The following is a 144,179-nucleotide window of genomic DNA, read 5'->3' on the forward strand; positions in this document are numbered from 1 at the left end:
CGCTTATTAAGTAAGCTTCGTGCATTGGTGTAACAGATCCGAAGCCTCTTTAAGTGCCTTAGTGCTTCACCCAGAGTGGCTTCGGCATCATTCTCTGTCGAAGTCTTACAACCCGAAAATTTACAATTTTCAGGTCCTTTTCGCCAGCGTCTAACCTATGTTGTAGTTCTTTCTCGGCTTCCCGTCTTTTAACCCGGTCTGCCAACGGTAGGTCCTTTCGGATAAAGACTCCTGAACCCTTTAATTTGTGTCCATTTTGTAAAATTAGGTCACGTTCGTTCGAAGAGCCGAATACTACTTTAAGCAGTCTGGGATGATTTGGTTTCGAGTCCGTTAGACTCCCTAGTCTGTACACCTTTAGCAAGGTGACCCCGGTCATATTTTGAGGCATGAGTTGATTAAGCAGCTGCCTAATCAGTACAATGTCATGCTCAAAACGAGCTTTAGGTTCAGAGCTATCGCTCTCCTTGATTCTATGAGAAATAGCTGATCTGTCGCTATAATCAGCTTTCGATTTTTCAACCACTCTTACGGGGGCAGGTTTCTCTTTTATATCCCTACTTTTCTTTCTTACAACCTTTACCCATTCGTCAACGGTGCTGGTAGAAGCAATAATAGTTGCGTCAAACCTAGTGTTGGGTTTTGGGGGGTTGTCGACGACCTGAGAGGTCGTGTTATGTTTACCGTTCGAAACCGATCGAGCCTTGCGATTGCGGCTTCTAGGTGTTTCCTGTTGGATCCTATCTGGAAGACGGGGAACAGAAGACCATACTTTTCTTGAGCTTTTGTTTAAGGCAGGCCTCTTCGGAGACTGCTTTTCCTTCTTTGACGGGCGTGGGTCATCTATCACCGGACTAACCTTGGTTTCCTTCACGTTGATTTGCGTGTCGACAGATCGAGTGCTGTTTGACGCGTTCCGACTATGCTTGCTAAAACACTTCTTTGTAGCATCAACCAGTGAGATGGCCTCGCTTAACAAGCTGTTTGCATCCGAGCAGCACTGTTGACAAAGCCACACACAACCCTTCTTACTGAACCGTTTGAAAGTAGCAGGCGTTAAGTTCATGCAAACTTCGTGGTACCAGCCCTTGCACTCGTCGCACTGCATGCCGCTTTCAACAGGATAACGACAACCCGGACGTTGACAACTGCTTTTTTTTACACTGTCCGGTCATTTAGGAGGGGTTCTTTTTTAAACTGTGATGACACTCAGAAACAAAAAAATTTATCAGTGACCAAAAGTGAAGAGCTGTAGATTGCTAGGACCAAAAGTACTAACAGATACAGTTGAAAAAGAGGTACTCAAGAGTACCAACGACAGAACAGTAAAAACGATACTTTAGTCGAATACTTTAACTGAAATAAATTCAATTACAGTGAAAACAGTAGTCTTGATACGTAATAAACGATCAAAACAAACAAATTTACTCAGCGAGGAAAAATACCACTGTCCTTTTTTAAATAGCGCGCTTAGTCAATATGGATTACAAATATTTGTATAATTACGCTTGATCTGTGTGCCTGGCTGACCTGACCTGGTATCTGCTAGTTGCCTGTAGAATACGCTTTCTACGCCCTACCAAGACTTCTTGATCGCGTTAGCTGAGTCGGGGACAACGGACCAGAATAGTCTATCGAGATTTTGAATCCCTTCATCCGATCGATAAGTTGCTGCCCTCTAATCGGCGGCCCTTTGAGATATAACAGTTTTCAAAACATCGCTCGTCTGTTTTGGGACCTCGGAGTAAGGAATGCCTGGGTTAGGAATAGAGTACTAGGTAAGGATGGCAAATCGACTGATGAGGTAGTTAATATTTATCAAGTGTAGTGGCTGAGACACGCGTTAAGTATACCGAATCACCGTGTCTCGGCGGTCGATATTTTCTGATGTAGGAGTGAACCGGAAGATGGGGGATCGGCAAAACCAAAACGTGGTAGAGAGAGTTGAACCATGTTAATAGGTGTAGGTTTAGATACGTGTGGTACCACGACCAATGGTTAAGGGCTTTAAATGATTGAGTTCAGAATTATTTTCAGTGGCACAGGTGCATCGGTTTTATGTATTTCCCCAAATCCTAAGACTCTGAAATACTCACAACTCTTTTTCCTTTTATTTCATTTCCTTTTACTTACATTTTCTTGTCGAATAGGATCTTCTGTGTCTAATATTTCCTTTGACCATTGACACTGTCACAGCACCTACTATTCTCGGGATCGGTCTGACAATTTCATCTCCCTTTGCTGATAGGGTCTAACGACTAGAACTGACGTACATACGTTCCAGGTTCCATGTCGTACGGAAGTCAATCAGTTTCTTAATAGAGAATAAAACTTCAAGATGTGAATACTCTTCATGGTGTGGTATTCACGAGTAGCCACCTTATACACTACCTCTCAAACTTCTGAGTCAATTTAATTAGGAGTGTGATGCCTGCTAACTTTTTTTACTCTACTGCTTATTGTTGAGTAAATCAGCCATAGAAGGTTTGGTATATATTAGTTATAAACTACCTCACGACGATTAACTTGGAGACAAACAACTCACAAGGCGATGATTGTCGTGAGGAAGAATATCCTTGACAGTTAAGTGCAAGAAATTTAGACTTACTATCCTGAAGATGATAGTGGCTTCACATTAAATTAGGCCAAAACCTGATAGTGATGCATGAATGAATCCCTTCTGCAAGAAATGCCTAGTAAAGCTAGCAAGGTCAGCATATAAACAAAGCCAATTTTTAGGGTATTGTTCCTTACTATATATCATTTTAATCAGAATAAGGGATCAGTTTGTAGTTTTGAACTTTGAGTTGCCGTAAATTAATATTCTCCTATTTGAGTTTTCTAGGAGTTTCTGAAATGCTACACTGTTGCCTAGGAAGTATTATTCACGAAACTCGAGATATTCCTGATTAAGATATGACAGTACAATATATCTGAAGGCACATTTATTTCTCAAGCAGATAAATGGCTAGCAAAACACTTAACATTTCTCAACAAAACAAAAACATATTGACAAGAGTATCATCGGACAGTATTATGAAGAATTCCTGCCATGGTAGAGACTAACACGAGAGCATTGAATTGGCAATGATATCAGATATTAAAAGAATTAAATGAATTGAAAGTCCTTTTTTCTTCCTGTACTTACTAAGGTGTAGGCTACTCGACCCAGAAGATTTGCTTACAACATCCATGATCTGCTGAACACTCATCGTTGTCATAGTACTTTCTGCAGCGGGTTATCAAAATTCTGGCTTTTTAAAACTTCTAATAACTAGTGATTATTTTCATTACAGAAGCTTACAAGCGTGCAGAATGAGCCAAGTAAAGTTGTTGACTGCGGTTAGTTGATAAACAAATAATGTGTCAGTGATCATTTCATCAGTAGGTCTTCAAGAAATAATGGACTAGAGTATATTTTAGATAAGTTTTTAAAAGCCCTAAAGTTTTTTTGCTAGAATAGTAGTTAAATAGGTGGTTTTAAGGTGTTTTTCGTAATTCATACCTTGTACCATTGGCAAATAAACTGTTACGGCATTCGACATTCAAAACTATTTATTAATGTGACTGCCGTCACACAGTGAATTATACGTGATTTATTAACTAACAAAAAAGGGCTTTGTTCCTAAATCGAAGAAGAACTCTCAGCCTATGGTTACCTCTGTAGTACCATTCAAGTGAGGTGTTATAATCTATTTTGATGTCGGGATTTACAGTTGCAGATCGGGTGGAGATAACGTTATTGTTCGTATAATTTAGACATCAGTAAAACACAATTTGTGATACAAAATATAGTAAGGTGCGGAATGAAGTTCTTTCACATGAATCTAATGACGTTGCTTACTTTTCATCGAGGTTTATTTCAACGTTATGTAACTTTGTGAAGCCATTTTTATTTTGCAAAGCTAGTGAGAACGCACCTAAATATATAGGGTAATCCTTCTTTTATAATTTGGCACCAGTCAAATTTGTACGGAATAAGGCAATCTTAATCAGTTTGTTGGGAATATATGTTTATAAACGGTTTTGACCTGGATATTTTTAGACACTATCTACCATATGTGTCAACTTAGACATACTTTATGCTCGGTTTGATTATAAAGCTTCAGTAAGCTGCGATTTGAAATATTCGGTGTGTGTTATTTGCAATAATCACGGTTATTAATACAAAAGTAAATACAGTGTCGAAAGATCGATAAAAAATGACAATGATAAAATTTATGTACTAAAGACGAGTCACATTTTTAAACGCTAGGAGGAAAACATAAATATTTTTCCAACGAATTACATAGATTTACATACTAGTGCTTACAATGACACTATTTGAGCTTTCATGTCACGATAAGCCAGCATTTAGGATCATGAAAAGGTTTTTGGTCGCAGTTCTATTTATTGCTTGTTTACCCACTTCTTGGATGAATATATGGACTAAATGTTCCGGTTCCAATGAAATTGAGTCTTATCAATATTTGCTTTCATACCATAGTCAATGTAAAAGCTTGTTATCGGCAACTTTAGCCAGAAACATAAACGATATACCTAATTAATGTACTCACATGAATCACAACTTTTTCTTTGCCACTGATTTCTCAGGCATTCACTAAGATTCCTCATTATGAAGAACATATCGCTGTTCAAAATCTGCCTTTTTCAGTTGATCCTATTTTATTGGAATCAGATTATCAGCTTGTTTTACCACCATTAGTTACTGATAAATGCACGGTATCACAACAAAAGTGTGATTCCACTAACATATTACAACGTTTAACCTCTCATCGAAAACAAAAACATAAGGACCGGTTGAGACAATGGCATGAAAAGCTTTCGGAAATTAGCCAAGTAAGATATTGTTTCTATCAGTCAATAAGTCCCATTCTATTTCTTTATATTTATTTTTTTCAAACTATACTAGTCCTTGTGTAGTTTTATGCGGATACTAACAGGAAGTGTAAAACGCCATGAACTTCTGATCATCCTCACTTTTTCCATTACTTGTCAACATAGACCTTCACTTTGCTTGCGCCAACGTTTTGTATTTAAAAAGCAATTGACCTTCATTACCAATCCAATCTGTTATGACCTTGGGTGTCTGACTTTTCTATCACGCGACTTATCAACCAATCAGGATCCGGCTTATATAATCTTCGCACTATGTCAAACCAATGACGTTCAACCGGTATGAGCAGTTTAGCGTCCTTATTGGTCCTATGTCCTCCGAGCCCTTCCACTTGAGTCCAGAACACAATACCAGCTTCCGAATCAGAGCAGATCGTTTATTTCAGACATACCCGGTTTATATATCAATCAGACAGACCACAACGTACCATAAAATAGAAACTAACATGTGTACACAAATAAGCCAAAAAGTGGCTGTGAACGAGGAGGACAGTGAATAATAGACTGAGCATAGCCTAAGAACCGTAAATCGTACAATAATAAGTTATAGGTCAAAATAAAGCTTGTAATAAGAGGAATATAAATATACATAATCTAATTATTCAATAGTTTTACAATAAGAATATTTACAGAATATTAGTCCGTTAGTAGTCCTCGGGAGTTACCTGTAATTTAATCTCCACCGGGTTATAACACAATCCTTATATTTGATAATTTTTTATATCTTTTAAAACAGTTAAAAATGTCGTTAAATGATACTCATAAAACGTTTGTGAATCATTTGGTTTCTCTAAATTTAGTTTAATATTTTAGAATAAGCAATGATAATATGTGATAGTCTCGGGTCTCAGTTGACTATGATCACCATTACAGATCGATTACGTGCCAATTACCAGGTTAAATCCCTCCATAGGACAAATATTAGCAGGACAGTTGTAGATTGTAGTTAGGATGTATTTGCTGGTAACCTTATGGTATCGAAATAATACCGAGATCGTGCCAGAGTTTACAAGCGAGACTACCGTGCGTACATGAGTAAGTTCAAGGTCACAAACAACGGAAAAGTATGTGTTTTGGTAGAATTAGATAAAAATGTACAGTAAAACAATGACTGGTACAGTTGGCCATAATAATAAATGTTTCCATTACACCAATCGCATTCTCGTCATAAAAGTAGATCACTACAAATATATGTATTTATTTAATTATACAAAAATTTCCAGGTATGTTTTTAACGTACTCTGATAATAGCGATTAAACCAGCGTTTGTATGTAGAAAACCATCGTGGGTATATGTGAATGAACTACATGAAAATTATAAGCAAAGTGCATGATTGTTTGCAAACCTTTTATTGCTTCACATGAACACTGAAAGTTTACATTAACATTCATCAACAAAGAGATCACGGTTAAGAACCATAAGATTTCTTTTGTTTTATTTTAGGATATTGAAAACCAAGTAAAAGAATGTTGTGAAACTACTGCTGACTTATTAAATACTAGCTGGGAAAGACAAAATCAAATATTAAATGCAAATCAATCTGATGAAGTAAGTTGTAGATTATATTCGAAATATGATAGGTTGGTATTATGTGATTGTCAACATTATTTGATTCTTGTTTAGTAACCATCACTTTGTCCCCTGTAGTCCTGAATAATCATTATATTTTATAGATTATACTCTGATGTATATATTCATCAAAGCAAATTTACTTGTGAATTTGTGGTCTTGAATGCTGTCTTCCTTTAAACTATGAGATTAAAATCGCTTCATATCTTTCTTTCTACGAACTAATTCTTTCTTCCTGTACTATGTTCTTATATGCAATCTTTCTTTTATATATCACCACCACTGAATTAACTACTTCTTGTTGTGCTAATGAGGTATGGCAACTTGGACCGATGCACATATGTGCCTGGTCCTGCTTTATAGCTGACTGACTGGCTGACATGTGAAACCATACAAACTCGAGAAGGTAGTTATTCAGGATGGACCAAAAACAATTAATCTCTATGGTTTTTGGAACATAATCTTCAAATCTTGTGTTTTAGATGCAACTCCTTGTCTTCAGGTCAAGTTAATCTTCACTTACAATATGTTTGTTCTCAGGAAGTGTATAGACTTGAAATAATTGCCCTGACTTTGAAGAAAAAAAACTGATTTCATATCAGATATTTGGTATAAAACTGTAATTTTGTAGAATTATTATCCTGGAAATCTTACGTAATACCATATTTACCTGTGAAATACCGAAACCAAATAACAAGATATATCTGAAACTATAGCTTTATTATGGGAATCAAAGTGATCATTGTAAATTTATGAATCTCTAATTGTTGATTGTACGTTGGTGTTAGGTGCTCCCCAGAACTACAAACAGTCGAAAACGACAATACATTGTTCAGATAATTAAACAAGGATTAATTTACAAGTGAGAATATCACCTATTAGTTTAAATGAATTAAGCACTTTATTTGGAAGTGATATGCAGTTGATCAAATTAAGGTTTGATTAAAAGCTAAGCGTGGACAGATTACTAACCATTTAATACGTGATTCTTTTCCAATTATTGGTTTGTACCCTGGACTTATTGAGTTCAGTCTGCTTGTAATTGTATTGGGTAAAGTATTATCTAGTCTGTATTCTAGTTTTCTATTTTTGATCACGAGTCGTGTATCCTATATGACGTGATTCAGTCCGTGTATAGCGTATCGATTGAATATCCAATCTAATGATAGGAGAATTTCAGATTATAGTCCTACAATCATATTACAGTAATATATTATGAAAATAAGAAAGTGTTTTAATTCTTTTGTTATACCAGGAATAAAGTGAGTCTTTTAAACTGAACAAGACTCTAACTATTAGCATACATAATAAAGGAAGTATTAGATTAATCATGGAAAATCGAAAGTTAGCAGAGGGATTTTGATATCCATTTCAATCTTGTTTCATAGTTGATGGAGTTTTGTTCTCTGAGGTGGATGGTTTGGTCGTGGAGCTTTCATTGTTCTTCTGAACAATATCATCAGTACAAACGTCTACCTTCTCTACGACCAAACCATCCAGTTCAAAGAACAAAACTCTATCAAAATCCTCCACCTGAGATACTGATCTTTTCCACAATCTCAAAATCTTGTCTCAACCACCAACCGATGAGAACTGTTAAGACGATCAAGATTAACGAATAAAAAAATGAAATTATGAAGAGATAGATAGAAGATAGCGAATATAATCCAGAATTGCACAAATAACTAAAAATACGTAATCAAGACTAGTTTATCATAAAAGTGGCAGTTAAATTTAGAACAAACATCCAGGAAGAATTATTTCAATTGAAGGAGTTCCCCTGGTTTTTGTAAAGAACGATGAAGAAAGCTATAGCACGATTGAGACTGGCTTAAATTTCCGGTCGCGTCTATTAACGTCCCAAACCGGTGTTTTGTATTGTCTCTAGGACCCCAATCAGGAAGTCTTAGTGCACTAGCAAACATTAATCTAATGCAGCTTTCTTTATACTCCGCATTCATGTCATAAATTAATTACCTCTTCACTTTTTCCGCTCAGTCATTGACGTAGATCAGAATTTACATTGATCTGTTCCAACTTGTCATTTTAAACGTCATCGTATCCTCTTTCGATGTACAATTTATTAAACTGAATATTGTAGATATATATACCCACCAGTCTCGCGAGTGAACGCTTAATCTTTAGACCACTGAGCCGGCATCCGACAGTGTTAATATCTAACTTCAACCAATCCAGTAAATTGAGCTACACATCCACCATTGTCATCAATGAGTTACTATCTCACAATAGACCCGGCTGAACTCCACTGGCCACTGCCTCTCACTAAAACTCCTGGAACTACCTCTCGAATCCAGTCACTAGTGAGCATATGTTGATTAGTATGAGAAGGGGTTTTTGTGGATTGTAAAGTAATTTCAATGGTTGAGACCATCAGTCAATTGAAGCTAGACCACCATGGAAAACCTGGAAGCACTAGACGGCTGTTTCATCCTATCGTGGGACTCCTTAGCAGTGCGCATCCGCGATCCCGCTTCGCGAGATTCGAATCCAGGACCTATATTAATTGTAGTAGAATAGCATGAATTTATCTAATTTTGTTTGATTCTCATCAGCTGCTTACAATCTGTGATATTTAAGAACCTAATTATGAAATGGGTTTAAATTACTTACATGAAAGTTTTTAGTTGGAAGTTATATTAAAGACATATTACTGTAGTATAGCAAGGCTGTAAATAAATTTATTAAACTGAATATTGTAAATATATACATACCTTATGTGGAAGAACATTCTACAACATTGATTGTGACAACAGTCCAAACGACCAGAATACAGGTGATTACATAATGAGTAAACAGTGATGGGAATAACATGAGTAAAGCTCAGTGAATAAAATAGGATTACTAATGTGGAAGAGTAAAAACGATGTTTAAGATGCAACGAAGGAATATTTGTCACCAAAAGCAAGGCAAGATTAATAACCATTTCCTTTTGAACACACTAATCAGGTTTTTGACGCCTGATAGCAGCGGCTTCAAAAGACTGGAGTTTGGCTGCCTACTAATCACCCTGAAATATTGCAAGTTATCTATCTGGTATCCTGTATCCAGGAGATATTTGGTAATTACACTGTTTAAACTCTTTCTTTCTCTTGTTCCGAGGCTTTTTGGAACATTCTCAAAAAATTTAAGATATACCCTTCTTTCTGTTCGGCCAGTGTAGCTGCTTTGACACATATAAATTCATGAGTACAGTTGGCGTTAATATGAAAGGGCTACTTGTCAACCTTTGATTAAGTTATTAAACATGTTGTTTTATACAGAATTAAAAGTTTGACTGCCGGGTAAGTTCTGGCTAGTGCAGTGTTCAGCCTCCTGCTGATTGTGTTTGCGACATCATCATCTTTAAAGTTGAAATTTATAGATTTTGGTTTTTTATTGACCGTAATCACTTCCGTCTTGTTTTCTTTAGGTTTTTTATATTTGTCAATAAATTTCTGTGGGTAATAATTGTCTCTTAAGCATTTCTCAGAGTTCATCAATTCTTCTTCCAGTTTGTTGGTGGTACATATCCTTTCTACCCTATAAAATTATGTTTTAACCAATGCTTCCTTGTAACTGATTGGACAAAAACTATTGAAATTCAGGTAAAGGCCATTCCAAGTACTTTTTCAATAAACCAAACGTTGAACTGTCCCCTCTCCCCTACGTTTTATGGCAACATGAAGAAAGTGGAACATGCCATTCTGTTCGTTTTTCATAGTAAACTGTATATTAAGAGTTCTAACAGGCGAATTGTATTCTGTTTATTCTTGCAGACAATAAACATGTTATCAACATATCTAGAGTATTCCGCTGTCTCACCTTATCACTCGTTTAAGTACCGTGTATCTGCCATAAATGGATCTAATAGACTACCCATTGTTAAGCCACCCAACGTAATATAATGAATTGATGATATTCTGTTAGGAATCTTTGTTCGTGCTCTTTTCAATATGTATTATTATTATGATTATTTCAGCATTTATTGAACTTGGAAATATCTGATTTAGACTGTAAATGGAATCAAGTTGATCATGAATATATTCAACGTAGAAATGAAATTAATCATTTAGAAAATCAATTATATTCAATTGAAAATAAACGGATTAATCAAGTTGAGTGAGATATAATTATCATTAATAATAATATATTTTACTACTACCACTACTACGACCACTACTATATATATAATTCAGTAGTATATTCTTCTTTATTTATTATTTATTTATTTCAACACGTAGATATTGGTACAAGGAGGCACCAAATACATATCCACCACACAAATCTCATTCGATATGTATGAAGGCTGTGATACTGCCCGGGTGCCCAAACCGAAGCAGGTGGTTTTCTTAGGGGACCACTTCCCGAGCCTTCGACCTGAAGGTCTGATCCACAAGGTAGTGGAGCATCGTGAGGTGATGCAGTCCCATGGTAACCGGTGACCAACGATTGGTTCATACGTCATTCGTTCACTAAGGATACTGGATCCCATTTGCACCATTGGTTTGGAATCCAGTTAAAGCGCCGGACATTCGCTTTTCGTCCTCCCATTTTCGTAAACAACACCCCCGCCACGAGAAGGCAGTGAGCAGGAATTCCCTGGCAGAGGCTATATACGCGTGGTCATGTGAAAGCATTTGGAGAGGGAGAGCGGACTCTCCCCACTCTCGGCCGTACCAGGGCATTCGCAGGGCATTCTTTTACTTTATTATGAAGTGATAACTTAAAAATGTCTTTTAGCCAATTGATTGCAGCTTTCAATTACAATTCATTAATTATAGTTTGAGTAGATTGATAATATGCCAGAAAGAGAAGAGATAGGGAAATTATGAAGCTTGAAAATCAGTTTATACAATCGTCTACTTATAATCGATTTGTAGTGTAAACTAGAAAAATACTTATTTGATAGTTAGTTGGTTCATGACATTTTTCTGTAACTAAGTGAATAAAACAGAATAAATGGAATGTGGTCAGCAGTGGAATCTAGGACGAGTGTTTCCTTCCATTTGGGATTCATCATCTGGATCTATCTTCGTCTTGGTGAATTGATGCTATCTCCGGAACTTGAACCTAGTGTCTTTCTCATCAAACACCCGTTGCACAAGTAAGTGGTTGTTTGGAATCAGTAGTCGAGTGAATAATTTGTTAAGGTCCAAGTCCTAGATTGATTATCAATTCGCTCTCGGATACAGGTTGATCCACTTGACGATTCCTAAATAGAACGAAATGACGCACTTTCTGGATTCCACTGCTGACCACATCCTATCTATTTCATATTGACTTCTGCCATAACGATTATATCGAAACGATCCGCACAGGATGCACATATTCCAAATAATACAATTAAATTTCAGTCAAAATATAAACAGCTGGATAATTTGAACCGTTACCAATGAAGATAATTTACCAATAGTTGTGTTACTCAGCTTCATGTCAAAAATGCCACAGTATTATGGGAAAGGTGTTTGATGGACTAGTTTTATATTATCAAAATGAGTGAATACTATCCCGATCAATTAGTGACTATACTATTATAAATTGTGACTGAGTGATAACCACTCACAATACCAGATTATTGATTCAAACTCTGGAATAGACGGTAATCAAGGACAAAATCCTTAATCAAAAGGTAAGGCTTTCTTACATAATAAAATAACACCATTCATAAACACCATTTCACTCCTAACGAAACTGAAATCTATGAGTTAAGACTCTGTTCTATAACAATGTTAACACATCGCGAAATAAGTTATTACTTTCCTACACCTAATACTCCTCGTAGACGAGCAAAGGCTGACCACCAGCTGTAGGAATGCTGCACTTACTTTTCCAATCCATGCCTTTACGTCTGCATCCAATACTCTTTGTTCACCGATGATGCTGTTCTGGTACGTGAAAGTTTCCACCTCTTTCAAAGTTTCCCCATCAAGTGTGATTGGGTTGGTGTTGTTCGTGTTACAATTGAAGATATTGGTTTTTCTCTTGTGCACGTTGAAGTTTGCTGCTGCAGAGGCTTCCGCTACACTAGTTGTTTTGATTTGCATTTGTTGGTGTGTATGGAATAGAAGAGCTTGGTCATTTGATAAGTCCAGATCGTCTATCCGCATCCAAGCTGTCGATTGTATTCTGTGCTTCAACTCAGATGTGGAGGTCTTCACAATCCAATCGACTATCAGAAGAAAGAGAAAGAGCGAGAGTAAGCAGCCTTGTCTGACTCCGGCCCTCGCTTGGGATGTATCTGTCATCTGTAATCCATGCATCACTTCGCAATGTAGTGGTTTGTACTAATGATGTCGATGAATATCAGTAGTGTGTATAATCGATAGAATGTGAAATGTCTAGCGGTAGAACGTTAAGGAGTTTGAAGAAAAGAGAACCAGAACACAGAATGATTGGTGTGGAAACAAAACAACAATGAAGTCTGAGACAATCGATTGACATTTTACAAATGAAGTATTTATTGTATGGTTCTCAGATTCTGTAATTTCTTATTCAAATACATTCGACTGTCCCCTTCCTGTGTCCTCGTTCACTACCATATCAATACCGTTATCATTATATCTTAGTATAACTGGTTTCTTCAATGTTTTCTCTTTGTTTTTTTTTTTGTTGTCCTTGTTTAGATAAAACAGGAATTTCATGAATTGACAGATTATTTAAGTAAATATTCACATTTAACACCAAATGAATTACAAATCGTATTACAAAAAGAAATATTTGTGAGTTTGTTGTTAGGCATTGAAATTGATTTGAATTACGTAATAAGTACAATTTGTTTCTATATAACATCAAGTTAAACATTGAAAGCTTGTATGTATATGATGTAAGAGATCGAATCTCATTGAGGATTATGTCAAGCTTTGTAGGAATAAAAATATAGTTTGTTGACACTTATTTACAGAGATAGAACATCAACATTTATGAATATGGTTTAAGTATATGTAGATATTTTCAATAGTTGAGATTATGAGTTAATTGAAACTAGACCACTATGGAAAACCTGGAAGTACTGGACGGCCTTTTCGTCCCAGTATGGAACTCTTCAACAGTGCACATCCACAATCCTGGATCAAACGGACTCCAATCCAGGGTCTTCAGTTTCGCGCCCACCCTGGGTCTGAATCCTGACGAGCGGGATCGTGGATGTGCACTGCTGAGGAGTTTCATAATAGGGTGAAATAGCCGTCCAGTGCTTCCAGGCTTTCAATGGTGATCTAACATCAATCAATTCATGATCTCAATCAAAAACTTAATAATCTCCACAACCCTATACTAATTATAAAATTTTATTTAATTACCATTAAGGAATAAACAATATGTTATTTGATACTATCAAGTTTCACTGATTAGTTAGTGAGTTATTAATAATCAAGTTGAATATCAATAGGATATGTCTGTTTAGTAATTTGATAAGCCGCATTCTACAACACTTACTTCAGTCAGTCAGCTACAACGTAGGACCAGGCACGTATATGCATCGGTGCAAGTTGCAATACCTCACTCATTAGTACAACAAGATGAACACCGGATTCATAGGAGTGGTTAAGTCAATGGTGGTAATATATAAACGAAAGATTGCATATAAGGATATAGTACAGGAAGAAAGAATTAGTTCATAGAAAGAAAGATATGAAGCGATTTTAATCTCATAATTTAAGGGGAGATAGTGAGTGTATACACCGACGCCATTGTGATCGATTCGGAGCCATGACATCCAAAGTCTCCAAACATTTGTTACGATAATCACGCGGACCCCAAGCAAGTAGTCTGCATCTCCCAACATGGCTCGGACTAGAAATTAGTGTCTTCAAGCACTGATGCCACGTTTTGGTTTGACCACCCCTAATTTTTTCCCAACCATTCCCAACACTAATCAGCATTGCGCGTCGCGGTTTTCGGTGTTCAGACATACGTAACACGTGAACCAACCATCTCAGTCGATGAAGATTCACAACCTCATCAACTGATTTACCATCATCGCTCCCTAATACCCTGTGCCTAACCTCACTATTATTTACCCGGTGGTCCCAGCAGGCGCCAGCAATATTTCCGAGGCATCTGTGATCAAATACTAGTAGCTTACGAGTGTCTTCTACTCTTAATGGCCATGCTTCAGTGCCGTAAATTAAAATAGAACGAACTGCCGCGCAGTATACTCGTCCTTTATTTGATAGAAGGATATCTCGCCTTCTTCATAGGTGACGTAAGTTGGTAAAAGCCAACCGAGCTTTTCGAATCCGTGCGACTACTTCCAAACTCCTAGACAATTTCCACTCTTGAACCCAGAACATAAAAACAAAATTTAGAAAGAATAGACTAAGATGTTTACAAAGGTGATTAGAAATGATAATCTTAATTACTCTTTTTTTGAAATCAATTCTTCGTATGACTTTCGGTTATTTCTGATTGATTCTCATTGGTTTTAATTCATTTATTTCATGTAAGCTTTAGAAGGAGTTATATCACTTTGTTTTATTCAACTTGTTCTGTTTTGAATATATATCAAGTTTTCCTTATAGTTCATCTTCTTGATATGTTAATGATCGAATGTTGTATGATATCTTCCATTATTGATTGTATTAGGGTAGTTCAGCTCTTTCTATATTTGCAATCATCATTTGTTCATAGTAAACCTTAATTATGAAAATTTAACAGTACAAAAAATAAGGGTGTTTATAGGACCGTGTATGACTCTGGTGTGCACCACACAAGTCAGTTGATTTGTGTGAGGGCTGTGATACGGCACAAGTGCCCAAACCGAACCAGGTGGTTTTCTTAGGCGGCCACAACTGGAGCCTTTGATCTAAAGGTTTAGTCCACAAGGCATTGGAGCAACGTAGGAAGGTGCAATTCTATGACAAACAATAGGTTTATATGTCACTTGTATCCTTAAGATCCTGGAGCCCATGTGAACCATTGGTTTGGAATGAGAGTTTTCCAACTCCCCCAGATGAGTCCACCATATATTCATCAACCCAGTTAAAGCGCTGGACATTCTAGGAGCTTTTAGAATGCATTCTAAAATTCATAACAAATTTGATCATTGCCTAATTAGGATAACGAAAACATGATCAGTGATTTTCTATATTTATAATGGGAATTTCTCAAAAAAAACACTGAGGAGGTTTTTTGGCGAGACTCTAATTTATGGACCACCTTTGAACGAATCTTCAGTAACCTTGAGAAATATTAGCCAATCATCAACTAGTCAGTATAGAGTAAAAATATATTATACAAAACCATGGAAATAAAGTGGATACACTTCTTATACATGGTTCAAAAGCTTGTCAAGGTTAGAAAGAGGTTCAGAGGTTCTAAAATTGTAATGCATGCAGTAGCGGAAATCATCCATATGTCTACAGAATAGTCGGTCTCTGGATCCATGATAAAGTCTCAAAAACTCTTTCAGCCTCGACCACATAGCTTCAATATTGCTAAAGTGCACTCCGGTTGTTGAGTGCACAAAATGCCACTTTCGGATAACACTATACACATAATCAAGCCTATGTAGGAGTCTGTACGCTCTTCAATCATCCGTATATATTGTAGTACCTGGCTGCAACCAGTGTTACTGGTGTTTTTATTATCCAGTTCTCAATAATTGTCATAATTCATCTTGGTTAGGAATTATATATGGGGTTTTCATCACGAACTGACATCAGCTATTGTTATGACCTTGTATCGCTTTTACCCCGTGATACTTGTTATGACTTGACCTTGGTCTGTGTAGTCTAAATTATGACCTTGACGCGTTAGGCTGAGTGGCTTAACCTTGAGTCTAATACGCGTGAGTTCGATTGGGGTAGAGAGAACTATTCTAAATCCTGATTGGTTGGCAAGCACGCGAGTGAAAGAAGACAAGACAGTTGGAACACTAAACTCTGGATTCTCTGAATTCGGATTACTACAAAAATGTACATGAATAAATAAGTGCATATCTTGACCACGACGTAGGATAATTTGGAAAAATACAGTTATGCCCGAAACAGGGAATTAGGGTAGAAATTATAGTGCAAAATATAATGTTTAAATTACAATATTTTTGGAACAAAAAAGGGTATGCTAGTGAATGATACATAGAACGAAAGCTCGTGTTATGTAGAATAAGATAGGGACAAAAATAAATATAAGTGTTTTACAGGTTTTGAATGAAATGCAATAACGTCCCAAGAAAATAGCTTTCGTAATTGTCTGGGCTTCTTAATTCCCCGTTCATAACAGCTATAATGCCAGAAATTTATTTAGCCAAATGGATGAAACGCCTCTGATTGGCTCGTCCATAAATTAGAGTCTCACCATTTTCTTTTAACGAATGAACTTGTTCGAGTCCTAAATGAATGTTCCCTATTGTAAAATCTTATACTAAGACGTAAAGACCATCCAATTCTTCCATGTTTTAGATTAGATCGTTTCATGTATTTAATCATTTGAAATACATAAATATTTATTTCTCAATTATTGTCAATTCAATTCAATATTTAGACAATTGATATTGAATTATTGGAAAATCGTCGTGAATTAGCTAATCTAATTAAAAATCTTCATCTTGCTGAATTAATGCATCATCGTTTTACTAATCTTACATGGTCTGAACAACGTAATCGTTGGCAAATCATAAATATCAATGAAGCTGTACATAATTTTCGGTAAAATGATTATAATTATCCATTTTTTCTGTTGTTGTTATTGTTGTTGATGATGATGACATTCTTGTTGAAATGATAGATAATAATTGTAGTTGAAAAGTAGGGGTTTTCGATATGTTGTTATGTGGTGTGTGCTACTTAAATCGACATAAGTAGTATATGATGTTAGTCGTGAACAAAATGTCTGGCAGCAGAGTGACAAGAGAATCGAACAGTAACGAATGGAAACAAAGTGCAATTTGTATGAAAATGCAAGAACAATCAAGTCTGAGTCATTATGAGACAATTGATGGACTAGATGGTGGTTGGAGGTAGTCGACAGGAAACCCTGGACCCGGGTTTCCTGTCAACTACCTCCAACCACCATCGAATCTCAATATATAGTGCCCGCAGTGTCGAGTCACCTAGACTGGTGGCCACATTGCAACATGATCGATAGCATTCGATCTGCACTAGTAAGGACTAGACACGTATGGCATTGATCGCCACCCAGTAATCAATCAATTGTGATTACAGTTGATGGACATTTCGGAAATTACGTATTTATTATTTGATTGTTAGATTTTATTAACAAGTCCTGTAATTTTGTGTCAACTACATTCGATTGTCCCCACTGGTGTTCTTGTTCACTACAGTTAAATGCACTGTAAGTTGACTAGTTTTGCTATGAAACTAATGGTATTTTTGGGAAAAAACAAACAATAAAACCTTCATGATTAAATCATTCATCTCAATGAATACAATGTCCATTCAAAACAATATGCATGTTAATAATTACTTGTAAGCGATTTTTTTCATCCACGATCCCGCCCAGCGAGATTCGAACCCAGGAACTATAGGTTTCGCACGCGAACGCTTAACATCTAGATCAATGAGTTGGCATCTAACGGTATTAATGTCTAACTTTAACTAATCCACGAACTTCAGCGATAGGTTCTGGGTTTGAATCCTGCAGGGCGGGATCGTGGATGTGCGCCGCTGAAGAATACCATACTGGAACGAAACGGTCATTGTGGTCTAGCTCCAAATGACTCATGGATTCAACACTTAAAATTACTATAATATCCACAAAAAACCCCTTCTCATATTAATGAACATATGCTCACTATTGACTGGCTTCAAGAGGTATTACCCGGAGTTCTAGTGAGAAGCAGTGACCAGTGGATATCAACCAGGTATATTAGTTCCTTGGGGAGTCGCTACATGTATTGTCTGAAGTTGAACATTGATTATATGTCGAATACATTTCATTCAATTTGGGACTTGAACAAATTAGTTGATATGATTTTGGATCTTGATCTATGTACTACTCCTCTGTTTGACATAGGCGTACATTGAAAGAAAGCTAGGAGCGGCTAAATCGAAATATGGCATCAATCTGTGAAATCATTGATTGTTCATCTGACCTAATATTGGTAAATGCAGTCAACCGGTTTAAGATTTGTATGATTATTGTGACAAACGGTTCGTCAACCTCAGGTGATATATCTCAAGATTTAAGAGGTACTTTAAGTTCGATGTATGGTCAGGTCATAGATTCATTCTACTGAGGTTTCTCACACTAGGATGAAAGAGCGATACAGTATTGTTTAGTTTCGTAAATTATCCTGATTAAGATTAGTTCGTGATGAATACCATTCACAAATAATTAATAGTGTTATTATATCACTATTGTTATTATGATTACAGAATTTGTCTTAATGATGAGAAATTCCGGTATCCTAATGATGTCAAAATAAAGATAAATGATTTAACAACAAACATAACTGAATTTGAAAAGCGAAAAGATAATCTTATCAATGAATTATGGTAAGAATCTTATTCTGTGAAATATTTAAATATTTGCTTATGCTATATGTTGGAAGCGATTATGAGTTCACCTAGTCTGTGAACGGAACAAAGACTCTGTGACTAAAGACCAATAAGTTAGCTATTCTGATGCGTCCCAGCCTTGATAACTAGAGAGAGAAGTCGAAGATTGGAATGGGGAAATATATTCTGCAAGCAGCCAGAAATACGAGCATTAACAACAGGCACAAATCAACCGTATATATAAAGCATAAAATTTTCATTCGGAAGCGTTACAAAATAGCGTACTAAAAGATACAACGAACCAATAGCGTTTAAGATTCTTCTAAGTGGGAAATACCACATCAAGATGAAAATGAGCGCTTTTGGAGCAAAAACAAGAAATTCAAATTTTTAAAATAAAATTACAAAAATAAGGTATTTACCAAGTGAGTTCTGGGGATCTAACATCCCCAACAGGTTACAGGTTATAATCATCCATCATTTCATCTTCAAATGATAATCATATCTAACTGTGATAATGGGGTATTGGGAAATTCAGTCGATGTACATCTGTGTTATGTTCTGTGTTGTGTTTGACTAACTGATTGACTAAATATGTAATCAGACATCATAAAAGATGATCATATTCAAAACTAAATACTGTTATATATATATAAACGTAATGATACTGCAAATTAAAGAACAGTAATTTATCGACCGGATCAATGACACATAAAACCGTACCAGCAGTCTAGAGTCCTTATCGGTCTTGCTTCCGGCCTAGCCCTAACTGTTAAGTCCAGAACACCAATCTCAGCCTCTACGATCTTAATCATGCATTTCAAACATACTGGGTTTATATTTGAAACAAACAGACCATATAGTACCACAAAATAGAAAATACACATATGTACAAGATTTAGCCAAAAGTGGCTGTAAATGAGAGAGGTAGTAATTGATAGACTGGGTATAACTCAAGAATGGTAAATCATATGATCATAGTGTATAAGTCGATATAAAGCTTATAATAAGAAGAACAAGAATATGAATAGATTAGCTACTTAACAATTATACAATAAGAATGTATGTATAGCATTAGTCTAGAAATGGATCCCAACAGTGACCATTCATTATTCTTGTTGGGATATAACAAATACGTGAATAGTTTTAATAATAAACTTTCATTCATAAGAAGAATATCAGGTAGTACAGAGGTGTCATTAATAAATAAGTTTTCATATTTACTTAAGTATATATTTCTACATTCTGGTTTTGTCATAAATACAGTGACGTCACTAGAACTCCAGGAAATACGTTTTGGAGACCGTCCCTAATGAGCATATGATGATTATAATCAGAGAGGGTTTTTTGGATATTATAATAATTTAATTTGGATGCACACTGGTGAGAAGTCCTACAATAGGACGAAACCACCATTCAGTGCTTCCAGATTTTCCATGGTGGTCTAGCTTCAGTTGACTCATGATTTCAACTGTTGAAATTACTACAATCTCCATAAAACCCCTTCTGATACTAATCAACATATGCTCACTAGTGACTAGCTTCAAGAAATATATCCTGGAGTTCTAGTGAGAAGCAGTGACCAGTGGAGTTCAACCGGGTCAGTTGTGAGGTAGCAACTCACTGATGACAATGGTGGATGTGTCGCTCAATTTCGTGGATTAGTCGAAGTTAGACAATAACACCATTGAATGCCTTCCGGCTCAGTGGTCTAGCTGGTTAAGCGCCTGGTGCGAGACTGATAGGTTTTGGGTTCGAATCCTGCGAGGCGGGGTCGTGGATGCACATTGCTGGGGGGTCCCACAACAGGACGAAACGGCCGTCCAGTGCTTCCAGGCTTTCCATGGTGGTCTAGCTTCAAATGGCTCATGAATTCAACTATTAAATTACTACAATCTCCATGAAACCCTCTTTCTGATTAAAATTATTTGTTATTGCTAATCATCTTACAGATTACTAAATGTTTTCAATAATTTTCTATCTAGTGAAAATTTGGTACCATCAAATAATATGGAAGAATTTCTAGAAAATTGGGATATTAAAATTAAACAGTTATTTACTGAATGGGGTATGTTACCTTTCAATTCCTCCTTAGTTCTCATTGAATTTTATCGATCAAATTACAATATAGTTACTAGTCTAAGTGACTCAACATATCATGCAGTATGTTAAGATGTAAGATGATGATTAGAAATAATCGACAAGAAATCTTGCTCGATCTAAATTTCATACTATTTGCCACTCGTCAGTAAAGTGTAATTGTCATTTGAAAGGTGTTGATGGTCTCTGGTGAATTTGATACTAGACTTGACAAACATGACAGTGGTCAGCAAACAGAGATTGGTCAATTGTGAAAAATTATTCCTAAAGGAGGTCAGTCACGGCCCAAATAGCTCAACGATAATATTTCAGGCTGTGAAGCTTAGTGACACAGGATCAAGTTTGCTAGAGAGAGCCAATTCTCTCAAGATTATAGGTATACCTTAATGATGAATGCCGAAATAGCACAAAACAAGGGTCCGAAGTTTCTTGTCGGTTACCTCAAACCACTTTAAAGAACTGAATTTATTTAGATAACTGTTAAAAACCAACATACAAACATTTACATGGTTGAGAATTACCGTAAATTGACTAGGATTAGAGATGTAAATCATTAAAAGTCAACCAAATGGTCTGTAGATTAAGTACTGCTCTGAAGATCTGACAGACCTAGGTATAACCCCTCCCCCAGTGAAGCCACTCAATAGCTGTTTCATTTTAATTTTGGGATTCCTCAACTGTACAAACCTGTAATTGGACCTGAAGGCTAATAACTTCAAACTGAAGGAAATAATATCATCGTAAGTAATACATAAAACTACTGTGTGACAAACTAATAAAATGTGTGTCGATGAGTTTGTCTCGATACGATTAAACCAAGTGAAATCAAGTGACATTTAACTATGTTTGAATAAGTGGTCAACTATGATATTTTGAAATAGATGGTCTTGTGTCTAGCAAGTGTGGTATGGACGACGTTGGTTGATCAGACTTAGATGATTGATGTTAGTAGTTAGTGAAAACATCATTCAACCATTGGCGACACCTTTTGAAAAAGAGACGTGTGAATTCAAGGCATTGAGGTAATACACCATACAATCCAAATATTGAATGAGAGTTGTGCTGCATATGATAGAAAAGTGAGGAAAGTTAGCAAAAGATATCGAATGAGAATGGACAGTGTAAGTGAAGATGTTTGAAATGACACAGCATATTTAGTTTATGAAAAGTATAAACTAAACTAAACTAAACTACCTTTATTATTTATTCAATAGATGAAATGAATCAAAACGCTCTGAATTCCATATATAAAGCTTATGAAGATAATTCACAACAGTGTATCGATCAAATCCAACAGATGAAAGTAAGCTATCAAGGCTTTTGTTTTCCTATAGAAACTTCAGAACATTTCAAATTTTTCAAAGGATAACGTTAGGTTGTGATTGATTTTCTGTTGATCTTCTTAACACGCAACTTTAGGTTTCTTATGATGTATGACAGTGTGGTGTATGCTACTTATTTTAACATAAGTAGTATAGGAGACTGGTCAAAATTGAAATGCCTAGAAGTAGAAGGTTGGGAAGATCAAATCGAAGAGAACAGGAACAGAGAGCATTTGTTGTGGTAATGAAGCAACGATAAAGTTTGAGACAATTGATAGAGGATTTGCAAATGAAGTATTAAACGTATGGTTTTCACATTTCATGAAAGAACTCTGTAATTTAATGTTAAAATACAATTGGTTGTCCCCATTTGTGTTCTCGTTCATCACAACAGTACCTTTAGACTCTGTTATCTTGAAGTCTACAGTGTTTATTTCTAGTTAAAGAGACTATTCATTCCATTTTTGGCATTTTTTGAAGTAAGAATATTCCTATCCTGCTTATGAGACATTTTTTCAGGAGTTTACTGAATTGTATGAATTTGAAGACTTCGTCTGAAGCCTTTCTAGGGGTACTGCCGGTTCGGAACCAGAATAGGGTTAGTAACCCTATCCCATAAAAAAGAATCTTGTTAGAAAAAAACGCTAATCAGGAAAATTAATCATTTAAACCATTGAAAGTCGAATGCTTTGAGGCTTAAGGAATTTATTTATATGCATACGGATGTTTAGGACAGCAGTTGATCAGTCTATTCTGGCTTATGTGCGTCCTATACGGATTGCTTTAATATTGTCATTAAGTCACAAGCATTTTAAGCAGAGATAGACGGTAGCTAATAGTGGAATCAAGGACACTCGTTTCGTCTTTTTTAGGACTCGTCCTTAGTTGAGTGTAACTGCACCCCAGAGTGACTTAATATTAACTCTTGGACTCGAAAGTAGTACGGTTTGATTCAAATGCTCACTGCACAAGTGAGTGGCTATGTTCTGATTTATTTTAACTGACCAGTAATGCGTAATAACTGCCTAATTATTGAAGCGCTCCTATAAGAAGTTTACAACCTATCATGAAGGGAATTATTTTGTGTATTTTAGCATTTGTTTCAATGATATCATGACCGACCGATGTTAGACCAACATTGGAAACCTGGAAGCATTAGAAGGCCGTTTCGTCCCTGTGTGGGACTCCTCAATGGTCCGCATCAATGACCCCGTACGCCAGAATCAGACCCAGAACCTTCGGTCTCGCTTGTGAATTCTTGACATCCAAACCACTGAGCAGATATTTAACGGTATTATTATCATACTTCATTCAATTCCCGACATTGTGAAACCATCTTCACTGATAAATATTTACCATACGTATTCGCTCTCCGGAAATGAGAAGTAATTGTATTGGATTTCATACAACAAATATATAGTATGAGATAATAATTCGAGTTATAACAGCAAAAGATTAAAAAATGCCTGCGTATGAAAATGAATGACACTTAGTTGCTATGGCTTGAGACTCAAATCTATATCACGTGCTAAACTTAGAAATCATAATTCTAGTTAGAAATTTTTCTATCCCGCGTCTACGAGTTCTTCTGTAGCTTAGTGTCCCAGATTTGACCAATTATACATTCTGAACAGTACAGTTAATCCTGTACCAATTCAAGCTGTAGTCCGATTAGTCCACCACATGAATACTTTTCTCTAATCATTGCCTTGTGCTGGAAGGTGAGTCAAGAGTCAGTATCTACAACATACATATTCCAACTATCCAGTCCAACCAACTGACACAGTCAACTATTATAGCCTGCAACTAATTCAAACACCAATGAACAAAGATTAATTGCGATGCTGTGAACTTGTACTGAGAATTCTACACTGTAATTAATAATTCGAACCTGCAATCGCTGAACGATTGGACTACAACTCATCGAATGAAAGGTTGTACACTATTAACGAGACCTGAACATATCTAGTTTGAATTCTATTTAGATTTAAGTGTGTGTGCTTTGTGTCGAAGAGTTCGAAGCTATCATTATTTCATTGACGTTTTTATTACATCCTTTACCTGTCTACTCACTAATACACAGAAGACAATTTGTCTCAACCTAGATCAAGGCCTTGATACGATAGACTGACTGAATAAATTTGAGGCTAGAAACGCGTAAGTTCGAAATGAGACTAACTGCCTTGAATGAAGGAACAAAAACTATTCCATCACCTGATTGTTTGACATCCACGCGATCGAGAGAGAAAGACGAAACGACTGGAACACTACTCGATTTATTCTCAATCCCGATTCACACATCGATTCGGTTCCGATTCAGATTAGTGCAAAAAGATACATGAGTTATATAGATGATTAACATGACCACAACACGCAAACGATTAGGAAAATACAATTATATGCAAAACTGGGGATTAATTACTTACTTATTTATGCCTGTTCCCACTAACACTCTCCATCCAACCCTGTCCTAGGCAATCCTTTTCTTATCTGCTTCCATCTCCCAACGTAGTGTGTTCTTCGACCTTCCTCTTTTCCGCTTCCCTTCACGATTCCAAGTTAGGGCTTGCCCCGTGATGTGGTTTAATGATTTCGTCAATGTATGTCCTATCCACTTCTACTGTCTTTTCTTAATTTCCCCTTCAACTGGAAGCTCGTTTGTCCACTTCCATAGAAGTCTGTTACAGATGGTATCCGGCCAATGGATATTGATTAGGTTAAGAAAATACAGTACTAAATGTTACATCTAAACTACAATACATTTGAAACAGAAAACAATATGACAATGAACCATATATCAAACGAAAGCTTATGATCTGTATAATAGATTAGGAACAAAAGTAAATGTTACTGTTTTACATGGTTTGATCTAGATGAAATAACGTCCCCCCACCCCCTCATTGTGTTTGTCATAACTTCATTGTTTCTCTGTTCTCATTCATTTTCTTTCAATATTTATGTTGTTTTCTTTTATTGTAAATTTCTCTTTATTATTCATAAACAGAATCAAATGTTACATCGTAAATTGATCAACTCAATGGATGAAATTGAAAATTTAATTAAAGAAAATTGTATCACCATTTTAGGTGAATTACAAAGTCAATTTGAAAATAATTTAAATTATCTTGATGTAAGTAACGTTTCATTATGTAATTCAATGACCACAATGGAAAACCTGGAAGTACTGGATGGCCGTTTCGTCCTAGTATGGGACTCCTCAGCAGTGCGTATCCACGATCCCGCACCCCGCGAGATTCGAACTCGAGACCTATCAGTCTCGCGTCAAGTGCTTAACCAACGAAACGGCCGTCTAGTGCTTCCAGGTTTTTCATGGTGATCTAGCTTCAATTGATTCATAATTTCAATCAGTGAAGTTTCTAAAATCTCCACAAAAACCCCTTCTAATAATTATTATCAGTAGGAGGTTTTAATGGAGATGTTGGATACTGACTCAGTGATCTAGATGTTAAGTGTTCATGTGTGAAATCGATAGGTCCTGGGTTTGAATCCTGTGGATGGGATGATAGATGAGTACTGTTGAAGAGTTCCATACTAAGATGAAATGGTTATTCAGTACTTCTAAGTTTTCATTGGTGTTCTAGCTATAATTGATTCATGAATTCAATGATTAAATTAATTTATTATCTCCTTATACATATATACATTTTATCAGTCTATGATTTTGTGGAGATTACAGTTTTTTTAGTTATAAATCATAAATAGATTTTAGCTAAACCAGAAGATATTAGATAGCTATTTTTCCCTTGTATAGAACTTTTCAGGAGTGCATATCAATGACTTCACATCCTAGAATTGAACCTAATACCTTTAGTCTCACGTGTGAACACTCAATCTTTCGATCATTGAACCAGGACCCAATGATGTTAATGTCCGATTTTAATCAGTTCATAATGTTGCGTAAATATCTTCCATTGCCTGAGGTGGATAACGGTCTCACATCCAATGTGGATGATGTATAGTTAGATGGATTTGATACTTTGGACGCTAAGTATAAATAAAATATCGTAAGATCGTAAAATGTCTGAATACCTTTATGATGTTGGTTTATCGTCAATGAATTGATGTTAGAATCCAATTTTATATATGAACGAATATACATTATTGAACTGTACAAAATTGACTTAGTGTGTGGTGTGCTTGACTTTCAATCTCAATCTGTGTGTCGAATCAATATAGCTTATGTCATCTGTACTTGTATAAGTTGTTATAACTTGTGGCCTAAGTGCCGTGTTAATGGATAAGTAATGATACCACCAATTAGGGAGCAGTGAATTATCGATCGAACCAAGGACGTGAAAACACGTGCGAGCAGCCTAGATTCCTAATTGGTCCTGCTTTCTGCCTAGCCCAGCCAGTTGAGTCCAGAACATCAATCTCTGCCTTTGTGATATAAATTATGCATTTCAAACATACTCGGTTTATATACCAATCAAGCAGACCACAACGTACCATAAAATAGAAAATAACATTTGTACAAAATTTGGCCAAATGTGGCTGTGAATGAGGGAGGGAGTGACTAATAGACAGAGCATAATTCAAGAATGGTAAAAAGTATAATAATGGTTCATAGGTCAAAATAAGGCTCATAATAAGAGGAATATGAATAGTTTAGTAACTTAATAATTATACGATAAATGTATGCATATAGTATTGGTTCATAAATGGATCCCAAAAGTTACCATTCATTATGCTTATAGGACCTAACACAAGTGTACTAGTTATTACTTGTATAACCCAATTCCTCATATGTACTAATGAAGTAAAATTACACCGATATGCATATGTTAATCTACAGGAGTATAAACAAATCAACTATGTCAAGTGTATTGAAGATTTTCGTCATAAACTGGCTTCAGGTAAAAAACAATAACAACAACTGGAGAACAGTCGACAAGTATTGTATTGTAGTTTCAGTTAAAGGGAAACTAATTATGTTATGATATCTTATATTGTTCATGTTTAATTGTCATCAAGATGATGAAAGCTGTATAAGCAATAGAAATATTCTGATCTGTTTTTAAAAGTATACCGTAGTAACTACGAATGGATCAGCACACAAAAAGCTCACATGATAGTAATGTCTTGTAATTGGCTATAGAGTATATAATTACTTACAAAATAATTATCATTTTTTGTAAACATGATAAACTCCTACAGCTTAAATGAAAGTTTGTAGTTCACTATACATCTATCTACGAAAGATTCATTGAATGTATAACAGATGCCGTATAAGAGATAGTTCATGTATTGACAAATTCAATAGCGGCAGCCTTCTTGAATATCTGAGCTACTTGTTCCTGCCATCTGAATATGTTAACAAGTTATTTGTTTTATTGTTTGTTTTAACACATTATTATGTTTATTAATCTCATAGCTTATTCAGGTACGTTTGTGTAAAGTTTAAGATCTTTCAGTATACAAGTTACAAAAGGGCCCAATCAGAGATATCGTGATAACTGACAATATATATTGGAAAAGAATGAACATTATTCAAATGTCAATTCATGAACTGCTAACATCTAACTGACGATCACTCAATATGTTATAGTCAGGATTGATCAAGAAATAAGAAATACTTTGAGCTGAGAATTCTATATTGTACCAAAAGTATAATACTGAATATAGCCACTAATAATAATAATAATAATAATAATAATAATAATAATAATAATAATAATAATAATAAATAAATAAATAAATAAATAAATAAATAAATAACAAAAATAATAAATTCTCATGGTATTGTTTACATGAATCTTCCCATTGATGTCTAGAACTGCAATTAATCAGTCTCTTATTGGCATGTGTGGATACTGTGTGTATTGCCTCGATATTGCCTTAATTTACAAGCATTCTAAGCAAAGATAGATAGTGGATAGCAGTGGAATCCAGTTTTGACGCGCGTTTCTTGCTATTTAGAACTCGTCAACTGGATGTACCTGCATCTCAGAATTGATGTTCACTCTGGCATAGCTAGGTGAATAATGCGATAGCTTCCACCACATAAGTCATTTATTTCAAACATACTTGGTTTATATACAAATCAAAGCAGACCGCATCATACCATAAAGTAGGAAATAACATTTGTACAAGACCAAGCCAAAAAGTGGTTATGATTGTGAGAGACTGTAATCGATTGAAAATAACTTGGGAATAGTAAATCGTACAGTAGTAGTCAATAGGTCAAATAAAGAAATACGAATACATGTGTAGTCTGGTTATTTAATAATTATACAATAAGAATATATATGTATAATAACAGTTCTTAAGTAGACCCTAACAGTTATCATTTACTTATTCTTCGTCCGGATATAACAAATATAATGATTATAAGCAAGGATAAATAGTGGCTAGCAGTGGAATCCAGGACGTGCGTTTCGTCCTATTTGGGACTCAATAGCTAAATGAATAACGCGATAGTGTTTGGAGCGTACGGTACTAGGTTCGAATCCCGGAGTGAACATCAACTCAGATGCAGGTATATCCAGCTGACGAGTCTCAAATAGGACGAGATGCACATCAAACTGGATTCTACTGCTAGCCACTATTCTATTTTGCTTAATGATAATAATAATACTTATTAACTATAGAATTCTATATAAGAGATAGAACAGACTCATCTATAGACACTCGATGCCTATTATAATTAACATAGCGGTTATATATATTTGAATAGTTGCATTCGTGAAGCTAGACCACCATGGAAAACCTTGAAGCACTGGATGGCCGTTTCGTCCTAGTATGGTACTCCTCAGCAGCGCGCGTACACGACTCCGCCTCATGGGATTCGAACCCTGGACCTATCAGTTATATATATAATGACGTTTTTTTATAATAATATTCAATATACTCACTAATACTTCTTCTTTTATCATTTTCTCCTTATTAGCATTGTTTCTCATGGTGTTTATCTATATGGTTAAATGAATGTATTCCATTATTATTCAAATTTAGTCAAATCCTAATTCAATTATGGCAATTCTATGCTCATCTACCTATTGTTCATTTAAAAAATGAATTAAATTTTAATTTACTTAATATAAAACAAGTAGTATATGATGAAATTTTTAAAAAAGATGAATTGATTAATTCATTAATTGATTTATTAAGACAAAGTTCAACAGAACAAATAATTAATGAAAAATTACAAGAAGTAATTAATTTATTCAATGAAATTAGTGTAAAGTGAGTATGTTGTTTTTATGTGTGTGTGTGTGTGTGTAGGTGTGTGGATATTGTAATAATGTTTTAAGAGTTGAATATATATGAGTCAATTGAAGGTAGGACATCATGGAAAAGCTGGAAGCATTGGACGGCCATTTCGTCCTAATATGGGACTACTTAGTGGTGCTCATCCACAATCACGGCCTGCGAGATTCGAACCCAGGAACTATAATTCTCACGCGCGAACGCTTAACCACTATACTATTGAGCTGGCTGGCATCCAACGATTTTAATGTCTAACTTGAACTAATCCACGAAATTGAGCGACACATCCATCATTGGGTTCAGTGAGTTACTATCTCACAACAGACCCAATTGAACTTCACTGATCACTGCTTCTCATTAGAACTCCAGGATATACCTCTTGGAGACCGTCGCTACTGAGTATATGACGATTACAATCAGAGAGGGATTTTGTGAATATTATATTAATTTTAGTAGTTGAATTCATGAGTCAATTAAAGCTAGATCACTATGAAAAATTTGGAAGCAATGGATGGCTGTTTTGTCTTGTAGTATGAGACTGCTCTAAGTAATGTGTATCCACGGCGACGGTGCAATTTCATGGATTAGTTGAAGTTAGACATTGACACTATTGGATACCGAATGGCTCAGTGATCTAGAGGTTAAAAGTTTGCTTGATAGACCTATAAGTCCTGGGTTCGAATCTCACGAGACGGTATCGTGGAAACGCATTGCTGAGTCCCATACTAGGACGAAATGGCTGTCCAATGCTTTCAGGTTTTTAATGGTGGTCTAACTTTAATTGACCCACGAATTCAAGTATTAAATTTTTTTGATACTTGATTTTTAATAAATCTCAAATAGAATAATGATTATTGAAGGTGGATAACAGTAGATTCATCAGTTGGAAGATCCTACATTCTATTATTGATCTACCCATTTGAATTCGAATTAAGTGTCTTTCTTTCCAATCGAAAAAGCATTACTCACTGAGCTATTAACTTCACATAAGCACTGACTTGTAAAGGGTTTTTATTTCATTTTTTTCATAGTGTATACATCAACACTGGGTTGCAGGTATTTATTTACTTATTTAAACACATAAACATTGATAGAAGGAGGCACCAAATACATATGCGCTACATAAATCATTCGATTTATGTGAGGGTTGTTATAGTGCCCGGGTGCACAAATCGGAGCAGGTGGTTTTCTTAGGGAGCCACACCCGGAGCCTTTGACCTAAAGGTGTGATCTACAAGGTAGTGGAGCAATGTCCGGAGATGTAGTCCCATGTTAGCCAGTTTTCAACAATAGGTTCGTACGTCATTTGTTCCCTCAGGATCCTGGAGCCAATGTGAACTATAGGTTTGGAATGAGGGTTTTCCGACTCCCTTAAATGGTCCTCCATATCTACCAGCCGGATAGAAGCTCCTGACATTCGCTTTTCTTCCTCTTAATATCGTAAACAACACCCGTAGTGCGATACTTCCCTTGTAGTGGTTATATGCACGTGGCCATGTGAGAGCATTTGGATAGAGAGAGCAGACTCTCCCCACCCTCGGCCGTACCGGGTGAAATGCTGGTCCTGGATTCTACTCCCAGCCACAATTCATCTATTCTTAAACAACTTGTTGCAAGATGGCTCAGTCAGTCAGCTACAACGTAGGATCAGGCATATATATGCATCGGTCCAAGTTGCCACACCTCATTAGCGCAAGATGAACAGCGAATTCTTTGAAGTATTTACTTCAGTGGTAGTATAAAAAAACATTTTGTATAAGGATACGATACGGTAAGAAAGAATCAGTTCGTAAAAAGTAAGACACAAAGTAATTTTAATCTCACGGTTTAAGGGAAGACAGAGAGTGCATACACTGACGCCATTGTGATCGATTCTGAGTCATATCACCTTTGGTCTCCTACCATTGGTTAAGATAGTCGCGTGGACTCCAACCAAGTAGTCTGAATCTACCAATATGTCTCAGACCAGAAGTTAGTGACTTCAAGAACTGATTCCACGTTTTGGTCAGTTTGGCCACTCCTAACTTTCTTTCAACTATCCCCAACACTAGTCAAGATGACTTAACATAGTTAAGAGTAGATATTTTACACCACTAATCTATTACTTCTCAATTAATGTGTTGTGTTTGAGTCGTCGCCATTGTTGTGCCGGAAAAGGCGCTGATCACTTATACTCGGAACGAGGGACCTCGGCAATTCCCACGATGCGAAAGTAAGAACACAAGACTGGTATAAGTGATGATTTATTAGCCCCAAAACACGATGACGATGATGATCAAAATAGTCTGAAATACACTGGCCTATATATTGATTGTACACCCCTTTTTGATTAATAATTAGGATTAAATCACATACTCAGTTTTAACAAACCATTTACTGAGCATAGTTCATGTTAATGGAATACAAGAATATCGTATATTATACAGAAGAAAATATCATACGACAAAAGAAAACAATTACTACAGTAAATGATCATCACATTGAATTACACGGGAATTAATGTTGAATAAAACTCATAATGAGTAAATCAATCGAGGAATTGATTTTTCTTTCCATCATATCATAATGACAGATCTAGAAATTAGGTTATGTTTATACATTTATGAACGTAGTGTGGTTGAATGTAGTTAACAGGAAACTTTACTTGATCTAGGTTTCACGCTAGTTAGAACTTGTCAGAAAGGCGTACCTATAATTTTGAGGGAACTGATGTTTCCTGTCGGATATAAACCTTCATCGTTCAGCTTCTGAATCTTCAACGTTACCACTGAGCTATTCAAACTGCGAATGATGATTTTTAAATGATTTACCTGCATTATTGAATCAATTCATTATAGACTCCACTGTGACATGTTTACTTTGTCCAAATCAAAACAACAATCTACGCTTAACTAATTACACTGTAAATAATGACCGAGATTTTAACATCTTTTAATCCAAAGGGTACTCCTACCCAAAGATCCAATCAAAAGACGGTGACAATAATAAAAAAAAACTTAACTATTTATTAGTCTCATTTTATTTCTACTGCTTTTGACTCAAAAACCCATAGGGATTATATTTACTGGATTCTTGATTATAATAAACCACAAATTAGAGATCATAACATGTATACAATCAAACTGTAAGTGGCCGATAGGTTCATAGTTAATGAACGATAATTTAAGAACGGTAGAACACATAATGACATTCTTACTTACTTATTTACGCCTGTTACCCCTTGTGGAGGAGCATAGACCATCCACCAGCACTCTTCATTAACACCAGCCAAATTAAACAGAACACATAATTACAGTTAATTTAAGTATACAATAATAGTAATACATCATGTATAGATGATTACACAGAACCCTTTAATAATTAAATACTTCTTTCTTTCTTTCTTTTCTTTTCTTTTTCCTAAATCTATAAAGTTACAAATCACTATATGATAAACAATTACAATTTCTAGATACATATGTAAAACAAATAACCACTGTTATCGATTTATGCGAAACTGCTATTTGCCGATTTTTCGGTGTAACCCATTGTACAAAACAACAATCTTTACATTTGGAAGTAAGTATTATTAGTTATTATTATTATTGATAATATTCAATTATTTCTATTTAGGTAATGCATACTACTTATGCTAACAAATATAAGTAGTGAGCATCCACGATCCCGCTTGCGGGATTCGAACCCAGGGCCGTCGGTCTCGCACGCGAACGCTTAACCTACTGGACTACTAAGCCGGCATCCAATGGTGAAAGTGCCTAAAATTAACTAGCCCACGAAATTGCGCGACCGTCTTCCATTGTACTGAGGTAGATACCTGTCTTTACCCGACATGGATTAGCTCCACTGGTCACGGCTTCTCACTAGAACTCTGAGAATTCCCTCACGAAGTTAGTCACTAGTGAGCACTTGTTAATCACTAGTATAGGGGTTGTGAAGATTATTAAGTTTTTGATTGAGATCATGAACCGATTGATGTTAAACCACCTTTGGGAACCTAGAAGCACTAGACGGCCGTTTGTGGGACTCCTCAGCAGTGTGCATCTCACATCCCCTATACTAGTAAATATAAGTAGTATGTAACGGTGATCGGAATTTCAATGCTTGTCAGTAGAAGATTGAATTGAAAAGAATAGAAGAGGAAGCAGAGAGAAACTGTAACAACAATAGAAAGGATAAACTATAGGAAGATATGTAATTAATGTATGATTTTCATATTTTATAAAACTACTCTGTAGTGTTTGGATTGATCTTTCCCATCTGAGTTCACGTTCACTACATATATATTGATAATAATATATTCATAAAGACGAATAGATCAAGATATGATATCATTCCATTTGTATGAGCTATATTGATAGATGGATAGTACCTAGTCTAGACCGACTTTGAAATCAGGTAATATGACTTTTAATTGGAGAAATGAAGTTGATGTCTACTCCTAGAAATTTTCTATTTCTGGAATTCATATCTGTTTCCAGAATTATATGCTTTGTTTCTAAAACTTTTTTTGGGTACTGTCCCTGATACTTCAGAGAATGAGAACATAGGCAGGGGACAATCGAATGTATCTGAATACAAAATCTAAGAACCATATACTAAATAGTTCATATGCAAAATATTCATCAATTGTCTCAGACATGATTGTTCTTTAGTTTTAACACTAATCATTTTCTGTTCCGGTTCTCTTTTCTTCAATGTTCTTAACCTTCTACCGTCAGGCATTTCACTTTGAATTGTTGATACATACTACTTATATCTGTCGACATCAGTAGTATACACTACAGTATCATAATCAGGATCGAGAATGTGACTGTTCGATTTCCGCGTAAAATTCAACAAAGCATGTCTTTATAATAAGTAGTAAAATGATCTTTGCATATTGTACCTGATATCAATTGGTGATTAAAATGTCAACTGAAAAAAAACTCTTAATGTTTAATTCATTAATGGATATTTAGAGATCTCATTGAACCCTTTTTAAGAATTCCAGAATATGGACAATTTATATTCATTAGAATGAGTTGATACCTTTCTTTTCTTTTGAAGAAGACTATTGTAGATTCATCAAATATGTACAATTTGTTTATACTTGGTAATATTATTATTTTCGTTTTAATAAACTACACATTTTATGAAAGATGCTTTCCGATTGGCTAAGAACTGATATAAATATCATGGGGGTAAATATGAAAATGCAACACCGACAATCTACTATAATGAAAATAATGATCATGACATTTTTATAGACTCGAGGATATGGAAAGCAAGACAATCACTGAGACTCAAGAACAGAAGAACAGATGAGCAAAACACTTTGAGGAACTCTTTAAAAACCCACCGGACATCGAAGCAGCACACACAGACCTTCTTATAGATTTTAGTCAACCGGTGATAGAAGAAATCAGGATGGCCATCAGACAAATCAAGAATGGGAAAGCAACAGTTCCTGACAATAGATCAACTGAAGCACTGAAGGCAGATATAGAAGCGACTGCAAACATGTTTCATACTCTATTCAAGAAGAATTAGGAGGAAGAACAAGGGCCATAAACATACTGGAAAGAAGGACACTTCATCAAGATACCAAAGAAAGGAGATCTGAGCAATGTGAGAACTACACAGGCATCACACTACTGTCAGTATCAGGAAAATGTTGCAGCAGTGTTGCTGAACAGGATGAACGATTTTATAAAAGGTACTTTCTATTTGGCTACTAATACTACTACTACATACTATTTATATCTATCGACATCGATAACACACACACACACCACAAAATGATATTAGGCTATTTTGGTAAGTTAACTCATAATCCCTTTGTTTCTCTTTTTTTGTTTCTTATTAATTCTAGAAAAAAATAAATCGTCAAACACCAATCAATAACATAGTTACACTTGGATTTGAAAAATATATTTGTATACAACAACAACATCTATCACCATCAGCACTACAACAACCACAACCACCATCACCATTACCACCACAGCAACAACCATCACCACAACCACCACCATCACCATCACCGCCACAACAACAACAATTCGATGGAAATGTTTCTAAATTAAATCATATTTTCTATTATATAAAACATCATGATATTGCTATGGATGATTTAATTAAATTTTTACAATCAGAAATGAAATCTAATTCTACATTGAATATATTTATTGATTATTTAATTAAAAATATTCAATTAACCGGTATTATCACTGGTAATGAAATGAATCATTTGAATGAAATCAATAATAATTTATCAATTAAATTCATTAAAAAATCAATAAAATCAGATCATACAAAAAATAATGATACTCAGTTATTGATTATCAATAATAATAATAATAATAATAATAATAATAATAATAATAATAATAATGATGAAAATAAACCAATTACTGTAAATAATTATGTAACCGATTATATTCAACCAATTAAAATTGAAAAATGTTTAAATCTAATCAAACATGTTAAAGCAATCGTTCGTATAGTAAGTGAATTTCTATTAGTTTTTTTGTATAAAAACAAATGTGATTTCATCATTTCAATAGTTGAAATTATTAGTTAATTGAAGATAGACCACAGTGGAAAACCTGGAAGTATTGAAAGATCGTTTTGTCTTAATATGGGACACTTCAGCAGTACGCATCCATGATCCCAGGACATATCAGTTTCGCGCGCGAGCACTTAACCATTAGACTACTGAGCCGGCATTCTGAGTTCGAGACGGGACCGTGGATGCGTACTTCTGAGGAGTCCCATATTAGGATGAAACGGCCATCTAGTGTTTCCAGATTTTCCATAGTGGTCTAGCTTCAATTGACCCGTGATTTCAACTGTTGAAATTACTAAAATCTCCACAAAACCCTTTCTGATTTAATTATTTATTGAATTGATAAGTTATAACTTACTTGGCGCTGGGGTTCAGAGTGATCAGAAATGTGTCTGATCCTGGGGTGGAGGTTCACTATTGTATCTTGGTGGGTTAAAATTGAGGATGAACCGTAATCGAGTGAATACGGGTGTGTAGCTTTGTCAGTAATAAAAATTTGTAAATTAGACCATTAACAAAAATCTGGAAATACTAAATGAACGTTTTGTCCTAATATGGGACTATTCATCAGTGCGTATCTACGATCCCGCATACGGGACTCAAATCCAGGATATATCGGTCCCGTACATGAACACTTAACCTATAGATCATTAAGCCGGTATCCTATGGTGTTATTGTCTAAATTCAATCAGTTCACGATATTGCACGACTATCTTCAATTGTCTGAGGTAGATACCTGTCTCTACCAAACACGGATTGGACTCTACTGGTCATGGCTTCTCACTAGAACTCCACGAAATCCATCTTGAAGCCAGTCACTATTGAGCACATGATAATTATTATTAAAATGGGGATTTGTGGGAATTGTAGTGAGTTTAATTGTCGGGTAAAGACAAGTGTCTACCTCAGACAATGGGTGAATCGTTGTGCAAGATCATGGATCGATTGAATTTAGACAGTGACCCTACCTGATGCAGGCTCAGTAGTCTATAGGTTAGGTGTTCGCATGCGGGATCGTAGACGCACACTGCTGATGAGTTCAATGCTTGGACGAAATGGTCGTCCAATACTTCCAGGTTCTCAATGATGGTCTAACTTACATCGACTCATGAAGTCAACTATTAAAATCACTACAATCTTCACAAATCCCCATTCTAATTTATTCATTTGTCAAGCAATTTTGATATGTTCATTTGAATCAAAGGCATCTGATTATAGTGTCCGGTTATTGGTGATTCACCTTATACTAATCTGACCAATAGCACAGTGATCGTGAAAAATAGCCGAAGGCTTCAATACCTATTTGTTCATACATCATATTTGCCCTCTGTGATCAATCACAATTCAAAGTCAACAAGTAGATCTACCTTGTATTATTGGATTTACATAGTGAACAGACCATAACACACTAAATATAAGAAATCATAAGTTGTGTGCAGCAAAGCCATAAGGGATATAAAATGACGTAATAAATGGATGATTATTTAAGGAGCGATCAATTTTTACGTAGAATACTTCTGAAAGTTCCATCTGTCCCATTTATTTAGTCTGATCTAACAAAGTGTACAGCTATTTTGTCTTATTTCATAGAACTCTTCAATAATAGTCACAAGCATAACCTACAGAACCAGTGGCATGTACAACACTTTTAGGTCACTGTGTTGGAATACAACTTCAAATCAATTTGCATCAAGCCCTATGTCTGATTTAAGATCGTGAACTCAAATCCCTAGTTTTCCCGTTACAATATGTGTAGATATACATATAGTCTATTTTACTAATTACCCAATGATATTGATATGCATCAGTAAAGATAAGTGATTGACTAACAAGCGTAGACAAACACTCAGTTTACTAAATACTGTGATAATATAATGCCGTGAATTCTTTTCTACTAGTGATTCGTATTCCAATTTCATTGCGAACTTATGTTGTGTGGTTTCTGATTCTGATATTGATATATAAGCTTCCTAAAAACAAGCAAAACCGCTTTCTTGAATGAAAAGGGAACTTTTCTGGGTAAACCAAACTGAGAAATATATGCACATTTATATATCTATCCCTTAGAATGTTAAATGACATATTCAACCATTGGTTGGTTTCTGGTTTATTAAGAAAGTCTTGGCTAATTGAGTAAGCTTTTTGTTTGATGGATATATGAATGGCTAAACGTAGCGGAATTCTATTCGTTATATGAACTAGTAGTAATTGTGTTAAGTAAACTATTATGTGGTTGCCAATTTTTTATCATAAATCCTGTATGTGTATAACTTGATCCAGCCTGTGCTTAGTGTATTGAGTTGTAGTATTATACACCCATCATTCTATAGTCGTGAAATGCAAAAATATTATACTTGCTTGTTTCTTTAAATCATGAACCGATCATTGTTAGAACATCATTGAGAACCTGACAGCACTGAACGGTCATTTTGTCGTAGTATGGGTTTTGTCAGTATCGCACATCCATGACGCTGCACGTGGTAGTCTAACCCGGGACCTTCTGTTCTATTCACAAACGCTTGACGCTCAGACCAGTAAACCAGCTAGTGCTAGTGTTTAACTTCAATCAGCCCACGAAATTCAGCGACTATCTTCGATTGTTTTTTGGTAGGTAATTGCTTTACACCAGACATGGTCGAATTCCGCTATTCATATCTTCTCACTAGAACTCGGGAAATTTTCTCTCGAATCTAGTGACCATTATTTTTGTTTGTGTTTTTTTGTAATAGAAAATATTAGAATATTTGGAACAATGGAAGAATACAACCATATTAGCCGTAAAAGAGGAAGTTATAGTTAGAAAAACTGAAATAGACGATGAATATCAACTGCAACTCAAACTGCATGAACCACGTATTCGTCGGGTGAAAGAAGTAATTCAACTTTTAAAAGAAAATTAACTAATAAATGTGTTTTTCTATACATTAATAGCACGATCAGTATCCCTACTGATTTACTTACTTATGTCTGATACCCTTTGAATAGCATAGGCCACCGACTAGGATTCTACAACCTACTCTGTCCTGAGTTCCCCTTTACAGTTTTTTTTAAAGTACTGTCAATATCTTTTTATATCGCAAAGCCCACCCAAGGATATTATGTGAGCTTTCAACTTCCCGTAATCACCTACAGTGTACATTATAAATTCGCAAGTTGATTACCAGGAAGGTTCGCCTGTGAGAACACTTTGTGCCTCAAATTACACACATCTTGATCATTAAGACGTTTACCATAAGAATGGTAAGCGAAATTCTTAATGTGGAAGGAAGCCGTACCACATATGAGCAGTGGCCGCACAGTTTCAAACTCAGCATCCGTTAACCTGCGCATCCATGAATTATTTTGGTACCTCAGGGAATTGCACTCGTGATTGTGATGCACATTCCCACACACAACAGTCCAGTACCCGTCTATAATCGTACAAAACATGAATGCCGGACATTGCGTGTTCATGGAAGCCCTTCGTGAAAAAAATTATAAATACATTAACCAAATTACCTCCTCCGTCTAATCCTCTGTGACGAACCGCTAGACCTTATACGCCCATTTCTCCAACACATAAATTTAATATACGAATTCTGATCTCTGCCCGTATGTGAATCTCTCACTACATAATGATTGTAAGTCGATCTTTCGAAAGTTGCGATAGCGGCCTTTAACGCTTCAACTGATGGGAACGCAACGAAAAACAATGTTGTCAAAAACACTTCCTCCGTTTCCGTGACGTCAGAAACACCAGCGCTTGTACTTGACAAGTTACTCTCCTCCATAATGACGATTAAAATGTACTTCGTCGACAATTACTGATATTTTATAACAATTTTCAAGACATAACTAACCAATTAAAACGAAATTTAAAACTAGCCATTTCATTGGACGAAATAAGGGGTTAAAAATATTGTAATTTGGGGGTGGAAAAAATTTTTCAGTGGGGTGGGGGGATTTTAAAAAAGAATTTTCAAAAATTGCGGGGTGGATAATAAAAATCATCTGCCTCAATTTCTGGAGCACTATGTTCTTTAGTCTGCTTCATTTCCAGTCACTATGATGATTCCAAGTTAGGACTTGCTTTGTGGTTCATTTTGATTATTTCAGCGATGTGCGCTCTATCTACTTCGTCTTTATTGACTACTCTACGAATGTTCGTGAGTAGTTTTTTTTTAAACTGGCGTGATTAAGGTATCAATTTTGGTGTGTTATTACACTATAAACTATTGTAGTGAACGAGAATACAAGTTGAGACAATCGAATGTGTTCGAATACGAAATTAAAGAGTATCTTAGTAAAATCTGAGGACCATATATAGTAAATACTTTATTGGCAAAATGTCAGTCAATCGTCTTAGACTTCATTGTTCTTTCGTTTCTACATCAATCATTCTCTGTTCTCGGTCGTCTCTTTTCTTTAATCTTCTTAATCTTCTGCCTCCAGGCATTTCACTTTCAAATGATGATATATACTCCTTATATCTGCTGACATCAGTAGCACACATCACATTATGATTGTATACAATGCAGATAATTAGCTCTGATCAAGTTGTGTAAAGTTTCGGCTTCTAACCAATAATTTTCGTGTTCGAATCCTGTCATACCTATTCTAGTTTAGGCAACTAGATATTACTATTAATCCTCATACAATTAGAAAGATCATCAAAGTCTTACTACCCTTATGATTTGATATGATTCTATTTGATGCATAAGTTACACATGAATTAAAAATGGTGTTACAAATGGAAATGTCACAATCAGGTTACTCGTGTATTGAGTAGCGACATGAGACTGAATCTTTTAGAAAATGTCACTTTTTAAAAGGCTATAAATAACACTTGGTACTGAGTGCTGATCACCACAGAACGTAGGCTTAATATATCCTCATGATCGCTTACAACCATATACATATAGAAAGAGACTGTAAGTAATGGAATAGATAATACGAAGATGAAGGCTTTTTACTCAAATACTATTAGTCGACTGAGAGCTTGTGGTGAGCTGTTCATCCAAGTTATCAACAAAAATAGGTAGTAGTAGCAGTAATAATAATAGTGATACTAATTCTGAAACATGTTCCGAAAGTTTTAACTTTTACAATATTCGTCTTGTTTTAACACAAATGACTTATTGACTGACTGAAATAGAACTCCAATTTAGTTTTTGATACTCAGCTATACACAATAGTGAGATTAAGATAGTGTTATAAGAAGATAAAGATCGTCAGGACTATGCGAATATGTACCGAAATGGATGGTGGCTAGCAGTGGAACCTAGAACGCACGTTTCATCCTGTTTGTGCCTCATCGCCTAAATGTATCTTCACAGATTGAAATCATGAGTCAGTTGAAGCTAGACCACCATTGAAAACCTGGAAGCACTGGACGGCCGTTTCGTCCTAGTATGGGACTCCTCAGCAGTGCGCATCCACGAAGTTAGACATTAACACCGTTGGATGCCGGCTCAGTGGTCTAATGGCTAAGTGCTCGCGCGCGAAGCCAGTAGGTCCTGGGTTCGAGCCCCGCGTGGTATGGGATCGTGGATGCGCACTGCTGAGGAGTCCCATACTAGGACGAAACGGCCGTCCAGTGCTTCCAGGTTTTCAATGGTGGTCTAGCTTCAACTGACTCATGATTTCAATCTGTGAAAATTTCTACAAATCTCCACAAACCCCTTCTGATAAATGTATCTTCATCTCAAAACTCGAACCCAGTACAGTTCGCTTCAAATGCCATCACATTATATACTTAGTTACTGAGTCTAGATAGCCACTAAATTGTACAACCGGGTGAAGTTAAATTCTCTATTTATAATACTTGTGACTTAAGACAATATCAAGGCCAATAAGATACTGACCATTGGTTATAAATATACATAAAATCAAATGACTTAATAAGAATAGAAAATATAAATAAATCATCCTCTATTGCTAAACACATCGTTGAAACAGGCTATAAAATTGATCTTACCTCAACTTTTGTGGTTTTGTACAAAAAAATGTTTTAATGGCGTATATACTAAGGTTTATTGTAGCCTTGACCCTATGAAAATTGAAAACCTTTTCTATATTTTAATGGCCTGATATCTGACCCCAATTAGATCGTATGATGATTGTTGTCTAAATATACATGTCACCAACTCTCGACTTAATTTGTGTTAGAGAATAATGGAACAAAATAAGTAAAATACGAGAATGAAGCTTGATTACGTATTTTACGTACACTCGTTGATCTGAACGGATAATCAGGGAAACGAAGCGAATAATGCGAAGAGAAGAAAGCGAAGCGAAACGAAATGACGCGTAGTGGAGAAGACGATTGAGCCAACTCTATTTAATCAAATCTGCCTCAATATTTATATTCAAACAAGTAGAAGTTACAGATACATGATGAAAAGGGTAAGTAATTAACACAAATACGATCACATAAAAGCAGTCAGGGTTAATTGGCAAATAAGTGACAGGGTAAAAATATGGCTTGAGAAGAATGAATAGATTGGTCTGTCCAGAGGTTAGAATAACTTATTTAGGCTTGGCATAGTACCATCCACTACAATATGTTCAAAAAACAGTTTGTTCTCACCATCAACTTACCTTGGTAATATTGTTTTACTATCCAGAGTGGTGAGTATCACAAATACATTCTTTATCATCTTTGTTTTCTTTCACCTTTCATTTGTCTAGTTGACCTTGTATAAATGATGTTAACAAGTATGTGCGTGACCAATTGTTTGAAATGTATTCCGCTAATCTAACATCACATTGTTCTGATAAACTTTATCTTCTTATATTGCACTATTCAAATTTATCAATTGAATTAATTGTTTTCAATGGTGATATCGACCTATCAACTTTTATGAGTATAAGGTAGTAAAGTTTGTCGAGTTTTATTTGAAATAATAAACGGAACGATATTAGACCACCATCGAAAACCACGTGAGGGATCATGGATGCGCATTACTGAGGAGTCCCACACTAGAAAGAAACGACCGTCCAGTCAGTCAGTCAGCTACAACGTACGAGCAGGCACATATATGCATCAGTACAAGTTGCAATACCTCACTCATTACCACAACAAGGTAAACATCAAATTCATAGAAGTAGTTAATTCACTGATAGTAATATATAAAAGAAAGATTGCATATAAGGAAGAAAAATTAGTTCGTAGAAAGAAAGGTGTAAAGTAATTTTAATCTCACGATTTAAGGGAAGACAGTGAGTGTATACACCTATACCATTGTGACCGATTCTGAGCCATGTCACCAAGAGTCTCCAACCATTGGTTACAATAGTCGCGCGGACCCCAACCAAGTAGTGTGCATCTACCAACATGGCTCAGACTAGAAGTTAGTGACTTCAAACACTGATGCCACGTTTTGGTTTGGCCGCCCCTAACTTTCTTCCAGCCATCCCGAACACCGGTTAGCATTGCACGTCGTGGTAATCGGTGTTCAGGCATACGTAACACGTGGCCCAACCATCTCAGTTGATCAAGATTCACAACCTCATCAACTGATTTACCATCATCACTCCCTAATACCCTGTGTCTAATCTCACTATTACTTACCCGGTAATCCCAGCAGGCGCCAGCAATATTTCTAAGGCATCTGTGATCAAATACTAGTAGCTTACGAGTGTCTTCTACTCTTAATGGCCATGTTTCACTGCCGTAAATTAAAACAGAACGGACTGCCGCGCAGTATACTCGTCCTTTTATTGATAGAAGGATATCTCGCCTTCTTCATAGGTGACGTAAGTTGGTAAAAACTAACTGAGCTTTTCGAATCCGTGCTGAGATTTCGTCAGACATCAATCCATTAGGGCTGATAAAACTTCCAAGATAAGTGAAATTGTCGACGCGTTCAACTACTTCACTCCAATGCTTCCAAGTTTTAAATGATGGTGTCTAGTATCAATTCATTTATGATATCTTTTCTTATATTGAATATTTTCTTTTCTTTATAGGATGTGGCAAATGTAAGATTAACTGAATTAGTTTTTCATCAAACACGTATTGAACGACATATAACCTCAGTGAATTTAATATTAAATGAAATGAAAATTAATTCAACTAAAAGTTTAATTGAAACATTAAATAAATCTGAAGAACAAATGAATGAAGCAATTCAACAATCAATTGATTCAACTATTAGTAAAGCAACAAAATCATCAACGTAAGTAGTAAATTCAATCATAATTAATTGGGTCTTTTTCCCATAGCAGGAAAAAGAAATTGGATTAAAGGTGGTCTTAGTGACCTGAGAGCGTGACTGCAGTGCTCAAGGGACAACTGCTTAAGGTCGGTCACACACGACCTTTTTATGAGTGATTTTCGTGTTAGCTCCGTACTTGTTGAGACCTTACCGCCGGAAACGGATATCCGTGGGATAAGGTGAGGTGTGCATTTTTGGGGTCAACCTTTTCCAAACCCACCCCTCCTTGTGGAAAGGCAGCATCGCTGTCATGCTGGTTGTCTGAAGGAAACACCTTACTGCCATCATAACTCTGTACAGTCAGCAGTACGACTTCGCCTTAGGACCTTGGGTTTGTTGCTTTTAGTTTTATCGCTCTTCAATCAACCTGTCTGGCATAGTAGGACCTTGAAAAACGATTGTCCCAGCCAGTATAGTTCGATTGGTTCATTACGATAGGCATGCCCCACCACCATGTCAAGGTAATAACAACGGTCGGGTTTTTTCCCTAATCAGTTCAATTGTATACGTCTTGATTTTAAAGAAAACATTGAAATTCATAGAAATTAAACTGTGTCAATTGTGTCATGACTTATGGCTAATAGTATGTGATAAAACCACTCCTGAGTTAACCAATGACACATTAACCAGTACTAGTGTCCTTGATTCCCTTCTAAGTCATCCCCTTGCTATAATCGTCGAGTCCAGAATAGAGTAATCAGTCTCCACTATACGAATATTATATTCCAGATCATACGTGGTTTATGTATGGACATACCTGACCACATCATTATGGTAAAATGAAAAACAATAATTTTACAAGATCAAACTGAAAGTGGCTATGAATAGGGGAATTTGTAACTTGTAGTGGCTCTGCTTCGTTAACCAATCACCCTTGTTGCCGTTATTATATAAACCTCAACGGTGTTTGAAATCAGTAGGCAAAGAACAAAGGCAACTACAATTTATTAGCGGATATCTCAGACCACAAAACTATGAGCACATAGAACGGATTTGAAGCAGAGCGGCGAATATGTGTGTGTGTGATCAAATACAGAGGTGAATTTCTAGTTAAATCGAACAAGGTGCAGCTCGGCGAGGCGAAGGCTAATAATAGGATTTGAGATCATATATACATAAGGAAGAGAATGAATCATGGAGTGATATTTAAGCATTCATCATTTTAGCTAGAGTCTGTCATGTGATCTAGTGATCATAACGGTACAAAGACATACGTGAATTGTCTGTTAAATAAGTTAATAAAAGGTCTTAACTAAAATTAGCCATAATCGAAATTGGTTGTAAGATAGTTGCTATAAGCTAATAGATGGGGAATATAATAATAATGATAATTAATGGGTGAAATGAAAGCAGCTTATGATAAATAGGGTTATGAAAATATGATAATCTGGTTGCTGAATAATTATGAATAAGAATATATATCAGAATAGTCCATAAAATAGTTCCGGAAGTGACTATTTCTTTAGTTTTTGTTTGGTGTAGTTTCACGCTTTGAGTTGGATAGTTTGGTTGTGGAGCTTATATTGCTCGTCTGAACAAAACAATCATCAGCATAAACTCCAGATCAAAGAATGAAACTTTATTTAATGAGTTAGTTTACTACAAGATGGTATAGTTAACCCCCATGCTTAACCGTCCTCCTTTATCTGGGCTTGGGATCAGAAGTATCCCCATAGGGGCTCCATGTGGTGTTAGGTTACATTATTAATCATAACAAATTTTCCATTGGATTTGATAATATTAACCTAATTCTCTTTATTCATTAATAATGTTTTTAATTATAAATAACAATCAAACTTAATTGATAAACTTGATTATTCTTGCTCTCCCTATTGTCCACCATTTGGAAACACTTCAAGATTATTATTATTACGAAAACGTATAGAAAGCTTCGCTGAATCTCATACTCAATGTGTACGTCATGCATTGAAAGAGTTTCGTCAAAATTTTGAAAATCAAATACAAACTTTAAACAATTCCAATTTAAAATTGATTGAATCATTAGAGTAAGATTTAATGAATGAACTATTGAATCAGTATAACTTATTATTATTATTATTATTATTATTATTATTATTATTATTAATGGTTGAGATCATGAGTCAATTGAAACTAGATCACCATGGAAAACCTGGAAGCACTAGACGATCGTTTCATCCTACTGTGGAACTACTCAGCAGTGCGCATCTATGATCTCAACTATTAAAATTACTATAACATCCATAAAACCCCTTCTGATATTATTATTATTTAAAGCATGTTTATCTGAAAATGTTTATATATATATTAGATGGTGGTTGAACGTAGTTGACAGGAAAACCTGGACCAGGGTTTCGGGCTACTTGGTACTCGTCAGCAAGGTGTACCTGTAATCTTGAGGGAACTGGTGCTCCCTGACGGATTGCAACCCGTGTCACCTAGCTTCACAGTCAGAGACGTTACCACTGAGCTATCCTGGCCGGGTCCAGAGTTCCCTGTCGACTACCTCCAACCACCATCGAATCTCAATATATAGTGCACGCAGTGTCGAGTCACCTAGACTGGTGGCCACATTGCAACATGGTCGATAGCATTCGATCTGCAATAAATAAGGACTTGAAACACATGACATTGGTCATATATATATATATATCGCGATTAGATTTTAGCAGGATAATCTCAAAAAAATCAAGAAGGAAAGTACAGCTGTGTCAAAATATTTTAAGACTTCTTAATAATGGACTTATAAAAACTTGAAAGAAATCTAACTAAGAACATTTCGGCCTCGAAGTTACTACTTTTAGACCTATAAAGTTGAATTCTGAAGTTGTCTGAATTTAATCTATTGTGTATTTGTTATGTAATCTCATTGGTCATACGTCTACTCTAGTTGGTCTCCGACAGTGATGGTTTCTCTCTAGAATTTCATAAATTCTCAAGCCTAGAGCGTGTAACTTGAGCACTCGAACGCTAGAACCCTCCCAAGTCGCAAATGAGAAAACAGAAGACAACTGAAAGGAATTTTATTCCATATAGTGTCAATTATGATACAAAAAAATGTCAGCTATTTATAATTTTTAGTAAAAAGGAAATCATTATTATAGTCCTCCAATCTGCATACATGGGGTTATTAACATTTTTTCATTAAGGAAGCTATACGAAGTGATGCTGGAATATTCTTCCAAAAGATGATTGGATGGGATATCTTCAACTCTTTTTGAGCTTCTTAGAGCTTCATCGAGTTCACCCGTGGACTTTCCTCACAGATACTAATTGAAATCGAACTTAACCGATGGGGCCGCATTACGATTGTATGATATCATGAATTGATTTGGGTTGGGAATACGAACAATCAATTTCTGTCTACATAGTACAGAGGTAACTCTCGCACTGTGAAATGTGAGAATTCTAGATCAGATGCCTGACGAGATTGTAGATGAATACTGATAAGAAGTTTTAAAATAGAACGAAACATTTATCATTTTTAATGATTGTTTAGGTGAAATTAATGATTTGTGATATGAATCCTATCCAAATTGAACAATTGATATAAATATCTCATCTAGTTTTTTGTTGAGATCATGAACCGATTGATGTTAGACCATCGTTGGAAACCTGGAAGCACTGGACGGATGTTTCGTCCTATTGTGGGACTCCTAGGCAGCGCGCAATTTCGTGGATTGGTTGTTGTTATACACTAAGACCACTGGTTGCCTGCTCAGTGGTCCATTAGGTTAAGCGTTCGCGCGCGAGACTGAAGGCCCTGCGTTCGAATCCCGCGAGCAGGATCGTGGATGCGCACTGCCGAGGAGTCCCACGACAGGACAAAATGGCCGTTCTGTGCTTCCAAGTTTGATTCATCCATGATGAATTAGCATTTTTGTATAAAGATATCATCAAAGTGTATATACGAAAGGAAAGAATTTGTAATTGTCAATATAGGTTTATGGAGATTGTTGAGTTTTTCAATTAAGATCATTAACCGATCAGTGTTAGACCACCATCGAAAGCTTGGAGACACTCGAGGGCTGTTTTGTCCTGGTGTTGGACTCCTTAGACGTGTATAATCACGATTCCGCACGGGGGACTCGAACCCAGTATCATCAGTCTCGCGCGCAAACACTTAACTTTCAGAATGGGTTTTGTGGAAAATTTTAGAAATTTCACAGGTTGAAATCATGAGTCGATTGAAGCTAGACCACCATGGAAAACCTGGAAGCACTGGACGGCCGTTTCGTCTCAGTATGGGACTCCTCAGCATTGCGCACCCACGACCCCGCACCACGCGGGGCTCGAACCCAGGACCTACTGGATTCGCACACGAGCACCTAACCGGCTCAGTGGTGGTGCGTGGTGCGGGGTCGTGGATGCGCACTGTTGAGGAGTCCCATATTAGGACGAAACGGCCGTCCAGTGCTTCCAGGTTTTCCATGGTGGTCTAGCTTCAATCGACTCATGATTTCAACTTAACTTTCAGACCACGAAGCTGTTATCGAGCCGTGTTAATGTCTAACTTCAACCAGTCCTTGAAATTGCGCCACCGTCCACCATTGTGTTCAGTGAGTTACTGATGAATTCAACCATTGAATTACTACAATTTTCACAAAACTCCCTTTCTGATAATAATCATCATGTACTCAGTAGTGAGTGGCTTCAAGAGGTATTTCCTGGAGTCCTAATGAGAAGCTGTGACTAGTAGAGTTCAACTGTGTCTGTTGTGAGGCAGCTGACTTACACATAGTACACCAACATGCAATTCAACCCTGTAAAACGCTATCTAAACTCTAAATTTTCAAATATTATAAACGAACAATTTAATGACTTGCTTTGAAAATTTCAAATGTTCTAAAGTGTTGAATGAAGACACTTCATATAGTCTAAAACCTTGATAAATTTGTTAGAATGGATAGAATATTGGACAGTTTGGGACTCTTGAGTGTGATCTATGCTACTTATTTCGGTAAATCTAAGTAGCATGTAACATCAATCAGAAGTAGAATGCCTGGTAGCAGAAAGTTGAGAAGATCCAATTGAGGAAAACAGGAAGAGCAACAGTGAGTAATTGTAATAACAGCAGAAATCAAAGAATGATGAAAGATGTAAAAGACAACTGATGAAAGATGTACTAATGAAGTATTTGATGTATGGTTTTCATATTTTAAGAAAGCGCTCTGTAATTCTAGTATTTCCCATATTACGGCTTCCGTTTACGCATAAACTACTTTAGCCCCGATCCCATAAGTTACGAACACATTTCGTCATGTAAAAAAAATTATGATTTATTATTTGTTTTGCTTCATGGTTCGGTAATCCATGTATATAAAGTTAAGAGTGAGTTATAACCATAAACACTGATGGGGGGTTTATATCCCTAATGTGTTTAGCTTCTTACTGTCTACCGGGTTACAGAGAATTTACTTGCTAAATCAATAGATATAGAGGTAGACTCATGTTTATTTGTTGTCGGTCAATGTGTGTCATTGGTCAGTGTATAATTTAGTAGTCTACCAGGAGTTAATAATATTCATATTACTGAACTACATTTATTTATTTATTTGAATACATAAATATTGGTACAAAGCGGCACCGAATACATACGCGCCACACAAGTCACGGGTGATGTTGCACGGGTGCACAGACCGAACCAGGTGGCTTTCTTAGGGGCAACAACCTGAGCCTTAGACCTAAAGGTCTGATCCACAAGTCAGTGGAGCAACGTAAGTAGATGCAGTCCCATGGTAGCTGGTGACCAGCAATAGGTTCATACACCATTTGTTCCTTCAGGATCCTTTAACCCATGTTCACTATTGGTTTGGAATCAAGGTTTTCCAACTCCCCTAGGTGGATCTTCCGTATCCATCAACCCGGTTAAATCCCCTGGCGGACATTCTCTTTCCTTCCTCTCAATTTTGTAACCAACAACCATGGTGTGAGAAGACAGTGAATAGGACTTCCCTTGGAGTAGTTGTACGCACATGGCCATATAAGAGCATTTGGATAAAGAGAGTGGACTATCACCATTCTCGGTCGTACCAGGGTATTTGAGGGCAGTGAACTATATACAATGGTTTAATTCCGAAACATATGATAAGACTAAAGATCACAACAGAATTTAAATTTAATAAAGATGTTCACACTCTAAATCATAAATTGATCTTAGCCAGAGCATTAGCAAAAACCTAGAAGCACTCGAAGGAATCCTATACTAAGACGAACTAACTATCCAGTACTTCTGAGTCTAACTAAGATGAGTTTATGATGTTATGTATGAAAATTTTACAATCTCCACAAATCGCCAAGATAAAGACGCCTTGTTCTTCTTCTTCTTCTTATATAATAAATAGACTTTTTATTGATGGAGGCAATTTTTCAACTATTGAAGCCAAAAAATACACAATCACATTAAATCAATTAAGTAAAACAATTCAATTATTTGAAGAAGAAATTATTGGTCATATAGAATCCATTGAAAAAGAACGTCAATTAATAACCGATAATAAATTGAAACAATTTGACATTTATTTAAAACCATATTTAGCTGATGTTATTTATATGGAGAATATGATACGTTGTATAACCAATACACAAGTAAGTTAAAATTGTTTATGATGATTCTCTTTTATTTTATACAATCCAATATGAATGACATCTAAACACCATTTTGAGATCCCATGATGCGTGTACCATTGGAGACTTTTTGATGAACACAGTGTCGAAGGTCAATTCTCTTGGTGTTATCTTTTCCTCTGATCTCTCTTGTTCTTCTCATGTTTTACTGTTATCGAAGAAAGTTTTCCATCTGACTTACTACATAATGCGATTGCATGCTCTTGGAATTACTCGTCATTTACTCTTTCAGTTTGTCAATTCTTGCATATTATCTATTATTCCTTTCCGGGCTTTTGAGAAATGACTTTGCTATATTGCAGAGAGTGCTGAAGGCAGTTAGCAAGGTGTGCGGTAAATCTTTCGAAGTCATAATTAATATGGTTGTGGATAGACATCTAAAGTCATACAAACTCCTGGCAGGTGTTATTTTATCAGATACTAGCCATCCCCTTCACTCTTATCTTTCTCCTTGTATATCTTCTGGTAGAAAAAGACGTCAATGCATTAAAATCCATACATGCAAGCCAAAATATAAATGTTCTATAATACCTTACCTAGCAAATATACTCTGTGACGAACAGGTTGTTAGAGTCAACCTAGTCAATAACTTGCATTCTTAAACATGTCCTTAATTCTAAAAGTTGTACAGTTTTTTCGGGATTTTTTTAAACCTTTTTTCCCCCTTTTTTCGTCTTTGTTTTTTTTTTTGTGTGTAAGTAACTTGTTGAAATACTCTGTGCTGAGAATTTCTATATTGTACTAAAATATAATATTGAATAAAGTCATTAATAATAATAATAGTAATAATAATAATAATAATAATCTTATTGCTTAGCATTCTTGGAAACCAATTTCACTCGACAATTCTCCAATTCAGAACACAGTTGAACAGGAACGAAATCACATCCCCAATAATAAGGTTAAATGGAAGTAAGGAGCACAGTAGGAAAACGTTAGTATATTTATAGTTTTTCACATGAGAAAATTCTAGTGTTCTCCATGTATCGACTAGCACTGATTGGTTAAGAATTAGCCAATCAGCGTGCACCAACGCAATCGTACATCAAGCATGGATCATGAAAAGGATTTCACAGTGTTTTTATTTTAGCTAGAAAAATTTTCCGATTTATGAATAAAAGTAGAGTCTAAGATTCAAATTTCATTCTATTTGAGACTTATCAGTTATATGTACATTAATTCTACTGTTTATGTATACAATAAAACTCGGATGCAGTTCAACATGTTACTTTACTTAATTACGCCTGTTACTCAACGTGGAGCATTGGCCACCCACCATCACTCTCTATCCAACCCTGTCCTGCGCAATCCTTTCTAGCTCTTTCCAGTTGTTATTTATGTATAGGTAAGTTAGTGGTTAAATGTACTCAATAACATAGCGGATAACGCGACTGAATTTGAAATTGGATCAAGTTTCAGTATCAGTTTCAGCAGCACCCACGGACCTCCTAGTCGATGCTGGCCCACCAACAATTGAAGAAATCAGCATGGCCATCAGACAAATCAAGAGTGGCAAAGCAGCAGGACCAGACAATATTCCAGTAGAGGCACTGAAAGCAGATGTAGCAGTAACTGCAAAGATACTCCACATTCTCTTCAATAAGATTTGGGATGAGGAACAAGTACCAACAGACTGGAAAGAAGGACTCCTGATCAAAATACAAAAGAAAGGCGATCTCAGCAACTGTGATAACTACAGGGGCATCACTCTTCTCTCAATACCGGGAAAAGTCTTCAACAGGGTATTGTTAAACAGGATGAAGGACTCCGTAGACGCCCAACTTCGTGACCAACAGGCAGGATTCCGTAAGGATAGATCGTGTACAGACCAAATCGCAACTCTACGGATCATTGTGGAACAATCAATTGAATGGAATTCATCACTCTACATTAACTTCATTGACTACGAAAAGGCATTTGATGGCGTGAACAGAACAACACTATGGAAACTTCTTCGACACTACAGCGTGCCTCAGAAGATAGTCAATATCACCCAGAACTCATATGATGGATTACACTGCAAAATTGTGCATGGAGGTCAGTTGACAAAGTCGTTCGAAGTGAAGACCGGTGTCAGGCAAGGTTGCTTACTCTCACCCTTTCTCTTTCCCCTGATGATCGACTGGATCATGAAGACGTCAACATCTGAAGGGAAGCACGGGATACAATGGACATCTAGGATGCAGTTGGACGATCTGGACTTCGCAGATGATCTGGCCCTTCTATCCCAAACGCAACAACAAATGCAGGAGAAAACGACCAGTGTAGCAGCAGCCTCAACAGCAGTAGGTCTCAATATACACAAAGGGAAAAGCAAGATTCTCCGATACAACACAGAATGCACCAATCCAATCACAATTGACTGAGAAGATTTGGAAGATGTAAAAACCTTCACATATCTGGGCAGCATCATTGATGAACAGGGTGGATCTGGTGCAGATGTGAAGGCGCGGATCAGCAAAGCAAGAGCAGCATATTTACAACTGAAGAACATCTGGAACTCAAAACAACTGTCAACCAACACCAAGGTCAGGATTTTCAATACAAATGTCAAGACATTTTTACTGTATGGGGCGGAAACCTGGAGAACTACAAAAGCCATCATTCAGAAGATACAGCAATCAACAAACATATTGAAATCAATCCAATTTATCAACCAATCAGGAAAATCGTGCATAAATATAGGAACAAAAATCAAACCAATGGGAGACACAACCAAAACAAAGAAGTAAACAATGATAAATTTAAGGTCAACAAGAACCAATCAACATCGAGGTGCACAGAACAAGCTGTGAAACACATGGAGAAATTCGAACACTTCACTTCTATCTGAAGTTTGTGCTGATGATGTCGTTCAGAAGAACGATGAAAGCTCCACGACCAAACCATCCAGCACAGAGAACAAAACACCACCAAGAAGATACAGGTGTTTATTAACAGTTGTCTACGTAAAATATTTCGGACCCGTTGGCCAGACACTATCAACAACAATCCACTATGCGAAAGAGAACAAACCAGATCCCAGCGGAGGAAGAAATCAGGAAGAAGTGCTGGAAGTGGATAGGACACACATTGAGGAAAGCACCCAACTGTGTCACAAGACAAGCCCTCACATGGAATCCTCAAGGCCAAAGGAGAATAGGAAGACCAAAGAACACATTACGCCGGGAAATGGAGATAGACATGAGAAAAATGAACAAGAATTGGATGGAACTAGAAAAGAAGGCCCAGGACAGAGTGGGTTGTAGGATGCTGATCAGCGGCCTATGCTCCATTGGGGGTAACAGACGTAGGTGAGTAAGTAAGTAAGTAAGACGAAATGAACATTAAAGATTCCACTGCATTTATTGTTTCAACTTTAGCACAGGTAAACCAAAGACGGCCACATGAAGATATTTCATCAATCTAATGATTGATTGATTGTTAAAATGAATCCTATCTGTACATTAAAACTTAATAATTGGGATGCACAAAATTTATTAGATTCTTCGTTTGTAGACATTCGAGAATATAACACAAAATCACTGGTAGTAGATACTGTTACATACAATTTTATGATCTCTACCATTTCATGATCTGCAGTTTATCGTGATTCTGTCCTTTGGATTCTTTAATCTCGTCCGTTTTCTTTAAAATATATTTCTTGTGTTCAGCTTCCCATTAAAGCGATCACTACTATCGTTGTTTTCACTTGTCTAACTTAGATGTGATCAATTTCCTCCTTCATCTTTTTTCATATGTACGATGTACGATAAATTTAACATATATTCATGTTCGGTCTTATGTTTTGATGTTATTCGGTTAGAAGCAGTCAGCAGGAAACTATGGAACGAGATGCCCTGGTGTTTTACACTTATCAGCAAGGTGTTTTTAGAATCTCAAAGGAATTGATACTCCCAGTGTTATGATTTCTCTTATTACGACCTAGCCACTCTTATTACTTAAAATTCTTGGACACTACTTCACTCAAAAAATCCCCAAATTAGAACACGGTTGAACAAGAACGTAATTATATTCTTAATAATAAAGGTGGATGGAAGTAGGAATTACAATAAGAAAAATGTAAGCATATTTGTAATTTTTTAGATAAGGAGATTCTAGAATCTTCTCCAAGGATCCACCCTAACACAATTCTTCACGGAACATTCTTTAACCCAATCTGTATCGCGGTAACACACAGTGAGATTTGTACCCTGGTCAATGTACTTTACAGATTAAGATGTTAACACTGAGATTATAGGGCACTAACTGACTTCCAGTAGGAGAGGTATGTCGATATATTGTTTGTGACTGATTGTTTTTAGTTCAAGTTTTGTCATACACTACAAATGTATATATGTTTATATTAGGAAGAAATCCTTGCTATGTATTCATAACAGTTCTCTTCTCTAAACTTTTCTCCTCTCTACGGCTTTGAAATATTATAAGATCTCTCCATATGTAGCTTGAAATATCAACTACTCAACACATTCATCCAAGAATTGGTAACTTCATTTAGATTTTTTCTTACCGTACTGTTTCGTTTAGTGTTATATTTCAATCAGTCAGTCAGTCAGCTACAACGTAGGAACAGGTACATATATGCATCGGTACAAGTTGCCATACCTCACTCATTGGCACAACAAGATAAACACCAAATTCACAGAAGTAGTTAATTCAGTGATGGTAATATATAAAAGAAAGATTTTATGTAAGGATATAGTACAGAAAGAAAGAATTAGTTCGTAGAAAGAAAGATATGAAGCGATTTTAATCTCACGATTTGAGGGAAGGCAAAGAGTGTATACACCTATACCATTGTGATCGATTCTGAGCCATGTCACACAGAGTCTTCACTCATTGGTTAGAATAGTCGCGCGGACCCCAACCAAGTAGTGTGCATCTACCAACATGTCTCAGACTAGAAGTTAGTAACTTCAATGACTGATGCCACATTCTGGTTTGACCACCCTTAACTTTCTTCCAACCATCTCTAACACTTGTCAGTATTACGCGTCGTGCTGATCGATGTTCAAGCATGCGTAACACATGACCTAATCATCTTAGTCGATCAAGATATATATGTATCTAAACATAAAATTGATTTTATTCATGATTTCAACGAAAAGATGTAACTCTCTCTCTCTCTCTCCTTTCCTTCTTCTCTCCATTTGTGTATATATATTAACTAGGTACAAATCAAAGCACAAACTGAAGATAGTTCAAGTCAATCAAAATTATTAATCGGTCAAATTGAACAATTTCAATGTTTATTAAAATCACTTAATGAAACAAATCAAATTCTATCAAATACATTATTGAATATAACATTAGCTACTACTACCAATACTACTACTACTACTACTACTACTACTACTAATAATAATAATAATAATAATAATAATAATAATAATACATTACAACAATTAAATATGGAGGAGAGAATCATGCAAAAAGATTTAAGTAATAAAGCAATTGAATTACTGACTAGAATTTGTATCAATGCATCAGATCGTTGTGTATTTTTAAATTGTCTACGTAGTCAATATGTCAATGATGATTATGTTGGAACAACTGATCCAAATGAATTATCCTATGAGAATATAATTGGAAATAATAAAGATAATTTAGTAAGTAATATACAGTATTGTATAGAAATAAGTTATTGAATGTATATGTGAACGAACTACTTTGACTAGGAGAAAACATTCGATAGCGTGGATAGCAGAACTATATGGAACCTTCTTTGATACTATGGTGTAGCAGAGAAAATCGTCATCATGCGGAATTCATGTGAAGGACTACAGTTTAAAGTGTTGTATAGAGGAAAGCTGACAGATGCATTCCAAGTGAAGTCATGTGTTAGGCAAGGTTGTTTACTCTCCCCCTTTGTCTTTCTTATGATGGTTGACTGGATTATGAAGATATGAACATTTGAGGGAAAGTACGGAATACAATGGACAGTCTGAACAACTCTGTTCAAGTAAATCAAGGATTTCAGTTAGAATCGTAAAAGCTGCTATGATAAGATAAAAATCAAGAAGGCCGTTGACTAATTACAAAATTTCCTTTACTTTCTAATCACGGAATCACTGTCTATGTAACTATTGATAAAGTGATTATGCTAAGATCAAGTTCACACACACAACTTTATAAAATATGAAATGACCTTGTCACAGCTAAAGTAGTTGACTTCTGAAATGACTTCTTAAAATGTAAAGAATGGTAAAAACTGTAACTGATCGAATTTATTACTTCTATCACCTCTCCTGGAGGAGCATAGAACTCCCACCAACATTCTCCATCAAACTCTGTCCTCAGCAATCCTTTCCAGTTGTTTACAGGTGCTATTTATTCTTTTGATGTGTGCTCCTAACTCCCAAAGTAATGAATTACTTAGTCTTCCTCTTTTCCATTTCCTTTCAGGATTCCATTTCGGTGCTTTTCTCGTGATATCAGTTTGATAGTTTCCGAAGTGTATGATTTATCCATTTCCAACGTCTTTTCCTAATTTCCTCTTTATCTGAAAGTTGGTTTATTCTCTCCTACCATAGGATGTTGATAATGGTATCCGGTTAAAGGATATTGAGTATCTTGTGTGGACAACTGTTTATAAATACTTGCACCTTCTTGATGAGGGTTGTGGTAGTTCTCGAAGTTTCAGCTCCGTAAAGTAGAATTAACTGTCTTGATGTTCATATTAAAGATTTTGACTTTGATATTGGTAGATAGACAGTTGTTTTGAGTTTTATATATTGTTCAACTTTAGGAATGCTGTCTTTGTTTTGCCAATCCTTACCTTTAAATCTGTATCAGATTCTCCTTGATCATTGATGATGTTGTCCACATAAGTGAAATTTTCCACCCCTTCCAGAGTTTCTCCATCAAGTGTGATTGGATTAGCATTATTCATGTTATTATTTGGGGATGTAGGGTTTTCCTTTGTGTACACTACACTGGTTGGTTATCTTGACCCGCATTGATTACTACTATGTTTCCTATAATTTTCTTACTTTTTCATTTCATTACCAGACAGTGAATAAAACAAAACTACAATCGGTATCACAAAATCCTTCCATAAATATTCATTCCATTAAAGCTGAACAAATCAAACAACCAACTAATCAATCATCATCATTATTATTAACTAATATGAATATACAAAATGCATTACAAATTAGTCGACCAGGACGATTATTCACTGATGATTCATGTATTCAACTTATACAAAATATATTCAATGAACATAATTCAATTGATGAGAATAATATGGAGAAAATGAAAAATATTACACCAAATCAATTGATTGACAATACGTCTAAACGTAATGATAATAAATCATGTAAGTGATTTGATGTTGTCAAGAGATGATCATTTCTAGGCGAGACTCTAATTTATGGACGAGCCAATCAGAAGCGGTTTAGAGATTTCAAGGTTACGGCGCCAACTTCAGTGCTTCATGCTAATGTACGATCGGTTCACAGGGAATTTTGTACAAAACGTGATAATTGAGCGGCTATAACAAATAAAACGCCGAGACTATAGTTTGTGGATGAATCAATCAGGTATAAGATAATAGATCTCGGATTTTAACGCGAAAGCCTTTCATCCATTTGGCTTAATAAAATTTCTGGCATTATAGCCACGAGAAGGCAATGAGTAGGACTTTCCTGTCAGAGGCTGTATACGCGTGGTCGTATGAGAACATTTCAAGAGGGAGGGCGGGCCCACCCCACTCTCGGTCATACCAGGGCATTTGGGGGCCAAATAGGAACAATAACGGGGCGGATTCGCATGCATATAGCATAAAATTGTCTTTGAACCTAGCACACAACAATAGCATCATGCACTGTCCCATCGCCCTTGGCAGATCAGGCAACTCGAAAGTCACGAGAACACCATCACGGCATACGACAATCCACAAGTAGCATTTTGTGTACTCAATAATCGGATTGCACACAAACAATATGTAGTCGGGGTTGAAAGAGTATTTGAGACTTTATCATGACTCCAGAGGTCGACTATTCTATAGCCGTATGGATGAGTTCCTCTGCTATATGCGTTATGAATTTGGAGCCTCTGAGCCTCTTTCTAACCTTGACAAGTTTTTGAACCACGTATAAGAAGTGTATCCACTTTCTTTCTTTGGTTTTGTATAATATATTTTTACTCTATACTGACCGTTTGCTAATTGACTAATATTTCTCAAGGTCACTTAAGATTCATTCAAAGGTCGTCCATAAATTAAAGTCTCGCCCATTCCTAGCATCAAACAGAATTGTCATGAAGTCTGGTATGTAAGTTAATGTATTAACTCAAGTCAGTATACTAAATAAAGCATGAGGAGATGAAATGCTTTGATACGGCCGAGAGTGGGGAGAGTCAGCTCTCTCCCTATCCATATGCTCTTATATGACCACATACATACAACCACTCCAAGGGAAGTCCTATTCACTGTCTTCTCGCACAATGGTTGTTGTTTACGAAATTGAGAGGAAGAAAAGCGAATATCCGGCGCTCTAACCAGGTCAGTGAATATGGAGGATCCACTTAGAGGAGTTGGGAAACTCTCATTCCAAACCAATAGTGCACATGGGTTAAAGGATCCTGAAGGAACAAATGGTGTATGAACCTATTGTTAGTCACTGGCTACTATGGGACTGCATCTCCTGACGTTACTCCACTGCCTTGTGAATTAGACCTTTAGGTCAAAGGCTTCGATCGTCCCTCCCTATAAAAACCACCTGCTTCGGTTTGGGCACCCGGACAGTATCCCAGCCCTCACATAAAATCTAATGATTTATTGCCTCCTTGTATCAATGTTTATGTGTTTAGATAGAATAAATTATAATCACGAACTTATCTAAGTTGGACAACCATTGACAACCTGTTAGAACTGAATAAGTGTCTTGTTCTAGTATGGGACTCCTCAGCAATAAACCGCCCAGTACTTCGATGCTTCGAATGGTAATCTAGCTTGGATAGGCTTGTGGTTTCAATAAACTTCAACAATCTCTAGAACTCCATAGATGTAGTACTGAAGAAGATCAAACATTGAAGAATACAGTTCGAAAAGAAGGAATTAGTTTCAAGCGAATAAAAAGTGTACAATAAGATTTGAGATGAGGAACAAGTACCAACAGACTGGAAAGGAGGACTCCTGATCAAAATACAAAAGAAAGGCGATCTCAGCAACTGTGATAACTACAGGGGCATCACTCTTCTCTCAATACCGGGAAAAGTCTTCAACAGGGTATTGTTAAACAGGATGAAGGACTCCGTAGACGCCCAACTTCGTGACCAACAGGCAGGATTCCGTAAGGATAGATCGTGTACAGACCAAATCGCAACTCTACGGATCATTGTGGAACAATCAATTGAATGGAATTCATCACTCTACATTAACTTCATTGACTACGAAAAGGCATTTGATGGCGTGAACAGAACAACACTATGGAAACTTCTTCGACACTACAGCGTGCCTCAGAAGATAGTCAATATCACCCAGAACTCATATGATGGATTACACTGCAAAATTGTGCATGGAGGTCAGTTGACAAAGTCGTTCGAAGTGAAGACCGGTGTCAGGCAAGGTTGCTTACTCTCACCCTTTCTCTTTCCCCTGATGATCGACTGGATCATGAAGACGTCAACATCTGAAGGGAAGCACGGGATACAATGGACATCTAGGATGCAGTTGGACGATCTGGACTTCGCAGATGATCTGGCCCTTCTATCCCAAACGCAACAACAAATGCAGGAGAAAACGACCAGTGTAGCAGCAGCCTCAACAGCAGTAGGTCTCAATATACACAAAGGGAAAAGCAAGATTCTCCGATACAACACAGAATGCACCAATCCAATCACAATTGACTGAGAAGATTTGGAAGATGTAAAAACCTTCACATATCTGGGCAGCATCATTGATGAACAGGGTGGATCTGGTGCAGATGTGAAGGCGCGGATCAGCAAAGCAAGAGCAGCATATTTACAACTGAAGAACATCTGGAACTCAAAACAACTGTCAACCAACACCAAGGTCAGGATTTTCAATACAAATGTCAAGACATTTTTACTGTATGGGGCGGAAACCTGGAGAACTACAAAAGCCATCATCCGGAAGATACAGGTGTTTATTAACAGTTGTCTACGCAAAATACTTCAGATCCATTGGCCGGACACTATTAGCAACAACGTACTGTGGTAGAGAACAAACCAGATCCCAACGGAGGAAGAAATGAGGAAGAAGCGCTGGAAGTGGATAGGACACACATTGAGGAAAGCACCCAAGTGCGTCACAAGACAAGCCCTCACAAGGAGAATAGTAAGACCAAAGAACACATTACGCCGGGAAATGGAGATAGACATGAGAAAAATGAACAAGAATTGGATGGAACTAGAAAAGAAGGCCCAGGACAGAGTGGGTTGGAGAATGCTTGTCAGCGGCCTATGCCCCATTGGGAGTAACAGGCGTAAGTCAGATAATGAAGCTCAAAAATAAGAAAGAAACAAAGTGTCATTCCGTTTACTTAAATGAGACTAAGTCTAAACTATATTACCCAAAATATTTAACCGTTATCATATGAAGAATTGTACCCTTAAATGCATATGTATTGGTCATTTAAATTTTCCGAATGATGATTAGAACTATAATTGATCAATCTCTTTTGGCATATATACAACCTGTTCGGATTGCTTTAATATTTCCATCAAGTCACAAGCATTTTAAGCAAAAATGGATAATGGCTAGCTGTAAAATCCAAGATGTGTGTTTTATCCTTTTTGGTACTGAATTTATGTTAGATATACCTGTATTCCAGATTGAGTTGATGTTCACTTGAACCCAGTAGAGTTCATTTCAAACGCCATCGTCGGTGACACTATAATTTATGGACGACCTTTGAGTGACGCTAAAGTAACCTTGAGAGTGTCCACATAATAACTAGGACCATATGAGGGTTATAAACCAGTGTGAGGAATTAGAATTATGATTTACGGTTGATGGTTAGGGTTAGGAATCAGATTTTATGTTTTCATCATGAACTGAAATCATCTTAAATCAGAATGGGTTTTGTGGAGACTGTAGTAATTTCAACAGCTGAGATCATGAGTCAGTTGAAGCTAGACCATTATGGAAAACCTGGAAACACTGAACGGCCGTTTCGTCCTATTGTGGGACTCCTCGGGAGTGCGCATCCACGACCCTGCCTCGCAGGATTCGAACCCAGGACCTATCAGTATCTCCGTCCAGTGCTTCTAGGTTTTCCATAATGGTCTAGCTTAATTGACTCATGATCTCAACTGTTGAAATCATCTTAAATGCCAAAACTCCATTTCGCCAAATGGATGAGTGAATTTCACACCAAAATCCGAAACCTGTTATTTTATACGTGATTGGTTCGTCCATTAAAATTATAGTTTCGCCTCACCGTGTTATTCACCTAACAATTGCGTCTAACTAGTCACTAACTTGTGCAATCGGGCGAATTTTGATTCGTATATGATATTAGTTATTTTAGTCTTCCCATCGATTTTCAGGATTGTAGTTGATCATTGTCTACAGTTGATACTGTGTTGAATTCAATTTAGACATAATGAGATAGTAAGACTATTAGCTTTTGTTATACACAGTTCAAACAGTGAGACCTCTTAAATTTTCTGAAGAATTTTGATCTATTAAAATGTAATGATTGCTTATGATGAAAAATATTAGTCCTTACAATGTCGTACTGTTCGGCTGATTTTCTATAGGATATTTTAGGTTTCCAGGTCATATTCTAGGTATATTTCCTTGAAGTTCTCCAGACAGTTAGTTGGTTCATTCCTTCTGATGTTTGTCGAGAAACGTTTTCCAGCTTGCATCGCTTATAGTGCAAGCGAGATGTCTGTCTGTCAACCGAAAAACGACTGAACTGCTCAAAATTCAGCTCTGGTACTAGTATTTAATCATCGATTTTTCCGAAAGATTTTTTGCGAACCACGGTACATCCGAAGAAGTATTCACCATGTTTGAGGGATTAAGATAGCACCTAGGTCCGGTGAACGGGTCGAAAGTTAGAAACATAACAGAACAAGCTAAGCTATTTTCCCTACGCTCCAACCCTGATAACCAGAGGAAGAAGACAAGATTCAGCCGGGAAAATATATAATCCGACGAACAGATGGGAGAATCAAGAAAAAGCATACAACTCATGCGTATATATACATAATACAAAAATTTCCTTGAAAATCGTCACAAGAAAGCGTACTATGGGAGAAAACTAACCAATGATGTTTGAGGTCCTTCCAGATGGGTAGCACAAACCGAAGGTAAAAGTGAACGCTTTTTTCGCAAAGATAAGAAATATAAATTTCCATAAACAAGTTACAAAAATAAGAAGTTTGCCAAGGGATATTTGAGGATCTAGCATCTCCGACAGTTGTGTTGAGATGAGGTTTAAGGTATTAATCAGCGATAACAAGTCAGTTGGTAGGATAATGAATCTTCATTGAATAAAGCGTTTGGAACATATTTCATGTATACATAACCCTCTTCCTGCTTCGACTGATAACGCTGGTTAGTGTAAAAGTAAGTACTACGAAAACAAACCAAAATGTGGCATTATTCCATTAAGTCGTTGACCGTTAGTCTAAGTCGTGTAGGTAGATCCAGACTATTAACTTGGGGAGAAGCCGAACCAAAACGTGGAATTAGTGCTTGAAGTCACTAACTTGTAGTCTGGGGTCCGCGTGACCATCTTGATCAATGGTTGGAGACTCTTGGTGACATGGCTCAGAATCGATCACAATGGTATAGGTGTATACACTCTCTGTCTTCCCTTAAACTAAGAGATTGAAATTACTTTACACCTTTCTTTCTACGAACTAATTTTTCTCCCTGTACTATATCCATCTTTGTGTTCAATCTTTCTTTTATACATTACTACCATTGAAGTAACTACTTCTATGAATTTGGTGTTAGTTTTGTTGTGCTAATGATATGTGGCGACTTGTACCGATGCATATATATGCCTGTTCCTACGTTGTAACTGACTGACTGACTAATTAACTTGGATTCTGTACAATAACTACAACTAGTGCATGAAGATACTGATTGGAATAGTTCAAAATCTGTTATAATGACTCAGATGCATTCACTGAATATTTCACATTAGATTTGCTTTCATGTATGACATTTTCATTTTGTACTGTCGAACCATATTTTTCTTTTAACTTTTAGACCTTCTCAATATCTTTATTATTGAATCTTATTGATTTGATCATGTTGTTACCCTAATATGGTGTGTTATTATTAAACTAATGCATATTTTCACCAATCTGTACATTGATTAATCACTAACTGATTTGAGTTTTATGAATATTTCTGGAACTTGTAAATAATGTTTGCTTGTTTGTTTGTTTGTTTGTTCTTTTAATTATCGATTTAAGTCTATGATGAGAGAAATTTCCTTGAAAATCCTGTTAGTTGATCATTAATTATGAGATGATAGAGTATATTTGTAGTTCAGAATAAGAATGTTGTAAGGGTTATGATCATTGAACTGGATAGTTTCGTTATGAAGCAGTCAGTCAGTCAGACAGATACAACGTAAGATCAGGCACATTTATATGCATCGGTCAAAGTTCTCACACCTCATTAGCTCAACAAGATGAACACCGGATTCATAGAAGTAATTAATTTAGTGGTGGTAATGTATAAAAGAAAAATTGTGTATGAGGAAATAGTGTGTGTGCTACTTATATTGACATAAGTAGTATATGATGTTAGTCGTGAACAGAAGGTCTGGCAGCAAAGAGACAAGAGGATCGAACAGTAAACAATGGAAACAGAATGCAATTTGTATGAAAATGCAAGAACAATAAAGTCTGAGTCATTATGAGACAATTGATGGACATTTTGCAAATTAAGCATTTACTTTACGATTGTTAGATTTTATGAACAAGTCCTGTAATTTTGTGTTAAATACATTCGACTTTTCCCACTGGTGTTCTTGTTCACTACAATAGTAAAGGAAGAAGGCATTAGTTCGTAGAAAGAAAGTTATAAAGCGATTTTAATTTCTTAGTTTAAAGGGAGACAGAGGGTGTATACACCGACGCCATCGTGATAGATTCTGAACCATGTCACCAAGAGTCTCCAACCATTGGTCAAGATGGTCACGCGGACCCCAACCAAGTAGTCTGCATCTACCATGACTCAGACGAGAAGTTAGTAACTTCAATGACTGATGCCATGTTATGTTTTAGCCGCCCCTAACTTTCTCCCAACATTCCAAACACTAATCACCATTGCACGTCGTGGTAATTGGTGCTCAGGCATACGAAACACGTGGCCCAACCATCTCAGTCGATGAAGATTCACAACCTCATCAACTGATTTACCATCATCATTCCCTAATACCCTGTTTCTAACCTCACTATTATTTACCCGGTAATCCCATCAGATCTGAGCAATATTTCTAAGACATTTGTGATCAATTACTAGTAGCTTACGAGTGGAGCACTCATTGTTTGTAAGTTTATTTGGTTTAGTTTCTTTCCTGACTTGATTTTTGGCATTGCAGTTGCTAATCCTTTTACTTAATGACTAATGAATCTGATTGATTTCGATTTATTGATTAAATGATGCTTCGTTGGAGTTAACAAGACAAGATGTTAGTTAGTTAGTTAGTTATGAAGAAATATTAGTAATTCACTTCTCTTTGATGTACGTACTGATGATATTGTTCAAAAGAACAATCAAAACTTTAGAACCAAACTATCCAGTTCACCACAACATTTCCAACAGTCTCATCCTGAGCTATAAATATTCTCCATCACGGAAAAATTGACGGATTCTGTGTCATATTATGATTGGATGATTGCTTACTACACTGCTTAATGTAGCATGATTCCAGAAGTTTCCAGAGTACAACATTTATTAATACATCCACAAATTTATTATTTGAATTCATGAGTCGATTTAAGCTAAACCACCTAGGAAAACTTGAAAGCACTGAACGGCCGTCTCGAACTAAAAACCATAAGCCTTGCGCGAGAACTCTTAACCTCTAGACCACTGAGCCGGTATCCGATGGTGTTAATGTTTTACTGCAACCGATCCATGATCCATGAGACAGGTATCTACCTCAGACAATGAATGAATGGTTGCGCAAGATGATCGTCAATCTTTTTTTTCAGTTTTTAATTTTTAATATACAGATGAACTGTAGACAACCTTGAAGAATTCTTAGTCAGATTTTAATTAGTCTGAATAAAGATTTTGTAAATAGAAGAGAAAACAATAATCTTACAAAGTGTTAACAGATTTTATTTAACTAATGAATCATCTCAAGTCTTCTACAAGTTATTCTACCTGTATATCGTAAAAATAGTTATCTAGAGTCATTTCAATGAATAAAGATTTCCGAATTTCACGAACGCTTTTAAGAATCTGACTAGATTTCTAAGACTCCCGCACAATGTTCTCAGTTAGGATTCGGTATTTAAGGTAGAAATTAAAAGTATAAGGTAGGACTTTACATCACTCAGTCAGTCAGTTACTCAGCAAGAACGTAGAACTTCGTACGTACGTACATCAGTTCGAGTTGCCACACCACATTAGCACAGAGATGCAGTTGTCGACTCAAATCCCATAGTCGTAGAAGTAGTAAAAGTATAAACAGTCATCGAAAACATTAGGTTTTGAAGATGTTACTCAAGGAGTATAATAAATTTAGAAAGAGAAAAAAAGAAATAAGCGGAATTCAGGAGATTAGAATTTGGGAGGACACAAAGAGTAGATGTGCCTGCGCCATTGCAAATGCTTTTGAGCCATGTCATTCAGGGTCTCTAACCATCGGCTGCTATCGTCTCTCAGTCCCCAACCAGATAGTTTACACCTATCAACATGGCTCGGTCTACTTGTCAGTAACTTCATGGACTTGTGCCATGTTTTGGTCTGGCCGCCCCTAGCTTTCTTCCAACCTACTCCTATACCACTGAACATCGCACGTCGAGGCAGTCGGTCGTTGGGCATACGTAACACGTGTCCCAGCCATCTCAACTGATTAAGTTTCACCACTTCATCAATGGATTTGCCATCCTTATCTAGTACCCGTTTCCTAACAACTGCATTACTTACTCGATGGTCCCAGGATATACGAGCAATGTTTCGTAGACACCAATGATCGAATACTAGTAACCTACGAATATTACTTACTCTTCCCGGCCATGTTTCACTGCCATGAAGTAGGACGAAACGAACTGCTGAGCAGTAAACACGTCCTTTGGTTGATAGACGGATATCTCGCCTACGCCATAAATGACGCAAGTTGGCAAAAGCTAGTCGAGCCTTCTGTATCCGTGCTGAGATTTCGCCACACGCCAGACCACAAAGTCAATGAGACTCCCAAGATGAGTGAAGCGGTTGACACGCTCAACTACTTCACTCCCTATCATTAGTACGGGTGTCGATGCAACCCAATCCTCAAGCAACATTTTGCATTTCGAGGGGAAGAATCGCATCCCGAACATGCTTGCATTGTTGCTTAGAGTTGTCAAAAGATTCTGCATTTTGTCACTAACAGACCTTAGCCACTACACAAAAATTTATATAACCATAAGAATGAATGGTTTTAGATCAAAAACCTAACAGGAATTGAGAAATACATAAAGGTATTTTTACAGCTCATTCTATGTAAGTTTTTAATTTTGCACAATAATGTAAAAATCCTTTTCATGATTCTGATTTGCTCAACCCTATACTATACATTTACATACATATACATATACTTATTTTGTTTTACCGGGCTAGATGAATCGACTAATTTGAATAGTAATAACAACAATAAACAAGTATTATTGGATGATAATCAAAAATTAGAACCACTCCCAGTTAATACATCAATAAAAAGTCATCGAGGTAAACGTGAGATGAATAGTTCAACCACAAATGGAATTGTACCTAAAACTAATAGACGGAAGAAAAAGTAAGCTTTATTGTTATTATTATAGTATAGAATGATATTTGGAATAAACTAAGATGAATTTCCAAGATTTCCATTACATCTGTGTTATAATCCCGATGAGAATCATGACTGTCGGAATCTATTTATGGACCATTACGATTCTTATATTTTTTTATTGTATAGTTGTTATGTAACTAAGCTATATATATTCATTTTCCTCTTATTATAAGCTTCATTTTGACTTATAGGCTGTTATTATACGATTTACTATTCTTGAGTTATGCTCAGTCTATTAATTACAGTCTCCCACATTCACAGCCACATTTGACTAAATCTTGTACAAATGTGTATTTTCTATTTTGTGGTACGATGTGGTCTGTCTGGTTGGTACATAAACCCAGTTTGTTTAAAATAAACGGCTCATATCACAGAGGCTGAGATTAGTGTTCTGGACTCAACAAGACGGGAAGAAGGACTGATAATGACTGTAGACTGCTCATAGAGGTTTATGCGCATTGGTCCGGTCGATGAGTTACCGTTCTCTAATTGGCGGTACCATTACGTCATGTATTAATAGGGCACAAGGCCACAAGTTATATCAGTCCCCTTAAATTTCCAATAAATTTGTTGAATACAACTTTGTAGGTGATTCATAATTTTCTATAAATCAATTTATGATCATGAAAACGATCTGTAAGATGATATAGTGACATACTGATTAAAGTTGAAAAACAGATATGACTTTTTAATAAAACAATCAATAAGGTGGATTGGTTGAAGTTAGACATTAAGATCGTTGAATGCCGGCTCAATGATCTAGTGGTTAACCGCTCGCTCGCTAAACCTATAGGTCCTGGTGCGAATCTCGCGGGGAGAGATCGTGGGTGCACACTGCGGAGGAGTCCCACAGCAAGACGAAACGGCCGTCCAGTGCTTCTAAGTCTTCCATAGTTACCTAGCTTCAATTGACTCATGAATCTAACTATTAAATTAATAAGTTATCTAAATCACTTTAATCTTACAGGTTTAATTTTAAACTGAAATACACTTGTACAGATTTCTTTCTGATTCTCTGGATAGTGATTTTAACATTATAAAGTCATTCTCAGCATCACCTATAGTCGATGGTAAAATACCATTACATTGTAGAAGAGTAGTATGGTGTATTTGTTGGGGAGATCCTGTAATAGCCAAAAAGTTTCTTAAAATGTTGAGAAGCAACTTATCCAATCAGCATTCAATAAAAGTTTTACCAGAAACATCTAGAAAGTGTAAAGTGACATGTCGAGTTTCTGAATGGATAATTACCTATGCTGCTACTGTGTTTAATAGCGTTCCAGAAACTTCCCGAAGCCCAAGACCATCTAAAATGCTATAAGTACCCTGGATTTTCTGCACATAAACATACCTTGGAGTAAAGCTTTCTTTCCATATTTCGCACTTTTTCTCTCGTGTTTAAGTCGTTGTGTAGATTTAGCCTGAGATTTACTAAAGAGCTTAAGAAACCAAATCTAGAGTTCAGTTAGAAGACTTATAAATACTGAACAAGGTTTATCATTATTATTATTATTATTATTATTATTATTATTATTATTATTATTAATGGCCTTATTCAATATTGTATTTTGGTACAATATAGAATTCTCAGCACTACAGTAAAAATTTGAGTAGAGTCTTATCTCCCCATCTTAATACAGTCAAATGATTTAGCCACAGATATTTGTTTTAACCCATTACGTCAAGCTAAGTCAGTAGGACCGCATGTAGTTTCAACGCAACGGAGTAAGCAAGATGTAAATATGAGGCAGACTACTTTGAATAAGTAAATTATTCACCTTTAGTGAAAATCACTGTACATAATACAGAGACTAGAACCCGTCATATCAGATACACAATTCACGATCAAGAATAGAGAAACCACAGTAAATCTTGGCAATTCTTTATTCTACATAACTACAAGCAGTGACTGCTAATGAGTTCGGAGTAGAAATCAATGAAAGGACATGATACTTTACTAATATAATAACTGTGAATTAGTTGTAAAAATTACCGACATGAATTTATGCTTAGACTTGGTATTCTCTTACATACATGATGTCCCCAGACATAACCGACTACTTCTTGACTAATTATGTGAAACTGTATCAAGGAAATAGTTGTATCATTTATACAAAAAATATCCAACCGAAATAATGGTACATAAAGGGAGAATAAAAACATTTTCTGTTTGCCACAATATATCACTATCATACGACCGGTGATCGGAATCATACGGTTACTAGACTAGATACTCGATCAAAACATTATACCCAAACTGGATCACGTTATAACAAACACACGATTCTTGAATAAAATGGGAAACCCGAGTATAGGACAGATAACAGGTGACCTTTGAGCGACGTTAAAGTAATGTTGAGAATGTCCACCTACTTACTGGGGTTAAATGAGAGTTAGAAACCTGTGTGAATAATAAAGATTATGATTTACAGTTGATGGTTAAGGTGAGGAATTAGATTTAGAGTTTTCATCACGAACTGATATCAGCTAAAATGCTATTTAATCAAATGGATAAATGAATTTTGCGCCGAAATCCAAGACCTGTCATCTTATATCCGATTGGTTCATCCATAAATTATAGTGTCAAATACATAATACTTGACTCATCATTTGATTTATGTAAGGGCTAGGATACTGCCGAGGAGCTCAAACCAAATTAAATCAAGTGATGAAGTGTGGCACATACACATTTGGTACCCCCTTGCACTAATGTCTATGTACTTAAATAAATAAATACTTTACTCAGGATGATTACAAGCAATTCAGAGTAGGAAGCAATAACTCGAAGGTAATCACTTATTCAAGAATTAATAAGCAAAGTGTCTGTCTGTTCACGCTTACTGTCCATTCACATTTTAATTTTCCTCACCATAGATCAAAATGATAAAATGAAAATTCCTGAAAGTAACCCAATACTACTTTATTAGTTTCAAGCATATCTATCATAATGATTACACTTTAACTGTATTGTCACTGGAACAACTTACTGAATAGAACATATATATAATGAATTTAAAGAATTTCAAGGGTCGGTTAGATTAAGGTTCTTTGAAATTCTTAAATGAAGGGAATAAAAGACGTGACAAACTTGAACCGATGCACAATATAGAATTCTCTGTACAGAGTACTTCAACAAGTTTCCATTTCTTATTTCTTGATTGATTCTGACGAGAAATATTGAGTAATTACTAGTTAGAAGTTAGCGGTCCAGTCAATGGACATCAGAATAATGTACATCCTTTTCGTTACAACCACGATAACTCTGATTGGGCCTTTTGTAACGTATACGACGACAAGTCGTACATTTTTCAGAAACACACCTGAATAGGTTATGCTATTAATAGCCATAATGATATATTAAAACGATTATATCCGAGCGAAGATTACATTACGAGTAACGTCTGAGACCTATTAATGGACTAATATTATCTATATATTCTTATGGTGTAACTATTTAATAATTAGATTATGTATATTTATATTCCTCTTATTCTAAGCTTTATTTTGACCTCTATATTATTATTGTACGACTTACGGTTCTTAAGTTATGTTCAGTTTATTGACTACTGCCTCCCACGTTTACAGCCACTTTTTGGCTTTATTATGTGCAAATGTTATTTCCTATTTTATGGTGCGTTTCGATCTGTTTGACTGATATATTAACCTAGTATGTCTAAAATAAATGATTCGATTCACATCGCATATTGGAAGCTGGTATTGGTCACAATTGATTGATCACTGGGTGGTGATCAATGCCATGTGTGTCAAGTCCTTATTTAGTGCAGGTCGAATGCTATCTACCATGTTGCAATGTGGCCACCAGTCTAGGTGACTCGACATTGCGTGCACTATATATTGAGATTCGATGGTGGTTGGAGGTAGTCCACAGGAAACCCTGGACACAGGTTTCGTGCTACTTGGCACCGCCAGGGAGCATCATTTCCCTCAATATTACAGGCATACCTTGCTGACGAGTGCCAAGTAGCACGAAACCTGGGTTCAGGGTTTCCTGTGGACTACCTCCAACCACTATCTGAGCTAGTATTGGTGTTCTGAACTCAAGTGGACGGGTTAGGCGGACATAGGATCAATAAAGACGCTAAGCTGCGCATACCGGTCAAACGTCATTGGTTTGTCAAAGTGCTAAGATTGTATAACAAACAAAATTAGATAACTTGTCAAAATATCTAGATGGCAAAGATGTTCAAGCAGCTCACTATTTTTAGACTCAATGGTCTTCTAGATTTTCAATGATGGTCTAACTTCTATTAATTCATGAATTCAAATATTAAATTACTGCAATCTTCAAAACTATCCCTATTTGTTTTAAAGCTTTGATATTTCACGGTAATTAAAGCAATTAATCCCTTTTATAAATTTCAATAGAGTAATTAGAAGACAGAGTTGATCTAGAAACAGATATGAGATGTTAATGCTATACATTTCAAACAATCTGGTCACATATATACTTATATGGAAATTAATGAACGTCAATTAAAATGACTTAAGTATTACCAGGGTAAATTCAAAGTTACAACAAACTGTTTTTGTACATCTAAGGGGGTGGGGTTTATTGGTTTAAATTTACAAATGGCTAAGGCTTCAATATAAACCTCAGAATTCGTCCTCAACAATTTCTGTATAACGTTTTAAACGATGTATTGATATTGATTTTTTTCACCCCGTTTCAATGATATGTCTCGCTATTGATGAACATGATTGTCTACGTCCCACATTGATCGGAACACATGACACTAACTGATTTTGAAGACATCTAGGGACATGTTCAATAACCTTTGATTGTATTGTTGGATTATTCCCTCCTATGAATATGTGTCCACACAAACATGTAAAATCGTTATGATGGCGATATTCACTGAGGTTACCATATAAGTGTTAGCTCATTAAGAATAGATGTGAATGGGTAACAAAATGTTTATTATGAAGAACAGATGGATGGTTGTATGTAAGTCTCTAGAGTCATTTATATCCACCAGAATCATTTAGGTACACAGTTATTCCAGGTATAACGTATTCACTAATTAGAAGTGTAATTATATACTTTCTAAAAGTAACCATTTGACAATGATCTATCTCAAATATCAAACATGATAATTAGAAAGCATACTACTTAACCATTCTTCCTTAATACTCCTTTCTTTATTAGATTTTTACTTTTTGAAGATAGTTTCAGTTATTTCTAAAACTTTTCAATACATCCAAACCTAAAGATATCAATGCGTACTCTTCAGCAGTAATGGTACCATTGCACAGAAATCACTTTGGTTACATTCATATAAAAAGACAAACTGTAACATCTTTTTATCTCAAATTAAGCCTAGAAGAATACAAACATAAACCTGTTCTAATGGATTATTTTTAACTAGCAAGAATGACATCTTAAAACGTACCCATCTTGTTTCTTCTCACAAGCATTCATATTCACCTGTTTGCTTGTTATAAATTGTAACCGCCGATTAGAGGGCAGTGAATTATCGATCGGACCAAGGACGCGTAAAACATGTACGAGTAGCGTAGAGTCCTGATTAGTCCTACTTTCTGTCTAGCCCAGCTTGTTAAGTCCAGAACACCAATCTCAGTCTCTGCAATATGAACCATTTATTTCAAACATACTGCGTTTATATACCAACCAAACAGACCACATCGTACTATAAAATACAGAAAATACACATTTGTACAAGATTTAGCCAAATGTGGCTGTGAATGTGGGAAGTAGTGATTATTAGACAGGGAATAATTCAGGAACTGTAAATCGTATAGTAACAGTTCATACGTTAAAATAAAGCTTATGATAAGAGAGACATGAATATGAATAGTTTAGTTAATAAATAATTATACGATAAGAAAATACGTATGGTATTTGGTCCACAAATGGATCCCAAAAATTACCACTCATTATTGTTACGCGACACAACACTATTATGCACATCGTATGAATGATTTTATTAATCCATAGCGTTGTCGGTGCCAAATAATGACATCATTAAAATAACGAATTAGTCTGTTGACCGTCAGGACTTTCATCAAATAAAAAACAACAATCGGACATAAACTAAAATTCATTTCCTCTATTTTAATTGGTTCGTCTGTATACTATTACTTTCATTGTATTCATATAAACCTATCCGTTTCATTGCCCCCAAATGATCTGGTATGGCCAAGAGTGTGAACAGTCCGCTCTCGCTCTCGAAATGCTCTCACACGGCCATGCGTGTATAGTCTCTGCCGGGGAAGTTCTACTCACTACCTTCTCGCACCACGGATGCTGTTTACGAAATTGAGAGAACGAAAAGCGAATGCCCGGAGATTTAACCGGGTTAGTGGACATGAAGAGTTCACCTAGGGGAGTTGTAAAACCCTTATTTCAAACAAATGATTCACATGGGTTCCAGTACCTTGAAGGAACAATTGGCGTATGAACCAATCGTTGATCACCGGCTACCATGGGACTGTGTCTCCTGACGTTGCTCCACTGCCTTGTGAATCAGACCTTTAGGTTAAAGGCTCCGGGTGTGGCCCCTTGACAAAACCACCTGCTTCAATGTGAGCTCCCGGGCAGTATCACAACCCTCACACAAATCAAATGAGACTTATATAGTGCATATGTATTTGGTGCCTCCTTGTACCAATATCTATGTGTTCAAATAAATAAATCCGTTTTGTTCATGTTACTTTATATTGATTGTTGAGTTGTTTTTTTGTCTCTTCTATTCATTTGTTCAAGTATACCACATCCAACTGCTAATAAGACAGTTGTAAAACATAATCGACCTCAAGCATATTATGATATATTCGGTAAAGATGTAACATCTTTAGAAGATTCTGTTGAAATTTCTAATTCAAATATGAAACAAATCAATATTGAACAAGTAACATATGTTGGTCGTATTCAAAAAATATGCCGTGAAAATCTTCATAATGCATTACATTTATCTGAAGTAATAATCATATTAATTGTTTATTTCATTAAAACTTTGAATAAGTTGCACTACGAAATAAATAGTATAGTTGAATTCATAAGTCAGTTGAATCTAGGTCATCATTGAAAACCTTAAGGCAATGAACGGCTGTTTCGTCCTAGTACAGGACTCCTCGGAAGTGCGCATCCGTGATCCCACCTCGCGGGATTCAAGCCCAGGACCTATCGGTCTCGTGCACGAACGCTTAAATTCTAGACCATTGAGCCGGTATCCAACCGTGGTAATGTCTAACTTCAAACAATCCACGAAATCGCACCACCGCCCACCATTGTCGCAATTGCGCATTGCTGAGGAGTTCCATACTGGGACGAAATGATCACCCAATTCTTCTAGGTTTTCCATAGTGGTATAGCTTCAGTCGACTGATGAATTCAACCATTAAATTACTATAATATCCACAAAGACCTCTTTCTGATTATAAATGATTTTATAAATACAAAAAACGACAAAACTATCATTTAACGATATTGAATTAACAGATGATAATTTGAAGTTGGAAAGAAGATAGAAAGTTTACGGTAGATATTGTTGTGAATTAAGTCTATTGACCAGTATGACATGGTAAAGTCATGAATCAGAATTCTAATTCTCATTTTGTCTATTTCGTATTTATTATTTCTTCTATAGTCTTGTGTTCCAAACTTAGTGAATGATATACCTGACTAGTATCGTTGACTTTAAGTAGACTTTGATAAATTCCTATCGATCCGCTATTTACTAGCTTTCCTCAGTGCCTTGATTTGAGTCTGGAAAGTCAAAGTCCAATTTCTATTGTCATTATATTTCAAACACACATCTGTTTCTATACAAGCATACTGGATCACATCACACAATAGCATGAAAAATAACAATTATAAATAAACGAGCCAAAAGTGACTATGAATAAAGCAAACAGTAAATGATCGATTGACAAATAAATAGAAATAATAAGTAGTCCAAGAATAGCTAATATGCTAAATAAAAGCTTATGATGATCTAAATAAATATGCACAACAATCCAGTGACTGAGTAGCTATACAGTAACCACATATATAAGCATATATATAGACATTAACACCGTTGGATGCCGACTCAGTGGTATAGAGATTAAGCACTCGCGCGCAAGACCGATAGGTCCTGGGTGCGAGTCTCGCGAGGAAGGGTTGTGGATTCGCACTGCTGAGGAGTCCCATATTAGGACGAAACGGCCATCCAATGCTTCCAAGTTTTCCATTGTTGTCTAGCTTCAATTGACTCATAATCTCAACTATTAAAATTACTAGGATATCGACAACACCCCTTCTGATATATATGTATAATAGTTATCCAAAAATTAGTTCAAGAAGTTACCATTTCTTCAGTCTTCTTTATGATCTATCAGATATAAAGTCGGTCCATCACTGTAACCAACTAGTTTTAAGTACTATAAAATAACTTTTTCATTAGAATTACTCATTAGATTATTTGCAGTAAGCAGTTTTAGTTCAAATATGCTTTATGACCTTAAAATCTCTAACTTGACAACTAATAATCAATTACTACAATGTTGTTTAAAACAACTTTACAGTAAGATTTAGTTGGAATGTGTTTTTGTCCACAGAAATCTTAACTTCTTTGTTACATTTTTGTATATACATGATGTTCAAACTGATTTTTCATGGTTGTGTTAATCTTCCGTTAATACTAATGATTATTAATGGATTAAAATGAACCATTTTGCATAAGACAGTGGTTACCTGGACTCATTCTTGTGCATCCATCTGAAGAGTTCAAAACAAAGAAAAACGACGCTCATTCTGATGGAGTTTTGTTCTCTGATCTGGATGGTTTGATTGTAGAGCTTTCATTATTCTTCTGAATGACATTATCAGCACAAACGATGAAAGCTCCATAACTAAACAATTTAGCTCAGAGAACAAAACTCCACCAAAATTAACCATCTGAGCAACAAATCTTCTCCACCAACCTACGTTCTGGATTCCCTTGTTAACTACCATGTAGCTCTGCTCAAAAATAGTCTACATACATTATACATTTACATATGTATATTTTCTTTTGCTCAATCACTACTACTTATTAGATTATTGTACTTGTTTATTTGTTAATTCAGAATTATTATCGACAAAAAGGTATTCGGCAGCCAACACATCCAGATTTTATCAAGTCCACATTTGATGATGCTGCTAATACTATTGTTACAAATTTAAAAACACTATTCACTGAAGCAGAATTATATCGTAATTCATGTGTAAAAGGTATGTACAAATGATTTGAATTTATGAAATATTTTACTGTTAGTTATAGTAATATTTTAATAGTTGAATTCATCAGTCAATTAAAGTTAGATCACCATGGAAAATTTGAAAGCAATGAACTGCCATCTCGTCCTAGTATGGAACTCCTCAGCAATGCGCAACCACGACAATGGAGGGCGGTGGTGCGATTTCGTGGATTGTTTGAAGTTAGACATTAATACGATTGAATGCCGCCTCAATGGTCTAGAGGTTAAGCGTTCATGTACAAGACCGAAGGTCTTGAGTTCGAATCCTGCATGCTGAATCGTGAATGCCCACTGCTGAGGAGTCCCATACTACAAGACGAAACGGTTGTCTATTGCTTCCAGGTTTCCCATAATTGTATAGCTTTAATTGACTCCTGAATTGAACTATTAAATAAAACTCCTAACTGAATTAAAAATTTTACATCATATACTGACACTTGTTAGATAATCAATGAAAATCATGAGTAACTAAGTAGCTTTTTCATCCTAGTATGATACTCCGAGACAATCTTCATTCATGATCCCACCAGAGACTGAAACCAGGAAGTTGAGCTTCACGTTAAGTACTCAGTCTTCAAACGACTGAGTTAGTATTTCATGGTTTATATTCGTAACTTCAGTTGACTGGCTATACTTCAAGGCCGTTATTCATCATCCTCGTCTAATGCCCAATATCGTTGAATTCCACTGGTTAAAACTATTCACGAGAACTACAGTAAATTCTCTCCTAAAATCAATCACTAGTAAATATTTGGTAATCATATTTATAGAGTGTCGTGAAGATTGTTGAATTTTGAATTTCACATCCCTGATTGTCTTTGGTTAAATAACCATTTAAAATATTTATGAACTACTTATAACAAGTAGGCTAAGACTAAGGGTATGTAGTTCAAGTGATATCAGTTTGTGATGAGGACCTTAATCTTAACTCCAAGTCCTCATTCCCAACGTTGATTCCGAATACTAATCTAATAAATGAGCCGTGACCTTTAAACCATTTGCACGTTCACCATCAGCTCATCGGTACAGCTCAGATTTAGTGAATAGTTTAAAAGAGAAGATTGTCCTTATGAAATGTCTCCAGAAACTTAATATTTTTTGAATGAATGACGATGTCTATTATTATTTGGTTCATTTGCTTAGTTCTTTGGAGTTACGTCTGCCATTTACAGCGTTGACATTTGCTCATAATGAGCATGGTATTTTTAAATGTTCCTTTGTAGGTTTTGAATTAGTCCACAAGTGAATATTTTTATTCGTTCAGATTTACAATTACTATTTGATCCCAATAACTTCAACAAAGTGATATACATTTTAGATTCATTGTTTATTGATTATTCTGAAAGATTTTGAAGTGTTAACTGTAATTCCATGGCGTCGAGAATGATGAGTGATGATATTGTTGATAATATGTTGCTTTTTAAATCTTAGTTTATGTGGAATATTTGGGACTCGTCAGCTGGATATACCTGCATCCCAGAATTGATTTTCAGTTCAGGACTCGAACCCAGTACCGTTCGCTCCAAATACCATCTCATTATCCATTTAGCTATCGAGTCAACTCTGGGATGCAGGTACATCCAGCTGACGAGTCCCAAATAGGACGAAGCTCGCGTCCTGTATTCTACTGCTAGTCACTACTCATCTTCGATTAAGAATTATTTCTATAAATATGATATAAAGTATGCACAATTGTGTATAAAGAAAACGTTTTTCGACAAGTCAGTACACACAATTCTTTAGCTTTGCATCCAGTCATTATTACAGAAATTAGTTAGATGTTTTGCAAGTAGACGTAGGAAGATATGTTCAGACGACACTATCAACAAGGAACTAGAGTTTATTCATAATATATTGGTTGAAATGAGTTCTCCACAAGGTTTTCTGAAAAAGCATTCTCATATAATGAACAGGAAAATAGCGACATCGATGGTTAGTAAGAAGCCTTTCTTCCGGAAGCTACAATCCAGCGGAGACATAGCTAGTAATGTACTACGGGATAGCCTGACCAAAGCAATGAAGAGAACGCTTATCGCAGCTACTCTCTGTTTGTCGTTCTTCAGCCGATTTATAGTGATTTCTCAACCGAAGAATAAGTTACCTGGTTGTGCCACTTCCATGTGTATCTACAAATTCAGTTGTTGATGTGGAGGAAGCTATATCAGATGTACTGTTAGACAACTGAGTCAATGAATTAGTGAATAGCTCTCATCGTGGTTAGGAAGGAGTATCGTTAAAACAATATGCAGCTCTGTTCTACCATACCTGATCGATAGCGATCATGTAGTAGAAGGAAATATCTCATTTAAAGTGATTTATCATATTCCTACTAACTTCCCTAATGGGGTTCGATTTCGTCTGTTATACATAGCAGAAGCTATTGGGATTCGAGCTAACAATCTAAATCTTTATATTCATAAGACATTTATGACACCCTTATCTCTTTCTTGCTCAATTATGCCTTAATGAATGGTTTTGTTCATGATTATTACGCATACTCTGTGTTCGTTTGCTTTGATTCACTTCACTTTTTTAAAATATATGCTGTACAGTTCCTTCTGTCTGAACACATATTATTACGTAATCGTTTTAATTTTTAGTGAATGTTATCTCAATGTCTTATGTTCCGAATCGTTGACCTATCTGCTATTGTGAAATACTGATTCAAGCTTTTATTATTCTTATTACAACTAATAAACCTGTCATTACACTATCGATTTGTAACGTTTACTTATTATATTGCGTAATCTATTCGATAGATGTTATGAACTCATAGTAACTTGGTTAGTTTAATAGTTTAATATATTCGTACAAATATGTATTTTTGAAAGTGAAACCTATCGAGGAGCTAATTGAATTGAATGCTAGACCGCCGTTGAAAAGATGGAAGCATTGGACGGCCATTTCGTCCTAGTATGGGGCTCTTCAGCAGCAACGTACCATTTACTAATGACTATATATATATATATATATATATATATATTCTCTCTATTGTTTAGAATTTTCTGAACAATTGGATAACATTGAACAATTAGCAAGTCAGTTACCATGTTTATTATTTGAACAAATAGTTAATGAAATTAAATTGTATATATTACAAGAGATGAATATCCATCAGAATAGAATAGAATTTGATTTAAATCAATTAAATGAATTACGTGTAAGTTAATAAATGGTTTTTCATTTAATATTCAATGTGATTATTAATCTGTCTTGTAACTCTTCAAAGAGTTACTGACATAAAAATGTCAGTGGATGAGAAAAGTTGATACGCTCATGATTTGTTGAAAATATTTTGCCGGGTGTATTTTGACAACACCTTCTTTGTATGTATACCATCAACTAATACACGAGATCTAATAATAATGATACTTCAGATGATGGCCACCGACAAATTTCCAAGTCCTTCATGTAAACACCGACCCCTCCAGCAGCTCTTCTACAGTTTCCGCCTGGTTCAAGCCTAGGTAAAGAAGGATGGTTGGGTATGTTTTCAACAACCCTATCCAGTGGAAAACAATCTTGCTGAAAAAACGCTAACCGGAATAAATAATTTGAACCATTTAGACTCTGCTCTCCGATTTGAAGGATCTTCAGAAAAATGGTGAAACCTTATGGTAAAAGCCGAGATTCTCCGAAAGTCACGAGACTGGTTCTTCTTCTAACAACCGCAGCAATACTTAATGTAGGAACATGGAATGTTCGAATAATGTTGGAAACGGAGAGGATGAATCAAATAGCTGCGGAAATCAGAAGATACAACTTGACGGTTCCCGGAATCAGCGAAACGCATTGAACTCAAGTTGGACAGCAAAGACCAGATATGAGAGAGATGCTGCTGAACTCCTATCACGAAGAGGAAAATGCACCACGCACCTAGGGAGTTGTTCTGATGCTGTCCGAAGAAGCACGTAATGCACTTATCAAGTGGGGATCTCGTGGATCCAGGATCATCAAAGCAACCTTTAAAACAAAGGAAGGAATCATGATGAATGTTATTTAATGTTATGCACCCGCCTATGAAAGCGACGACGACAATAAAGATAAATTTTACGAGGGGTTGCAATCAATCATAGCGAAGCGCCGAAAATGATCTCACCATCTTGATCTAAACGCTAAATTCGAAATGTACAACGATGGGCATGGGGATATCATGGGACGACATGGACAAACTAGGAGACTGGAACGAGAAAGGTGACTGTAGCTCTTCTAGAGCTATTGACGTAAAAATGTCAGTGGATGAGAAAAAGTTATATGCTCGCGATTCGTTGAAAGGATTTTGCCGGGTGTATTTTGACAACACCTTCTTCGTATGTATGCCATCAACTAATACGTGAGATCTAATAATAATGATACTTCAGATGATGGCCACCGACAAATTACCAATTCCTTCATGTGCACACCAAATCATCCAGAAGCTCTTCTACACTTACCGCCTGGTTCACGCCTAGGTAAAGGAGGATGGTTGGGCATATTTTCAAAAACCCCATCAAGTGGAAAACAATCTTTGTACCAGCTTTTGTGTTCTTACTTTCGCGTGGTGGTAATTACAGTGGTTCATCGTTTATGAGTATAAAAATAATAAACGATTCCGACATAATATGCAGTGATCAACCAGATATAAAAAATAACGTTGAATTAGAAGACTTCTCATATACAAAGTTTAACAAATCGCATAGATTTTTATAGTTTTCAATTTATTCTATAATTCTAATTGAAATAACGTAATGATATGTCTCATATACAAAAAACTTAGATATCGACAGCTTAACTGCATGAACATCAATTAGTGGTCAAACACCATGACATGTCCTCACTTATATCAATACACGTGGACAACTGCGGACATGCATTCGACTGGAAAAAATGTGCAAATCTTGGATAGAGAAAATTCCAAAAACATCAGAAAATTTTTAGAAGCTTGGCACTCAGGTCGATCAACAATCAACAAGCACATTGAAATCAATCCAATTTATCAACCAATCAGGAAAATTATGGACAAACATAGGAACAAAATCAAACCAATTGGAAATATAACCAAAACAAAGAAGTGGATAACGATAGGTTAAAGGTCGACAATAACCATTGAACATACAGGTCTATAGGACAAGCTGTGAGTCATATATGTGGAGAAATTCGAACACCTTACTTCTACCTGAAGTTTGTGCTGATGATGTCGTTTAGAATAACTATGAAAGCTCCACGACCCAACCATCCAGTTCATAGAACAAAACTCCATCAAAAACAACTTAACTGGTTTTCTATCTTCTATAATTTTCAACTCTTGAATTTTGAACAAAAAAACTAAGTGGGAAAAATCTTAAAAGATGTGCTTTACTTCAAAGGTTATTTGAATACGATGTAACGGTGAGGTTGTACAAACTTTTAAAAACAAAATAAAACTTGAAACAAATTTGGTTATTATCTAATCATGATAAAAAGTACACCTAATCAGTAATTACCTAGATTTCTCTTAAAAGATTTCGAAAGAATGCTGATATATGAAATTATTTCCAGTAATTTTCTGGTTTCTGAAGTGTTATAACTTGTGGGTCATGTGTCCATATCAATATATAAATAACGTAATGATACCGTCAATTAAAGAACAGTAACTTATCGACCAGACCAATGAATCGTAAAGCTGTACGAGCAGTCTACAGTCTTTATCGGTCTTGCTTCTCGCCTAGCCCTAACTGTTAAGTTCAGAACACCAATCTCAGCCTCTATGATCTTAATCATGCATTTCAAACATACTGGGTTTATATTTGAAACAAACAGACCATATAGTACCACAAAATAGAAAATACACATGTGTACAAGATTTAGCCAAAAGTGGCTGTGAATGAGAGAGGTAGTACTTGATAGACTGGGTATAACTCAAGAATGGTAAATCATATAATCATAGTGTATAGGTCGATATAAAGCTTATAATAAGAAGAACAAGAATATGAATAGTTTAGCTACTTAACAATTATACAATAAGAATGTATGTATAGTATTAGTCTAGAAATGGATCCCAACAGTGACCATTCATTATTCTCGTTGGAATATAACATGAAGAATTATGGATGATTTCCGACGGGCGATATTTTTTTTCTTCATTACATTATATTTTCCAATTCTATTTTAACACATCTCATTTGTAGCTATTCAAAGAAGAATCTACAAACTTATATTCCAATATTGTTTATCTGACATTTAGCTTTAACTGTAAACGTTATTGACCACGTTATTGACCATACAGTATGTAAAATATTCAATGCATGAAACCTACGGTATTCATCTATTGTTTCTCAATAAAATAGACAAGAAAAATAACCTGATTATTATGGCTTTTCGGCGAGACTATAATTTATGGACAAACCAATCAGATTTAGGATAAAAAGACTTAGATTTTGGCGTGAAATTCACACAACCATTTAGGTAAATAGAGTCTTGGCATTATAGCTGATGTCAATTCGTGATGGAAAACCACAAATCTAATTCTAAACATCTAACCATCAACTGTAAATCATAATCTTTATTCTTCATACAGGTTTATAACTCTTATCTAATCGTAGTTAATAGATGGACATTCTCAATGACACTTTAGAGTCGCTTAAATGTCATCCACAAATTATAGCTTCTCGATTGAGATCATGAACCGATTGATGTTAGACCACCTTTGGAAACCTGGAAGCACTGGACGGCCGTTTCGTCCTATTGTGGGACTCCTCAGCAGTGCGCATCCACGATCCCGCTCGCGGGATTCGATTCGGTTCATGATCTCAATCAAGAATTTAGTAATCTCCACAACCCTTATACAAGTAATTATAGTTTCACCGGTGTTTCCACTTATATTCTATAGTATTCAGCATCATGATGAATTGTGAGCTTTTAAAAAAACGCGTGAATATTTTATACAAAATGCATACATAATTACTCTGTTAAAACAAAGATAAAATATAGAACATTTATAACTGCAACACCAGTTGTCGATGGTCCGGAGAATCTCACAAGAGAATTGGTTCTCTCTTAATTCTTAACTGCGTTCAACTAACTAACATTGAATCATTTAAACTAATTCCGATATTATAGTTTACTCTATAGAAATTGATTTACACTATTCATTACTGAGTGATAAATGATGATAAACATTTTTTTCTTTCATTTATTTGTTTGAACACATAAATATTGGTACAAAATGGCACCGAATACATATGCGCTACATAAGTCACTTGATTCATGTGTGGGTTTTGATACTGCCCGAGTGCCCAGACCGAGGGTCACTCCTGGAGCCTTCAACCTAAAGGTCTGATCCACAAGGCAGTGAACAACGATTGGTTTATACACTATTTGTTCCTTCAAGATCCTGGAGCTCATGTATACCATTGATTTGGAATGATAACTTTCCAACTCTTAGATGGTGTTTGGAGATAGTTCACAGGAAACCCTGGACCAGGGTTTGAGGGAATTGATGCTCGCTGACGGATTTGATCCCATGTCACCCAGCTTCATAGTCAGAGACATTACCACTGAGTTATCCTGGCCGTGACTGACCTCCTGTAGAACTGAGATGTAATCACAATTAATTGATTATTGGATGATGATCAATGTCATCAATGTATCAAATCCTTCTTAGTGCAGAATGAATCCTATCGATCAAGTTGCAACTTGGCCATCAGTCTAGGTGACTCGATACTGGCATGCACTATATGATCAATCAATTGGGAGTTTCCCAACTCTCCTAGATGTTATAAATATAGAGGTATTATTATTATTTTTATTATTCAATGATATCCATCTTTTCATTATAGATAAAATATAATAATCAACTTCAATTAGAACTTTGTCATTTAAAAAATCAATATCAATTAATGATTTTATTAAAACAAGAAAATGAACGTCAATTAAATTTTATTAAATTATTAAATAAATTAAAAAGAATTAAATTACAAATTATTCATAAAGGTAGACAATTATTTAATCAACGTTTATCTCATTTAACGGATTATTTATTTATTCGATTAGATAGTTTAATTGGATCAGATCAAATTGATCATCCAGGTAATTTTGGATCATGAAAAGAAAAAAATTTTAAAAAAAGTATTTTTTTTTCGAAATAGAATTTTATTTTTATAGCCCAGCTAGTTGTCATGTCATTTATTAGCCAATCAAAATACAACTTATTCATTCATGTCTGACCGGTCTGATCAGCCTAATATCTTATTGGTCGGTTGTTTGTCTAGCCTATTCTGTTGAGTCAAGAATGCTAATCACAGCCTTCACTATGCATATCATTTATGTCAGATATAATGAGTTTATATATTAATCAAACAGACCGCAACGTACCATAAAACAGAGAATAACATTTGTACAAGATATAGCTAAAAGTGGCTATGAATGTACCTACTTACTTACTTACCTAAGCCTGTTACTCCTCGTGAAGGAGCATAAACCACTCAACAGCATTCTCCATCCAACCCTGCTCTTTCCAGTTGTTATTCATCCTTTTCATATCTGCTTTCTATTTCCCGACGTAATGTGTTCTTTGGCCTTCCTCTTTTCTGCTTCCCTTCATGATTACAAGTTAGGGCTTGTCTCATCATGAAGTTTGGTGATTTCCGTAATGTAAGTGAATGTGGGAGATAGTAATTGAAAGACTGGACATAACTCAAGAATGGTAAATCGTATAATAATAATAATCTATAAGTCAAAACGAAGTTTATAATAAGGGGACTATAGATATGCATAATCTAATTACTGGATAGTTACATTATAAGAATATATAGATAATATTAGTCTCAAAAGTTACTCGTAATTTAATCTGGACTAGGATATAACAATCATCATCATCATCATCATGAACTTCTATTTGGTTAGACAACTATGGGGAACTGGGAATCACTGAATAATTGTTTTGTCCTAATATAGAGCCCTTTAAACAAAGAGCATGTAGAATGCCATTAATGATTGAACTCGAAATTTGGAAGTTTTACGGTGAGTAATTAATTCTCAAACGACTGAATTGATATCGAACGGTTTAAATATTTTGATTGATTCTTACATCAGACCAATCAAATAATTATCAAAGTTCAGAGTGTCATCTTTTAAGAAAAAAGCATTCTAAATGGAAGTTAATCTTTTTGACTAATCGATTATTAAGTTTTTGATTGAGATCATGAACCGATTGATGTTAGACTACCATTGGAAACATGGAAGCACTGGAAGGCCGTTTCGTCTTATTTTGGTACTACTCAGCAGTGCGCATCCACAATCCCGCCTGCGGGATTCAAACCCAGGGCCTTCACTGAGCCGGCATCCGATGGTGTTAGTGTCTAACATCGACCAATCCACGAAATTGCGCGATGATCTTCCATTGTACTGGGGTAGATACCTGTCTCTACTCGCCACGGATTAGCTCCACTGGTCACGGCTTCTCACTAGAACTCTGAGAATTCCCTCACGAAGCTAGTCACTAGTGAGGAGTCCCAAAGTAGGACGAAACGGCTTTCCAGGTTTCCAACGGTGGTCTAAAATCAATCGGTTCATGATTTCGATCAAAACTTAATAATTTGCACAGCCCCTATACTGATAATCGATTATTGTTTTATATTTTACTGTTCATAAACTATAAATGAGTTCATGATGGATGTTTTATACAGCTTTATATGAACAATGTGTTGATTGTATATCTATTGAGGTTTACAGATGGTGTCATGGTGTGGTCTTGTGATCATATGAGTTACAAAGATATTTTTGATCATTCATCTAGAATCCTGTTATTCTTATCAGAAGTTTACGAATGTAAGTATTTGTGTAGTGTAAACATGTGCGACAAATCCAGATAATAACAGAATTAGGATGATTTCTTATTAATAGGGTAGGTAAGAGTATAGCGATTCATTTATTAATACCACGCTACTATGCTGAAGTTATACAATAGCTTGGATGAGGAATGCTTTACCTGTCGATTGCTGTTAGAGGTATGAGGGCGGTTATCACCTCCCGGTTACCCACACCGTGGAAGGGTTCTTATGGAGGTACCTGAGAAGGAAATTCGGTTAGAGATAGTCTTAGTGACCTCAGAGCTCAAGGGACAACTGCTTGAGGTCGGTCACACACGACCTTTTTATGAGTGATTTTCGTGTTAGCTCCGTACGTGTTGAGAAATTACCGCCGGAGACGGATATCCGTGAGATAAGGTGAAGTGTGCATTTTCAGGGTCGACCTTTTCTAATCCCACTTCTCCTCAACGGAAGGCAGCATCGCTGTCATGATGGTTGTCCGAAAGAAACACCTTACTGCCATCACACCTCTGTACAGTCAGCAGTACGACTTCGCCTTCGGACCTTAGGTTTGTTGCTTTTAGACTTACAGCTCTTCAAACGACCTGTCTGGCATGGTAGGACGTTGAGAAACGACTGTTCCAGCCAGTATAGTTCGATTGCTTCATCACGATAGGCAAGCCCGACTACCACGTCAAGGTGGTAACAACGGTCAGGAATGTTTTTTCTGGAGGAATACACTAACAAAGACCTGTGAAGAATTACTGGTTGAGTGAAATAGTCACAGTCAAAAGTATCCATATGTTTATTAATGTAAGTCTTCAGAAATGTCGATAATTGGATATATGTGTCAAAGATTGTTCTATCTTCTATAATTGATCACAGTAGTTCAGACCTATTCTCCCCCGCTGTAACTGCCACATTGACTTCGTGATAGATATTGCCTATCATGATGATCTAATTGAGCTTTATTGGCTGGAGTACCTATCCCTTTACATCCTACTACTTCCAATAAGTCTGTTGAAAGGCAATAAAACTAAAAAGCAATAAGCCTAAATCCTAATATTGAATTCTTACTATCAAATCTATCTGTTCTTTTTTTCTTAGACAATGATCATGATCCTCCTAAACCAAAGAAATTAATGATTCATATATTAGATAAATCATTAACTCATTTAAATGATAATCAAATATCTTCAAATGCTAAAGAAGATCTAGATCGTGGTAAACGAACATGGGAAGGTGTCAAATTCTCTGAACTTATGATACAAACAAATGATCATTTGGAATCAATCAACAATTTAACAAAATCCAATTTAAACAAACCATTAAAACATGAAAAACAATCCATGTTAAAAAGTTCACGTAATATTTTAAATAATAATTCTACAGAATTACATAATACTAATCAAGATGATAATTATTGTATAGTTAGTGCTAAAACTACAAAAGCTCATATGTCCACATTAAAATATCGTGATATTGCTGTTGTGGTAAGTGTTATAATTGGTGGGTCGTGTGCCCCTATCAATATATATATATATATATATATATATATATATATATCACAATTGATTGATCACTGGGTGGTGACCAATGTCATGTTTGTCAAGTCCTTGTAACGTCTTTGACCGCGAAGCTAAGTGAGACGGGATCGAATCCGTCAGGGAGCATCAGTTCCCTCAAGATTACAGGTACACTTAGCTGACGAGTGCCAAATAGCACGAAACCTGGGTTCAGGGTTTCCTGTCGACTACCTCCAACCACCATCTAATATATATAACGTAATGATAACGCCAATTAGAGAATAATGGACTTATCGACCGGAATAATGACGCATAAAACCCGTACGAGTAGTCTAAAGTGTTTATCGGTTCTTTGTTTTTCCAGCCGATCTAGTTGAGTTGAGAACATCATTAACAGCTTCCATTATGTGAATCATTTATTTCAGATATAGTTGGTTTATATACCAGCCAAATAGACCGCATCACGCCATAAAATAGAAAATAACATTTGTACAAGATCTAGCCAAAAATGGCTGTGAATATGGAAGACTGTAATTAATAGACTTGGCATAACTCAAGAATGGTAAATCGTATAATAATAAATTATAGGTCAAATGAATGTAAATATGCATAATCTAGTTACTCAGTAGTTATACAATAAGAAATATATATATAGTATTAGTGTTGCTCACCCCGAGGCAGCGTGGAATGACATCCGAAAAGCTATGGAAACAGCAGTGATATCTGGTAGTAAGGTAAAGTACAAGGTTAAGCAAAAACACTGGATCTCAGTAGCATGTACCGCATTGATAGATGATCGAAAACCCATCCCATCTGGCTCTGAACATGACGAAGAGCGGAGTCAACTTAAGCACAAGCTGATAAGAAGTCTACGCAATGATCGTGAACAGTGGTGGGTAGCGAAAGCGAGAGAGATGGAAAAGGCAGAGGCAACAGGCAACAACAGACAACTGTTCAGACTAGTTAAGGAAATTGGTATTCGGGACCCAACTGTTAGCGAAACTATCTCGGAAAAAGATGGACATATTATACATTCTCAATCTAGAAGATTGGATCGATGGGCAGAACACTTTAGGGATCAGTTCAACTGCCCTTCAGCCACACTTCGGTTTCCCACAATCTCCAGTCGAATTGAATGGCAAGTTGATGTAAGTCCTCCAACTCTTTACGAAGTTGAAAAAGCTATAGGAAATCTGAAGCGAGGGAGAGCAGCAGGCCCTGACAGGTTTACTCCTGAGATTTTTAAGGATGGTGGTCTAGTATTAGCAGTGAGATTGACTGAGGTCTTAGGTAGAACCTCGGAACTGGACGTAATCCCATCTGACTGGTCACAATCACTGATTGTGCCAGTCTATAAGAAAGGACAAAAGTCCTCTTGTGACAATCAAAGAGGAATCAGTTTGACTAATATAGTGTCTAAAATATTAGCTTCAGTAATACTTCGACTTACGAACGAAGTTCTAGGTTGTTGGTGACTGACTGATATGCATAGTACTAATCCAGAAATGGATCCCAATAGTTACGATTCATTATGCTCCTCGAGATGCAACAACATTCACCATACAATACATGTATACCAATACACTTGAATGATAGAATAATCTTTCTTATTCACATTACAAATCTTGTACATAATTAAAAATGTATTTCGCTTTACGGTTTTCATTTAAAGAAGAAAAAACTAGGCTAAAGACCATCTATTCTTGTTACCCAGTGTTTATACCTCTAATCTCCAAATAGAACACAAACGGACATATATATATGCAAAGAAGTATGAAAGATTGCATAGGTGTTATGCTGTTTCAGACCACATAGTATGAAATGAGACAAAAAAAACAGAGATGATCTTTAATGAATACCATTTCTTATTAAATATAAAAATCAGATTGAAATAAAGTTACTTATAGAAATTTAAATAACTCTAAGCCTTCAAATGCCTTAGTACGGCCGAGAGTAGGGAGAGTCAGCTCTCCCTTTCGAAATGCTCTCACATGGCCACGTACATACAACCACTGCCGGGATAATCCTATTCAATGCCTTCTCGCACCACGGGTGTTGTTTACGAAATTGACAGGTCAAAAGGCGAATGTCCGGTACTTTAACAGGGCTTTTGAGTACGGTGAATCCACTTAGAGGAGTTAGGAAACCATCATTACAAACCAATAGTACTCCTGGGTTATAAGTCTTGCTAATTGAACGCTATATTCGGTCCTTAGCTATTCTTGTAACCCCCCAAGCTAGAACTACACAGCGACCTGGACACGAGAGAAAAGGCGCAAAATATGTAAGAAGTACTTTACCCCAAAGGTTCGTTTTAGTACACAAAATATAGGGTTTTTACAATATTTTAGATGTCCTTGGGTTTCCCGAAAATTCTGGAATGCTACTGAACATAGTAAATCAGCCAATCAGAAACTATACATGTGACTTAACTTTCTTGATGTTTCTGGCTAAACTTCAAGTGAACACTGATGGGATAAAATGCTTCTTAGTGTTTCCTGAGCCTTACTTGGCTTTTGCGAGTTTTCTGGATCAATCCAACAATGAGCTCCAAGATCCTGAGGGAACAAATGGCGTATGAACCTATCGTTGATCATCGACTGCCGTGGAATTGCATCTCCGAACGTTGTTCCACTGGCCTTGTGGACCGGATCTCTAGATCAAAGGACCACCTGTTTCGGTTTGAGCACCCGAGCAGTATCCAAACAGTCACACAAATCATTTGACTTGTGTGGCGCATATATATTTCATGCCTTCTTGTACCAATGTTTTTATGTTTAAATAGAATAAATATCAAGTGATATCGATTAAGACTAGATAATCGTATGTGTGTGTGCGTACATACTGTTCTGAAGAATCTAGAACACGAATAAGAGACCCACTCATCTAATGATTGCTGAGTTGTTGTTGTTTTGTATTTTTTTTTCTTTAATGCTTTGTATCATACAAATTAACTCTATGTAAAATGTCTTACTGTTTTCTTTTTTGTTTTTTTCTTTTATTTCATTATTGTTGATGTCATAATATAGGAGTTTCGTTTATTTACTCAAAATTTATTAGAATTAATAGAAATGGAATTTACTCATGCAATGAAAGATAATGATAAACATAAACAACAATGGATAGAAAATGTAAATCTTTTTAATAAAACTTAATTGAATCATATAAAATAATGATTATACATTTGTTCACATATTCTTGTATACCATTATACATATATATACTCAGTATATTTTCGACTTGGAAAGTTCTTTTCCTTATCAAGTTAAAAGGAGATCACTTAGAATATAGTTAAATTCTGCACTGATTATGTTCTGCAATTCGATTCAACTATAATATATGATTCAGTCAGCTACAATGTAGGATTAGGTACATACAGATATGCATCAGTACAAATTGTCATACGTCATTAGCACAACAAAATGAACATCGCATGCATAGAATTAGTTAATTCAGTGGTGGTAATATATAAAAGAAAGATTGTGTATAAGGATATAATGCAGAAAGAAATAATTAATTAGTAGAAAGAAAGGTATAAAGTAATTTTAATCTCACGGTTTAAGGGAAGACAAAGAGTGCATACACCTATTATAATATACACTTATGTCCTCCAAATGCCCTGGTATGGTCGAGAGTGGGGAGAGTCAGCTTTCCCTCACAAAATACTCTCATATGGCCATGTGCATACAATCACTCCAAGGGAAGTCCTACTCATTGCCTTCTCACAGTAGGGGTGCTGTTTACGAAGTTGAGAGGACAAAAAGCGAATATCCGGCGCTTTAACCGGGTTGGTGGATATGGAACATCCACCTAAGGGAGTTGGAAAACCCTTATTCCAAACAAATGGTGCACATGGGCTACACGATCCTGAGTGAATAAATGGCATATGAACCAACCGTTGGTCACCGGCTATCATAATATTACATCTCCTTACGTTGCTTCACTACCTTGTGGATCAGACCTTTAGGTCAAAGGCTCCGGGTGTGCCCCCCTAAGAAAACCACCTGTTTCGGTTCACACACCCGGAGAGAATCCCAGTCCTCACACAAATCCGATGATTTATGTGGCGCATGTATATTTGGTGCCTCCTTGTACCAATGTTTATGTATTTAAATAAAAGAAAAACACTTATTACGGTTTGTACCAAATCCACTATAAAAATGAGAAGACTGAAATGAATAGGAAGATTTAATCGGAAAAATTGTAATGTGATTAAATCATAGCATATATACATTCTTTGGCTCGTACACGTTACGGATACTCAGCGACTGTTTGTCGATCATCAGTATCCCCGAAGGACTGACCATAGTTACTGGTGATACCATGAAAGTAATGCGACATGTGTTCGAGGATCTTGAAAAGCCATAAACACCTTATGCTAATTGTTCATTGTTTACCATAGTTTTAAAAACATAATTAAACCGAACACTTTTGATACATTTATTTCACAAACACATTAATTCAGTTCATTAAATTGGTTGGTCAGTTAGTAAGTCAAAATTACGGGGTAGACAAAAAAGAAGCCTTCATATACATACAATAGATATATACAGTATTATCACATATATACACACACACAATCAGTTCAAAACAAGACAATATGATAAATATAGACTCGACTAAGGATAAATCATTGAAGAAGAGATAAAGCAGGATAGAAAAACAAACTCAGATTGTCAAAAGCTATTCAACATTGTCAAATACATAAATATCACTTCCTCAAACTTTTGTCAGTTAGTAAGAATCACAGATGGAGACTTTATAATCTGCGTCTTTCAACTTTCTGAGCTTTTCTGTTTGCTGTCTGACGACGTTGTTCAGCTTTTTCTAGTTGATGTTTACGTTGTTCAAGGTTCTCCTGACGTTGTTTAGCAGCATTTAGAGAGGCTGCCTTTCGAAAATTCACTTCACATTCTATAACACGTTCACGATTACGTCCACCTTCAGGTAGAACAATATCTTGTTTGAGAAAGCGTGAAATAGAAAACAACGATGTTAGGATTATGGACACATCAAACCCGATATAACAAATGAAGTGTGTAATTAGAAAAAAAGCATTTTCGAAGCACACGAAAAACGTTTCATCTAATTTTGTGGCTCAACAATCAGAAACCTGCAAATGACAGAACCCACGACCTAAGAGCTTCATGAAAAATGAACCTATAGTCTAAGGAAACTCAGAACAAGTTTATCGTCTCATACGGGACCCACTTGGATGTGTCTGCGCTTCAGTACTGACGTCCACATTTATACTTGGACCCAGTATTTATCGATACAAAAGATAATGACTTATCGAGACACTTGCTTAGGACACACATATCCCAAAGAAAGAACTCGGCCTTAAACGTCAACAACAAGATAATTCTAACTCTCACAAAAAAACTGCACTCGTGAAGCAAGTCAGTAGCAATATAGATTCAGTAGTTCAGTGGACAATATGTTGGTATTTAAAATGAAAGATATTGGGCTTGGCTTGAGTCTCTGTATGGAAATCAACTCTGGAATGCGAATGCTTCCGCCCGACGAGTCCCAAATACAACGAAATCTGTATTTTAAATTATGCTGTTAGCTACAATCCAAATATACTATAACTGTGTGGTACAATGACTTAAGCACTGAGTTTCACTCATTAAGGGGTCGCAGATCAAAACTTAGGAAAAATATGTTACTTTGCAACGCCCTTCATTCAATATCTCTAGTGTTTGTATTACTTCGTCTGAGAGATATAATCTTGATACTAACTTTTACTGAAAAACTGCTTAGACAGTTACTTTTAACAAAATTAACAAAATTACTCGGCAAATCACATACATGTGTATACATATACCCATATTTTAAGAGTTTGCTTTGGAAGTCAATCAAGAACACTGTATATGGCTGACCAAACTGAAGAAGTGGAATGGTATTCCGTAATTGTTGAAACACAGTAACAGAAATTTAAATATGACAACCATTAAGTTGAAGAAGACATGAGATCAACTAAATTTATACTCATACATAACATAGATGTGCACTAAAATACACTTGTGTTTACACTGGATACATTCAAAAGCTATAAGTAATGATAGAAAGCATTCTTCCTTCATTATCAATCACACAACAAATTACTGACATTGTTCTCATGAATCGAAAAGGTCACTGAAAGGTCTCTTAACTGAATGACTGACCTTCATTAATAGGTTCTGGGTGAATATCCGAGTCTGTGAATAAAAATGCCTCCATATCTTCACGTTTACAACGAGACACCTTAGGATCTGCGTTATCCAAACTTGAAATGAGTGAAGCTTTCGAATTGGTATTGTGTTTTTGTTTGGCTTCAGCTTGTGCACCAATTCTTGCAATATGTTTGGATGGAGGAGGGCACTTTTTAGACTGTTTTTGACGTGTTGAAGAGATTCTCTGAGACTGACTAGTTGATTTATCGACTAGATGTGATGAATGAGAATTACGTATGCTCATTGATGATGATCGAGATGATGTCTCCTTGACTAGGATGGGATTTTGAGAAGTGTTGGATATACTCAGCCCACATGACTGTGATGATGTGAGTGAAGTTAAGATAGACAGAGCACCTTCAACTGTACCAGGTTTCACATCATCCCTGAAAAAAAACAGAAGAAAAAAAAACACAACACTATGTTGAATCACCTTATAAAATATCCAAGCTCGTGAACAATTCCATACCATGGTGGTGTTTTGCTACTATGGAAAACGAATGTTGGACCATTTTGAATTGGCACAAACTACCATAGTCATTAATTTACCCCCCGTGTGTACGCGTTTTTGTTTAACTGTATGCACAAAACTTGAGTAACGTATTTGAACTCAATCTACCTCATATTGTTGGGCGTGCATGTAAATGACAATAAATGAGACATATTATCTTCCAGAAATTATCCACTGAGAGAAAAGTCACTACGATATGTCATAATTGTTTACTTATTATTACTGCTCTTGTTCTCATCAATTGCGGTGTTGAGAACATATGCATTATGCACCTTTGATCATCACCATCATCTATTAGGATACTCAATTTTAGTTGGTGTATGAAATAGGCTAGAAGCTAGGGATGATCAAATCAAAACATAGCCGTATTCGTAAATGCAAACTATCTGGTTGTGGCCTATGTAATGATTCTGGTTAGGAGAAATTAGGTACTATGTTCTAAAGTCGGTCACAGTGATACAGATATGATTAATACTTTGCTTTCTTTTAAACTTGTCCTATGAATTCATTCTGTCATTTTTGAACCACCTTAACTGCATTTAACTATTTCTCACTATCACTGATACCGCTATTATTTCCAGTTCTTAACCATTTATCATGTTAATTTTATCTTCTTATGCTGACGTAGTGTGGTATCTTGAACTGATGTACATATGTACATACAAACCAGATCCTAAATCGACTATGATTGATTGAATAACTACTATTCTTGCCATTATTATTATTATTATTATTACTATTATCATTATTATTCTGAACTGATTTACTGATTGTGATAAACCAATCGATTGTTAAAACGAAAATATTATTGAATGAAAATGTTTCCTTAATGTCGGATATATTTTATTTAATTGTCTCAATAGGAAAGATAGAAGAAAAAAAGGGTTAGTAGTAATATCCCATAAAACAATATAATATCAGTCAGAGACAACGAGGAACCTGGTATATATGTGTATACTTTATTCAGTTCATTCGCCAAGTAGCATATACGTTAGAGTAACTGACTTTGGGCTATCATTTAAACGTGAAGGCTAATAATACTACTCAGTTGCTCAAACCAAAGTAGGTAGAGTGGGATTTGAACTTGTAACTTTGTGGTTGAAAGTTAAATGTCTCAACCATTGGCTTACTGCTCTTACATATGCATCAGTTTAAGTTGTTACACCACATTAGCACAACGAGATGAAATTATCAGAAAGAATCTTGGAGCAGTAGTAGTAGTAGTAGAATCAGTGATAGTAAAAGAAGACTAGGGATGAAAATGACTTGATCTAGAAATTGCTCACGAAATAAAATTTATGACAGAGTTTTGAAACTCAGGATCTACGGAAGGATACAATATGTTATCATGAAATTCTAACAGTACATTATGAGTAATATCACTTCAGGTAAACAAAAGTGACTAACAAGAAAACAACTTACTTTCTTCCATATTCACAGAAACTTTCAATATCTTCCAAATCAGTGTCGGATTCATCCTCACTATCATCGCCGATGCCAACTTCAACAAATCCATTTGAACTGGAACCAGTTGTCAATGCACCAACAGTTGGATTTGAACGATTCTTATTGATAAATTCCGAATTAGCCATTGCCACTTCCAATTCACGTTCTTCATCTGAATTCTTTTGATAAGCAGATACACCAGATGAACGTAAAATTGCTTGAGTGTATGGATCTCGATCAGAATGATGATCTGATTTCTTAGTTTCAACGATACGCATACAATCAGCTTGCATTAAATTACGCATTTGATCTTCAACAGATTGAATATCATTTGTAGATGACAATGATGATTCAACTTTATCTTTGCCCAATACGATTCTATCTTTAAGGATATAAAAGAAACTTAGTCTCAAGACTACAGATCATACAAAGAATGGAAACTTTAAAATTATCAAGTGATTTAAGCAACTTCAGTTTCATTAACAGAAATAAAAATTCTCCCACATGCAATCTGTATGGTTGTGAAACATGGGTTTGAAAGCAGAGGACATGAGTAAGCTACTAGCTTTTGACCATAGGTGCCCTAAACGCATTGATTGGGTTTCGTGGAATGACCAAGTGGGCAGTGTTGAGGTAAAGCATAGGGTACCTATTAAAGGTGGTACAGTGGTTGATGAAGTTGTAAAATCACCAACCGAGATGGCTAGAACGTGTATTACATACTGTTGCCATTGACAAACTGTAAGATTTGATGAATATTGAAAAAGCAACTACTACTTACAGAAATCCATTGATAAGTAATAGAAAAAATAAAGACAAAAAGTCAGATGTAGATACAGTGAATAAAAAACAAATGTCTAGCCATCTGAACTTCAAAAGGGATAACGTCACAAGCATAATCAACAGGATGCTTTACTTTGCACTAACCAACACCTACGCTACATCCAAACTATTAACCCTGCATAAAACGTGTTCAATAGTTCAACAACAAGTTGGCAAGTACCCCTTTCATGTTACCAACAACTTTGTCTGTAAATGTACATGTACGCACTAAAGTAGCCATATTAGCCGAACATAAAGGAGGGCACGTGTCAGGTTTTTTAAACATATTCCAAAAAGGCTCTGAACAAGATATATATATAATGCAACTACTAAAGATCTCTTAGACATAGAGTATCAGGTCGATACGCTGAAGTCTTCCATGGTAATTTATCAGCAGTCAAGCTCCAGTCATTTGAATTTTCCTAAACCCATTATTATCAGGCGTCAGAAACCTAATTTATGTGTTAAGGAGACGGTTGTTCACTTACACAGTGACACAAACATTTCTTCATCAGTCAGTCAACTACAACGTAGGATCAGGCACATATATGCATCGGTCCAAGTTGCCATACCTCATTAGCACAGTAAGATGAACACCAGATTCATAGAAGCAGTTAATTCAATGACGTTAATATATAAAAGAAAGATTGCATATAAGGATATAGTACAGAAAGAAAGACATAAAACAATTTTAATTTCACGGTTTAAGGGAAGACAAAGAGTGCATACACCTACACCTAGCCGTCATGCAGAGTCTCCAAACATTTTCTAAGATAGTCACAAGGACCCCGACCAAGTAATCTGCATCTTCCAACATGGTTCAGACCAGAAGTTGGTGATTATGGACTGATGCCACGTTTTGGTTTGACCACCCCTAACTTTCTTCCAACCATCCCCAACACTAATCAGCATTGAGCGTCGTGGTAATCGGTGTTCAGGCATACGTAACACGTGGCCCAACTATCTCAGTCGATGAAGATTCACAACTTCATCAACCGATTTACCATCATCATTCCCTAATACCCTGTGTCTAACCTTACTATTACATACCCGGTGATCCCAATAGACCCTGGCAATATTTCTAAGACATCTGTGATCAAATACTAGTAATTCAAGAGTACCTCCTACACTTAATGGACACGTTTCGCAGCCTTAAAGTAAAACATAACGAACTGCAGCACAATATACTTGTTCTTTTATTGATAGACAGATATCTCACCTTTGTCATAGGTGACGTAAATAGGCAAAAATTAAACAAGCTTTCTGAATCTGTGCAGAAATTTCTTTAATATATCACAAAAATTATTTAACACCTTTCAACTATATATATATATATATATATATATATATATATATATATATATATATATAGCGCAACTTCGTGGATTGGTTGAAGTTAGATATTAAAACCATTGGATACCGGCCAGCTCAGTGGTCTAGTTGGTTAAGCGCATGGCGCGAGACTGATAGGTCATGGGTACGAACCTCGCGGGGTGCGGGATCGTGGATGCGTACTTCTGAGGAGTCCCACACTAGGACGAAACGGCTGTCCAGTGCTTCCAGGTTTTCCATGGTAGTCTAGTTCCAATTCACTCATGATTTCAACCAGTGAAATTTGTAAAATCTTCACAAACCCCTTCTGATAAATGAACTTTGTTTATTCTTACTTATAATTATTGTTCTTCATTACGTAACTACTCGTGTTTTTTTTATTATTATTATTGACGTAGAATGGTTTTCTATCACATAGATACAGATATATGATATCTGAGCTAAAAAAAATCTTCTCAACCATCTTACGATACTTTATTTAATCTATTAAATTGATTTATGTATTACTCTATTGATGATATGTGATCATAAAAGTTTTCAAATGAACCCATTTGTATCATTAATTTTAATCCATTTTATAAGGATGATCTTTTCTTAAATAATACAAGTTGTAAGTAATTGATGAAAATTAAACAAAATCAAATGAATTTATGTTATTCTGCTTAAATCTTAGTTCTTACTTTCTTTGATAAATATACAATGTGTGAATACTCTTATTTTGATTATTCCTGGTAGAATCAGTATGTTTAGATACTAAGCACAGTTACTCTACAGCAATTACATTCGTGAGCATTATTCTTTTAACTTTTTACGTCTTTATCCATTTGTAACTCATTGAAGTTAGACTTACACCCGAAATGCCCTGGTATGGCCGAAGGTGGAGAGAGTCAGCTCAACCTCTCGAAATGCTCTCACATGGCCACGCGTATACAGCTACTCAAAGGGAAGTCCTACTCAGTGCCTTCTCGAGCCAAGGGTGTTGTTTCAGAAATTAATAGGGCGAAAAGCGAATATTCGATGCTTTAATAGTGTTGGTGGACACGGAGGGTCCACCTAGAGGAGCTGAAAAACCTTGATTCCAAACCAGTGGTGCACATGGGCTCCAGGATCCTGGGGGAACAAGTGGCGTATGAACCAATTGTCGGTCACTGGCTACCATGGGACTACACGTCCTGACGTTGCTCCACTGACTTGTGGATCAGGCCTCTAGGTGCAAGGTTCCGGGTGTAACCCCTAATAAAAACCACCTGCTTCGGTCTGCGCACCTGGGCGGTATCACAGCCCACACACAAATCAAGTGACTTGTGTGGCGCATATGTATTCGGTGCCCCTTTGTACCAATATTTATGTGTTCAAATAAATAATAATAAATACACCACTGGACTCCGGCTCTGTAGTGTATAGGTTAAGTGTTTGCGCGTGAAACCGAACGTCCTGGACTTGATTCTCAGTTGCAAGGTCGTGGACGCGCAGTGCTGAGTAGTCTCATACTAGAATGAAACAGCCATTCAGTGTTTCCAGTGGTTTTCTAACTTAGATCGGTTCATGATTTCAATAAGATTCAACAATCTTTACAATTCCATATTGACAATATAATTCCATTTGATCCGACAAAGAAATAAGGACAAGACAATCTATATGTTTTCGAAAGAATAGAGAGTATATAAACGTTTAAATCTAAGTCATATGAAAAACATCTATGTTGTATACAATCAACTGATGAGTGTTTATGAGGATTAACTTACATGAAGAGGATTAAATACTTGTCTAAAATAATTCCCTATCATTTATAACAATTAAGAGTAAAACTGTATGAGACTTATCTACCTATTTATTTAAACACATAAATATTGGTATAAAGTGGTACCAAAATATGTAAGCATTACGCGATAATTAAATTAGACTGTAAAACGATAAAAGGAAAGCGAGTATAGTAAACGCTTTTTTAAATAAAATAAATGGATAAAAATAAGTGAATCAGACTAATGATAATAATATAAATGGAAAAAGCAGTTCAGTTAGGAAAAATACAACCAGAGGTTACTATCACCTATATGAATTGAAAAAAAATCACAGCACGACCACCACTGACTATCTCTGACATTTCAAGCCACTATGTTGCACTGAGAGCTTATGGCGAACTGTCATCAGAATTGATTACCTCAAGTGATGTTTGTCAGGGCTGCCCACTCTCTCCATTCTTGTTCAACTTTGTCGTCGACGTACTTTTAGAGATAACACTTTCCTCGTCTAGATTTCCAAGGGTTGAACTCCTACCGGGAGGTTCACTTGTTGACTTGGAATATGCCGATGACATAGTTCTATTTGGTGAAGACGCTGACAAAATGCATTCTGACCACTCTAAGCAACAATGCAAGCATGTTCGGGATGCGATCCTCCCTTCGAAATGCAAAATGTTGCTTCAGGATTGGGTTGTATTGACACCCGAACTAACGATAGTGAGTGAAGTAATTGAGCGTGTCGATCGCTTCACTTATCTTGGAAGTCTCATCAGCCCTTGTGGTCTGGTGTGTGACGAAATCTCAGCACGGATACAGAAGGCTCGACTAGCTTTTGCCAACTTGCGTCATTTATGGCGTAGGCGAGATATCCGTCTATCAACCAAAGGACGTGTTTACTGCTCAGCAGTTCGTTTCGTCCTACTTTATGGCAGTGAAACATGAGCGTTAAGAGTAGAGGATATTCGTAGGTTACTAGTATTTGATCATAGGTGTCTTCGAAATATTGCTCGTATATCCTGGGACTATCGAGTAAGTAACGCAGTTGTTAGGAAACGGGTACTAGGTAAGGATGGCAAATCAATTGACGAAGTAGTGAAACATCGTCAGTTGAGATGGCTGGGACACGTGTTACGTATGCCCAACGACCGACTGCCTCGACGTGCGATGTTCAGTGGTATAGGAGTAGGTTGGAAGAAAGCTAGGGGCGGCCAGACCAAAACATGGCACAAGTCCATGAAGTCACTGACAAGTGGTCTGAGTCATGTTGGTAGGTGTAGACTACCTGGTTGGGGACCGCAAGATGATAGCAACCGATGGTTAGAGACCCTGAATGACATGGCTCAAAATCGTTTGCAATGGCGCAGGTGCATCCACTCCTTGTGTTCTCCCAAATTCTGATCTCCTTATTCCTCCTTGTCTCTTTTTTTCTCTTCCCAAATTTATTTCACTGTATTATACTCTTTAAATAACATCTCCAAACACTAATTTTCCTGATTACTGCTTATACTCTTATTACCTCTACGACTACGGGATTTGAATCGACCACTGCATCTCTGTGCTAATGTGGTGTGGCAACTCGAACTGATGTACGTACGTACGAAGTTCTACGTTGTTAATGGCTGGCTGGCTGACTGACTGTTGCACTGTATCTAGAATCCCGGTGGCGGAGTCGTGAAGAATAGGCAGATGCTAGTTCTTTACAGCTTTCTTTTATACCACGACGCTGACCACCTATGATAATTAGAAGTATTCGAGTTAACGTACTAACTAGGAATTCCCGAAATAGTGCGGTTTACAGCAAGTAGGGCTAGATGAGCACAAATGAACGTATTATATTTAGAATTCGTAATCAGCGGGCCATTAAGTACAAAGGAATCATTAGTTCGTACAAATACCACACCACCTCTCCGCTTTTCCAACTAGTCAACGTCGGTAAATAATCTACTATGTGCGACTCACTGGAACGACATTCGTAGTACATGTCCAAGCCACCAAAGCCGATGTTTCAAGGCAGTGACACTGCGAAGATGTTAATCAAAGAAAACGCTTTTGATCGCTGATGATGCATTCATAAACAACTATTACAAGTATGAGATAACTTTGTGAAGAGTTAATCTTTCTAACTATTTGAACGATTCATAAGATATTAGTGACCGGTTGTGAATAGTGCTGACAAGTAATACTTCAAAATAAAGGAAGCCATAAATATTTCTAAATCATCTTATTTTTAGTGTCTCCCTATTAATATTCACAAGCGACTATTGTTAGAGTCCCATCAGCTAAATAATAAACCACCATCGACGTAGGACCTAGTCTGAATGTGCCACTATTTCGAATTAGCGCATATCACATCCCATGGGCACAATCAATTAATCATGCGAAAGATAGAACCTGGCAGGTCAGTACACATAAAAGTAACAAAATTCGAAGCAAAGGAAATGCAACCTACACAAAAGAAATACACAGTCCAAGAGGAACAGATGAGAGATTGAAAGATGGGAAGTTAATTATAACACTTAGCTGGAGATTTGAAAGATAGTGAATAAATGAAAATATGCCACTTCTATCAGTTTCGTGATATGACACCTGTGAATTTCATTCAACACAAATTATTTTGAAAAGGGACAATTTTGTACTGTTTTAATACAAAAACTATACTGACTCGCATCTACATAAACGATGATTACGATGAACATACACACACACAAACAAAACATACCATATTTTGATATAATCTCAGTAGCAGCATACTTTGATTTTTCAGAAGGCTGTAAAGTAATACAAAACACTGTTAACACAAATAATTTATACCATAGACAAGCTACATATATTATGATATTACAGCACCAGCCAACAAATATGAAATGATAGCAGTGAGAATTATTAATTAAAGAATTATTAGTTTAACACTGAGATGGATACTATGTGAACACCTAAATAAGCAAGACTAACATGTAGCATATACTACCAAAGTATTCGCTACTTAAAAGCACGATTCGCTATATTGGCTAATATAAGAATATGTAAAAAGGCTAAAGGTGGTTAGACTAAAGCATGAAGCAACGGACTATTGCTTCAACCTATATTATTAATTACGAATCCTTTAATTAGAATTGGAGAAATATCTACTAGTCTAAAGTTGAAAACTTTTGGTTCATAGTTTGAAACCTGTCATTTACAAGATGTTATTGGATCTAATGATAGATGTTATAGTCAACAAATAGTACTGTAGAAACGGAAAATTATGACTCAGAATAGCTAAAGTAAGAGTGCTCTAAAATATGAGCGTCAGAATCAGACAAGGAACATCTTTATACAGGAAACGAAAGGAATAAAAGTGTGATGTTCCAGTGATTTCAAGTACAATTTTAAGCCATTTGTCTCTTCTTTGCAACTCCAACCATAGTAATTAGCTATTGAGTTTAGTATGCTTATGAATTTTTGCGTGAGAAAAATGTTATGATAAGTTACAGATGGACTAATGTTTGGGAACCGATCACAAAAGAATGATAGCGGTGTAAGTCACTACGATTATCTGGGAAAAATTGTAAAACAGTCTTAGAATAATAACAAAGCGTAGGACAATAATCGCTACAATTCTCCAATGTGATTTTTTGATGAGGCTAAAACGATGTCCAGTAGATGCCAGTCATAATAAAAGTTTATCAACCTGGAATAACCATAATGTCTTTAAGCTAATTTACCGTAATTTGGGGCTAGCTCTCTAATAGTATCACATACCAGTAATATTTATGCAGTAATATGTTTCCTAGATTTGATCAAATGTCAGAATACTTTGGTGAAAAATCATCTAGTCAGGTATTTTTATTAAGATTTAAAACGACGAATTTTGCGAAAGTGCAGAGATAACCGTTATTTACATCGAGTTGTAGCAAAACCACTGAAAGAGATGAAAGCTAAGCATTAACTTCAAGATATTAGTGAAATTCGGTGCGAATCATGGTGCCTAACAGGATTCCGTGTTTACATCCCGAAAAATCGGATATTGGTCAAGTGAAAATGATTTAACAAATGACCACTTAACCAAGTTGGAGTCGACACTTAAATATAGGCCCTTGCAAGGTTGAGGGTGGGAAGTCAGCTTTACCTCTCCAAATGCTCATATGGCCACACGTACACGAAATTGAAAGGACGAAAAGCGAATGTCCGGTGCTTTAATCGAGTGGGTGGATACGGAGGATTCCTCTAGGGGAGTTGGAAAACCCTGATTCCAAACCATGGGCGCATATGAGCTCCAGGACCATGGAAGACTAAATGGTGTATGAACCTATTGTTGGTCACCAGCTACCATGGGACAGCATCTCCTGACGTTGCTTCACTTTCTTATGGATTATACCTCTTATTAAAAGGCTTGAGGAGTGGCTTCAAGAAAATCAACTGGGTCGGTTTTTGGCACCCGAACAGTATCCCAGACGACACAAATACCATGATTTGTGTGACACATACGTATTTTATTACACCTTTGTACCAACGTGTCTAAATAAGCAAATAAAATATATTTTCCTGCAGAAAACCATATTTTAAACACTTTTAGTTCATATTAGACACTAATGAGATTATGATATTAATAGATATAAGTCTATTCAGTGGTTGACAAAGTTCTTACTATAAACCCGCATAAACACAAAAATGTCTGGCTGAAACCCACATCTGCAAGTTCATCTACAGGAATTTTGTAACTCACAAGGTATGCTGACAGTAACTCCGCTATTTCAGAACGTGATTCTGACGAACCATGAGAAACATTTAATATGCCACAAATATATTCACCAACAACCTCAGCATCAATATCCTTTGACAAATCTGTGAGGAAAGTAGCAACCCAATCAAATTGTAATTCATTTGAAGACATACAGCATGCGGATAGATTACTTGTAACAGTGGTAAATACCAATATTTAAAAGTTAGAAGTTCGAACGACAGAGTATTACGGTCTAAAAAATAAGAAACAGAAGTAACAATGCAAATCAATGGTTAGCTGATATACAAGATTGTAGCAGGCTATTAAGGTAGTATATTTGTTCTGAGTGACTGACTCCTACTTGAGAAAATACTTATCCGTCTGGTCTGAAGGTTTTATTTCACTGAAGGCGACAAACAACTGGAAGGAGCTGCACAGTGCACAAGATGTGAGGTAAAACAAATATCAATAAGAACTCATCCTTTTGAACATTAAATGTAGATGACCAGTTACTTACAGGTCGTGGATGGAAGCTTCGATAAATAATAGGGGAAAACTGTTATGGCTTTGGAAACAAGCCCCGTGTGGTGGACCAGACAGGTCTATCTCCACACCCGAAGCAATTTGATGAGACGTACAAATTCCTATCAATGGAGAAGTATGTTAGATGAGCCGTCTACTGGTAGTACTTGGAAAGACATAAAACATGTACCCGCTACTCAGCAAGCAGTCAACACGAATGTGTTCTAAACAGGTAAAATATTATGTTATGTTTTTCTAATAATAATCATTAGATCTCTTAAATGTGCGTGCCTATTATCGTGAGAACAATGTTACATAAGGAGTGAGACAATATTTTACTGAAATTCTGAATAAGTCATATATTACCGAGTATGTGTAAGTACGAATTTACACCTGATCGGAGAACTATTATTGGTTGAGAGAGCGCGGGAACTTAATGTTTGAACCGGCTGTGTCGAAACACGTGTTAGAGTTTATTTGGAAACAGGAGAGATCTAAAACAACAGCATACAAATCAGGGTCAGTGAACGTCTGGGAGGAGGTGCAATAACACGATGTGCTAACACAACCTATATATTTTCTCAGAATGGTGTTTGTGGTGATTGTAAAGTCGTAACAGTTGTGTAACACGTGTAATCAGCAGTCACTGGAAGACGGGAAGACCTAAAGCCCAACACACACAATGTTAACTGAACACTCTACACCACAGAGAGAACGAGGAATGGAGGCCAATAGACGTTTATTTAAAAATTAAAATCCGCGGGTTCTGTACAGAAAGAGAGCTAGTTTACAAAACGGTCTTATGAGTCATCCTGTAAGTTCAGTGCGTGTAGGGCTTGCTCTTCTTCTTCTAAAGCGTTTATTCTTGCTTGCCCTGCGATAGAAGGAAAACAAAATCTATTAACAACATCATACATGATGATTTTAATCCCGTTACATCGCCCCCTCTCCTAATGAGGCACTGTCCTCAGTGCCCGATCTTGGGCATGGGTATGCTGTCCCTCCTTCAGGTGGTACTTCGTAAAATCTAGTGGCCGGCGGTGGATCAGCGAGTTGAGCATCGAAGGGAAATGTCGTCCGATCGGGTTTTATCTGGTTGTAGTGCACCGTTATCACAGCGTCTTTAGGTCGTTGTATGTTACGCAATACAAACGTGGTGGGCGATCGGATGAGGACAATTTCAAAGGGGCCTTGCCAGGGTTGATGGAATTTACTGCAACCCCCTAGCGACGTCATTGGGCGGCGTAACCAGACGCGATCTCCAACCGTATACCTAGGTCCTTGTGCTTGACGATCATATATATCTTTTTGGTGTCCACTAGCCTTGCCTAAGTTAATGTTGACCAGACGGTGGGCATCAGCTAGTCGGTTGCGAAGAGTACGTATGTACGGAACATGCTCTTGTTCTTCGTAGGGCAGCAGGGGTGACTGTATCTCTACTGGTAGGCGTAGTTCGTGCCCGAACAGCAAAATAGCAGGCGAGAATCCCGTGGACCCATGTACCGACGTACGATATGCTAAAAGGCATTGGGGAGCACCTCATCCCATAACTCAGGTGACGATCTGCTGACAAACGACTGCAAGATGGCTTTAATAGTTCTGTTTGTTCTTTCTACGAGGCCGTTACCTTCTGGGTGATAGGCGGTGGTGTGTGTCTTCTTGATTCCTAATAGCCGGCATATCTCAGTAATGAGGTGGCTTTCAAAGGATGGACCTTGGTCGGAGTGGAGTGAGACAGGGGCACCATAACGGGAGACCCAGTGATCGATGAAAGCTCGGGCAACAGTAAGGGCGTCTTGCTGTGGAAGGGGTACAGCTTCGCACCATTTAGTGAAATAATCCACCATAACCAGTATGTAGCGGTTCCCGTTTTTTGTCGTAGTTAGTGGTCCCATGATGTCTATACCAACTCGCTGGTGTGGTCCTGTCGTCACCATCGGCGTCACTGGTGCACGGGGTGTCTGCTGAGGCGATTTAAAACGGCAGCACGTGTTACAATTCTTGCAAAACTGAGCTACATCTTCGTGTATGGAAGGCCACCAAAAGCGTTGACGGACAGCGTGTTCAGTTCTCCGTTCTCCCGCATGACCAAGTTCGCGGTGTACCTGTTCCACAATACTCTCAACTTTCACTCGCGGTACTATCAGTAGGGGTTGTTTTGATTCATTCATTAGGAATAATGTGTCACCATATAGCTTGAAGTTACCCCATTTGGTGCAGATACGACGAGTTGTTACGGATTGATCTTTAAGCTCCCTCATGGATGGCTTACTATTTCCATGTAGCTGTCTTTGATAAACAATCTGTAAGTCTGGATCTGCTGATTGTAGGGAGGGCCAGTCTGTCTCTGAAGCTGTACTAAGAATTGCGTTAATAATATCTGTGGTCTGCGGTATTCGGGAGAGGGCATCCGCATTTGCATGTCGATTTCCCGGTCGATACTCGCATGTGAAATCGAACTCTTGTAGTCTCTCCTGCCAGCGTGCCACTTGCCCTTCTGGTTCGCGGAAAGAGCGGAGCCACTGCAGTGCACGGTGATCCGTGCGCACACGAAAGGGTTTGCCCAGCAGATAATGGCGAAAATGTTGTAAGAATTTTACTAGTGCTAACATCTCCCGACGTGTTGTAGAATATCGTGCTTCACTCTTATCTAATCGTCGACTAGCATACGCAATGACCCTTTCGTGTCCATCTCGAGCTACTTGTGATAAAACTGCTCCAATAGCCGAGGAACTAGCATCCGTATCAAGTATAAATTCGCCTCCGTCTGCTGAAGTATCTGGGAAGGCTAATATAGGTGGAGAAGTTAACCGAGCCTTCAAAGCATCGAACGCCTGTTGACACTCGCTGGTCCATAAAAATTTTCGTCCTTTGTGGGTTAATCGGTGTAAAGGTGCTGCTAATGATGCGAAATCACGTACGAAGCGTCTATAGTAAGAAGCTAGTCCAAGGAAGCTACGAACGTCTTCAGGTGATTTTGGTTGCGGCCAATTAACAATCACACGTGTCTTTTCTTTATCTGTTGCCACTCCATCTTCTGTAATGCGGTGCCCTAAGAAAAGCACTTCTTTTTGCAATAGTCGACATTTAGATGGTTTCACTTTTAGGTTATGCTGCCTAATACGTTGTAGGACTGCCTTCAAATTGGCATTATGTTGTTCTGGCGTGCTGCCATATACAATAATATCGTCAAGGTAGATTAAGCACTGGTGCGGTACGAGACCTTGCAGAACCGTCTGCATCAATCGTTGAAAGGTAGCTGGGGCGTTAGTTAGCCCGAAAGGCATTACTTGAAATTCATATAAGCCATTAGGCACTACAAATGCAGTTTTTTTCTATCTTGGGGTCGGACTTCCACTTGCCAATATCCTGATGCTAAGTCTAACGTTGAGAACCAGCGAGCTCCTTTCATGGCATCTAAGGTAGCGTCTATCCGTGGAAGTGGAAAAGAATCACGCTTAGTTATAGCATTAAGGCGTCGGTAATCTACACACAGTCGTAGGGAGGAATCCTTCTTTTACTAAGACAATTGGCGATGCCCAGGGTGACGAAGATGGTACAATAATCTTTTTTCTAACATATCTTTTATCATTGATTCTAAATGAGGCTGATAATGCACCGGGACTCTGCGAGGTGGTTGGCGTAATGGCATGTGGTCACTTGTGACAATGGAATGTTGCACAATGGTCGTCCGATTTCCAGAGATATTCTCCGAGAAAACAGTGCTAAATCGTTGGAGTACGTCAATGGTAGCTCGACGGTCCTTTTCACTTATTAATTGGTTATCTTGTACCTGACGTACAATCTCTGCAGTTCCCACCTGGGCTACGGACTTAGTTGGTATTTCATGGTGTTGTATTTGCACGACAACTCCACCAATACTCGCTTCTGACTTATTCATGTGTATAGAGACCTGGTATTTTAACATGAAGTCGACCCCGAGAATCATGTCACAAGTCAGTGTGGGGCAAACCCAGAATTCATGTTGAAAAGGCTTCTTGTCAATCGTCAGCTCTAACCCTATCTTAGAACACGCTTTCAAGGGTTCTCCGCTCGCGGTAATTAAGGTAGAAGAGCATTGTTTACGCTGAGTGCTGGGGTTAAGTTTCTGCAAGAGGTCTTCCTTGATCAAGGATACTGAAGCTCCTGTATCTAATAGTATATTAATCTCAGTACTTTGCACTCTACCCTTAATAGTAACAGGGCACAAGTGTTTAACATAGCAAGACGATATATGCAAACGACACTGCTTACCTCAGTTTTTCACGCCGTTATGCCCGCATTTCTTGGCATTTTTGCCGAAACGTCTGCAGTAGAAGCATTCTGTTTGCTGGCCTCGATAGTTGTCCCTTGACGACCGTCCGTTCCATGTGGAAGTCGGCTGCCCTCGTCTACTATTCCGGTCAGGGAACTCTCTGATAGCCGCGGCGCTTCGAAAGCTATCTTGTAGATTAGGTTCGGTGGCTTCATCGATAGTCATCACGGTTGGTCGATAGGTCGCCAATGGAACTGACAGTCTTTCAGCAGTCAACAACCGAAGTGCCGTTCGTTTCAAGTCGGCTGTGTCAGCCGGTGGCACTCGAAGTAGATGTTCTCGCAGTGCACCTGGCAGCAGTCCCTCAATAAAACGGGAGCGTGTAATTTCTTCTCGCCCCAAGATGTCCAGGCTAGGGAATGCCTGGGTTGCTAGCTGCTGTAATGAGTGAAAATAGTCGATGGGGCTTTCCTGAGGTTTCTGGTGGCGAGACAAAAACTGAATTGTCATCTGCTGGGTGTCTACGGGCAGGGAAAAACAGTCGTCTAGAATTCTCCAGTTTTGTGAGAGCGTGTTACTGGCCGCAAAACCGTTCGCTATAGCCCTGCGTACTGCTTCATCGCTCAGATAGGAAACAAGGTAGTTGAAATGCTCGGTCAATGGAACTCTCTGAAGGTATGCTGTGACTTTAAATTTCCAAACGGAGTAATCTGATGATGTTTCGAGCAGTGGTGGCTGGTGTGGGGTTGAACTGGGAGTAGCCCTGATTGGAATCAGAGGGGGTTCGTCTAGGTTCTCATCGCGTTTTTCCATCTCACCTCCGCCACCAGTTGTAACACGTGTAATCAGCAGTCACTGGAAGACGGGAAGACCTAAAGCCCAACACACACAATGTTAACTGAACACTCTACACCACAGAGAGAACGAGGAATGGAGGCCAATAGACGTTTATTTAAAAATTAAAATCCGCGGGTTCTGTACAGAAAGAGAGCTAGTTTACAAAACGGTCTTATGAGTCATCCTGTAAGTTCAGTGCGTGTAGGGCTTGCTCTTCTTCTTCTAAAGCGTTTATTCTTGCTTGCCCTGCAATAGAAGGAAAACAAAATCTATTAACAACATCATACATGATGATTTTAATCCCGTTACATCGCCCCCTCTCCTAATGAGGCACTGTCCTCAGTGCCTGATCTTGGGCATGGGTATGCTGTCCCTCCTTCAGGTGGTACTTCGTAAAATCTAGTGGCCGGCGGTGGATCAGCGAGTTGAGCATCGAAGGGAAATGTCGTCCGATCGGGTTTTATCTGGTTGTAGTGCACCGTTATCACAGCGTCTTTAGGTCGTTGTATGTTACGCAATACAAACGTGGTGGGCGATCGGATGAGGACAATTTCAAAGGGGCCTTGCCAGGGTTGATGGAATTTACTGCAACCCCTAGCGACGTCATTGGGCGGCGTAACCAGACGCGATCTCCAACCGTATACCTAGGTCCTTGTGCTTGACGATCATATATATCTTTTTGGTGTCCACTAGCCTTGCCTAAGTTAATGTTGACCAGACGGTGGGCATCAGCTAGTCGGTTGCGAAGAGTACGTATGTACGGAACATGCTCTTGTTCTTCGTAGGGCAGCAGGGGTGACTGTATCTCTACTGGTAGGCGTAGTTCGTGCCCGAACAGCAAAATAGCAGGCGAGAATCCCGTGGACCCATGTACCGACGTACGATATGCTAAAAGGCATTGGGGAGCACCTCATCCCATAACTCAGGTGACGATCTGCTGACAAACGACTGCAAGATGGCTTTAATAGTTCTGTTTGTTCTTTCTACGAGGCCGTTACCTTCTGGGTGATAGGCGGTGGTGTGTGTCTTCTTGATTCCTAATAGCCGGCATATCTCAGTAATGAGGTGGCTTTCAAAGGATGGACCTTGGTCGGAGTGGAGTGAGACAGGGGCACCATAACGGGAGACCCAGTGATCGATGAAAGCTCGGGCAACAGTAAGGGCGTCTTGCTGTGGAAGGGGTACAGCTTCGCACCATTTAGTGAAATAATCCACCATAACCAGTATGTAGCGGTTCCCGTTTTTGTCGTAGTTAGTGGTCCCATGATGTCTATACCAACTCGCTGGTGTGGTCCTGTCGTCACCATCGGCGTCACTGGTGCACGGGGTGTCTGCTGAGGCGATTTAAAACGGCAGCACGTGTTACAATTCTTGCAAAACTGAGCTACATCTTCGTGTATGGAAGGCCACCAAAAGCGTTGACGGACAGCGTGTTCAGTTCTCCGTTCTCCCGCATGACCAAGTTCGCGGTGTACCTGTTCCACAATACTCTCAACTTTCACTCGCGGTACTATCAGTAGGGGTTGTTTTGATTCATTCATTAGGAATAATGTGTCACCATATAGCTTGAAGTTACCCCATTTGGTGCAGATACGACGAGTTGTTACGGATTGATCTTTAAGCTCCCTCATGGATGGCTTACTATTTCCATGTAGCTGTCTTTGATAAACAATCTGTAAGTCTGGATCTGCTGATTGTAGGGAGGGCCAGTCTGTCTCTGAAGCTGTACTAAGAATTGCGTTAATAATATCTGTGGTCTGCGGTATTCGGGAGAGGGCATCCGCATTTGCATGTCGATTTCCCGGTCGATACTCGCATGTGAAATCGAACTCTTGTAGTCTCTCCTGCCAGCGTGCCACTTGCCCTTCTGGTTCGCGGAAAGAGCGGAGCCACTGCAGTGCACGGTGATCCGTGCGCACACGAAAGGGTTTGCCCAGCAGATAATGGCGAAAATGTTGTAAGAATTTTACTAGTGCTAACATCTCCCGACGTGTTGTAGAATATCGTGCTTCACTCTTATCTAATCGTCGACTAGCATACGCAATGACCCTTTCGTGTCCATCTCGAGCTACTTGTGATAAAACTGCTCCAATAGCCGAGGAACTAGCATCCGTATCAAGTATAAATTCGCCTCCGTCTGCTGAAGTATCTGGGAAGGCTAATATAGGTGGAGAAGTTAACCGAGCCTTCAAAGCATCGAACGCCTGTTGACACTCGCTGGTCCATAAAAATTTTCGTCCTTTGTGGGTTAATCGGTGTAAAGGTGCTGCTAATGATGCGAAATCACGTACGAAGCGTCTATAGTAAGAAGCTAGTCCAAGGAAGCTACGAACGTCTTCAGGTGATTTTGGTTGCGGCCAATTAACAATCACACGTGTCTTTTCTTTATCTGTTGCCACTCCATCTTCTGTAATGCGGTGCCCTAAGAAAAGCACTTCTTTTTGCAATAGTCGACATTTAGATGGTTTCACTTTTAGGTTATGCTGCCTAATACGTTGTAGGACTGCCTTCAAATTGGCATTATGTTGTTCTGGCGTGCTGCCATATACAATAATATCGTCAAGGTAGATTAAGCACTGGTGCGGTACGAGACCTTGCAGAACCGTCTGCATCAATCGTTGAAAGGTAGCTGGGGCGTTAGTTAGCCCGAAAGGCATTACTTGAAATTCATATAAGCCATTAGGCACTACAAATGCAGTTTTTTTTCTATCTTGGGGTCGGACTTCCACTTGCCAATATCCTGATGCTAAGTCTAACGTTGAGAACCAGCGAGCTCCTTTCATGGCATCTAAGGTAGCGTCTATCCGTGGAAGTGGAAAAGAATCACGCTTAGTTATAGCATTAAGGCGTCGGTAATCTACACACAGTCGTAGGGAGGAATCCTTCTTTTTACTAAGACAATTGGCGATGCCCAGGGTGACGAAGATGGTACAATAATCTTTTTTCTAACATATCTTTTATCATTGATTCTAAATGAGGCTGATAATGCACCGGGACTCTGCGAGGTGGTTGGCGTAATGGCATGTGGTCACTTGTGACAATGGAATGTTGCACAATGGTCGTCCGATTTCCAGAGATATTCTCCGAGAAAACAGTGCTAAATCGTTGGAGTACGTCAATGGTAGCTCGACGGTCCTTTTCACTTATTAATTGGTTATCTTGTACCTGACGTACAATCTCTGCAGTTCCCACCTGGGCTACGGACTTAGTTGGTATTTCATGGTGTTGTATTTGCACGACAACTCCACCAATACTCGCTTCTGACTTATTCATGTGTATAGAGACCTGGTATTTTAACATGAAGTCGACCCCGAGAATCATGTCACAAGTCAGTGTGGGGCAAACCCAGAATTCATGTTGAAAAGGCTTCTTGTCAATCGTCAGCTCTAACCCTATCTTAGAACACGCTTTCAAGGGTTCTCCGCTCGCGGTAATTAAGGTAGAAGAGCATTGTTTACGCTGAGTGCTGGGGTTAAGTTTCTGCAAGAGGTCTTCCTTGATCAAGGATACTGAAGCTCCTGTATCTAATAGTATATTAATCTCAGTACTTTGCACTCTACCCTTAATAGTAACAGGGCACAAGTGTTTAACATAGCAAGACGATATATGCAAACGACACTGCTTACCTCAGTTTTTCACGCCGTTATGCCCGCATTTCTTGGCATTTTTGCCGAAACGTCTGCAGTAGAAGCATTCTGTTTGCTGGCCTCGATAGTTGTCCCTTGACGACCGTCCGTTCCATGTGGAAGTCGGCTGCCCTCGTCTACTATTCCGGTCAGGGAACTCTCTGATAGCCGCGGCGCTTCGAAAGCTATCTTGTAGATTAGGTTCGGTGGCTTCATCGATAGTCATCACGGTTGGTCGATAGGTCGCCAATGGAACTGACAGTCTTTCAGCAGTCAACAACCGAAGTGCCGTTCGTTTCAAGTCGGCTGTGTCAGCCGGTGGCACTCGAAGTAGATGTTCTCGCAGTGCACCTGGCAGCAGTCCTTCAATAAAACGGGAGCGTGTAATTTCTTCTCGCCCCAAGATGTCCAGGCTAGGGAATGCCTGGGTTGCTAGCTGCTGTAATGAGTGAAAATAGTCGATGGGGCTTTCCTGAGGTTTCTGGTGGCGAGACAAAAACTGAATTGTCATCTGCTGGGTGTCTACGGGCAGGGAAAAACAGTCGTCTAGAATTCTCCAGTTTTGTGAGAGCGTGTTACTGGCCGCAAAACCGTTCGCTATAGCCCTGCGTACTGCTTCATCGCTCAGATAGGAAACAAGGTAGTTGAAATGCTCGGTCAATGGAACTCTCTGAAGGTATGCTGTGACTTTAAATTTCCAAACGGAGTAATCTGATGATGTTTCGAGCAGTGGTGGCTGGTGTGGGGTTGAACTGGGAGTAGCCCTGATTGGAATCAGAGGGGGTTCGTCTAGGTTCTCATCGCGTTTTTCCATCTCACCTCCGCCACCAGTTGTAACACGTGTAATCAGCAGTCACTGGAAGACGGGAAGACCTAAAGCCCAACACACACAATGTTAACTGAACACTCTACACCACAGAGAGAACGAGGAATGGAGGCCAATAGACGTTTATTTAAAAATTAAAATCCGCGGGTTCTGTACAGAAAGAGAGCTAGTTTACAAAACGGTCTTATGAGTCATCCTGTAAGTTCAGTGCGTGTAGGGCTTGCTCTTCTTCTTCTAAAGCGTTTATTCTTGCTTGCCCTGCAATAGAAGGAAAACAAAATCTATTAACAACATCATACATGATGATTTTAATCCCGTTACATCGCCCCCTCTCCTAATGAGGCACTGTCCTCAGTGCCTGATCTTGGGCATGGGTATGCTGTCCCTCCTTCAGGTGGTACTTCGTAAAATCTAGTGGCCGGCGGTGGATCAGCGAGTTGAGCATCGAAGGGAAATGTCGTCCGATCGGGTTTTATCTGGTTGTAGTGCACCGTTATCACAGCGTCTTTAGGTCGTTGTATGTTACGCAATACAAACGTGGTGGGCGATCGGATGAGGACAATTTCAAAGGGGCCTTGCCAGGGTTGATGGAATTTACTGCAACCCCTAGCGACGTCATTGGGCGGCGTAACCAGACGCGATCTCCAACCGTATACCTAGGTCCTTGTGCTTGACGATCATATATATCTTTTTGGTGTCCACTAGCCTTGCCTAAGTTAATGTTGACCAGACGGTGGGCATCAGCTAGTCGGTTGCGAAGAGTACGTATGTACGGAACATGCTCTTGTTCTTCGTAGGGCAGCAGGGGTGACTGTATCTCTACTGGTAGGCGTAGTTCGTGCCCGAACAGCAAAATAGCAGGCGAGAATCCCGTGGACCCATGTACCGACGTACGATATGCTAAAAGGCATTGGGGGAGCACCTCATCCCATAACTCAGGTGACGATCTGCTGACAAACGACTGCAAGATGGCTTTAATAGTTCTGTTTGTTCTTTCTACGAGGCCGTTACCTTCTGGGTGATAGGCGGTGGTGTGTGTCTTCTTGATTCCTAATAGCCGGCATATCTCAGTAATGAGGTGGCTTTCAAAGGATGGACCTTGGTCGGAGTGGAGTGAGACAGGGGCACCATAACGGGAGACCCAGTGATCGATGAAAGCTCGGGCAACAGTAAGGGCGTCTTGCTGTGGAAGGGGTACAGCTTCGCACCATTTAGTGAAATAATCCACCATAACCAGTATGTAGCGGTTCCCGTTTTTGTCGTAGTTAGTGGTCCCATGATGTCTATACCAACTCGCTGGTGTGGTCCTGTCGTCACCATCGGCGTCACTGGTGCACGGGGTGTCTGCTGAGGCGATTTAAAACGGCAGCACGTGTTACAATTCTTGCAAAACTGAGCTACATCTTCGTGTATGGAAGGCCACCAAAAGCGTTGACGGACAGCGTGTTCAGTTCTCCGTTCTCCCGCATGACCAAGTTCGCGGTGTACCTGTTCCACAATACTCTCAACTTTCACTCGCGGTACTATCAGTAGGGGTTGTTTTGATTCATTCATTAGGAATAATGTGTCACCATATAGCTTGAAGTTACCCCATTTGGTGCAGATACGACGAGTTGTTACGGATTGATCTTTAAGCTCCCTCATGGATGGCTTACTATTTCCATGTAGCTGTCTTTGATAAACAATCTGTAAGTCTGGATCTGCTGATTGTAGGGAGGGCCAGTCTGTCTCTGAAGCTGTACTAAGAATTGCGTTAATAATATCTGTGGTCTGCGGTATTCGGGAGAGGGCATCCGCATTTGCATGTCGATTTCCCGGTCGATACTCGCATGTGAAATCGAACTCTTGTAGTCTCTCCTGCCAGCGTGCCACTTGCCCTTCTGGTTCGCGGAAAGAGCGGAGCCACTGCAGTGCACGGTGATCCGTGCGCACACGAAAGGGTTTGCCCAGCAGATAATGGCGAAAATGTTGTAAGAATTTTACTAGTGCTAACATCTCCCGACGTGTTGTAGAATATCGTGCTTCACTCTTATCTAATCGTCGACTAGCATACGCAATGACCCTTTCGTGTCCATCTCGAGCTACTTGTGATAAAACTGCTCCAATAGCCGAGGAACTAGCATCCGTATCAAGTATAAATTCGCCTCCGTCTGCTGAAGTATCTGGGAAGGCTAATATAGGTGGAGAAGTTAACCGAGCCTTCAAAGCATCGAACGCCTGTTGACACTCGCTGGTCCATAAAAATTTTCGTCCTTTGTGGGTTAATCGGTGTAAAGGTGCTGCTAATGATGCGAAATCACGTACGAAGCGTCTATAGTAAGAAGCTAGTCCAAGGAAGCTACGAACGTCTTCAGGTGATTTTGGTTGCGGCCAATTAACAATCACACGTGTCTTTTCTTTATCTGTTGCCACTCCATCTTCTGTAATGCGGTGCCCTAAGAAAAGCACTTCTTTTTGCAATAGTCGACATTTAGATGGTTTCACTTTTAGGTTATGCTGCCTAATACGTTGTAGGACTGCCTTCAAATTGGCATTATGTTGTTCTGGCGTGCTGCCATATACAATAATATCGTCAAGGTAGATTAAGCACTGGTGCGGTACGAGACCTTGCAGAACCGTCTGCATCAATCGTTGAAAGGTAGCTGGGGCGTTAGTTAGCCCGAAAGGCATTACTTGAAATTCATATAAGCCATTAGGCACTACAAATGCAGTTTTTTCTATCTTGGGGTCGGACTTCCACTTGCCAATATCCTGATGCTAAGTCTAACGTTGAGAACCAGCGAGCTCCTTTCATGGCATCTAAGGTAGCGTCTATCCGTGGAAGTGGAAAAGAATCACGCTTAGTTATAGCATTAAGGCGTCGGTAATCTACACACAGTCGTAGGGAGGAATCCTTCTTTTTACTAAGACAATTGGCGATGCCCAGGGTGACGAAGATGGTACAATAATCTTTTTTCTAACATATCTTTTATCATTGATTCTAAATGAGGCTGATAATGCACCGGGACTCTGCGAGGTGGTTGGCGTAATGGCATGTGGTCACTTGTGACAATGGAATGTTGCACAATGGTCGTCCGATTTCCAGAGATATTCTCCGAGAAAACAGTGCTAAATCGTTGGAGTACGTCAATGGTAGCTCGACGGTCCTTTTCACTTATTAATTGGTTATCTTGTACCTGACGTACAATCTCTGCAGTTCCCACCTGGGCTACGGACTTAGTTGGTATTTCATGGTGTTGTATTTGCACGACAACTCCACCAATACTCGCTTCTGACTTATTCATGTGTATAGAGACCTGGTATTTTAACATGAAGTCGACCCCGAGAATCATGTCCCAAGTCAGTGTGGGGCAAACCCAGAATTCATGTTGAAAAGGCTTCTTGTCAATCGTCAGCTCTAACCCTATCTTAGAACACGCTTTCAAGGGTTCTCCGCTCGCGGTAATTAAGGTAGAAGAGCATTGTTTACGCTGAGTGCTGGGGTTAAGTTTCTGCAAGAGGTCTTCCTTGATCAAGGATACTGAAGCTCCTGTATCTAATAGTATATTAATCTCAGTACTTTGCACTCTACCCTTAATAGTAACAGGGCACAAGTGTTTAACATAGCAAGACGATATATGCAAACGACACTGCTTACCTCAGTTTTTCACGCCGTTATGCCCGCATTTCTTGGCATTTTTGCCGAAACGTCTGCAGTAGAAGCATTCTGTTTGCTGGCCTCGATAGTTGTCCCTTGACGACCGTCCGTTCCATGTGGAAGTCGGCTGCCCTCGTCTACTATTCCGGTCAGGGAACTCTCTGATAGCCGCGGCGCTTCGAAAGCTATCTTGTAGATTAGGTTCGGTGGCTTCATCGATAGTCATCACGGTTGGTCGATAGGTCGCCAATGGAACTGACAGTCTTTCAGCAGTCAACAACCGAAGTGCCGTTCGTTTCAAGTCGGCTGTGTCAGCCGGTGGCACTCGAAGTAGATGTTCTCGCAGTGCACCTGGCAGCAGTCCCTCAATAAAACGGGAGCGTGTAATTTCTTCTCGCCCCAAGATGTCCAGGCTAGGGAATGCCTGGGTTGCTAGCTGCTGTAATGAGTGAAAATAGTCGATGGGGCTTTCCTGAGGTTTCTGGTGGCGAGACAAAAACTGAATTGTCATCTGCTGGGTGTCTACGGGCAGGGAAAAACAGTCGTCTAGAATTCTCCAGTTTTGTGAGAGCGTGTTACTGGCCGCAAAACCGTTCGCTATAGCCCTGCGTACTGCTTCATCGCTCAGATAGGAAACAAGGTAGTTGAAATGCTCGGTCAATGGAACTCTCTGAAGGTATGCTGTGACTTTAAATTTCCAAACGGAGTAATCTGATGATGTTTCGAGCAGTGGTGGCTGGTGTGGGGTTGAACTGGGAGTAGCCCTGATTGGAATCAGAGGGGGTTCGTCTAGGTTCTCATCGCGTTTTTCCATCTCACCTCCGCCACCAGTTGTAACACGTGTAATCAGCAGTCACTGGAAGACGGGAAGACCTAAAGCCCAACACACACAATGTTAACTGAACACTCTACACCACAGAGAGAACGAGGAATGGAGGCCAATAGACGTTTATTTAAAAATTAAAATCCGCGGGCTCTGTACAGAAAGAGAGCTAGTTTACAAAACGGTCTTATGAGTCATCCTGTAAGTTCAGTGCGTGTAGGGCTTGCTCTTCTTCTTCTAAAGCGTTTATTCTTGCTTGCCCTGCAATAGAAGGAAAACAAAATCTATTAACAACATCATACATGATGATTTTAATCCCGTTACAGTTGAATATATTTCAAAAACCGCGTAACGTGGGTCGGTTGCAAAAAGAAACGCTTATATACAAAATAGTTCCATCCATCATTTTGCAAGTCCAGGTTACTCAGAACTTGTTCCTCTAGCAGTGCGTTAACCCTTTGTTACCCTTCAATAAGGAAAACAGATTCATATTAATATAGTTTTTATTTACTGTTGCACCACTACCTCACTCCTTGAGACACCGTCTCATATGCTTAGTGGTGGACATGTGTATACCGTACCTTTTTCGGATGGTAGTTCCTAATAGCTGGTGGCGGGCGAGTGTTAAAACAGTAGGTATCTAAAATGACCGTCGTTCTGTTTGGCTTCAACTGGTTATAGTTTATTGTTACAACGTCACCTTGTGGTCGCTGAAGGTTACGTTGCACAAAAGTAGTGGGAGACTAAGCAAACACTATTTTGTAGGGACCTTGCCAAGAATGGTGGAACTTGCTGCATGTTACTGGTGGAGCCACATGGCAATGTAGCCGAACTCGATATTCAGATCTATACACTGGCCCGTTAACTTGTCAGTCGTATTCGTCCCTTTGGTGTTTGTTGGCATTCTCTAGACTGCTTTCGAACAGGCGATGCACGTCAGATAGATGGCTAAGAAGATTGAGAATTTATGGTACGTGCTCCTGAGACTCACGTGGTAACAGCGATATATGTATCTGAACAGGAAGATGTACTTTATGCCCAGAAAGTAAAGTAGCAGGTGAGGATCCTATGAACCCATGTACTGATGCACTATATTCTAAGAGACATTCAGGTATCTCATCATCCCGATATTCAGTCGACGATATCTGGCATACCAGAGCGATGAGATGACCTTATAAAGCCACACCTTCGTCAGAATGGAGTAAAAATGGAGCGTCATAACGAGAAACCCAATGATCAAGTGAAGCTCGTAGAACCGTGAGAGCATCTTGTCGTGGAATGGAAACGGCTTCATACTATTTGCTAAAACAGTCTACCATCACCAGTATGTAGTGGTTTCTGCTCTTCGTTGTTGTAAGCGGCATCATAATATCAATGCCAACTCGCTGATGTGGCCCTTCTGTTATCATTGAGGTTAACAGTGCACGGAGTATTTGTTAGGAAGCTTTATGGTGTGACACGCTATGATTTTCGCAAAATTCCGTTCTATCTTTATGGATGAATGGCCAACCAAATCTCTGGAGAATTACATGTTGGGTCTTTCGTTTTTCCGAGTGGCGAAGATCCCAATGCACATGCTTCATAATATTCCGGAATTTTACACGATACTGTAAACAGGGGTTGTTTCAACTCATTGACCAGAAATAACATGTCACCACATAAATGGTAGCATAAGGATGAGGTATACGGGGTAGAGAATCTGCATTTATATGTCGCCTTCGAGGTCAGTGACCGCACGTAAAACCGAACTATTTCAACCTCTCCTGCAATCACGCCACTTGACCTTCTGGCTCGCGAAACAAACGAAGCGACTGAGGTGCACGATGGTCTGTTTCTTCGCGCAAAGGGCGTTCCAGGAGATGACAAAGAAAATGATGCAGAAATTTTACCAGTGTCAGGATCTCTCAGCACATTGTAGGATATCTCGTTTCCCTCTTGTCTAACCACCAACTAGTATACACGAAGGCCCGCTCATGTCCATCTTGTACTATTTGAGACAGGACTTCCCCGATAGCACGCGAGCTAAGGTTCGTGTCAAGTTTAGACTCACACATATTGGACGAAATGTCCGGAAAAGCTAGTATGTGTCGAGCAGTAAGGCATGACTTCAAAGTTTTAAATACCTATCGACAATCTATGGTCAACAAATACTTTCGTCCTTATACGTCAGGAGATGTGAAGGTGCTGTCGAAGATGCGAAACTCTGTACAAAACGTCTATAGTTGGAAAAGAGTCCTAGAATGCTGCGGACACCTTCGACAATCTTCGGCTGTTTCCAGCCAACGATGTTGCTAATTCTTCTCTCTTTTCTTGATCCTTTTGTCGCGATCCGGCGTCCCGAGGAGAGCACCCGTTTCTGCGAAAATCGACACTACGATGGTTTCGTTTTTCGAATCATAGTGCTTAAGATCTTGGCGAACTGCCCTAAAGTTGGTACTATGCTGTACAGAAGCGCCACCATACACATTAATATCATCAACGTATTTTAAGCACTTGTGTGGTACCAGGTCGTGCAAAACCGTTCGCAATAATCTCTGGAAGGCTGCTGGGGGCTAATTGATCCAGAGGTATCGCTTTAAATTCATAGAGCACATTCGGAACGACAAATGCAGTTTTCTTTCTGTCCTGAGATCGTTTACCTGCTTGTCAACGCCCGGATGATAGATCAAAGTCAAAATCCAACAAGCGCCTTTCATGATGTCTAACGCAGCATCAATCTGAGGAAGCGGAACTGGGTCACATTTCGTTATGGCATTAAGACGACGGTAATCTGCACATAATTGAATGAAGGAATCTTTTTTTACTGAAACGATGAACGAAGCCCAGGGTGATGACGGAGCTACAATAATCTTCTTTTCTAACATTTCTTTTGTCATCGAGTCAAGCTGTGGCTGGTAATGTACTAACACTGCAAGATGGTTGAAGTGGTGGAATGTGGTCACCTGTATTAGTAAAGTGCTATATATTATTCGTTCGGTTTTCAGAGACGTTCTCCCTGAAAACAGGGATAAATTGTCAGATTAAAGAAACGGTTGACAGACGAGAGCTCCCCGTTCTTTGTCCATTATTATGTTCTTAATGTAGAATTTCTAGCACCCCTATGTGAGCCAAAGATCTGATTGCCTCTTCAGAGTGGTGGGCCTGCACCAATTTATGCTTCCGCCATAGTCACGTGCATAACATATTTGTGTTTTACATAAAATCAGCCTCGAGTATCAAGTCCCTAGTCAATGTAACACAGACCAGGAAGTAATTCATGTTTTTAAAACGTTATGTCTAGTCGCAACTTAGAGCCTGCTTTCAACAGAGCACCTGTCGTTGTTTATGGTGCTGAGAAACACAGTGTTTGTCCGCTTTCAAAAATGAATGTGTGCAAATCATCCTTTCATGACGGATGTGTCAAGTAAGATAGTAGCTTCGACCTCCCCAAAACCCATCACAGCTGCTCGTATTTAAAATTCATTGGACAATCTTGGCTCCCCCTTTCTGTTCCATCTGATGGTTGACCGGATTGTGAAGACCTCCACATCTGAGTGGAAGCGCTGACTACAATGAGCAGCCTGCATGCAACTAAGTAGTTTAGACTTCGCAGGTGACGTATCCCTTCTGTCCCACACACACGAACAAATGAACATGAAGTCAAGTAGTTTAGCAGCAACCTCTGCATCAGTAGGACTCAACATAAGCAAGAGAACAGGTAACACCATCAAATACAACATGGAGAAAACCAACCCAATAACACTTGATGGAGAAGCCCTAGAGGGGGGTGGAATCCTTCACGTACCTGAACAGCATCATCGATGATAAATGAGGATCTGATGCCAACGTAAAGCTGAGGATTGGCAGAACCATGGCTGCATTTCTACAATCGAAGAACATTTGGAACTCAAAACGACCGTCTCAACCAATATCAAAGTCAGAATCTTCAATACAAACGTCAACACAATTCTACTGTACGAAACTGAAACTTGGAGAACTACTACAACCATCATCAAACATGTACAAGTGTTTATAAATAGTTGTCCACGCAAGATACTGCATGTCTGATGACCGCATAACATACACAACAGCCTACTATGGGAGAGGACAAACCAGCTTCCAGCTGAAGAGCAAATTAGGAAAAGACGACGGAAATCAGGAGGCAATCCCTAACTTGGAATCATGAAGGGAAACGCAGAAGAGGAAGGCTGAATAATAAGATGCATTGAGAACTAGAAGCAGATATATAAAGGATGAACGGCAAATGGAATCAACTGAAACAGATTGTTCAGGACGGAGTTGAATGGGGAATGATGGTGGGAGGCCTATGCTCCTCCAAGAGGATTAATAAGCGCACGTAAGTAACTCATGCGCACACCGCTCGACAGTAACCGTCGAAGAATCTGTGGGATTGCATCACTTGTAAAGCCCATCAAATGTCTCAGCAGCTAACCATTCTCTGGCTAAACGATCTGTGCAAACCAGTGACCGAGACGGTAAAACATAATGCTTAGATTGACAACGGTTCAGCTGGAGAACCCGTTAATCTAGGTTATCGGGTCTTGGGGAGGTCGAAGCTACTATCTTACTTGACACCGAGGCGTCAACATCCGTCATGAAAGGATGATTTGTACACATTCATTTTTGAAAGCGGACAAACACTGTGTTTCTCAGCACCATAAACAACGACAGGTGCTCTGTTGAAAGCAGGCTCTAAGTTGCGACTAGACATAACGTTTTAAAAACATGAATTACTTCCTGGTCTGTGTTACATTGACTAGGGACTTGATACTCGAAGCTGATTTTATGTATTATTACAGTTTTATTTTCATTACGCCTTCACTAAGTTTTCACGTTTCTTCCCGAACTGCATCAGTGTAGTTTTACTTGACACTAGCTTTCGGCGGTAGCCATATTTATTTGCTCCTCCTTTTGTGTGTTCTATCAAGTCAGAATAGAATAACGTTCATTTGTTGTGACTGGTAAATTTCCCTCATCTTTTATCAACTTCATTATTTATTGTAATTTAGATTTGATTGATTGAACAATTATCTGTTGAATAGCCGGTTGGTAATATTTGTTTATGTAACAATTTACATATAAATTTATGATGAATTCTAGAACCGCTATTTACCCGATTACTTGTTTTGATTTTGACGGGCAAAGGCGCGTGTCCAACGTACCTGGAAGGCTATTCAGCAGTCCAAACCGTAATTTGATTCTACAGTTCTAAACAAATATTAATTGGTCGAAGTCACTTGACTTTCGTTTCGTTGATTCAATTATCGTTTCTGGAAATATTTGGTCGTTCGTTCGCAATGCCGAACAATCGTCAAAGGAAGTCATGATCAAAGTTCGTTGATGTTAATGATGAATCCCCTATTACCAAGCAAGTGCCTTTTGAGGTCCTTAAGTGTCATGGTTCAGACTCGAATAGGGTTGATTGTCATGATAGTTAAATTTAAGTCTTAGTTTGAAGGAGAAGCAAGAGCTTGAATTATCAAGAAAGAGCGTTTTGCCTATAGCGCCTGTTGTTGGTCTAGAACTACCAAAGGTTGAATTGAGTTATTTCGATGGACAGCCTAGAGGGTACTGGATATTTTTAAGGCAATTTGAGACCTATGTAGCGTCAAGAGTCACTGATGATAGCCAACGTTTGCTCTATTTGATGCACTATTGTAAGGGCAAGGCGAAAACAGCTATTGAGGGTTGTGTCATGATGGAAGCATCCTCTGGTTATAAGAGAGCAAGGAAATTCTAAAACGTTTGTTCGGACAGTCTCATGTAATCACTAGGGAAACTTTAGAGGACTTATTCAAAACTATAAATGTTGATTACAGTGATCCTGAGCAACTGACAAATCTAGCTATAAGGATGGAAAATTGTTCTATGGTTTTGAAACAGATGAAGTATACGGCCGACTTAAATTCTCTAATTACTTTAGAGAGAATAGTAAGACTCTTACCTCAAGTTATGCAAGTCCAGTGGGCGGACTGGGTAGATGAATTGATTGAAGGTAATAGAGAACCGACCTTTGACGAGCTTACCCAATTTATAGCATCCCGCGCGAGAGTAGCTAATAGTAGGTTTGGACGGTTAGCGAATCGTCCGAGAAAGGATACAACTTAAAGACAAATTGTCACTTGCAATTGGAGCAGGAGAATAATTCGAGAGAGAGCTAAATGCAGTGTGTGTTCACAGGACCATGCTATTTATAAATGTCCAAAATTTTTAGCGCTTACCGTTCAAGAGATGGTCCCACGCAAAAGTTAATGGCATCTGTTTTGTCTGCCTTAGGCAAGGACATAAAGTTAATGAATGTAAGCTGACAAAACGTTGTAACGTTAATGGTCGTGAGAAGAAACACCATTCTTTGCTGCACAGCGAAAATGATAAACCAGTATCAATAGAAGATAAGGCGGCTATAAGGATTGTGGAAGGGTGCACACGCTTCGAAAATGGTCATTTTGTAGTTCCTGTACCATGGAAAGTGAACTCAAATATGGAAGGGGAATTATGAAGTGGCAAACAGTAGACTACAGAGCTTGAAGCGTAGATTGTTGAAAGATGACATTCTGTATATCAAGTATACAAAGGTATTGAAAGTAATTTTATTGAGGGCTATGCTTAGATCAGTCATTTTTTGTATACTTCCTCTACATAATAATTCACTTGTCTGCTTAAGGGGTTAAGCAGACAAGTGAATTATTATGTAGAGGAAGTATACAAAAAATGACTGATCTAAGCATAGCCCTCAATAAAATTACTTTCAATACCTTTTGTATACTTGATATACAGAATGTCATCTTTCAACAATCTACGCTTCAAGCTCTGTAGTCTACTGTTTGCCACTTCATAATTCCCCCCTTCCATATTTGAGTTCACTTTCCATGGTACAGGAACTACAAAATGACCATTTTCGAAGCGTGTGCACCCTTCCACAATCCTTATAGCCGCCTTATCTTCTATTGATACTGGTTTATCATTTTCGCTGTGCAGCAAAGAATGGTGTTTCTTCTCACGACCATTAACGTTACAACGTTTTGTCAGCTTACATTCATTAACTTTATGTCCTTGCCTAAGGCAGACAAAACAGATGCCATTAACTTTTGCGTGGGACCATCTCTTGAACGGTAAGCGCTAAAAATTTTGGACATTTATAAATAGCATGGTCCTGTGAACACACACTGCATTTAGCTCTCTCTCTCGAATTATTCTCCTGCTCCAATTGCAAGTGACAATTTGTCTTTAAGTTGTATCCCTTTCTCGGACGATTCGCTAACCGTCCAAACCTACTATTAGCTACTCTCGCGCGGGATGCTATAAATTGGGTAAGCTCGTCAAAGGTCGGTTCTCTATTACCTTCAATCAATTCATCTACCCAGTCCGCCCACTGGACTTGCATAACTTGAGGTAAGAGTCTTACTATTCTCTCTAAAGTAATTAGAGAATTTAAGTCGGCCGTATACTTCATCTGTTTCAAAACCATAGAACAATTTTCCATCCTTATAGCTAGATTTGTCAGTTGCTCAGGATCACTGTAATCAACATTTATAGTTTTGAATAAGTCCTCTAAAGTTTCCCTAGTGATTACATGAGACTGTCCGAACAAACGTTTTAGAATTTCCCTTGCTCTCTTATAACCAGAGGATGCTTCCATCATGACACAACCCTCAATAGCTGTTTTCGCCTTGCCCTTACAATAGTGCATCAAATAGAGCAAACGTTGGCTATCATCAGTGACTCTTGACGCTACATAGGTCTCAAATTGCCTTAAAAATATCCAGTACCCTCTAGGCTGTCCATCGAAATAACTCAATTCAACCTTTGGTAGTTCTAGACCAACAACAGGCGCTATAGGCAAAACGCTCTTTCTTGATAATTCAAGCTCTTGCTTCTCCTTCAAACTAAGACTTTTTACGTCATCTAACCTCGAATTAAAACTAGAGTCACTATCATGACAATCAACCCTATTCGAGTCTGAACCATGACACTTAAGGACCTCAAAAGGCACTTGCTTGGTAATAGGGGATTCATCATTAACATCAACGAACTTTGATCATGACTTCCTTTGACGATTGTTCGGCATTGCGAACGAACGACCAAATATTTCCAGAAACGATAATTGGAATCAACGAAACGAAAGTCAAGTGACTTCGACCAATTAATATTTGTTTAGAACTGTAGAATCCAAATTACGGTTTGGACTGCTGAATAGCCTTCCAGGTACGTTGGACACGCGCCTTTGCCCGTCAAAATCAAGATAAGTAGTCGGGTTAAATGTTGGTGACGGTGTTTCCCCATAATTCATATTTGTAATTTTATCATATCGATTAAATTATCGAATAAATATTTAAATATTTGAATGAAAGTCAAATGATGAACTTATCGATTAAACATTTGAATGCCTGTCGATTGATGAACTGAATGAGTCATGTTTAAAAAAACATTTTAATATGGCATTATCGATTATATATATTTATATATATACGTTTTAAATTGTGTTTGAGTGTTCGCTTGCTTGCTTGCTCGCTCGTTTTCTGGCTGTTTGCAGAATATATTTTCCATACTAAGCTTGGACTTCTCCTTCTAGATAGCGGGGCTGGGACGCGTCAATAGTTAGATTACTGGTCTTTGGTCACTGAGTATTGTTCTCGTTCGCAGTTAAGTGAACTCGTGAAGCTTCAAACCATAACAATTTGACGACGGCGATTTCGGAAACATGAATCCTTCTAAACTTGAATTATTACTCGAGCAGCAGATGAAACTTATTCAAATGTTAGCAGATGCAAAGCTTACGTCTAATTCTCAACGAAGCAGTTCTAATCTTACTACTACTGCACCATCAGTTGATGGTATCGCTAACAGTATCTCCGAGTTTCATTACGATCCAGAATCCAATGTCACGTTTGATATGTGGTTTCAACGTTACGAAGACTTATTCAAATTTGAATTTGCCAACCAGGATGATGCTTGGAAGGTCCGCTTGCTGCTTCGAAAGTTGGGTCCTAGTGAACTAGACAGGTATTGCAACTTAATTCTGCCTCTAAACCCACGCGATCGCTCATTCTCGGACACCGTCCAGTCATTGAGCCAACAATTCGGAGACAACTCCTCACTATTCAATGCGCGCTATCGATGTTTGAAGCTCACTATGAACGAAGATGATGATTTTCTCACACATGTGGGTATCGTCAACCGAGAATGTGAACGCTTCCGGTTGAAGTCTCTTACTGAAGACCAATTTAAAGCACTCATTCTCATCTGCAGCCTTCAATCGCAGAAGTTCAGTGACATTAGAACACGCTTGCTAAGTCGATTGGACCAAGACCCAAAACTAACCCTTAGTGGTATTGCAAACGAATATCAACGCCTAACCAATCTACAGCGCGACACTACGATGGTCCAGCGTGGTGGTTCAGGTCGTGCTGAAGTTCATGTAGTCCAACAACCACGCAACTCGCATAAATATGCCCCAGCGATATCTAGTTCACGTCGACAGACAAAAACAAATCCTCCTGCTACATGCTGGCACTGTGGTGCATGGCATTTTGTTCGATACTGTCTATATAAGCAACATCGGTGCAGGAAATGTAATGCGGTGGGTCATAAAGATGGGTTTTGTCGAAAAAAGAAGCCGAGCAGCTCCAGAGGTACCACAAAACCTACGCCTAGATCCAACACGAATTCATTGAGTCTAATAGCAAGCTGTGAGAACTCAACCCCAGTGGAGAGGAAATTTATTACCCTTAATATTAATGGGCACCCGTTTAGATTGCAAATAGACACTGCATCTGATGTAACAATTCTCTCACGAAAATATTGGATCAGAATGGGAAGACCACGCACAGTGCCAACAACACAAAAACCGCGAACCGCATGTAGTAATTACCTACGTTTGTTGGGACAACTAGATTGTAAAGTGTCTTTTCACGATTCGACAATTGCCGGGGTATGCTACATCACACCAGCTGATCTTAATCTACTTGGATTAGACTGGTTTGACCGGCTATGTTTAGCTGACGTTCCTTTATTATTATTATTATTATTATTATTATTACTATTACTATTATTATTATTATTATTATTATTATTATTATTATTATTATTATTATTAATGGCTTTATTCAATATTATAGTTTTGGTACAATATAGAATTCTCAGCACAGGTTATTTCAACAAGTTACTTATGCAACAACAAAAAAACAGTAACGAATGCAAAAAGAGAGAAAATGTTTTTAAAGAAAAAAACCGAAGAAACTGTACAACCTTTAGAATTAAGGACATGTTAAGAATGCAAGTTATTGACTAGGTTGACTCTAACAACCTGTTCGTCACAGAGTATATTTGCTAGGTAAGGTATTATAGAACTTTCATACTTTTGCTTGCGTGCATGGATTTTAATGTAATTACGTCTCGTTCTACCAGAGGATATACAAGGAGAAAGATAAGAGTGAAGGGGATGGCTAGTATCTGATAAAATGACACCTGCCAGGAGTTTGCATGATTTTAAATGTCTATCCACAACCATATTAATTATGATTTCGAAAGATTCACCACACGTCTTGCTGACTGCCTTCAGCACTCTCCGCAATACAGCAAAGTCTTTCCTCAAAAGCCCGGGAAAGAATAATGGAGAGCAGTAAAGAATAATAGGTAATATGCAAGAATTTACAAATTGTATGAGTCAGTGACGAGTAATCCCGAGAGCATGCAATCTCTTTACGTAGTAGGTCAGACGGAAAACCTTCTTTGATAACAATAAAACATGGGAAGACCAAGACAGATCAGAGGAAAAGGTGACACCAAGAGAATTGACCTTCGACACTGTGTATATCAAAGAGTCTCCTATGGAACAAGCATTATAGGATCTCAAAATAGTGTTTATATTTCGTTCATGTCTCATGCTAAAGTTAACGGCTTGACATTTAGACGGATTAAGTATAAGATCATTACCAACAGACCAACAATCAATACGAGACAAAAACTCATTCATTTCTATGGGATGTAAAGAGAAAGAGATAGGTATACATACAGTGAGATCATCCGCATATTCCACAAAAGTGTTTTCTGTGGAAGATGGCAGATCATGCAGAAGAAGAGATGGAAGAACAGCTCCTTGTGGTACACCTTCATGGGACAGTAGAGACTCTGAACACTTTCCTCCCAGTACAGTGTACTCTCCCCTTCCAGAGAGGTAGGAACATAGCCAGTTGGTTATCCAGGTGTCAGTGTTGACGCTGATTAACTTGTTAAGTAAACGTTGTCTTGGTATAGAATCAAAAGCTGAAGTATAGTCCAGAAAAGCACATTGAACATACTTCTGATCCTTTTCTAAGTTGAACACTATGTTGTGATGCAGAACAGCAACAGCATCTAAAGTGCTTCTTTTGCGTCTGTAAGCAAACTGATATGGGTCAATATGCTCTTTTATCGCAGGCTGAAGTGGAAGTATTATTAATTTTTCCAGTGTTTTGAGGAAGGGTGAAGTTATTGCAATAGGTCTAAATTTTACATTCTTATCACCAGATGCTTTCTCGGGTACAGGAATTATCTTAATCTTTCTCCACATTTTTGGTATGAGATTAGATGAGAAGGATCTGTTAAAGATAGCTGTGGACGGATAACATAGGACGTCAGCACACTTTTTAAAAAGGATGTTTGGGATACCATCAGGTCCCAAACATCGAGATGAATTAAGCGACTGGAGACATCTTCGTACATCAGTCTTAGTGAAAGTAGGAACACAGCTATTATTTAAACCTGTGGATAGAGGGAGCATCACATCAGATGACTGACGTACAAAAGACTTATTTAAGTCACAAACATTCATCTGGTTATCGCTTCTAAACTGTCTGTCACCTGTAAGTTCTTTAAGGAGTTTCCACATACTCGGAGAGTTTTTGCAAGACAAGAGTTTTTGAGTAAACATACAGTTGAGACATCTAATCTCTAGGTCTATCAGACCATTTAGCTTACGGACTTCATTCGAGTTCTCCTTGTACATTCTTTCCTTCATCCTCCGTAGTCGTTTTAGTTGTGTAGATGTAAGTCGATCAAAACTTACAAAAATGGTTTCAGTGGGACAACAAATATCAGAACAGAATTTAAGGTGACAAGTGATAACATAAGTAGTGTTTCCCAGTGAGTCATCTGTAAATAATTCCCAGTTAGTCGTATGAAAGATGTTTATTCAGATTTCGGATATTTTCTTCTGATTAATTCCTATATTTGACTTTCTTGGTTTGATGTAATAGTGTACTCTTCCCATGCTTTCCATGTACTGTAGGTAGAACACGAATTATACAGTGATCCGAGTTAGATAATAGGGCACGTTTACGAGTCGCATATATACCCACATCATTAATCAAGACGAAGTCTAAATGAGCATCCAAACGAGTAGGAAAATCTACTACGTTTTGGTGACCTAGTGACGTAAGGAAGCTACATTCACATAAATTGAAATCACCACATACAACTGAAAGTGAATCACTGAAGACAGTAACAGCGAACTCAGTGAATTCATCAGCGAAAACAGATAGTGCAGATGATGTGCAATCTGGAGTCACGTAGGTATTGGTAACATAAACACATTTGTATTTATTCAGATGTTTTGGACGACATCTTAGAGTTAGACAGTCGATAAAGTCATTTCAAAGCTTAAAACACACAAACGAAGATCGACACCAGTTTATGTTTACAAACGTAGCTACACCGCCACCATACCTCTTTTTATTGTTTGATCGATCCTGACGATGAATTATGAAATCACGAAATGATACTAGGCAGTCATTCTGTAGATCATTTAACCAAGATTCTTGAATTGTGATGACACCACAATTACGATACATATTTTGACTTAGTGGGAACTGCAGATAGTCCACTTTGTTGATTAGCAATCGACAGTTAGAATTTAGGAGCTCTGGAATCGACATACGATTAATATTCATTCTCTTTAACGTATATTGCCAGCCACCACGATGTCTTTTATAGTACTTTTTTGTAACCTGTGCAGCGAAAGGTCGTAGGCTTTTCATAAAAGCGCCTGAATAGGTTATGCGATTGATGGACATAACTATAAGTTAAAACAAACAAAAAAACATAACTTGTTGAAATAATAAATGGCAGAAACAGGTAGCCCAGATATTTAAGCAGGCCGCCGATAACACCGTATGCTGTGAACATGAAGCATATTCGAAAGAACTACTGACGGAGTTTTCAACCAGCGAACACCCCACGGCCGACGAAGATGCAGTTATTGCCTCCCTAATGACAGAGGACTACGCGCAGTGTTACCTGATAACCGCTATTCGTGCTTTGCCAGTCTCAGCAGCTGAAATACAATCTGCATTCAAGAACGACTCCATCATAAAGAGAGCGATGAAATACGTCTCTAATGGCTGGCCGCCAAATGGACTCGATGGTGACTTGAGTCAGCTTTACCATCGTCGCGACTCATTATGCGCCGTAAACGAATGCTTGATGTTTGGAGATAGAGTAGTGGTGCCATAGTCCTTAAGATCAAGGGTGCTAAAGCAATTCCACACTGGTCATCCTGCTATAAAACGAATGAAATCCATCGCCAGAAGCTATGCTTATTGGCCCCTCATTGACCAACATATCGTGGATTTAGTAAGCAAGTGTACGCAATGTCAGCAAGCAGCTAAGTGTAACGCGAAATCACTACCGGTCCCATGGCCACAGCCTGAGCATCCCTGGTCCAGGATACATGTCGATTTCGCAGGCCCAATTAATGGAATCACCTATCTGGTCGTTGTTGACGCCTTTTCGAAATGGCCAGAAATCGTTCTCGTCATGCCACCAACGACAACCCAAACGATGCAACTTTTGACAGAGATGTTCGCTCGCAACGGATTACCGGATATAATCGTATTCGATAACGGTTCGCAATTCACCTCAAGTCAATTTCAAGAATTTTGCAAACGCCTATCGATCAAGCATTTCCGCTCTCCAGCGTACCACCCACAGTCAAATGGCCAGGCAGAAAGATTTGTGGATACATTCAAGAGAGCTCTAATGAAGTCGAAAGGGGAGGGGACACCGGTAGAAACACTGCAGAATTTCTTGTCTGTTTACCGAACAACACCTGGTGATTTGCTACCACAGCAGAAGTCCCCGGCAGAGATCCGGATGGGAAGGAAATTGAGGACGGTCCACAGTTTCATTTGCCCAAGAACCACACCATCTCAGACCAAATCTCAGAAGCTTCCAGCGTATGAGGTTGGATGTCCCGTGTTCGCTCGAGACTACAGAGCAAATTATGGTCCTTGGATCGAAGCACGTGTGGTTGGAAGACTAGGCCAAGTTATGTACGAGGTAAAGATGGGAAGAGACACATGGACTAGACACCGAAATCAACTACGTAAGCGGATAGCCCCAGACCACCCATCAAATGGAGTAAATCTTCCCCTCGACATCTTGCTTGATACTTTCAACTTACCTGCAGCCCCACCACAAGAAGCTCAACAGCAAGCTGGTCCCCGTCCCAGAAGGTGGCCTCTCCGTCAGCGGCGAACTACAGTCAAAATGCAAGTCGACCCGAGGAAAGTACGCTATTAAAAAAGGGAGGAGTGTTGGGGACGGTATATCCCCAAAATTCATATTTGTAATTTTATCATATCAATTAAATTATCGATTAAATATTTAAATATTTGAATGAAAGTCAAATGATGAACCTATCGAATAAATATTCGAATGCCTGTCGATTGATGAACTGAATGAGTCATGCTTAAAAAAACATTTTAATATGACAGTATCGATTATATATATTTATATATATACGTTTTAAATTGTGTTTGAGTGTTCGCTTGCTTGCTTGCTCGCTCGTTTTCTGGCTGTTTGCAGAATATATTTTCCATACCAAGCCTAGACTTCTCCTTCTAGATAGCGGGGCTGGGACGCGTCAATAGTTAGATTACTGGTCTTTGGTCACTGAGTATTGTTCTCGTTCGCAGTTAAGTGAACTCGTGAAACCTCAAACCACACCATAAATAGCGGTTCTATAATTCATCATAAATTTATATGTAAATCGTTACATAAACAAATATTACCAACCGGCTATTCAACAGATAATTGTTCAATCAATCAAATCTAAATTACAATAAATAATGAAGTTGATAAAAGATGAGGGAAATTTACCAGTCACAACAAATGAACGTTATTCTATTCTGACTCGATAGAACATACAAAAGGAGGAGCAAATAAATATGGATACCGCCGAAAGCTAGTGTCAAGTAAAACTACACTGATGCAGTTCGGGAAGAAACACGAAAATTCAGTGAAGGCGTAATGAAAATAAAACTGTAATAAAATACAAATATTAACAATTCAAATGTAATCAAAAGGCAACAATGTACAACTAAGGGGATCAATAGGAACAAAGGGCAAGTATATACATGGAGGGATTTTCACAAACGCACAAAACATTCAAAATGGATCTTACAGAGCTATAGACCATCAGAAGTGGCCTACTGTGACAGTACTACCTGGCTTCCAACTGGAGAAGTGAGTAGAAAAACATGATGGTGTTGGATAGAAAACGTAATATTGAAATGATCAAACTACATCAATAACCGAGATTTAACTTGGAATTCTCAGGGCAAAAGACAACAAGAGAGACCCAGATACATATTGCAATGGACACTGGAGATAGACCCTAAAAAATGAATTGTACTAGACCAGAGCTTGAAAGGAGAGTTTAGGACATATTTGAGTTGAGGATCCTGGCCCGCAGCTGATGCTCGACAATAACCAATAAGTGCAATTAACTACTGGAACTGTGAAAGCAGAACTCGTTTCCCTATGATAAGCGAGAAGCTTAAGTACGCAAACTATTAAGCACACATATCTTCCATCAAGGAAACTTCTCCAACGTTGCTAGTAATGGGAAACCAAGTAGACAGAGACAAGTGGCTGTGTAACGATCAGCCAGTTACAATAAGACAGCACAAAGAAAGAACAGACCAAACACCTGAATTAAATGATTAATCGAGAAGAAAACCGCAAGAGAGACTCAGTGATGTGATTGATTGAAAGAGCTTACGATAAGAGTGAAAATGCTAAGAGAAGAATTCCTATTCTTCGTTTATCATTCGTTTTGATACCTGTTATTAGGTAAATTTCAACGGTGTATAAGTTTTAGAAGACAACATTAGGTGACAAATATGGTTTATCACTATACGGCATAGACCATGAACTCACGAATTGATTATGAATAACCCGTGAATGAGAAAGAAGGTGAATAGATGTAAATCAGTAAATTGGTGGGATTTAATACTTACATACATATGATCAAGCGAATGAGTCGTAGAGCGATTAAGTACCTAACATTTAGGCAGGTAAGAGGACTGCATGTGTGAGCTATGTAATCACCAGTTTTGTGCCGGTAGGGACCCCTCGTTCTATTGATAGAAGAAACCAGACTATTGGTGAATAGGTCTTTATTTAGTTCGAGGGTCAGCACACAGTGGAGCACGAGGTTACCTGTTCAAACACACAAAGTTTTTCAACATTTAATACAAGATGATAGAAAATATAATGCCTATGCAAAATAAGACAGTGGATGAATACTTGAGCTCTATTGTTTTGACATATACTTAGCAGTTTGAGACCAACCCTTTACTAACGAACCCAAGTCGTTACATGTTTAATAAATTTAAATGTGTACAAAGTCATGTGCAGGTACTTACTCACTTACGCCTGTTACTCCCCGTGAATGAGTATAGGCCGCTCACAAGCATTCTCCATTCAACCACTGTCCTCAACAATCCTTTCCAGCTCTTTCCAGTTGTTATTCAACCTTTTCGTATCTAATTCTATTTCCCAATGTAATGTGTTCTTTGGCCTTCCTCTTTTCCGCTTCCCTTCAGGATTCCAAGTTAGGGCTTGCCTCGTGATGCAGTTTGATGATTTACGTTATGTATGTCCTATCCATTTCCATCGTCTTTTACTGATTTCTTCTTCAACCGGAATCTGTTTTTTTCTCCCACAAAAGGCTGTTGCTGATGGTATCCGGCCAATGGATGCTGAGTGTCTTGCGTAGACAGCTATTTATAAACACTTGTTCCTTCTTGATGGTGGTTCAACGAAAGAACGCTTGTGTTTGCAGAAAGATTCATAACAATATAGACATCAGGTATCTGGCGCCCAATAACAAAATCTTCTTCAGCCTTCAAAAGACTAAATCTTGACCTCTAATAAACTGCCTTGGAAGACTTCAAGATATCAACTTGATCTCCAGAGTACAAAAGATGTCTGGAGGTTGCGTCATTTTGAAGATTTTATATCTGATCAAAAACGTTTAAAACACGTTCAAGAAAACAAGGCTAACGGAACGAAAACGCTAAAGGTGTCTTTGAGGCATTTCATTGGCTATTATTGTCATTTATTTGTTTATTCTCTCTGTCTTGTAGTTTGACCTTTAATCAAACCGCTTTTTAACCACACTTTATGTTCTACGGTCCTCCCTGTCAGGGCTTTTGTATCTTAATCTTCATTAAAGGTTTAACTTTTATTACTTAACTTACTGTTGCATGCTGTTTGATTATCAACAATAAGGTCGTGTTTTATTAAACTCAGGGTCACGACGTGGTTCAGTGTATGACTGTTAACCTTTGATTGTCTGCTTGAAGAGTTACTGGAATCTTTGAGGATGTGTGTTGATTCTCAAGTACCTAAATTATTAATTACGCCTTTTGTTATTTAGCACGTCACTCTGTGCTAGAGAAACCCTTGAGTGTATAGCATAGGCTGTACCGTTTGATGTATTTTGTACTTTTGACATAATTTATTTTCCCTCTTGAATTGGAACCATTTAAATTAAACATAGACTTTGTGTTTTAGTATAATTTGATACAAGTCACTCAAAAACGCTTTGCACGTTATATAGAAGAACGTAGTTTGGTCTAATCGAATAAACTTTAACTCGTTAGTTCTGCATTTAAACCAAATATTGATGTTTCGGTCGTCAGAGTCCTCAAATGGGTACTAATTGCCGGCTGACTATTAATAATGTGGTGTGAGCTACTTATATTGATATGAGTAGTATATAAAGTGAGTTAAAAGAACGCGATGTCTGGCAGCAGAAAATGAGGAAGATCAGGAAAGGAAGAGCGAGAACACAATGGAATTTGTAAGAAAACGCATGAACAATGGAATGGGAGACAATGGATTAGTGTGTGCAACAGAAACAGTCCAGTTTGGTTTGATGCATGAATATTTTGCAAATTGACAAGTTACTATATGGTATTCACATTTTATTGAGATAGTCTATAATTGTTGTGTTAAATACATTCGATTGTTCCCACTCGTGTTCTATTCACTACAATAATAATGATAGTAATAATAATTTGTTCCCAAATAGCAGTATGTCACACGAGGCATGCCAGTTTATAGGCAACATTAAATTGTTACAGATGATAAGAGATTCACCGTACTAAATTACTAAGTCAGGTTGATATGTTGTAGGTCATAATGGTCACAAAATCAGTGGGATAACGATTCTCACGTACAAATGTAAATAAAGTTGGTAAGACTCCAATAGTCAATATGAGGGTTCAGTTGCGGACCAAGGAATACAAGTAGATACGCTCCCAGATGTACGACTAGTTCCTTTTGATTCGTATTCTAGTTATGTCTCTTTGTCTAGCTGGTCAACACAGTAAGGTTAGTTCCATAGTCATTTTAGAGGAGTAGAGGGAAAGGCAGTTGAGAGAAAAATGTCAGAAACTAGGGCGTCAAAGGATAAATAGAGATAAAGATATCACAATATTTGGAGATTTAAAACAACTTGACTAGTAACATCTTTTATAATCGAAATGTGCCGACCCAGTCAAATCAGAAGTCAGAAGTGTAGAGGTTCGAAGATATATTTGATAGAATATCGATATACCGAGAAGTGACTGGTCAGAGCTGGCTAGCGGTTGCAGGATATTTATAGCGCGATATAATATGTGACATTGTGTGGTGTTTGAATTAACTAGTGATTCTTTTGTACTTGTTGAATGCTCGATTTCGAATTCTAAATACAGTACATTCGTTGTGCCTGTGTCTTCTTAATTCAATTGCGTTAATCCTGGAATTCCTAATTCATACTATAATTAGAATACTATATTGGCGTCGCGATGGAGCCTGCAATGGAAAAGTTAGATATTCATTCAACTTCAGAAGCTTTTGAAGATTACTTTGAAAGGTTCGAAATCTGGGCTATGACCAAGGAAGATGATGAGGATGTTAATATTGTGGAACACTTCCTCACATTCATTGGAAAAGAAGCATACAGCTTATTAAGAACTCTGGCTATGCCGGAAAAACCCATTTCGCTTTCTTATACAGCTCTCAAGGATCTACTGCCAGACTATGCTCAGTATACAAATTCCAAATGTCGTAAAGGAGGAAGATTTCGTAAAATGATTCATGAGGATATAAAAAAGTTCACTACATTACTATGTCATCTCAACCTAGTGCATACTCAAGGTTATGCAGACAATTCATTGAATTTGGATGCAGTTCACGAGGATGGGGACAAGTTTGGTCAGTGTTTGTCCTGTTGCAAGTTCCACTCTTCTAATTCATGTAAATTTCATAATTCTAAATGCTTCAAATGTCGTGATATTGGACAAGTTCAGTCAGTTTGTAATGCTAATGTTCATCTTACTGCAACTAATATTAAGTCTTGTAATTCTGATTCTACTGAGTCGAGTATTCATGATGATCATTTATCTTTATCAACGATTTCAAAAGACAGTGCAGAGTCATATGGCAGTTCAGAGTTAAATGAAATCCAGAATTCTTGTGAGACAACATTTCCTAATCAACCGATTTATCAGAATTCTCATGCTATTGTACCAAGTATGACTTTTCCTAATGATTCACATATTTCTAATGAAATTACTTGCAATTCTGAGGAAAATATGTTAAATGAACCTAATCATGATCGAAAACCTGATGTGGTTTGGATAGATGCTGATTTTTCTAACGATCCTACGCTCTGCAATGACAGTCCTGATGAATTTCATGAGCATATTTCAGAAGAATCAAATCCTGATGTCATATCATATATTACCTATCCTCATAATGTATTTGATCTTCGTGAAAAACCTGCTCAATGCGAAGCACGAGTACTAAGTGACCTCGAGTTTTATTATATTTCGGATGATTTCATATCAACTGCTGTTTACTCTTATCACAAAAAACAGTTCTAATGTTTACTTTAAACAATGTGAGATATATGTTTTAAATGAAGCCACATTATTCATAACTTGGGGGTATAAAGATCCAACATTATTTCGTGGGGGGGGATAGTGTTAAAAAATCTATGGTTCGAATTCTAGATATTAATGATTTCGCCCCCGAATGCCCTGGTACGGCCGAGAGTGGGGTGAGTCCGCTCTCCCTCTCGGAATACTCTCACACGGCCACGCGTATACAGCCTCTGCCAGGGAAGTCCTACTCATTGCCTTCTCGTGGAGGGGGTGTTGTTTACGAAAATGAGAGGATGAAAAGCGAATGTCCGGCTCTTTAACCGGATCCCAAACCAATGGTGCACATGGGCTCCAGTATCCTGCGGGAACAAATGGCGTATGAACCAATCTTTGGTCACCGGCTACCATGGGATTGCATCTCCTTACGATGCTCCACTGCCTTGTGGGCTAGACCTTTAGGTCAAAGGCTCGGGGAGTGGCCCCCTAAGAAAACCACCTGCTTCGGTTTGGGCACCCGGGCAGTATCACAGCCCACACACAAACGATGAACTCTATGTCTTTGGCAACTACTTTTATCGCTCCGAAAAACAATCAGTCGATTCAAATAATTATCATTACTATTATTGTCATTATTAATACTATTATTATTATTACTACTATTATTGTCATTGTTGTTATTATTATTATTATTTCCCACATTATTCACCCTGTTTTATACTTATACAGCGGCTCGTCTTTGGTGGAAATCCGACTGTATCTATACGTTCTCGAGTCACTGTCCGGTTGAAAGTTGTATGTTACCATCGAATATGAGTACTGAAGCAGTTTTTCTGAAACCACGTGCGCCATTCAAACTGGCTGCCTTCAACGTTCGCACACTTATGCAGGTTGGTCAACAGATAGGGCTGGCTATGTCTTTGGAAAGTCTTAATATTGATGTTTGTTGTCTATCCGAGACCCGTATTCAAGACTCTAGCGAAGTACTACAAATTCGCTCTACATCTGTCACTTCAAAAAGCTTGTTTTACGTGCGCTTATCCGGGGACCCTGTGGCATCTTCGTCTGGTCTTGCAGGCGTTGGTGTCGCACTAAGCGCTAGAGCTGAGGCAGCACTAGTCGATTGAATCCCCATTAACAGTCGGTTATGTGCTGTTAGATCAGAAAGTTCCATCAAAGTGAGAAGAAATCGGCGTGAGAAACGATGTCTTTTCGTCATCTCCGCCTATGCCCCGACAGATTGCAGCCCGGATGCAATCAAGGATGAGTTTTACCACCAGTTATCTGTTCTTCTCCGGAAAGTGCGTTCGACAGACATTGTAGTACTAGCCGGAGACTTGAATGCTCAGGTCGGGCGTCTAGGCACAGAAGAGAGTCGTTTAGGTGGCCGATGGGGACTTGTTGGTCGCAGGTCAGATAACGGGGACCGTCTACTGCAACTGTGCACAGACCACAACCTGTTTCTGGCTAGCACTAACTTTCGGCACAGTCATCGCCGATGTGCCACCTGGCGTCCTCCCTCTGCATCCCAAGCCTGGACTCAGATTGATCACATCGCGATCAGCTACCGCTGGCGTGGTTGTGTAAAAGACTGCCGCTCCTTTTGGAGTACCTATCTGGACTCTGACCATGCCTTGGTCTGCGCCAATCTTGCCTTACTTTTCAGTGGCCAACGAAGTGAACGCCATCAACGGATTGATGTTAGCAAGCTGGTTGCAACTTCTGTTGCAAATAAGTATCGAACCGAGCTAGCCTCTAGGCTAGCTACCACCCCACCGAAAAGTATAGATGAGCATTGGTTGCAATTGCATGACGCCATGAAAATGGCGGGAACAGTCAGTTGTGGGTTTACGAAACGTCCCGCTTTTAAGCACTGGGTTTCTTCTGGTTCCTTACAACTCATTGAAGCCCGTCGGTCTACTCCGGGTGACCGTGAGTTTGACCATAAACGAAGGATGTTATGTAAGGAAATTGGGCAAAGCTTGCGTAAGGACCGAGAAGCCTGGTGGTCGAAGCGTGCTAATGAGCTGGAAGCAGCAGCTGCATCTGGTAATTACCGGAAGCTCTTCCAGCTCATCCGAGCCACTGGCAGCAAGAAGTCTGGTGTGAGTGAAACAATCTGCGAGGATGATGGGATGCCAATCACTAACATCCATCGACGTCTTGGACGGTGGGCAGAATTTTTCGAAGGGCAGTTCAACTGGCCTGTTGCTCCGGCAACATCGGTCAGACTGTCCTGCCCTCCATGGCCGGTGACGACTGATCCACCAAACGAGGAGGAAGTCCGCAAGGAACTCCAACTCTTGAAGCGTTACAAATCACCTGGCCCAGATGACTTACCTCCGGCTCTTTTTAAAGATGGTGGTGACTTTTTGACTAAGGAATTGACGACGTTGTTTACAAAGGTTTGGGAACTAGAGAGTGTGCCAACGTCATGGAATGAGTCGATAGTTGTCCCTATCTTTAAAAGGGTTCACGTCGTTCCTGTAACAACTATCGGGGATAAGTCTACTTCCGATTGCGTCCAAGCTATTGGCTTCCGTCATACTTCGTAGGTTGTTCAAAACCCGAGAAAGATTGACTCGCGAGGAGCAGGCTGGGTTTCGTTCTGGTCGAGGATGTATTGATCATATCTTCACCCTCCGCCAAATGTTAGAACGCCGCCATACTTATCAAAGGCCAACAATCGTAGTGTTTCTTGACATCAGGGCTGCCTTCGATTCGTTGGACAGGACTGTTCTCTGGGATTGTCTATTGAAGAAGGGTGTGCCTGAGAAGTTTATTAACATCCTAAAAGCCCTATATAAAAACGCCTCAGGCAGAGTGAGGGCATACAACCACCTTTCTCCATTGTTCCATTCGAGTAGTGGGGTTAGACAGGGTTGCCCAATCTCACCATTCCTCTTCAACTTTGCCATCGATGACATTCTGGAAACAGCTCTGATGAATGTAAGTAATGGTGGTGTGGATCTGTTGCCTGGAGAAAGACTTCTCGACCTTGAGTATGCGGACGATATTGTCTTACTGTGCGATAATGCCCAAGGCATGCTATCCGCACTTAATCAGTTGGCAATCAGTGTCCGTAGGTATGGTATGTGCTTTGCACCTTCGAAGTGCAAAGTACTCCTACAAGACTGGCAGGATTCCAATCCTGTACTCACCCTGGATGGTGAGCAGATAGACGTAGTCGAGAAGTTCGTGTATCTGGGTAGCTGCATAAGTGCTGGTGGGGGTGTGAGTGATGAGATCAACGCACGTATAGTGAAAGCCAGAGCGGCTTATGCCAATCTGGGCCATCTTTGGCGCCTTCGTGATGTTAGTCTGGCTGTAAAAGGCCGGATCTACAACGCGTCGGTGAGAGCAGTTTTGCTCTATGCTTGTGAAACCTGGCCTCTCCGAGTTGAGGACGTTAGACGACTCTCTGTGTTTGATCATCGCTGTCTCCGAAGGATTGCTGACATTCAGTGGCAACACCATGTCAGTAATGCAGAGGTTCGGCATCGTGTGTTCGGGCACAGAGATGATAATTCAATTGGTGTCACCATCTTGAAACACCGACTTCGGTGGCTTGGACATGTTCTCCGAATGTCGTCCCAGAGGATTCCACGTCGTGCATTATTTGCCGACTCTGGGACTGGTTGGAAGAAGCGGAGAGGTGGTCAGTGCATGACATGGTGTCGTGGCATGAAAGAAAGCTGCAAAGGACTGGCCTGTGTTGGTCCTTCACGACTCCCTGGTTGGGGTCTGAGAGATGGTGCTACATAGTGGCTAGAGACGTTATCAGATATGGCTCAGAATAGAAGCCAGTGGCGATCCTGCTGTAACCTTCTTTTACTTTCTTCATAAAAAGTGGTTCTGTCTCCCTTACCTGAAAGATTTCTTCCGATTGTACCTTTGCGTTCCCTGATTACTAGCACATTACCTTACACCAATCTCTTCGTTATTGTTCTCTCTTTTTTCGTTGCGCTCCTTGGCTTTTTTTTTCTTTCTTTGTATTCCTCTCGAATTTTCATTGTTTTGTGTGGCGCATATATATTGGCGCTCTCTTGTACCAATATTCATGTGTCCAAATAAATAAATTAATTAATGATTTCATTACAAAACCGACATGCTGGTTGTATACAATTCCAGGTGAGTCTGTTCCGATTTCGTTTGTTAATTCCAATACTAATGAGCACTTTCTAGATACTACAAAGTTTTTATCTTATACAATGTCGGA

The 144,179-nt window shown here is 37.9% G+C and overlaps 2 protein-coding genes across 3 annotated transcripts; one reads left to right on the forward strand and one right to left on the reverse strand.

Annotated features, from left to right (window-relative positions):
- Nucleotides 1-3,315: 3,315 nt before the first annotated feature.
- MS3_00011199 (uncharacterized protein) lies at nt 3,316-91,703 on the forward strand (the record flags this gene model as incomplete). Its single annotated transcript, XM_051219605.1, has 29 exons — nt 3,316-3,342; nt 4,594-4,839; nt 6,341-6,445; nt 10,446-10,580; nt 13,090-13,185; nt 16,949-17,112; nt 18,802-18,921; nt 20,910-20,992; nt 22,239-22,327; nt 22,368-22,399; nt 22,444-22,468; nt 25,351-25,476; nt 29,257-29,552; nt 32,990-33,134; nt 35,428-36,060; nt 38,853-38,996; nt 44,074-44,282; nt 46,181-46,327; nt 50,645-50,888; nt 56,099-56,536; nt 57,939-58,248; nt 67,702-67,876; nt 74,658-74,871; nt 77,003-77,147; nt 80,173-80,333; nt 84,387-84,464; nt 84,970-85,219; nt 88,048-88,433; nt 91,496-91,703. The coding sequence occupies 29 exons, from the start codon at nt 3,316-3,318 to the stop codon at nt 91,619-91,621; spliced, it is 5,349 nt and encodes a 1,782-aa protein (XP_051064563.1). The 3' UTR covers nt 91,622-91,703.
- On the reverse strand, nt 91,698-112,557 carry MS3_00009730 (uncharacterized protein). 2 transcript variants are annotated; one of them, XM_051218126.1, is made up of 7 exons: nt 112,326-112,557; nt 106,125-107,863; nt 105,240-105,489; nt 103,254-103,302; nt 96,615-97,020; nt 94,634-95,067; nt 91,698-93,425 (listed from the first exon to the last, which is right to left on the reverse strand). In XM_051218126.1, exons 3-7 carry the CDS (start codon nt 105,405-105,407, stop codon nt 93,226-93,228), a joined length of 1,257 nt encoding a protein of 418 aa, XP_051064565.1. In that variant the 5' UTR covers nt 105,408-105,489; nt 106,125-107,863; nt 112,326-112,557; the 3' UTR covers nt 91,698-93,225. The 2 variants fall into 2 exon arrangements, with proteins under 2 accessions (XP_051064565.1, XP_051064564.1); XM_051218125.1 differs by lacking the exon at nt 112,326-112,557 and having other exon boundaries at nt 91,698-95,067; nt 105,240-107,863.
- Nucleotides 112,558-144,179: the final 31,622 nt, after the last annotated feature.

The sequence above is a fragment of the Schistosoma haematobium genome, chromosome 7, assembly GCF_000699445.3.
Source record: "Schistosoma haematobium chromosome 7, whole genome shotgun sequence".
Taxonomy (NCBI): domain Eukaryota; kingdom Metazoa; phylum Platyhelminthes; class Trematoda; order Strigeidida; family Schistosomatidae; genus Schistosoma; species Schistosoma haematobium.

Coding starts and splice junctions, on each gene's coding strand:
- MS3_00009730 (XM_051218126.1), bottom strand. CDS start 105,407: ATGTCTTCAAATGAATTACAATTTGATTGGGTTGCTACTTTCCTCACA. Junction 95,068..96,614: donor TTCTGTGAATATGGAAGAAA/GTAAGTTGTTTT, acceptor GTTTTTTTTCAG/GGATGATGTGAAACCTGGTA. Junction 93,426..94,633: donor CCCAGAACCTATTAATGAAG/GTCAGTCATTCA, acceptor TTCTCAAACAAG/ATATTGTTCTACCTGAAGGT.